The 107,171-nt window shown below is 41.3% G+C and overlaps 1 protein-coding gene across 2 annotated transcripts; it reads right to left on the reverse strand.

Moving 5' to 3' along the window:
* Window positions 1–12,458: 12,458 nt before the first annotated feature.
* On the reverse strand, window positions 12,459–85,664 carry EMCN (endomucin). Of its 2 annotated transcripts, none has more exons than XM_050974222.1 (12): window positions 84,944–85,664; window positions 49,286–49,345; window positions 46,944–47,039; window positions 46,438–46,545; window positions 39,496–39,618; window positions 33,603–33,635; window positions 30,831–30,902; window positions 29,220–29,315; window positions 27,512–27,536; window positions 26,516–26,577; window positions 15,457–15,519; window positions 12,459–14,192 (listed from the first exon to the last, which is right to left on the reverse strand). In XM_050974222.1, the coding sequence occupies exons 3-11, from the start codon at window positions 46,987–46,989 to the stop codon at window positions 15,461–15,463; spliced, it is 624 nt and encodes a 207-aa protein (XP_050830179.1). In that variant the 5' UTR covers window positions 46,990–47,039; window positions 49,286–49,345; window positions 84,944–85,664; the 3' UTR covers window positions 12,459–14,192; window positions 15,457–15,460. The 2 variants fall into 2 exon arrangements, with proteins under 2 accessions (XP_050830179.1, XP_009099530.3); XM_009101282.4 differs by lacking the exon at window positions 84,944–85,664 and adding an exon at window positions 65,397–65,564.
* Window positions 85,665–107,171: the final 21,507 nt, after the last annotated feature.

A 107,171-nucleotide genomic window follows, 5' to 3' on the forward strand; every position in this document is an offset into this window, starting at 1 on the left:
TTGCAGCAATAAGAGCAGAATCAGCAGCACCCACTTTGTTTTTCAGGGCAGCAGCTCTTTGTGCTACTGCTTTGAAAGCTCCTAACCAAACATAGAGGGTGATACCCTACCCTTCCTCACCTCCCCTGCTGTAACTGCTTTCTGAGCTGAGGTTTGAGTGCAGCACCGGGGGGCTCACCAAATCTAATTGTATTGTCTTTTCTCTCTCTTTCCATGTGCATTGATGGAAGTTTCTTGAAGGTGAGTTGATGTTTTACAGTTGGTAATGGAATTGTCCTAAACGTTTTATATATATATATATATATATATATATATATATATATAACATTTTTTTTTAAAGAAACTCAAGCAGCAGGGATTGAAACTGCCTTTAGGGAAAGGCAAAGGACAGGGCTTTAATAGAGCAATAGAGCAAATATTTTGTGTTGGTCTGTAGCAGAATAGTCACAATATCTGGAAGGGTTCAACTTACTATTTGGGAAAGTAGTTTGTTTAAGCTTGTTTTTAACCCAGCTGAATAGAGTCCATTTAAAATAGGAACCATTGCTTACTATTTATATAACTCATTTCAAGGGCAGCTCCAGGGAGAGAGCTACCCTTTAACTTCTGAAAATTAAATTACAGTGCATGGACAGGAAAGCAGAAATGTTACACTGAACAGCCAGGAGCAGGTGGATGGCTCTGGCAATGGAACAGGAGCTCATGATGCACCTGTGGCTGACCCAGCCCCTGCAGCAGAACAGGGAGCAGAGGAGGAGGATGCTGAAAGTTCAGGGTATGTATGGCTCATACCCTACCAAATGCAGAGTGCTATGCCTTTCTTTCTTTTCTGGGTAGGACTAAGTGCTGCAAGTATGCCTGGTTTATCTTTGAGGCCTTCCCCCATACTCTACTTATTTCCCTCCTTCTCCCATGTTGCATGATGATCAAATGATACCATTTGCATTTTGGGAGAAAAAGGCAGCCCAGAGCAGATGTACAACTTTGCACAGAGCCTTAGAGATGAGTGTGGGGATAGGGCAAGGGAGGGGGATTGGTCACAGGCCATAGCTCAGTACTGCATTTGCTTTTCCTGACAAGCTCTGGTAGTGATGTTAGATGTGGAAATGCTTCCATTGTTATCACCTGGGCTTGGCATCATGGAACTGGCAGGCAGCAGCTGGGCAAATTCCAGCAGAAATTCCCTGCTGGAATGGTGCCAGCTGGTTGCCTTTCTCCTGGAGCTGGAGCCCTTCTTCCCAAGGAAGCCTTCCACAAAGGCAGCTGTGGAGGTCATGCTTTCCTGGCCAGTGCTGGGTGTCATAAGCCCTGATTTGTTTGCTTCTGTGGTGGAGATCTTGCAGTTCAGGTTGGGTGCCTGCACAGTAAAATCCCCAAGCTGCAGAGAAACAGGAAAGCCCTGCTGTAGGAGCACTCCATCAGAATAAGCAAGATGCAATTCATTAGACTGATTAAATTAAACCAGGTGCCTGTGTCACTAGGGAAGACAAAGAACATGAGAATTATGGTATAAGCTTTTCTAAAGTGGTTTTTTGGGGTGGGGGGAAAGACACAGGTTTTAATATTACTGGTGTGCTTTGAGCCTTCTGGAAAGGCAATATAGGAGAGAACTTCAGTATGGAACTTTCAGGTGTCAGGCCCTAAAAATGCCACCTAAAGGGCTTCTACTATTCTAAATCATAATGCATTTTGCCAATGAATCTGTAGATGTTTAAGTTTTGGTTGTTAAGTCTGTTGATGAACAAATGCCACCACCTGGTTAATATGAAAAAGGAATGTTTTGTTCCTTCAGTCTCAAGCTTCTCAGTTGCTGAGTGTAACTGCTCTGTTTAGGTAAGGCTGAAAGAGCTCAGTGATGCAGCATTTAAAATTGACCAAAGGTTCCTTCCCAGGGCAGGATGTTGCCAGAGCTGTTACTCTGTAGTTTAGAACTGGATCCTGGAATGAATATTCCGGGGTGAAGAGTTCCCAGAGGACAGCTGGATGCTGTAGTCACAAAGCTCTTCCTGGTGACCTGCTGGAAATCAAAGTTGTCATACAGCAACTGGCCAGTGCTAGAGACTGCTGTTACTTCAAATCCCAGGGCAGGGTGGCTGCCTGCACCTTTATCCTGGTGAAAAGCAGGACACCCTTTCCCTCAGGGCAGGGGGACCTCAAATTCTCATTAATTGCAGCACACAGAGACTTAAAGACATCAGGGTTCTTCAGAGGAAATGTGTCATGGCTAGTCAGTGCAGTTTTATGATTATATGAGATTTTATGTATCAATAAGCATTGAAGTGTGGTGATCTTAACAGCTGCATGTTCTCTCTAGTTCTGTTTCCTCCAGTGCACAGCAAGGAGTTGTCATCCGGTGTCCAATTTGCATGGAATTTTACTCAGAGGTAAGGATCCACCAGTTGTTGCCCTTTCTGCTTTGTGGGAGGAGAAAGGCAGAAGGGGAGCTGCACAAGTCAGCTGGATGATGTGGGATGCTGTGGGCAGCTGGCTGGAGACACAGCCCTTGCTGTGAAGCTCCACAAGTCACCTCTTGATGGTGAATGTAGAGGGAGAAGCCTTTGCCAAGATGGCACTGGCACATGTGTGGGTCCCTCATTATTCTGATTCTGGATGCTCTAAATAGAGCCTCTGGTGCCAATAGAGCAGCAAAATCAAATTCTTTCCTCCCAATACATGTTGTGATTTTCTTTCTTCCAGATTGTGCGGCGTGGACGACAGCTTATGTCAACCCTGTGTGGCCATGTCTTCTGCAGTAGATGCCTCCCTATTGCCCTGGAGACTACTCACATGTGCCCAACCTGCAGGGTGGAGCTCAGTCCAGAACTATACCATCCCGTTTATTTATGAATGCTTGTTTCTCAGGACAGACTTAGATGGATCTTGGAGAATAGGCGATATAGAGACCTGTTTCTTTATGTATATAGTTCTTCCTGTACATAGTTTCATTTTTGCTGAATTCAATTTAAATAAAGTTTTGGTTGATTTAAATATTGTCTGTCTGCTCTTCTGTGTTGGACTGTGCTGATAGGCAGAGATGTTGTCTAACAGGTGGAAATAAGGCTCTTGGTTGGAGCAGTCAGAAGCTCATTCTTTTCCTCTCCCTCTAGTCATTGATTTGGGGGCAATGTGCTAAAGCCACAAGCTTTGTAGTTCTTGTGGCCAGCGTGTGTTGTATGGGGAAAAAGAAACAGGGGGCAAGGCCTTGTATTTTTCAAGTCAGACTCTGGTGGATGTTTTGTTGAAAATGTCATGATTTCCCTGCTTTGAAGATTGAAAGAACAGCAAGTTGTTCACAGATGCAAAGAAAACAGTTTTCTTTGAGAATAACTTGTAGGTATCCAGACAGCTTGTTTATGGTCCAAGCTGCTCCATTATGTTGTGGTTAAAGCATTCCATTGATGACTGCCAGCTGATGACAGGAGCACTGCCAGCTTCTCTGAAACTCTTCATCCTTATAAAAAGCCTGTAAGCTTAAGGGCAATCAGAAGAATATAAATGTGTAGACTGCTGTGTTCAACACAGCCTAAAAAACAGAAGACAGAAGTAAGTACTCAGGTAAAGAAACAAAGCAACTGCCATGAGCATCACCACCATTATCATCATCATCATCCTCACCATCACCATTTACCTTTCCCACTGCAAAAGCAAATTATCTCCAGAGGGGACAAGGAGCCAGTAGCAGCTCCTAGACCCAGGGTGCAGTTGTGGGCTGGCAGCAAGTGGCCCCATCCACCCCAGGAGTTACATGGGATGTGGCCAACGGGTGCCAATGACATGTACCTGCTCCCTGTTGATGGAGTGACCAAATTATCCTTTGTCTCCTTAAAAAAAAAAAAAAAAAAAATCCAGAAGTTTCTCTCCTCAGTTAGGTAAAAAGATACCCCATAGGACCTTGAGGACTTCACCTCTAACTTAAGGAGAGCCAACTGGACAGAAGCCAAAAAGTCCAGCCTAAGCAATTCACTAGAAAAAGAAGAGAACAAAGGAACTAATCACTTTTGTGGGATGTTTTACCAGGAGCAAGAGCCTCTTGCCCCTGGCTCGGGTTTTCTCTGTAAAGAGCTTTGTTATTTTGCCTTTTATTAAAACTTTTCTGTTTCCAACACTACCACAGAAGCCATCCTGCTGATTTTATGCCCTCAGAGGTAGCAGAGCTATCTCAGGTGTGATACGTTTCTCCAAGAGCTCATAAGACCTGGCTTGAGGAGATCATTTGTATCAGGTACCTGTCCATATATTTGGGAGAAAGCATCTTACTGAAGGCACAAGTCTTTAACCACCTGCAGGGCTAAAGGAGACCTGCCCTTCCCAAGCTCTGGTTTCAGTGCTGGTGAACATTTCCACCTGCCAGCTGGCCATGGTGCTTCACAGCTCAAGGGCTGCTGAAACATCCTTCCCTGCATGGGAGCCCTGCCCAAGGGCTCGTCGTGCATTTCCCCTTGAAAATTTCTTCTGTTTCATCAGTGGAATTTTGACTTCTTGGGGATGGACACCCCAAAGCAAAATAAACCATCATTGACTTCTCCACCTACCCCCCCCACCACTGCATGTGGTGCACCCAGGGTTCATCTAAGGGCATTTGCAATCAGAACACTGAATTTCTTAAGAAAATCAAGAAAGATGGTTATTTTGTTACACTGATATTTCCAGTCTCTCTGGATTAAAAGATCAAAATTTGCTGCAAGTTGTCCAATACAAAAAGCACTGCTTTCTTTCGTAAAGCAACTTTTTAACAGGTATTTCTAGGACAGGAATCTTTAGTTCTCTATTGCAGTTTATGGATTTCATAGGTTGCATATTTGGGAAGCTGTGCTTTTACTTCTCCCAACAGATCCAAACCACTGCTTTGATTTGTTTGCTTCTTTTACACCTGCTCCAGAAGTTTTCAGTATTTCTCTAGCAATTTGCTGTGTTGTACTGGACATTGCAAGTCAGCTTAGCTAAAAGCAGACCAGTTTGGATTAATATGGGAGATGAAAGTAAATGGCAAGTAAAAGGAGTGGTTGACAAGGCATTGATGCTCTGAGGGCATCAGAGACAGTTTTGGAGGCTGATGTAACAAGTTTGCCAGCTAAACATTTCTGGTAAGGCACCTGCTGTCACACGGCTTCAGGTAAGCCACGAAACCATGGAGGGGTGAACAATTAAAAAGTTAACTGAATTTAAATAAAAACCAAATAAGTAAAACAGGATGGGCTAACATTATCCCAATATTAGCCTCTAAAAAGATGATTGGCCCTTGCAATTTCCCTTTCCCTTCTATTTCTCCTGCAGGACTTCAGGCCTGAAATGTGTTTTCCTGGGCATGAAACCTGCAGAGCAAAACAGGAGTGAGCCTTGAATGGAGGCTGTCCCTGTCCCCACCACAGGCATGTGCCATGTGCCATGCCTTGGCAAGGTGAAGCTCTTTCTAATTTTTCCCCCTTGGTAATGTGGGAATAATGTCTCTCATTTTCTCTTAGAAAACACAGGCTCCAAGTATTCATGTGCTCTGTTGGAAAGAGACCTCTGAAAGCTGTGAGATTATTTGATCCACAATAGTTAGGGTTTCTTCCCTAAACACCATCTTGAATACCTAAAATTCTTTCTCCAGTGCTTATGGTCATTAACCTTATTTTGCTCTACCAGGTATGTTGTTTATACTCTGCACTAATTCCTGCTGCTTCCAACACACAGAGGCAAAATAACTAATTTAATATATCAGGCACAGCTACAGAAAATAAAAACTGTGTGTGCCTAATGACTGAGGCTCAGCTAAAGTTAGTGCATTGTCTCTGCACTGCAGCTGAATCCTAATGATTCTGTTCCTTAAACTGGCACAGTAAATCAGCACGTTAGGTGTCCTCATTTAATGAGGAGGGAAATAAAAAAAGTCTGGAATATTTTCAACCAAACATCTCTGGATCTAGAAGTCACCTCCATTCTGCAATCTGTGGCAAGGCTCAAAAACCTGCAGTTTTTTCAAACAAGATTTTTTCCAAGTGCAAGAAAACAAGACTCATTCTTTCCTCTTCGGACCCTCACTTCTGCTGTGCAGTCCCTCAGAGACAGCTGCAATATTCTCAGATCACATAGTGCAGTTCAGGAAAATAGAGGGTGACATGTTTTAATTTTATTCTCCCAGAGGATGTGCAGATACATAAATTCACACCTGCTTGCCCCAGGGATGCAGGAACCCCACTGACATTTGTGGTGTCAGGATTCCTCCTTCATATACTTCGGATTTAATTTAAGACCTGTGTGGAGGTAGAAAGCTGAATGTGCACAAAGCACCACCACAGCTGAACCAGCCCTGCTGTGTTGAACAGGGCAGTTTTTAACAAAGCCATGTGGAGAAAGGCAGGGGTGTGTTTTCAGACTACAGATGGCACAGGAATGACTCCTGTGCAAATTCCTCCAAGGAGTATATGGTGCACACCCCACAAAGGGGACAATCCCCAAACAGCTCATTCCATCACTGATCAGTAGGCACAGGGAAAAAAACCTTTGCAAGCCCAGAAAGCAGAGATGCAGCATATTGGCACACTTCATTTATCAAAACCCACCCCCCTTACGTTTGCTCCCAAGACACTGCATGATGGAACAGACTGACTCCTCCCTCCTACCTGCCCAGCTCCTGTTTATGCTTCTCATTCCACATTTCTCCATTCAGGGATGAGAATTCCATCACCTTCACTGTGTTGTGGTTCTGTGCATGCTACAGCTTCAGGCCAGCAAAGTTCCAAAGAACTGCTAAAATGCTGTTGAAAAGGAGTCTAAAAATTATGAGCTGTGAGGAACTGTTTGAAAGGGCAAGCATCACTCCAGGTTGCACCTAGTACAGGTTTTGAGGCTGGGCATTGGGAACAGGGAATTGGGCACCAACCTTGAACACTGAGCTTAAAATGAAGTTTTGAACTGTCTGTTTTTAGGTACAGAGCTCGATGCTGGCTGTGTGGAGGGAGCCAGGTGGTGCCCATCACAAAGGGCTCTTCTCAGCATGCAGACACCTTTAAGGCTGTGTGGGGGCAGCAAACACAGGCCGGAGAGAAGTGGGTGTTTTCCCCCTTGTAACAATGTGGTTTTTAGAAAAGTCAAAAAAGACTGCCTGAGGGAGCAAATGGAAGTAGCACATCTCAAAAGGGAAGGAACATGGCTACAGGACAATAACAATTTCCCCACCTCAGTGAGACCCATCATCATCCCATGCCAAGGACCAGAAACTGAAATGTAGTGAATTACTGCACAGATCCCCAGAAAACTCCTCCTTCCAGTGCTCAACCTTCCTGCTCCTCAGTGGGCAGCCAGGCTTGGCTGACTGAAGGCAACCAAATATATCCAGGTTTTTGGAGGATGGAAGATGCCCCAAAGCCTTCATCCTTTGCCAAGAGAATAATTTAGGAGGGTGCAAAGCAGCCCCAACAATAAAAAACCTACCTGGGAGAGAGGAAGGATGATACATGAGGCAAAATCTTGGTGGTCACACAGTAGTGGCACCTGAAAGAAATTACTGGGGTGATGGGGAACACAAGTGCCTCAGGGCCAGCTTCCCTGTGCAGTGGCCACCTGGAGTCTCTCCCAGCCCCTCAGCCATGCACAGTCTGGCACAGGTGTGTGACAGCTTGCCACAGCTCCTAAACACCTGGCTTAAGCAGCATGAAAGTGCAGTCTGGTTCACATCCTGGTCCCATTTATCTCCATCTCCCAGAGGTGCAGGTCAGGCCTGTCATGCAGAGGACTTAGCAGAGCTTAAACTGTAGTGCAGTAGGATTAAGTCTTTTCTGTCCCTGTCTGCAAAGAATGCCCACAGATTTGAGGATGTGAGGGAGAGACCCAGGGAGAGTGTGAAAGCAAGCCCAACAAGCATTGGGCAGATGTGGGGCTTGTACCCAGTAGGTGCTTTCCCTCCCATCCTGCCTCTTGCTTCCCCTTCCATCAGCAGGGGCTCTGACTGCAGTGGGGGACTGTTTGGACATTTCTGTAGCTCACCTTTGAAATTTGACCTACAAGTCCAACACAAAGCCCGGATAGTCAGCAGAGCAGCTGCAGGGACCTGCAATCACCTCCTCTCTGCCCTTTCCATCAGGTGTGGGCTCCAATGCTAAATCCCAGGGAAAAAATGTCTGCTTCCAATTACTTTTTTTTTCTAGTAGTAAATTTCTTTGGAAATTTGCACGGGGATTAATGAAGATAGGACAGAAAGTGAGCGTGATCAGACTGGCTGGCACAGGACACCTGCAGCCGCAGCCTGACCTGCAGCACACAGTACTTACCATACTCTGAGGGCTGAAGGTCTGATACCATTTTCTCCCTCAAATGGTTTTTCTTGGGTTGAGGTGAGCAGCGGAGTTCAGCTCTGGCTCTGAACTCCCCCAAGCTATGTGGATTTCATGCTCTTCTTCACCCTTCCTTCCTCACTTTGCCAGCTAAATTCAGACAAGGTGCCTGTTTGCATAAGAGCTGTCAAAAGAATAACTTACAAGTACAGGAGCTAGAAGTCATGAAGTGTAAAGCTGGCAGCCCCCGAAGACCTGCAGGGACTATCCAATCCATCTGGTGCTCCAGGGTGCAGAGCAAACAGGCTTTTGACTAGTTCATAACCGCAGCATATGCAAAAGGCTCAATTATTGCTTCTTAAAAAGCCCAAATTATCTCCTGGAGTTTGAGACTGACAGCCACACAGTCTCCACAGCGTTATGCATGACTGAATTTTGCTGGCTTATTCTCTGCTGTTCTGTACTGCCTGTAATTGCATTGCATTTTAACTGTTTAGCATCGTCAGAACTTCAGCCCCAGGGGCAGCGGAGGTGGTGAGAGCTCAATACATCAAATTACTACCCAAAGAGCAGGCAGACAAAAAGCAGAGCAGGGAGGGAGGGAAACAGACAAATGAGCCACATTCATTAGAAAAACGGCGGCCCTGACCAGGGAAGCATCCTACTGATGTAATGAGAAAGGTGAAAGTTGTTAATAATAATAAAGAACACAGTAACACAGTTGCTTTTCTATCAGAAAGCACCAAATCTGGAGAAAATAAATGCTCTGTGGAAAGCAGAGATGAAAACCGATGAAATGCTCCTTGCCCACATAGCCCTTTCTTTCTTCCCAGTTTTATTTAGTGGGTTTTTTATGGTAGTGAGTTCTGTAGCTGCTCTGTTTAGTGCTGCTCCCTTGAGTGCTGTGATGTGGCCCCAAAAGCTGGCATTGCTGCTGCAGAAGCCCTACCATGTGAGGCAGTGAAGCACTTTACCACAGGCAGGTTTATGTTTCACCCTTGGCCAACCAGAGATCCTGAGTGCTGCTCCTCTCTTTGGAATTTTGCCGCCTATGAGGGTCCTAAAATATAACAGGGCTCTTGATGGGTTTGCCCTGCTGAGGCACCTCAGTAGCTTTGACCTCAAATAACTGACTAAGCTCTGTGCAGCTTAACACCCTGAAACTACAGGACTCTGTTCCAAGGAACAGGCCCAGCCCAACACAGAGGCCACAACGATACAGCCACAGAATGAAGGGTTACTTGTGGATGCCTGAAGAACAGCCTCAGAGCTGCCCACGATGGCACAGGGTCCCCAGGATACAGCAGGACCTGCTGGGTGTCCCTTGTAGGCCACCAGCAGGCTGCTCGTGGGTCTTTGTCCTGCCTACCTGCAAAGCCATGGGAGGAGAAGATCACAGAATAATTTGTGTTGGAAGTCACCTTTAAGGTCTAGTCCAATCCTCAAGATGAAGGCAGAGAGAGGAACATCAACAGGCACAGCCAGCCATGCCAGCAATAAAGATGGCTGTGGCAGCAGAGAGGTTTCTGTCCCTGCCCCAGTGCAGCCTGACAGGGAAGGGCCCCTGCTGTGGCTCTCCAGCCAGGGAATGTGCAAAGTAGATGCAAGGGAACTGAGAAGATCGTTCAGCTGTCTATGCTGAAAATTTTGAGGGTATTGACATTTCATGTCAGCTGCATTCACCAGGGTTAATTAAAGTCTGTGTTTTATAGATTGCCCTTGGCCACAAGCGGAAAAGCTGCCTCAATTGGAAATCAATAGAGTAATCTTTAAGCTCTTTTATTTTATTAGATATAGAGCTCTAATTTGAAGAAATTGAGGAGCCATAATTAATGGTGCCAGAGAGGTCCTGAGATATATGTTTAAAGCTTCCTGAGGAGAGTGCTTTGCTGTAGGCAGTGTGCTGGAGGTGCCCAGCCTGCTGGGACACACCAATGAGGCTGGGGAACGCTCTGGTGAGTGAGCTCCCAGGAGCACTGCAGGAATACAACAGCAAATCAATAGCAGCACTCTGCCCAAAAATTGAAGGGAAGGCCGTGAAGGCAGTGCTGCCACCACAGGGCACACAGAAAAGCCAAATTCTGGGCTGCTGACAACCAGGGAGTCTCACAGATGCTGCCGATGGCCTCCCTGCCCCGAGCCAAAGACTGATGTGCGTTATGCCTTTCTCTAAGTCTACTGGGCACTGGTATGCAGTGAAATGATTTGCCCCTCTTCAGTGGAGTGGAGTCATTCCAAAACCACAGGTGCCTCTGGGGGCTTTAGAAGGTGAAGTATCCTGACAGTGCTACTGCTCTCCCTTGCTGGCAGGCCGTACAACTTTCCCACAACAAACAGACCAAGGAATATTTTTCATTTAAACAGCTTTCTAAGCAGTGCCTGTAAAACAATTCTGTTCACAGACAATGGAGTGTCAAGGGCCAAATTCCTGTGATCCAATAAGCAAAATAAACCCCAAAAGACTGGCCCATTCATGAGCAGCCATCATGAGGCCCTAGATGAAAGTGTGAGAATATGTAAGTACTTAGAAGGCTAATAAGCTGCTTGTGCTTGAAAAGAATTTAATGCTTACCTTTTCAGCATCTACCTTTTAGAAACAATTATTTTTAACTTTTCTATGTTGTTTTTCTCATTTCTAGATCTTTTCACTGTAAATAGTGATGAAAGTATTTTTCTTTTTGTGAGTCAAATTACTTACTTGATACAGCATCTTAGAGTAGAAAGCCAGTCATTGGTAGTTGGTAGACTGTGGCACACTTTTTTTTTTTGTGCTTTGTTGGCTGTTTTTCTTCAGTGCCCACTTGTCTTGTTTGGGACTGCATCCAAAATCCCAGCATGCTGCAACTGGTCACTCCCAAAATATTGCAAAACTTTGTACTGAGCAGGGTTAGACTCTGGGAAGAGCTCAGGGAAATTTTCTGTGCTTGAGGACAGTGACTGGATTTCTCAAGTTAAGCCTGAGATGAGCAGTGCTGAAAGCACTTTCTCCTGGCAAACCTGAGCCCTGCACACTTTGCTGGCAGTGATTAATGATACCCCGAAGTCTTTGCCAGCCAAGTACTCTTGGATGTTAACATGTAGATCAGAATCATATACTTGACCTACAAACTTGTTTAACAAGTAACTCATGAGCTGAACTAATTTGTAAGCAGATCCAGTTTAATTACATTTCTGTGGGCATGTTCATTCCACAGTGAAGTGGATGTCATTCACTTTAGCAAATTAGGACACAGAAGCTGAAAAACATTAAATGTAAATGGGACTGTCCACAGAAGATTTAGTAAAACTTTGGTAAGAAGACTTTTACAAATGTAGATCTATTTTCCTAGTATTCTTATATAGACAAACCTCACAGTGGAGGATCAACTTAAACTTTTGGGGTTTGTTTCTAGTCCTAGTGACTAGAAAAACTCTAGTGGCTCTTTTAGACATGTATTAACAGCGGAGCTGTTGAGCCGGACAACCTGAATGGATTTTTTCCTTTCCTTTTCATCTACCTAAGCCATTGCATGTAACTTCTTTAAATACTGAGTTCTCTCTGCAGACAGCTCATCACCTCCTATTAAAGGCAATTCCAGCACCTTCAACTCTGCAGAAAGTAAGTGCCCCAAATATTCTTCCAAATCCTTTCTGTGCTTTACAGATCTCCTTCAAGCAAATCTGTTTTCTCTCCTTCACACAAACATAAATCCCTTCGTGATTCTTAACAAGACCAGAATTTTATATTGTCTCCCTTTACCACAAGTTTTGAGGATCTCAGGCTCTTATTTCTGCAGTCCACTGAACTCACCTCTTTTACATCATACAAACTCAGCACAAGCCAGTTTCTTTGAAAGATGTTTCCCAGCCTTCTGATGAGTGCTTGGTTGTCTGCCATGCCCCTTATCATGAAGAGCCCAAACACCTTCCCTATTTTGTTGTTTTTCACTTTTCCAGTATCAGGATTTGCAGAGAGGCCTGTCTTCTCCCCATCACTGATTGTAATGAGGAGGAGTTTCCACTTGCCCCCTCTAGCATGCCTTCTGCAAAGTTTCACTGAGCCCTTGCCACCACCATGCCCAGAATATCTAATGCTGCTCTCCAGGCTTGTCATGAAGGGTCCGCCTCATTCTGTGAAACAGGAATGCAGAGTAATGGGCAAGAGCTGTGCTATACATGTGCAATGGATTGCATTTCTCCAAACAGAAAAATATAGCTACTTAATAAAGATAATAAATTTTAATAGGCAGTAAATTTTTTTTCTTGACACAACATGGTAGTTTCTGAACAGATTTTGCACAAAACCAAACAGATATGTCCCAATATTTCTCTGCTTTTCTCTACTGTTCTTTCACTATGATACAATACACTACAAAATACCTTGGGTTTTTAATCAGCATGAAAATCCACAATGACTGCTTTTTTTTTGAAGGAAACCTCATCAATCCGGAACCAGAATAGTTGCAGATGCCAACTAGTATTTTTTAGATGGCCTGATCTTTCCAAAGTAGGCATCCAAGACTTCTCTGCTCCTGAGGAACACAAGCGATCCAGGAATACCTGAATGAACCATGTAAGTTCAGCTGCAGCATGGACACTTGTTAGTTTCCCATCTTTTATTCAGCTTCACCAAAAGTCTCTCGTGGTGCCACTAAGAAAGAAGATTATCAGACCCACCAAAGCAGAAGTAAGAGCAATGACCAAGTACAGGGAAATAAGCACTTCTCAGATTTGTCTATAGACATGAAGTATTAAATCTGCTCAATCTCTCACCATCATGCTAAGCAAGTTTTAATATTTCAGAGAAGGAATTTGGAGAGAAAAGTTCCTCAAAAGCATTCTATCAATAGGTTTTAAAACTTAGATGATTGTCCGGGATCTTGGCCCCGCACTTAGACCACCAGTTGTCTTCTTTTCATTTCCCAATATAAAAAAAGGTAATTCTTGGAATGCTACAGTCAGTGGATTGAGACTGAGCAGATGCTCACAGTAATACAACTTTCAAACATTTATAGTTCTAGAAAGGTAGGGTACATGCAGGCAGAAGCACTACTTGATATTTTGAAACTGCCGGCTCTGTACAAATTAAGAGTGTCTGTAATTAGCACTTGAAACACTCTTTGAACTTCCAGAGTTATTTAATAACCTGCAGGAATCCCATGCATTACTCAGAACACAAGGAAGAAGGCTCATCTGTGAAATTGCTTACCTTGCTGATTCCCACTGCGTGCCCCAGGCTATATGGGAGTCATATCTGCAGCACGCACAGTGCAATTAGCCAAGGAACAGGTGAAAACCAGCTATTGCCTGCTACATTGCAAGCATTATGTTCAGTAATTTACAGAATTTCAAAGGGCCTCAGTACAAGGTATATTCCTCCCTTCACAAAAAAAGAAGCACACACTTCAGCATCTCAGCCAGGCATCCCACCCTGTAAACATTTATGACAAGCAAATCATGTGCTACAGTGAGGAATCTCATGCAAATCACTGAATTAATTTTCATAGTGGCTGTTTGCCCAGTCCTGTTTCAAGGGTCAGGTCCTGTTTGCATTCTGCTACATACAACTAAAATATCCCTAGCTACCATAAGTTCAACAAAGTATGCTGACATATTCCTTCCTGTGTGTGCAGAAAACATTTTTAGTAGCTACTATGCAAACATCATCCAATTTTTACATCATCTTCACTCATCTTGTTTTTACATTCTCTTCAACCTTGTTTCCCTGCTTTTACTATATGTGAAAATAATAAATATACATGGTATACCAGTTATTAAGCCATCAAAAAATTACATGTCATTCCAGAAGGGAAAGGAGATGCTTGAGATTTAGTCAAAACCTGGTCATTAACACAAGTGTCCTGATGGTAAAAAGCTTCAGCTTCTCCACATTTCCCATTGAAACACAACTTTGGTGAGATGTTCCTGCATATTGTGATAAAACAGGCTGCTTCACATCTGAAATGACAAGAGCATCTCAAGATTATTATTCCAGGTAAGGTTGTTCAGGAACATAAGAGTAAGCTAAAATGGAAGACAGAATAAATCCAGTATGGGATAGACAATAAGGATTAAATTTATTGTCCAGGCCCTTGTCCTGGGTACACACAAATTGAACCACCTCTGGGTTTACAGTAATGTAGGCAAAACTGTATTCTACTGTTCTAATTCAAGGAACAAAAGAGGTCATTTTATCCTTACTATTGGCATCAAGAAAGCTCAGTCTCTACCTAGGGGAAATGAAAATAGGTCAAAACCATCAAAGATGTTCTTCACATTTCAGGTCAACCAAGTATTTCTCAGGGGAGACTGATGGGACCCATTCTAGAAGGGCTTCATTCTACAGAACTGGGGGGAGTCTGGGCTTCACCAGAGCCTCTGTGGGGTCCATCCCATGCACACTGTGACACCCAGTTCCTCAGGACCTCCTTGTCCCCTGCCTCCAGCTCCACCCTGGTCACACAGGGCTCTTCCACAGCTGCTTCCTTCTCCCACCCTCAGTGAAGGACCACAGCTCTCCACAAATGAGAAAAGCAGCTCCATGGGAAGTGGATATTGTAGTCCCTGACAAAGCTTCATATATGAGGGAAAATTCAGCACCCACATCAAAACCTGTGTTTCAGAGTGCTCTGATGGTCTCTGCCCTCTCATACAGAAAAATACCATCCAGCACTTGCTATAATTTAACCACCTAGGATTTCAGGCCATAATAAACCACCTCAATAAAGCTCCTGGCTTTTGCATGAAGTGAAAAATATTCAGATTTTTCATGGAAAAAAAAAGGAGTAAAAAACTTCGGGGTACCAAATTTCTCCTTTTTTTTTTTTTTTTTTTTTTTTAATAGGTTCTGCCCTTAAAAATCTATTATTTATCACACAAACAAAAAGAAAATTCACCCAGAGGTTTACATCCAGGAAAAGATGAACAGTTGAAATCACATGCTCTTCCTTATAAAGGTCTGTCTGTAGGCTGGCAGCTTCTTCAGCCCCTCAGTTTGCCTGTGAATCTGGTCACCATGGGGTGCTCCAGCTAAGCTTTGTTTAAGCCACTTTTCCTTGAGGCCGCTGCCAATTATAAAGTAATTTCTCTTTTTGGCTTGCATTTTTAACCCTTTTATTTTTTTTTTTTTTTTGTTACATGGCACAATATTGAGACTAAAAAGTATTAAAGGGATTATCAAACACTAATATTACAGGATGGAAAACAAAGGCTATAAACTTACATATTTATTGCTGAGATGTGAAGAGTTGCCGAGTTTTATTCTTCCCGTGAGATGACTGCTCTCCTAAGAAACAGAAAATACATTTGCATCAGATAAACATGGAAAGACAGATAAATATGGAAATAAGTCTAGCAGGAACCCATCACTGACCAGTGTACAAACTAACCAGTCTCCTTGTCAGATTTCCTTCACAGCAAAAACTGTCCACAAAATAGATTTTTACCACTCTTCCTATTTTATAGATTATTTCCCCTGTGATTTACTCATTAATTCTGGGTTACTACCACAATGTATCTTCCAAGGCAGTTCTCAAGGGGGTTGAAGAGGAATAAGACTTTAATTAATTTATAGCTATGATCAGAACATTGAATTATAAAAATAAGAAGATAGAACTATAAAATTAATTTTTGCCTCTAACACTGACATCAGCTCAGTTCTTCCCAAGCAGAAGGATGAACATTTAAGAGCTTGACACAGTTCTCAATATTCCTTCTCTGGAGAAGCCAGAGCCACATGGAAACAGGCATGAGGGCAGGAAAACCCAAATATCTCCTTCTGCCTCCCTGCTCACCTGCAGGAGACAATTCAATTTCTCATGCCCACATGAGAGGCAAGGAAATGATGTATTGCATTCCAGGAGAAGTGAATATGTATTAAACACATACAAATGATCAATGGCCTAGGGTTGCAAATTGTAATACAAATTAGGATTATGAAAATTTCACTGATTAGGCATTTAAATAATTAGCAGCCAAATTAAATAGTTGCTCTTCTGAAGACAAAAGAAAAGACTTATCAATAGTTTTCAGACAGATTTTCTTCACAGCAAAAAAAGGCTCTTTAATTTAGTGCAGCTTTTTGGAGATGAGTAGAAGACTTTGTATCTGCTGAAAACTGTTCAACAATAGTGTGCTGGAATGGTGTTCACTTCCCTAGTGTTCAATTTTGGAAAAAAAATATTTTAAAATAATTCTGAAGTGCTGCTGAGATGGAGTTTCAGAAGCTCTTGTGTCAAATTTCAGGTAGGGCAAAGGAAAATATAAGTTTTTACTAGGAGAAAGCTGGAATATCTTAATAAGACATATTTTTGGTAGGTGAAACACTTTTGCTAGATAAAAATCTTGTACTGAAAAGCTAAAATAAAATGAACCAGTTCAAATATTGTTCAGTTTTCTAATAGCAAAGGAATGAGATTTTCAAGAACTCTCATTTCTTTTATTTTTATTTTTCCTTCTGCATGTTTCTGCTTTCCTTCTTTAGTATACAGAAATAGAAGATTAAATAGGGGACTGAAGAGAGAGATCGACAAAACTGTTTAAAAAAGAAGGTGCTGGAGAAATTATTTGAGAAATATATTACAATGCAGAAGATAAAATCCAAGAGTAGTAATAAATATTGGTACTTTGTTATCAGTTCCCCTCTCAGCTGGTTGCTCTGCAGACAGATTTACATGGAAGAACCCCAGGAAAACAACATGCCTAAGGGCAGGCTCCAGAGTAAGGGAGCTCCCTGGACAACATCCCCTTTGTGCCAATAGACCATGGATCAGAGTAGTGAGAGGGGGAGCAGCACTGGCTGCAGAAGGCAGAGTGCTTGAGAGGTACCTGCCAACAGTGGTGGCTGGGCCAGAGGGGTGACTCTGCCTTTCTGCAGAGCCTGAGACCGCAGCACACAGACACTCACACGCCCTCTCCAGATGTCCTGGTGCTATACCCCTTATCCCTGGAACAGGAACTGGCAGGGATGTTCTACATTGCTTTGCTGCTGCACTTTCAAGAGGGCAGGAGCCTGCAAGCCTTGGGAAACCAAAGGAAGTTATGGCTACTCCATGCTTGCAAAAATGCCTGAAGAAAATTGCATGGTAAGGTCTGTAATTGTTAGTGCCAGCCAACAATTCAGTGATGAAGAGACAATGATTATCCACTGGAGAAGGAGTGGTCACGGGTGCTCTCTGTTCAAGAGATAAAAGGGTGGTGGATGGGTTTAGATACAGGGCTGCAGTACACCTGGAAACTGCACAGAGAAGTTTCCAGATCAATTTTGGAGTTCAATGGTTCAGCAGTTTGACATTCTGCTAAACACTCATTGCAACTCAGAGGGCAAACCAAGAAGAACATTCAGGTTAGCTGCAAGTAAGAAAACATTTATATTGATCTCAAAACAGCCTTAACTGACACAAATAGATTCCAAGACTGGGATTCCAAGACCCAAGCTTGTCCCTAAACCATCACCCACCAAAACAAATGGACTGAACCTTGCTTCCCATAATGGAAATGAAAAACAAATACTTGTGTTTAGTAGTTTGTTAGAACAGATGGCATTTTAATAGATTGAAGAAATCATTTCACACTGAATATTTTCCTTATTGAGAAAATACAGGGTGCAGTGGAGGTGCTCAACCCGTCCAGATATATCACTGAAGGTGTATTGGGGATAGTAAAAGGTGATATAGAGACTTTATTACTAGAAGGTATGAAAAGACAGTTTATTATTAGAAATCTACAGTTTTTATAGAATAATGGTGGACTTAAGACTTGATTGGTCTTTAGGAATTTTCTCTCACACTACTGGTGAACTATGAATAGCACACTCTGGAGAACTGTGTTTGTAAACAATGGTTACAGAAAGATAATAATTGCTTGAATTTTTTCTTCTAAGTTTCCCATAGCTACTAAAATCCTGGGAGAATTATGTCTTTCTCTGTTCAGAAGATATATAATTACTACACAGACACATTACAAGGCCTTGAAGGCTGTCACAGGATCATAGAATTGTTGAGTTTGGAAAAGACCTTAAGGATCATCAAGTCCAACTGTCAACCCAGCAACATCTCCATGTTCACCACTAAACCATGTCCTCAAGTGCCACATCCACACTTTTTTTTTAAACAATTTCAGCAATGATGACTTTACCACCATCCTAGACATGCTGTTCCAATGCTTAACAACCCTTTTTGCAAAGAAATATTCCCTAATATAAATCTAAACTCCCTTGGCACAACCTGAGGCCATCACTGAAAGAGAAAGGCTATAGTCCCACAAAATAAACCAAGAGCAAAATTGCTGCACAACATCATCAGTAAAACACTGGGATCTAATTTATTCTGGATTATGCATTTAGGGAAGGATGACACACAAACTTTAGTGTTATGCACCAGGAGATGAAAGATATCAGGAGAAACTTGAACCATCAACTTCTCACGATATAGATATTCACTATCTTGCATAAGGTATTAGTTGATCCAATCTGATGGCTGCTATGGCAATGAATTTCCAAAAGGGAATGAAATCTTGAAATTGGAGGACAGATTGAACAAACAATCCAGAAAGGAGATATGGTCAATGAAAAATGAAATTGAAAAACTCAGAAAACTGAAATGGAGTGACTGCAACCAATTGTACTAAGATGAAATGTGGTGCAGGGAAAAGGACAAAATTGTTCCTTTTGAAATCCCTAAAATCAGGAAAGAAAGGAAAACATAGAGACAGAAGAGAAACAGAAGAATTGAAATTTCAAAAGAAAAAAAAAATAAAACCTGATACCAGGTGAAAGCAAGGAAAGCCAATGGCATGACCTGAAGTGCAGGAATTTGGCCTGAAGCTTTCCTTATCAATCCTCATTGAAATCACAAGATTTTATTCCTTTCATGAAAGGGAAAATCAGAAAAAATCAGATTCTGGCATGGAAGTTTTAGGTGACATGCAAAGTCTGCCATTACACCCTATATTCTCTTCCTGATCTTCCAGTGTTGCATCTGTTTGTTGATTTTTGTCTGAAATTGCATTGCAAAAACCAAGACATAGGCATCATGAAGTCTCTATTACTGTCATAGAACAGACAGATCTGTAGTTAAACTGTCAGGTTTATTGCTGCAGGAGGCTGCAGATACCACAGCAAACAAGACAAATTTGTGGAATTAAAAGCCACTGAAAACTAGGAAACAAGGATAACTAGCCTGATTAAGGATGTCTCCTAGCCACATGCTGCTGGAAGACTATGGTGTAGGACATGTTATTGGACTCCTTTCCTGTTTGTCACACTTCCTTTCACCTCATGTGATCTACCCTCTAAGAAATCCTTTTTGACTGGATTTGAGGCTACAGAGATCCAGGGTCCCAGCAGGTACAGCTGGCTCAGCTGATGGTTCTCCAGCCTCAATACTAAAGGAGCTGGTGCACCACCAACTTGCACAATACAGCACTGGTCTTTCCTACACACAGCCTTCACATGGCACCCTTTGAACACTTCTGCCAGAGCCTCAGTCACTGATCCACCCAAAAAAATTGGCAGTGTAGGCACTGGGTCTGATCCAATACGTCCTACACACTTCCTCCTCTAAAACATGGTTGTGGTTCAAAAGGATAAAGACAAGGAAGATGGACAAGAAAAAAACCAAAAAACTGTACTCATAAATCCTCATCCTTCAACATATTTAAGTGCACTTAAAGTAGACTTAGTACCCAGCTGCTGTAGGCTCTTCCAAGCTGAAACATAACCAGAAAAAAAAAAAAAGAGTGCTGCAGTGAAAATGCAGTGTTTTCTTCCTAATTAAAATTTCACTTGTGCAGTATTTGTTTTGATTTTTCACTCACAAATATACTCTTTTCCAACCATTAATGTTGCATTCTGATGCCAATGTATGTGAATAAGTAATGGTTACAATCTGCTGAAATTACAGATTGCAATAAGATCAGTTTTGAAGCTCTGAAACAAACATTACTTTGTCTCTCTGTTGTAGAAGGATATTGTATTAATCTCACTGCAATTTTCCCTCTCCTCCTGCCCCTCCACATTTGATTCAGACTCTGAATATATTATTCAGAATCCATATAGTCTGCAGAATGTCATGACACAATAGAGAGTTACAGACTGAGTACTATGAGTATAGAAAGTCTTTGACCTGGGTAAAGACCTCTGACATTATTGGGAAAGCTGGAAGAAAAAGGATGTAAAAACAGTCTTTCATATAAAAAATAGGTTGTACTGCCTCTCAGATTACATTGTCTGTAAGAAGAAATTAGTTGTGCAGTTATTTCACTGTAATATCTGCTGCTGAGAAATTGCTTGTAAGTGGCAATCAGATTTGGAGCAAAGAATTAAAGCAAGCTTTTAATAAAATCTGATTGCAGAAGCCTATATTTTATAAAAGTATAAAATTACCTCTGCAGACACAGGAATCAAAATGTCTATTTTTACCAGACTGAACTAAAAGAAAGATGCTGGAGAGCAGCATTAAGTGGGAACCAGTGGCTGGGTTTGGTGTGGGCCAGTGGGTCCAGCACCTGCAATATGCTGCAGCTCCCCTGCCACACACTTCACCATTTCCCTGCAAACTGCTCCTCACCACTGCCAGCACGACAGAAGGGTCTGAACAATCCCCATGGCAGAGAGAGGGTGTGTGGAAACGTTCAGGTGAAGGACAGGAAGGCAATTCCTGCTCATTGGGCAGCAAAGGGCAGGAGGTGGTTCCCTCGCAAGGAGCATCTCAGAAAACTGCAGGCTGGAAAGTCAGCAAATGCTTCACAGTGGAAAACATCACCTGACCCTCAGCAGGCTGAATGTAAGAGACTGCTTAGAAAACCCTTGAAAATATGCACAGCTCACAAACCAAATTAGAAATACAGAAGGAAACATATGCTATTTTGACTACAGTTTGACTATGTTTTTGACAACATTTTTGTCCAAAAGTTTCAGCTGGAAGTGTGTGCAGTCAGAACTTTGTGGTGTGAGTAAACATAAACAGAGTCCAACCACAAGCTAAGAAAGTTTATCTACAGTTCCTGTGAAGAAGAAACAGAACTTCAGGCTATTATACAACACGAGGTTAAAAAAATAGAGTATCAGCAAATGAGAAAGAAAAGAAGAGGGAAGGAGATACTTGGTATCTTTCTCTGTTGCAAGGGGACCCTTTTTTATAAAGCAGCTTCTAGATGTTGTACGCGCAGGGGAAAAAACATAAGACCCTGAAACTACATCTCAGACTAGGAAACAGAAGGAATCAATATCATACCCTACTTTAGCAGGAGCACCCACTCTTACCACTCTTAAGCACACATCAGGCCAGCAGACTGCTCTTCACTGACCTACACTGCTTATCCTGCAAGGAAGTGGAAGAGGGAAGGGAATTTCGATTGACAGAGTGACTCATCTAGTGACTCAGATTCTTCACCTGCTCCTAGAGACATCCATACAGATCCTAGACATAATGAGAAAGAGGTCAAAGTCCCAATGCATGTTAAGAAACCTCATGGCCCACTATGGAGTCATGCACCCTCACAGAGGTAAATTTCCCTGGGCTGTGTCCCTAATGAGGTAAACCCCAAAGATTTCTTACCTACCTAAATGCCATGGCCCATGCTCAGATGTACTCAGCATAACAGGAAACAAGGTCTGCACCAGCTCCTGATTTGTCCCATTGTACCAAAGCCACATCTATGGTTTGATGAGTGAGGCGGAACAATTAGTCTCAGCACTTGCAGGGCTATGGAAAGCAGTGATGAAGACACTGTCATCTGACCAGACTGTTTCAGAACACCACAGGATTTTCCATGTCCAAGCCCTAGTCCTGCAGTGGGTTGTTTTGAGGCACATTCAGCTGAAGCAGCAGGGAACAGCTCAAAGGCCATCATTACTGTTGAACAGCAGCAGCTTTGGGAAGAGATGTGGAGCATATAGAGAAATTAAGTTTTCCTGTTTCCTCAGTTTGTGCTGTCTTTGCACTGCACTGCCATCAGAGAGCACCTCTAGGTAGTAACTGATCTCTTTCTCCAGTGTGATTGCAATAAGTTAAAGGGGTTTCAAATGGAACAGGACAGGTGTCTCCCAAATATCCATCCTTGCCTGATACATTTTCCCATTTCTGTTTAGTAACAACACTTGAATTTTCATTTTTTCGTCCACAGTGGGTATCTCGGGAAGCCCTAATGCAGACATGTGCCACAAACCCTTCTCCAGCCACCTTCCATTTCAGGTGCCTCACCAAAATCTGAGCTACCTCAGCTCTGACACATTTAACACCCTTTCAGCAAATTCAGTGCAGAACAGGCAATATGTCTACAAGCCAAGTAAGACATATCCTACCTTTTCACCCCAAAACAGCTCAGTCTGGTTATAAATCATGCTTTATTGGATCAGCTTATGCTTAGGTGCCAGGATTATACCTGACATGTTTGAGATATTATGCCACCTGCACATCCCTATGAGACTTCACATTAAATATTTAAATGGTGTGCTTCCTTAAAAAAGCCTTTCAGACATTTTACCTTCTCTAGAACAGCTATTCCAGGCTAGGGCCATGCAAGAAAATTCTGAAGTAGGATATCAATGCTTCTATCACACATCATACACTTGTATGTAGTAGTCTTTCTATTCACCAAATTTCTATTCACCACCTTTCTGTAACTGAGAAATTTCCATCCCTCAATATTTTTCATGAGTCCTAAAAAGGTGATCAATACCTTTGCTGTTATTCAGTGTCATACACAAGAACCCTTGGAGAAAAAGTTAGGTCTGTTTTCAAGACAGGCAATATTTTAACCTCAAGGCTGATGGTATTGATCTCTTGGTCATCAATTCGAACCCTTCATCTTATATTCTCAGGAAATATAAATATCACTGACAAGCTAAGTGTGCAGTTCTGTGGGCTGTGTTGAATCACACATAAATATTTTTGCAGGTAAATTTTCTAGAACACTGTATTGTAAAAGACCATTTATTCTTCCCAGGGGGAGCCTAGGAAGAATAAATTTGCCTGTACCATCAACATGAAATGGCTGCCAAAAAGTCCTGAATTTGTACATTAGTGTGAAACTTTTGAGACAATTTTTATCAAGGCCAAGTTTTCAAGTAAGATGCAAGAAGGCAGGCACTTATGTTCCATCAGGTGTTGCAGTTCACTGACAAACATGCATAAAAAATTTTCTGAGTCCAGTTTAGTTTTCTGTGGTTTTATACTTTAGATCCGTTCTACACCAGCTGTGCCTTAGAACTCAAGGCCATTAGCAATTCCATCTTTCTAAGAAGAGTTATAAAAAACGACAATACTAAAGCTCCATTTTACCTAGTTCTCTTGATGACACTAGTCCATTAAAAACATTACTTTAGTCCAGGCTTAATTGAAAACTATTCTTTTTCTGCATCCTTTCACATTAATTGTAGGTATTTGAAATAATATTCTTGATTAAATTTAATTCAGCTGTACCTCTGAAAAAGGAGTCTTTCCTTTGTCTTTCACTTCATATTCACAACTTAATTTTAGAAGTCCTAAAATAGGATCCTTCAGGAGTCAGTGGACCGCCACAGACCAGCCCATTCCAGCTCAAGATAGATGTCCAAGGCAGATGGGATAAACAGCCCTCTGGACACATACATCTCTTTCAACTATGTGCAGCTAGCATGGTTTTTAGACAGATAAAAGAAGGCAAGATTAAACTCTCCATAACCTTTGATCAAGTTCTATGCACAACACTGACACAGGGTCTTTCTAAGTTGCTTGCTTGAACAGTTTGTAGGTCCTTAGTTGTCCTGCATATATTTTACAAAATTATACAATCTCAAAGTCTTCTGTTTGGAATGAAAAGCAAAAATGAAGGAAAAAAAAAAAGAATGTATACTTCTAATAAAGCTTAATTTGAATATATATCAAAGCATAACTTCATTGAAGATGCCTGACCTTAGGGAGGAGCTGCCTATTGATAGTGAGAGGGTGATGTAGCCCTGCCTGTGAAGTTAAGGCTGCTCTTTAGATCTTTCTAATTCAGGCTTTCTACTCACTACTTTTTGTAGTTTTGTTGGTACGTACAGAGACAGCCACAACATACACTTTCTAAACAATTGGACCAAGGAAAAAGAAGAACACTTGTAAAGAATTTTTAAGCAGGGCAATTGTTGTCAGTAGATGTGAGAAGGCCCAAGAGTCAGGCAGTTCTTGTGTACCATGAGAAGCATCTGCATTTATGCCTTAGTTTTTAATAAAGCAAGTAAATCTGATTCAAATGGGGAGGCATCCTACCATATTTTAAATTCCTGTATGAGAGTCAAATATTTCTGGAAGATACAGACCCCTCTGTCAGATTGCTTTTAATTTAAGAAGTAAAGTGACTCTAAAAACCTAGGCAAAAGCAGGACTTCAGTTTCAGTGAAAGCATGTTTAATTTTAAACATATAACTATGTAAGAATTCAAGAGAAAATGGCAGCTAGTTTAAATATGGATTGTATTAATGAGAAGAGGGCAAGAATCTTGTCTTCTAAGTGGTTATGACTTAAACCTTCTAATTATAGCATGCACACATCATAGTTCAGTAAAAAAGAATATCAAGCATCTGGATGGAAGATGCTCAGATATTTGGTGAACCAGTAGCTGAAATAACAGGTAACAGAGCTCATCTTGTGGAAAAATGAAAAAAAGAAAAAAAGCCAAAACTGAGCCTGTGTCTTTTCCCATTTACCCTGCTTTAAACCACAAACAATTCTGCTACTGCCAATGAAGTCACTTTGTTTTTGAAATGGCATGATTGCAATACAACAGCATGAGGGCAGAATCAATCAAAAATTGTCCATGAATTAGTTTCTAACTTCATTCAGCTTTCAAAACAAACAAAAAACCAAAAAAAGTGCAACTTTAAGAAAACATACACACAACTCGATACTCCAAATAAAGCTGAAAGTCCAATCCCAAAGACATTCTCTAAAATAAAAAAATAAATTTCCAAAATCATGAAGCTCTGAAGTGCAGCCTCTAAAGTGCCAAAGTGTAGTTTGCCTTTATCCAGCAGCAGTGGGACAGAACTGATTTGTCCTGTGATGGAGCAGGCCCTTCCTGTCCCGCTCTAGCCCCTAACTCTGTTTCAAGAGGTTGGGGACCTTGCAGAACTCTGGTTTGCTACAAGGGTTGCCAGAGATGTCCTGTGGCTGTTTTGAATTGCACAAAAGGTTCTGGGAGTCACAGAGAAGGCTGGAGAGTCCAAACTGTGCCTCTACAGCAAGCAGAGGATAGTTCAGATGAAAGGCTATATTTCTGAGGACTTCCCAAGGATTTGGAGAAAAGGAGAGAGCAGCTATTGGTCAGAATAGAAATGTCAGTAGGAGAAACAGATGGCCAAAAAGCTTAAAAACAAAATAAGAGTATTATACCTAAAGAGTAGAAAGTAAGACACTGCTTTTCTGGAAGGACTTTTGCAGGTGAGGTGGGACCTACTAAGAAAGCGTTGGGTGAAGGTGTGAAGTTTCACCATGACTAGCTCTACCATGAGAGATTTAGGGGTTTTGGTTGTTTAGTCAGAATTCTATTCTGCCTCAGTCTTATTTTGTGCCTCTCCATTTTTTTCAGAACCTATAACTGCATCTATCTCTTTGCTTAGAGATTTTTCTTTCTTTTGTGTATGTTATCAGTAACCTTTTTTCCTTTAGGCTTTATTACCACAGATTTTGTAAGAATCTGAAGCACAGGACAGGGGGATTTGCAATGAGAGCAGGATTTTGAATGCAAAGGGTGACTGAGTATGGGGCTGACTGAACACTGCTGACACCAACTCAAACAGAATCCTGATTACATACAGCACTGGCTCCCAAACCTTTTGATCCCTGGGATATTAGCTCAGTTGCTTGGAACATGGTAATAATAACACCAAGGTTGTGGGTTTGATCTTCACATGAGCCATTCACTTAAGTTCACCTAAGGGTCCCTTCCAACTCAGAACATGCTGTGATTCTGATATTACCAGTCTTCAAACTTCCTTGTACAGCCAGATCTAGCTGATAAATACCATGATCACTGTTATTCCTGAACAACCCTAGCTGGATCACTTACCATCAATGATTTAAATAAAATATTTTCCTAAACCAGTCATACTTCTTACTCCCAAATACTGACAGCACACACAGTACAGCTGAACAGCAGCTCTACAGGATCACAGTCTGGGGATTTGCTCTGCAGAAGAATTGTTTGCAGTGACTTTGACCTGACAGGAACTGAGGATGGGTTTGCTATTGGAAATGACATCCCCAAAACTGCTCTTCTCTGAGACTGGGAAACAGACATACACACAATGAAACACTCACCAGTCTCAGAAGAAGCTGTCTTCACAGAAAGAAGTTTGACTCCTTCTTTATCTGACTGGGCCCTGTTGAAGTCAGAAAACATTTAAGCAGTCAGCACACATGCACCTACTCCAGTCTAAACTGGCAGGCTTAAAATGGACTTTGCATGGGGTCAGGTGGTGGAAAATACCATATGCCAACATCTCTGAAAATACCTTTCTCTTAAAATATGTAATAAATCATGTTTCGTTACTCCAGGTTTAATCTAGGACTACACAGAAGAGGAGGAAAAAGGAGGAAGATTTTTTTCTGTCAATGTAAACCTTTTAGCCATGTTGAATTGCAAAGAAGGAGACCACTTCAGATGTCCAGGGAGTCAGGGCTACCAAGTAAACCAGCAGCCTAAATGTTGCTTTTGGTCATGCAAGTGGCCACTGCCAGGCTCAATAGCCTTTAGTTTTATTTTCTAATGGATCTTTCTCAGTTTTCCTCTCCTCACACTCCTTCAGCCACTACTATTTCAACTATGCCAATGGTCTAGTGGGACAGAGGAGCATGATATAATGGGGAACAAGTGAAATATATATATATAAAAATAATCCAGAATAAAAAGGCAACATGTTAAAAAGAGAGAAAACATGAACAAAAGAAGTGGGGTGGGAAAAGATACGGGGGTAGAGGAAAGGAACCCATGGGGTAAAAAGTGGGAAAAAAAAAAAGAAAAAAAGACTGGGCAAGTGAGTCCTGTGGCACATCATAGGCTGTTTATCCACTCCAATCAATTGCAAAACAGTTAAGAGCCACCACATTTCTATTCATGCTGAAACAGCTGCTTATCATGCATACAGGTCTAAAATATCTGCAAGTGCAGCACTTTCAACAGGGTATTTTTCTTTGGGGTGGCAAATGATGACAATACTTAAACAGAGGAAGATCAAAGAAGATCCTATGCAAAATCTGCTACATTTACAAGTGCCCTGTGATAGATCTCAAAGCAATGAAAAGGATTCAACCTACTGTTCAGCGCCATTCTCTTGTCTCTCTGGAAGAAGAAAAAAAGTTAATATCATTTTGATTGCTGGAACTCAAACCCCAAACATTTAGACATAGCTATTGCAGTTACTGGCAGAAGGCTCAGTTGTAATTTTACAGTATTGCATTAAGTTCATAAACACAATCAACCAGCTTGAATAGAAATTGTGATTTTTCTGGTCATCTGTGCAAGTGAACTGATGTTGCTTGTACCAACACTTTGGAAAACAGGGAGAATGACATTTGACTTGTCCAAGAGCACAACAGAAGCACATTTTCCCCTGCAGCTCCAAAATCCCTGGGCAGCTGGCACAGAGGATGTGAGCATGCCATGGTTCTCAAGTACACAACTGAGCTAAAAGATGTAGGGTAAGGGGACTGAGGGAACAAGGGTGTTCCTGAGGCTGTACCCCCTCTGGGGGTACAGCCTGGCATGATGTCTGGGAACAGTTTGTCATCCCCATCGATGAGAAAAAGGTTTGTCTCCAAAATGAATCACATGCTGAATGTATTTTATGCTTATGTGCAAGTGTGGGCAGATGGAAGGGGCCAGGGGGTTACATCAGAGATATGGAACCAACTCCATGGCACCAAGCACAGGGGAAGTGCACTGGATAGACCTGGGCAAATCCTACAGGAAGCATTACAGATATCTATTCTATCTTCCAAATGAGTTTGCTAATAGGGTGCCTGATGACATTTGTGCATAGGGGAGGCTGGTAAGGAAATGTTCTTCATCTCACATCTTTATCTCCTGACTCTGAATATTCCATCATTTCCTAAGTAAGGATCACTTTCTCTGTTTATCTGGGTCTGCTTTTCCATGTCATTGGCTAAATTGGTTGTGACACACTGTTTGTCTTGGTTTACAGCTTCAACACCCTGTTGTGATTTTGTATTTCCAAGGCCTGGTAATTTCACAGCTCTGCACAGGTCTCCTAACTCATGCCAGCTCACAGGGACAGAAAAACCCCAATATGGATCAGATCTGGGTTTTCACTTAATGGAAATTTACACTTACATGTGGCCTACTTGGGCAACCCTGAAACATTTGGCAAATGGACTTTGATGGAACCCATTATCTTATATCTTATCAACTTATAACCCATTATCTTCAGTATTTAATGGACAGCAGAGAAACAGACACTGACTTTAGCTGCTCTGTCAAAATGACTATTTCTGAAAATACTGTTTGCTCAGGCATTTTGCTCCATGCACATTTTACTGTAATTGGAAAATGTTATTAATGCATCATGTGCCCTTGTGTTTGTGTATGTATGTATCACATATATCCCTAAAAATCCCACTGATATTTCTTTGCCTGCATCTAGAAGAAAGACAAAATAAATAAAGTGATTTTGTTAAATATCTTCGAATTTAGTTTTCACTGTCCATTTCTATCTGTTTGATTGTGTTAGCTGAGGAATTTATTAGCTCTTTGTAGCTGCAAAAGCATGAACAAAAAGCTTTACAGCATTATTTTTTTCTCCAAAAATCATTTTGGCTCATTCTGGTCTTCCTACTGATTTTGAAAATGAAGTGTTAGTTTCCCACTTCAGGCAAAACACAAAATACAAAAAGATTTCCCATCAGACTACCACAAAAGTGATAGTTAAGGTAATCCAAGAGAGATCTTTTAATAACAAAAAGCACATTGATTTTCCCCCTCCTGCAGAGAAAGCAAACTAAATACCTGGAGTTTTCTTCTGGCACATTTTGTACAAAGCCACCAGTGAGAAGACAGAGAGGGTAATGACTATCAGGGTGATGACAACTGGCAAGATAACATCTGCAAAAGAGGTAGAACATAATTTTGGCTGCTGCCTCTGACTTACATTGCCTCTGTGTATAGGTACTTGCACACACTAAGGTGAGAGGCACCCCCAGCTCCAGCAAACATTACCCTTTTCTCTGGAGAGGATAACCTACTGCTCCTGTTATTCTTCCTGCAACCACTGAGCCTCAGGCTGGGATGCTTTGTGGAGGGAAGACAGGCTTGTTCCTTCTCCCACCTTTACTCCTTCCCTGACATTCATGCTGCCCTGTGGAACTGGTTTCACCCATTTTTCAGTAAAACAACAAGGTTTCAGCACCTGCTCTGCTGGGCCCACCTTAATTTCGATGAAAACTCTCAAAATTCAACCCAGTGCTGATGGCCTCCAAAAGTTTTGTGAGAAAGCCATGTTCTAGAAATAATTTTTTTAAACCAATGCAATTTATTTTTTCCTCTTTTTTTTGGGGGGAAAAAAAAAAAAAAGGAGCAGTCTGAAATTTAGCAACTGAAGCAATTATTTTGCTTTTAACATTGTGCACCCAGAGAGACACCAAGGAATTACATAATTCAGTAACATTCCCCACAGCACTTAAAATCAGGGATAGAAAATACAAGATCTCCTTTTAAAATGAGGACATTTCTTTCCTTTTATTATTTCCCACCATCTGTCATTTCCTCACAGGTGTTTCCCAGCCAAGAAGCAAAAAAAGGAAAGAATTATGTAATGAAGAGAAGCTTTCCCTGGGAAATACATAAGCCCAGCTTCTCTCTTTTTATCATTTCTCTGGCAGCAACTGGCCACATTCAAACTCAGCAAGCACTTTCCTGCCTGCTGGCCTAAGCCCTGTGTCAGGGGGAGGCTGCATTCAATGGCTCTTGATGCAATTAATATTTAATGTTCATATAGATGCATCCTTGCTCTATGGAACTAGAGGGAAACAGTTTACAGTGGGAAAACATCAAACATACTTTGCTTAGTCAGTATTCTGGGTTGGAAACAGCAAAGCTGCAGCAACACTCTTGTCCCAGAGAGGCATAATATTAAAATGAAAGATTAAGTGGCATGCATCATGCAAATATCAAGTGCTTAAAGAGTCTACAGAAGACTGCCTCTTAGACCTTCTCTCCCATGACAATATGAATAATATATTCATGTCATACATTCACAACAATACATTCATATAGTATGTACAACATGTTTATGAGCAACTTTTTTGTATGTTCCCTTGTGTCTTCTCTCACAGGGGATGACTATTTTTGGGTTTTTTTTTCAATTTCACCACTTTGAATCAGTCCTTGGGAATAACTGTGCTGCTCTAGAGTGAGAGCAGTGTCGACTAATTGAGCTCTGTTTTTCTCTGAGAGGAGTTTTATAACCAGCACTTAAATTTGGTTTGTAATAGGGCCCAAGTCTGGTAAGGCTAGAAATAAAACTGCCAGTTTCAGTTGTCTGCTACTCCAATCACTCATCAAAAGCAAAACTGATCAAATGAAAACTCAAAAGCTGGACAATTAAGTAAGAATACTCACTAGAATAGCTGATATCACTCCCTGTATGAGTCTGGTTTCCAGACCCGCTTTCTGGACTTTCAGAAGTTGGCTCTGCAAAAGAAATAGTACCTTTCAGGTAAAAATGTATTGCCAGAATTCCCCAAACAACTCCCTCTGAAAAATTACCCTCACAAAACAACTTCTGTGTCCCCAGTTCTGGTGCTTCACTTGGTGCTTCATATCTCTATTTCTTCTCAATAATACTTGGATAACTTGGCAAGAGGGGTGGAAAAGTTTATCTAGCATGGTCTAAAGAAACACACACTTTGTATGGGTGCAGATTTCCCTAAGATCCTCTGCTTGTCCACTTACACGTTATGAGCTACAAACTTTTTCACTTTAGGAGGTTATGGTACTGTTCAACATTACAAGAGAATTTTTAACAAGTAAATGAACAAAGAAGAGGGAGAAAATTAGGACCATCTCCAAGAGAAGAAAGACCAAAATATTTCACTGCTAATTAAAAAAAAAGTGCTAATAGTAGATGAAGAAGTCTGAGGTGCAATATTAATAGACAGCAAGTTTTCTAGAGTGTTGGTATAGAGGAGTGTGCCTGCTCTCTGCCCCATTTAGAAACAGCAATGTTGTGAGCCTCTGGGGGCTTTTTAGGGCTAGGTTTGAAGGAATGCATTTCTACCTTCAGGTGCTAATCTGAATTTGAGTCAGGTAACAACAATGCAAATTATTTATTACCCTGCTGCATACAGCCTGTGAAAAAACAACCACTGAACTTCTAGAGAGAAAAGAAAAAAAGCAAACATTGGCATTTCCCTAGGTACATTACATAGCACATGGGATTGCATTCCATATTGGATGGAGGCTTGAGTGAACAAGTGCTCACTGCCTCTGAAGGAGCTGACCAGCTGGACAGATGTGATGCAAGGTCAAGCATTTCCACTGCCTGGCTAAATATCAGAAGTGTCTCTCAAACAAAGGCATCTGGGGAAGGTGATCTGTTAAAAAAGGGTCCTAGCAGAGGTTATAGCTCCATAAATATGTTGTGAGAACATGGTGGCAACCACTGAGGTTTTGTTGGTCAGGTACCTATGCACAATCCACACCTGTAGGATTGCACGGTTCCTCTCCCCAAGAACAGAAGAGGGCTCAAATTGTAGGGTGGAAGCTATGAAATTAATTAAGTCATTAAAACTAATAACCTATGGCCATTTTGAAGTCTAGAGTTTTGTTCTACTAAGTCTCTGAAAGACTTGTCCCTATTTTTACAGAAACTTTTACATAGGCAGTACTTGTAACTCTAATCCATGGAGTTACAGTAAAAAGGTTTGTTTGTCCCAACCATGTAGGAATTCCTCTTCCTTGCAAAACTGATTTTCATCTCACTCCCACTATTAAAAAATATTTTGTTGGTTGTTTTCTTTCTCCTTTCCCCACTCTTCCACCTTCATTTGTCTGGACACAGACAGAAGCCTCCTGGGGAAAAATGATCACTTACTAAATGCTTGTGTGGTGCCTAAACAATTCAGTCGTAGCTGAGACATTCTGATGCTATAGTGCAGGAAACAATCGTTGTCCAAGACTTTATCTCTGAAAAATCACTGTTTCTTTAAAGGAGAAGTTCTTTTTCCCTTGGTGCCTGTCTGCTGAGGGGTGATAATGTAGGGTTGGAAACTGAGCCATCACCAAGTGACTAAAATAATTCCCATGCATTCTTAATTCCATGTGATTGCTTCAGATTTCCCAAGGAAATACTACTGCCTTTTTGTTACCTTATCTGGTATACTACCAATTGCCAGGGCAGGCAGGCAATTACCACAGCAATGAGTTACCCTGGATACTGACTGGAAATGTCAACAGAAACAAACTGCACTGAAAAACAGGAATGTGTATCCCCACATTTGTGCAGGAGATGTGTGCCTCTCCTCAGGAGAAAAACTGAGGACTGAAATCCACTGTTTTGGTGTTTCTTTTTTTTTTTTTTTTAATTACTTGTTTATCTGTTAATTGACCAAGATGTGAGTAATAGAGGAAGGAAAAAAATCCATAGGTTAGCATTTAAACTACTGGTGACCATCAATAAGAAATATGACAGTTGAAAAGAATCACTACTGAATAAAACAGAGTAAGGAACTAAAACCTTAAGCTCATTCCTCCACTTCTTTCATTAAAGTTTCTCACAAGTCAGCTCCTCCTGTCTAGTTTGTCTGGATCTGGAAGGTATTTTCCAGTTATGGAATAATCTGGGAGCAGAATAAAAATGAATTGGAAAAACACATCCATCATAGTAACAGAAGTGCCACGATTTTGCAGGCAGCAGCAAGAGCTGCAGGGACCAGCACAGAAGAGACTGTTTCCTGATAAGCCCAGAGAAAGGAAAATAGGACAATACAGGTTCATTAGCACAGGAAACTCGCCTTACTCTGGGACTTGCTGCTTCTCACTACAGGACAAGGAACGAGAGCCACTGACACGAACAAGCTCCTTGGTAAACACTCTATTTATAACAGCTTCCCATTGCATCATGTAATATACCAGGCCTGCTTTTTTCTGTGGTCCCACCCTGTTTTCTTTCCAGTATCTGCCAGTCCAGCATGGTATTCAGCTGAAATCACAGCAAATTATTCAATACTACAAGCTGAACATCACTCTTCCTCTGGTCTGTGTTTCAGGCTCATTATTCCCCTAGACCCTTCTTGCTCCCTGAACATTTCCTTTCCTCAGTCTGTCCATCTCCCTCCCCACACCATCCTTTTTCATCACTGTGCATAGAGCAACCTCTTCTATTGCTCTTACTTGTTGAATTTGTTGGAGAGCTCATGAGAAGGCCTGCAATAAAACAGAAAGAATAGGTTTGTTAGTATCTGTTTTAGATGTCCAGAGTCTTCACATCATGCAAACTGGCAGACTCTAGGAACATCCTCAGTAACACCCTCAACAAATGCTGCCCCAGAAGTGACATGCTAACACTGTTCCCAAGCCCAGAAAGTCTGAGCTATAAAAATCTCCAGCCATCCCTTATAGATGAGAGCAGAATCCAAAGTCTATACTAGGTTGTTATTCTGCTCAAGAGAAGAAAATACTGAATTAATTGATACATTCCTTAAAAACTCCTCCTTCCAAAATTGAAAAAGTGCTTGGGAGTGAATAGCTGACATTTAACTGACAAGTAAGTGTTTTAATAAAAGAAACTAATTGAGACACATCTTCAAGAGTCACGCTTTATAAAGAAATCTTTGTTTATTATCTTGATGCTTTTGGCTAGCAGACTGCCAAACAGCAGAAGCAAGAGGCACTGCTAATGAGGAAGAAATTGACCTTACAGAGCACTGGGCACAATGCTTACTGGCTCTACTGTCAGCTTCCCCCAGCTACTTCAGAAGATTTTGGTGTACAACATTTTTGTTGTTGATGTTAGCACGCTGCTGTTCCTGCGTGTCTAGACTGTAGCAGGCTTGGAAATTGGAGTGGCTGTGTCCTCTGTGTCCCAGCTGTGCCCAGGATGGGGATCACAGAGGCAACATCATGAAGGCAGCTGTAACTCCAGGCAGGCATTAAGCCTGTCCCCTGCCAGCCCAGGGTTCCTCCTCTAAACCAGTTTCCCCAGGGAGCACAAATCCATTCTTATACCCTCACAACACCTTTTGTGCTGTGCACAAAGACAGCTCCTACCAGCAGATCTGTAACCCACGTTGTTCTATTGCTGTGAACATACTCTTTGAAAACCAGAACGCTGCTCTTGTTTTTCCTTCTCTCTACACACAATTAGAACCATGGATCACTTCAGCCACTGGGGTGCAAATAACAGCTTTTGCTAATGGTACATGTGACAAAACTTAAACTGCATTTTAATCACAAATGTTCATCAAAAGTATGTTTAGGTTGAAAAGCTAAGTACTTAAAAGTCAACAGTAAGAGCTCTTCTTGAACATTCTAAATATTTGTAATGCTAAGTGTCCCAAATGTATACAGTTACCTCACCCTGGCTTCCTAGAATGCAGAGGAGACTGTTTTCCTAAGCTTTTTGTTGTCTCATCAATCCATCTGCAAACAGCAATATCACTGTGCTCTAAGAGGATCTCTGTGATGAATCATTAGGCAATGTTTATAGCATGTTTGGGCAACATTACCAACAAAACCAAGCAAAAACCTTCAGGAAGTTAATAAATCACTTGTCAAAGGAACAACACACAGTACAGAATGCAGGAGGACACATACCTGGCATTAAGGAAACATCCAAATATGATATGATTGCTATTACCAGAATACTGCCTTTCCTTCAGTAAGGTGTGGGATGCCATGATAAAAAAAACATGTGATCACAGACCATGTGGACAAACTAGCAAACTGTGTGTGCACATTCTCAAAGAAAGGCAGAAGATTTTGTCAAGTCTTACAAACAGGTCACTTCTCTCTGAAATCACTTTGAAGCTTGTCTTTCTGGTCTGTGGAACTTTCCTTTGAAAGAGCTCCAACAATATAACATGATTGAACATTTTCCCTTACATTCACTCTTACAAACAAGACAGAGCATCTTGGCTCAAATTAAAACAAATAAATAAATAGAAAAAGCATATTGAGCCCAAGACTGATATCCAAGGTCACCTCAAAGAGTTAACAGCTTTTCAAACCTGAATGCAGGTGACATAAGTGCAGGTGACATAAGTCTCTGCAAAGAGGAAGGGCTGGGGGACATGTGCTTCAGTACCCACTGGCACAACCAAAAGCCATGTAGCTGTCCTGGCCAGACCTTGCCTCTTTGATAAACCCAGAGAGCAGAAATTACCCCAGGGGGGAAACATGACAGCAGCTGCCTGCCCTGTCTTTCTAGGCCTCTGTTATTTTTTAACAACTGCACACACCTACACACAATAATACTACCAGCATCCTTCCGGAAGGTATCTCACCCAGATTTTGCTAGAGCATGAAAAATTAAATTGGAAAAATCTCATGCCTTCATCTCTCTCCCTGTCTCCAGCATGCAAGCCGGGCACTGGTTCACCCTCTGTTCAGAGATCACTCTGTCCTGCCTGGCAAACAAAGCTGTGCTTATCCCAGTGATTCAGCAGGTGCTTTCAGTTTGCATTTTCCAAATAACCATCCAGTGCCCTTCTTGGTGCAGGCTGACATGCTGCTGTTCTCCAGAAAGAGGAGGACAGAAGGAAAAGCAGCATTTCACTTGGTAACAGTTACTGTAGTTGCTTTAGCTGCCTGTACAGAGCTTGCTACCCCCTTTGGGGCTGCAAGCAAGATGCTCTGCATAAATAAACTGGGAAGATTTCCAGATTTATCATGAAAAGTGAGGTGTGCAACACTGGCTGTGCTGGGTTCCTCCTTGTGCAGTAAGGAGGACAAGGATGAAAAAATTTGGCATATGACCATGGTTTGATTTGAAATTACCTGCCTGAGTCAGTTCAGCACTGGTGAGAAGCTTGACAGATGGAGGAAGAGACCAGTAACTAAACTCTCCCCACTCTGTTCTCCGACAGCCGCTACCTAAGCAGCCTGGATACCCTGCAGTTTGCTACTTCTGTTTTTTGGAGTGCAGCCACATCTAACTGTGTTCACTGGCAAAACAAACGAAGACATTTGGCTGATTACTCAGAGGGGATATACCACAATATAAATCAAAGCAAAATTAAAAACTTGAAAAAGCCTTTCTTGCCTTGACCACACCATAGATCTATAATAGTGTTAACTGAGGCTTTGCAATGTTTTCCATCTCCCAGAAACTTCTGGTTTTGTGTCTCTCTCTTTGTGAAGGAGCTGTAGATACAGTGGGTAATTTTTATCTAATATCACTATCCAGAGTTCCTGCAGTTTGTGTACGGATAGAGTCAAACCCTCCTAGTCTTACTCATAAAAATTTTTCTTAGGGAGATGCCTCCTGTGAATCAAGTGAGTAGGATTTATAATTGGAGGAGTGCAATAAAGATATCAATAGATGAAGCAGGTTGATTCATCTGACAGTTTATTATAATAGATCATTTAATCTTACCACCCTGCTGGGTGAACTTAAGCTCATACTGCTTTATGGATTTTTTTGTTGTTTAGATCACAGAATAAAAAGCCACAATACTTGCAGTTTCTCAGATGTATTTAGACTCTAATCTCCAATTTTTCATTAATTAAACAAAAGGAGAAAATGAAATATTAGCAAGCAATCCTCTGTGGAGGTGGAGGAGGAGTGGGAGGTATATTCTGCATGACAGCCAAAGTTAAAGAAGTGCATGTGTCAATGGCACGCATGCAGGTGGCTCTCTTTGCTAAAAACAGTCCTCATTGCCTCCCCTTGCCTGGGTGAGCACTACGCAGCACCTCCTCTGTGGCTGGTGCTTTCAATCTCTTTTAATACAGCAATACTGTTCTCTGATGTTCCTACACGTTCTTTCCCAGGCTCCCCCACTCATCTCAGTCGCTCTCCAGCTCTCTGTAGCACTCCTCCCACACCCTGATCTTTTGATATGGCTGATTGGAAATTTCTCTGCAAAATGTGCTTTCTTCTTTTTCTGCATCAAGAAAGGAAACTTTCACCAAAATGGCATTTTTTTTAAAAATGGAAAATGGTCTCAAAACTAAACATATTTAGCCAGCTAGATTATTTTGGTTGGGCACACCAAATAGAAATGTTCTGGTTTGGATCCATTTCACATTAATTTGTCTTCTCCTGAGCTCCCACACAGAAGACGTGGCTCAGACACCTCCAGCTTGCAAGCTATTCTATCCCCCATGGGCTGCAGCCTTGGCACACACCAGCCCCTGCTCTGGTGAACAAAAGGCACCCAGCCCCTGAATGTGAAATTCTGGAGACCCAGAAATAAATAATCTAATGGCAGTGAGAGAGGTGGCATTTCCTGTAGTCTCAGCACAGGATGAAACAACTGGCTTCACACATGCATTGCCTTAAAGTCATTAGGGTGCAGCATATGGCTTCCCCTGGGCCTGAGCAGAGAGGAAAAGAAATCTGTTTAGAAGGAACCAAGACATTTTTCTTAAAGCTTTTAACACATACAGAGAATAAGGGAGCAAGGGTGGTCTAAGGCTTAACCATTTGGAATAAGCTACCTAACACATCAGGGTGAGAAAGGGGATTTCTTGCATCTACAACCTTCAAGAAAGAAGCCAGGGGCTGGTGCTGTGAGGAGAGAGGAAAGGTGATAGTGTGGAAATCCTGGTGTGGGCAGAAGTGATTTTGAAATGGCAGTTTTATGGGAACTCAGAGCACTGGCTATGCCAATGATACCTAGTCTGACTGCCCCTGGATGGATGGGTTCTTTCTGTCTCAGCCAGGCAATTATAGTTCTGGCATCTTGGGTAGTCTCTGAGCTCAAGAAGATTTATTGGTTTTACAGCAGAGTAAGCTGAGTAAGATGATGGCTTTTGCAAACAGACCCCAGGAAGGTTGTAAAACTTTCTTGACAAATTTTAAGTGTAAAATGTAATTATATACACAGTATAGTTGGTAATTCAATACACACGATGCACAGTCAGATATGCATTACAATTTAACATTAACCTGGGGAATTTACTTGAGTGAGAGACCTTTAAATTAAAAATGTTGTAATTTACTGTTTTATTGCAGTATAGAAATGGTGAGGTTTCTCTACTATGCCTATATTTGCCAAAACACATGAAACCCAACAGGCAAATCAAGTAACCACAGGTCACAGTATATGCATTATGGGGAATGGGCTTATTGAAATAATTGCAAAGACTTCCCTCTGAATTAGTGGCCTTGGGTTGACTTTAACTTCCTTAAAATGCTTATAATCTTTTTGCATGCTTCTAAGCATTTCAGTGCATAATGAGCATATTGCTCCTCTGATATATCCAATCCTCTCCTTCATGAGGAAAAATCACAGTACACACACATGCTTATCTCCCACAGACCCAATCCAGAGGTTGCAAAAAGAGTCTTGTATCCCTTGGGGGATGTGAAGCACGACTATTAATAATAGGGATATGCAAACAAAGACAGTGTCCTTGTTGGATTTACACACATGTAGCTAAGAGTAAGTGCTAAATGAAGGGAAGGCCCAAGAGACCTTAAGCAAACCTGAACAAGTGGTTCTTCAAAACCTAGGAAAGGTAAGTCAGCTAGAAGTATAATAAATGATCATTCATATGATCTGGCATCTACATTCACCACAGTGTTTCTCAGTGAATACATACACCAAAACACACTCAGAAAAACAGTAAGACCAGACTTGAGTTGGGAAGAATTGATACATTTTTGCCCTTGCATGTGACATGCTGTACTTTGAAGAACATAATTTAATTGGTAATACACATAAAAATCTCTCCAGAATTTTTAACAACTGCAAAAATTATAGCTGTTTTCTCCTTTGTCTCCTCTGCCTTGCAGCCAGGGAATTTATCTTGATGACCTCCTCTGACAGCCAATGCTACACAATGACCTCACACAGCATATATGAAAATTACTATTATCACTTGTAATTGATATCCTCCTGTAATGACACCATGTATCTCAACTGAATGTTTGGAAGTTAACCCATCACTCAACACAACTTCAAGTCTAGGTGGCATGGACACAGTGTACCCTGCATGAATAAGGAGATGGGGTCCTCATTCCATAACAATGCACCGCAAATGAAGAAAACACTCAAAATTATTTGCATCCTTTCAACTGCTTGTACAGAGAAAGAAAGTGCATGTTTTCAAGACTTACCTGAGGTTCCAGAAGGAGAAGTGTTTCTTTTAGGAGAGACAGTAGAGGTAAAAGACTGTCCCATAGTAGATGAAGGAACCAAACTCTCATTTTGTGTCGATTGTGTTCCACTTGCTTGAGTAGCTGGAAATAAGAGAGATGTTCAGGTAAGAGGCACCTGCACAAGCATTGTCCTAGATCCTGGACCATCCCTCAGACAAATGCCCTGGCCATCATAGAAAAGACTAAATGTAAGAAAACACTACGTGTTCTGGTAACTGTCTCCCAAGGAACAAATCATCTCCACGGAATTGTAACTACTGGCATAGCTGAGGCACCTTCAAAGCACAATGTAGCAAGACAAACAGCCTCATATCTCTGCCAGAAGACAACCCAGAGCTCTGAATTGGGACCCTAGAATAGACAGCGTGGCACAAAGAGCAACATGAGCAGAAGAGAGAAGCTCAACTTGCTGCCCTCTATATTTTCTTTTATTTTAAAATCAATCAATCAATCAAGCTTCAGTTACAACTATCACATAATATACTGTATAAATTTTAGGGATTGCATTTAAGCAAAGAATTAATTATTTCATTCTGTGCTGTTAAGCCCTAGGAAATAACATATCTCTGAATTTTAATGTATGAAAAATATTTTTTTTTTTCTTCTCACTCAGTCAACAGGAGATCAAGGCTATTGTATCACAAGATTTGCAGCCTAAGGTGAGGCCAAGACAATGGTGCAGGACATGACCTGAGCCTGTGGAACTGAAGGTCATGGAATGACCAGAAAAAATTTAAGATATTCCAGCACTGTCCATAATTCCTACGTCTGTACTCAAACCTCAGAATAACAATAGGCAAGAGAGTGCCTACTGAATGAAACATGAGGTGCCCAAGAGTAACCTTCTACTTCCTGTCTGATATAAATCAGAGAGGCTACTGAGCTGTAAACTGTTTTCAGTGCTTCTTCATATGAATTTTAAACACTAGAATTAAAACAACTTTAAGACATGTTTCAGTCAGTGAGCAACATCACACACATGCAATATGTAAATCTTGAGGAATGCTTCATCAAACACTTTATCTAAAAACTGATTACCAGTCTGGTAATCAAAGAACACAAAGCTCCTTATTCTACAACTACACACCTTTAACAAAAGGGCCTTCCCCTCTTTTTCAGTAAGTGCAGTACCTTAGAAAGGCAAGCTTCAAAAATCAATAAGATAAGAAAGAGTGAGCCGAAGCCACTGGAGTCAGGGGATTCAAACAATTTTGAAAACTGAGAGAGGCTGGGCAGCCAGGGACAGTATCTTTCGAGGTTGAGGCATGAAAATGATGCAAAACAACTTAAGTGCCTAAAACTTTCACTGGGATTCTAGTGAGGACAAGCAGAATTTCATGTCAGCTTCATTCAGGAACTTCAGCATTGTACCCCTTCAATACACAGGTCTACCTGCAGTAGAGAGGAGTGTAAAAAGCCCCTCTACCCCATTTTATACTATGGTATAGTGCAAGGATCTCATAATGTTAACAACTCCTACATTCTCTTTGTGGAAGCTTTGAATCAGTCTTTAGAAGCAAACTTTTTCCACATTTGATTCTGATTGTCGTGGCTTCAGACTCAAATTTTATACATTAAATTTTATTCTGAGATCAATTTTTAGAAAAGGAAAAAAACCCAAACTGAGGTACCTCCCTCTCCCAATAAGATGCACAGGCTTGTAGCAGTAACAGCAACCATCTTGTGGCTCCCTTGTCATAGGTTAGAAAAAGCTTGCATGGGAAAATGAAAAGTAACTCAGAATAACAGTGCAGAGATACTCAAACACAAATATGCTTTGTGAGCACTGCAAAACAATCAGATATGTGGGAGAGAGGAGGAGGAAGGTAGCCAGTTACCCTGTAACCCCACAGAAGGCTGTTTTCCCATGGGGATCACTCGTTCTGCACATCCTATCAGTCCTGGCAGCAACCCAGCCTCGGGTGCTCCTCTTGTGTTTGGGAGCTGTGAGAACAGATTGTTCTCAGGAACACGGGCTGTGCACTGGATATGCCTTGGCAGGGAATCGGGAGAGGAGGGATGATGGCATTTCCATTTTATTTTATTTTTTTAAATTTAGCCTGGATGAGATTTTTCCAGTGACCCAGGCAGCACCAGGGATGCCTTACACCTTTACCTAGGGCTTGGCACAAAGCTTGTTGTATTTGTTTTGCCAGACTGCAGGACAGGCTCAATGCTCCCTGTGGCAAGGGGTGAAGTAGATGTGCTACAGGGCAAAAATCCTTGTGCCAGTTTTCACCACTTCCAACACGGAAAACGTGGCCTGGCGGGTAAGGCTCCCTTAATTCCACTGCAAGATTAAATCCTAGCAACCCAATTCTCTGCTGACTTGTGGCTTTGAAGTAGCATCCAAGCCTCACGCCCAATGCACAGCACAGGCTCTACCACCAACACATTGAGCAGATGAGACAGCTTCTGCACCGAAAGCCTGTGGGAACAGGAGCATCCATACCCAGCTTCTGCTCATGTACTCAACAAAGATGTGCCTTTTCGCTAAATCCCGTAACTCATATCCACGCGAGCTTTAATTCGGCCCCGGCGGCAGGAGACAGCGCCAGCCCTCGCTGCGGTGCCGTGCTCCGCGCGGGGACAGGCGGGGGACTCAGCGCGGGCGCGGTGACTCAGCCCTGCCATCCCCGCTGACACATCGCTGCAGTAATTCATCACGCCTCGCCTCCGCCAGCTGCAGCACCGATCCCTGCCTGCTGCCAGGGGGAGGCCTGGCCTTGCAGGAAAGCAGCGCAGCGCACAAGGGCGGCTGCTGCTCCTGCAGCTGCAGAAGAGCTCGCATCATCGGTTCATGGGTTTGCTGTTAACAGCTGATTATGAATAAAAATGCTAAAGCAGTACAGAGTGGAAAATAGCTGTCCAAATGGGGATGATGGCTGCGGCGGCAGAACTCTCCGGTGGTGATGCAGCTCTCCCTGCTGATATTTTGATAAGATAAATGACAGTGTGTTAACACATATTTGGCAAAAGGATAATCAACAACAGGGAACCTGAAGCTCCCTTGCAAAGCTGCTGTCTGAGCTTCAGGAATTTCCTTACTCTCTATGCTTTGAAAACCCTTAATTTTCTTTAACTAGCTGAAATTCAACACATATCCTCACTTGATCTTAGCATGGTTTTCTGCTTAACCTACATATGATCCACATACATTTTGGCATTTCCCTACAGTACTTTTAATTTTCTTTACAGTAAGCTGATACCTAATTAGTTCTGACATTTTAAGATGCTTCAAGTAAAAAAACACCCTGCATATACTCTGTGCTCTGCAAAAAATGGACATCTCTATGTGTGTTGAAACCTTCCTTGACCAATCAGTCAATCAAGGAAACATTTGAAGGGGCAAAACGAACTCCACCTAAACGATGTTAAAATACCAGCACAAAAGCTCTTTTAAATGGAAGACTAAAGCTTTTCCTTTGAGCTTGTATTTTTAGGATTAACGCACATACAGACCTTGCCCCCATAATCAGTAACCTGAAAAGCCATTTGCATGAATGAGTGCACAAAAGCTTTGAAAAATCCCATTGTAGCAATCCCAATGACATTTTTGCCCATTCAGAGGAATGAAAACTGGCTAGGGAGGTAACCAAACAGATCTCAGTTTTAATGTTTACATCCATAGTTGATTGCAAGTGCTGTCTGCAGCTTTATGTTTTCTGGTAAGCAAAACCCCAAAGTATTTCAAAATACAAATTTTAAAACTTCTCTCTGCATAAAATGTCTCAGCAGCCAGTGCTTACCTGTAGCATGTGCTAACAAACTGAGGAAAATTGAGCAATACCTGTTACAAGAATGCTTTTCTGGTAGTGTTCCTGAGGCAAAACTTACTTTTTAATTACCAGGAGTTTGATTTTAAAAAAAATCCTCCACTGTTTCCCTTTGTCACTTTTTAATATTTAGTATACCACTGCACCATAATCTATCATCATCCACGAAAGTGGCCTGAGAAACACAACAGTCAAAAATCCACTCTTATTTGTCACATAACACCTTGAATACTGATCTTACATAAGATGCTTGCTCCATATCCAAGGAAGGAAGAACAGAAATTTTTGTTGCATTTCATTTCTTATTCTATTTGATGACTTCAGGTGTCCCAGGATATGAAATCCTGATTGCAGGTACAATTTTCTGTGGTGTGATACAACACAAATTCTTCTTTTAAGGGCCTGAACTGCACAAGTGAGGTCACTGACTAAATGTGAACTCTTGGATTTGACACCTTATATTGATAAATAAGAAGGCTAGGGAGACCAGTCTGATGTTGGCTACTAACACAATAAACAGGGTAGAAAGGCAAGCAGGAGAAATTGAACTTGTTGCCTGCAGAGGAAAGGAACACTGAAGTATTGAAAAAAAAAATAAAGAACAAAGATGTTTGCATGATTTCAGTGTATGGAGCACTGGGGGCTTTTCCTGAATCTATAATAAAAGGTGACAGCAGCCACAGAAATTGCAGCAGTGACAGGAAGCCCTGTCAAATCTCAGTTGTGTGAATGCAATCGCTTGCTGGAGCTTTTGGCAGGGATTGAAGCAGAGAAAGGGATGACTTCCATTACAAAATGACAAAGGTGACTGCTTTTTATTAAAAATCAGGTGTAGCAAAAGTAAATTTCGAGGTGTCATAACGCACCACCAATTTCTGCCTCACACAGCCAGCGCAGAAACGGGGAGAAACGAGTGCTAGTGAAAAAGAAAAAGAGGCAGCAGCCAGCTTTTCCCTCCTGTCCATTCTGAGAGCAGGAGTGTTGCTGTGCCTGTGCTGGCTTCAGGGAGCACAGCTCCTGCAGCCCGGTGCTGCTGCCGGGGTGTGGCAGGGGCTGGGAGGATGCAGGGAATGGAGCCAGGGCCACCCTGCTGTACCCGTGTTGGACTGGGAACTCGGGGGTGGCTGCAGCCAGCAGCTGGATGGTGGCCAGGGGGTCTGAGGGTTTTCTTCAAGGTCATACACACAGAACCCCAGGGCCACACCCTGTCCCAGCACCAACACCTTGTGCTCCATCCCACGGCTTTCTGCTGAAGCCAAGGCTAGGATTTTTCTTGAAATGCAGACCACAATTTTATCTTAAAAAATCCACTAAAATTGGTTTTCAGATACAGATATTTTGAAGTACTACTTCTGCATTAAAAGATGATACAATTTTTTTAATGCAGGGCATTTCCAATGTCCTGGAAATGCTGTGCCAGTTTTCTTTTTTACAAAGGGGACTGAGAGGCAGGAAAGCCCTGTTTTTAGGTTAATTTACCAACCATTTTTTACCACAAGTTTGAGGGGGGAGAAGGGCTTAGCTAAAATGAGGAATTTTAAAACCAAACCACAACACAAGCAGCTAGGGACTCAGCTCTTCCTGGTGGGAAGAGAATGCAAGAAGAATGAAAAGGAAGCAAAAAAGCTCCCTGCCCAGGCCCATGACACCTCCAGCAGCAGTTTTTCAGTGCAGAGCAGGGGCTGGAGCTAAGCTGCACTGGCAGGAATGCCTTCCCTCATTAGCTTTCCTTCCCCTGCCGGGAGCTCTACCTGTCACCAAGGTTTAGTTCCAGGTGGCTGTGCTGCTCTGGTAGCCACAAGCCAAGAACCTCTGCCAAATTGAAAGGAGCAGGAATTACATCCATAACACAATGTGCCATGCTGCGGGCTTCTGACAGGCCTGCAGCGCCACAATTGCAAGTTTTAAGAGATTTTTTGGGGCCTTTGGTATCACTTTGAGCAGCTTGTGCATTGGCCAGGTTGGGCTGACAAACAGACCACTCCTTACACAACACACAGAGGGAAAGCTGCACCAGTAGAAAATAAAACCATGCAGTGAAAAGGGAATAGTTCTCCAGGAAGCTTGGCAGGCTTGGGTCCATAAGGGGTGGCTTTAAAGGAAAATTTGTGCAAAAAAAAGAATGCAGACTGCTTCACAGGAGTACCTTTTCAGACATATAAGCTAAGAAAAGTCACATTCTAATAATTTGTAACAGTTCAGTATGCTGTAAACATCAATTCTGAGTACATTGGTGTATTGCTGACTGCTGAGGTAAATATCTGGAGTATTTTATTTTTTTAGCCAATTAAAAATAAAAAAGTGGAGTGTTCCAAAGCTCTCATCAGAAGATTGAAGCAAATATTTACAGTGCATATCATAGACAAGGGAGACTGAATTTTATCTTAAGTTTACTGAATTCCTTCAGGATGTCATTATACTATTTAAAATTAACCCAACTACTTGCTGGATATGTGGGTTTGATTTTTTGTTTGGTTGGGGTTTTGTTTGGGGATTTTGTGGGTTTTTTGTTTATTTGTTTGGGAGGGTTTATTTGTTTGTTTTTTGTGGAGTTTTTTCATTATTATTTTTTTTTTTTTCTAAAATCCAATCTGATATTCCAGGCCAACACACACTGAAGATTTATGGGAAATACAAGTATCTCCTTAGATGGATACAGAGTAATTAGTACCACATCTCTTTCAGTATTATGGCTCACAATAATGTGAAACATAATAAGCATAGTGTTGTAACATATAAAAATAAGAAACAAAGGAAAGTTGTTCTGATACCATTCTGATCACATAAAATAATTTCTTTTTTATTTCATACTTATTGAGAAATAACAATCAAAGAAGAAAGTAAAAAATTAAAACCCTTCCAAATGCATCTCTCCCAGTTACAGGGCGATGAACATGCCGTGTAATGGCTTCGGATCACCTCCATTACAAATTAAAGGTATAATATTCTTTGTGGAGGGTTCCAGGGCAAGCTTCATTTAAGATATATAATATGGTAGGATGACTAGGTCTGCTTCCCTTAACCACCAAAGTACTCTTTTTGGCTTCCTTTTACTCTTTTGTAGAGTTTTACAGAAACGTAGCATAGAATGACTCAGAAATGGCTCAATGAAATCATCACTTACTGTTTGTTGTGCTGAGACTTGTACTTGCTGCTGAAGTCACAGCTGGTGGTTTTTCTGTTGTAGTTTGTGCTGTTTGTGATGTAGCATTAGGTGAAGAAGACGGGGGGCCTAACACAGGAAAGACATTCAATTTATTTCCTTGATTTTGTAAACACTCATAAAACACACCTACTGCCCTGCTTGCAGACTAATTTTAAATTATCAGAAAGATATTTAATTGAAATTCAAGATCAATAGGGGCAGGGCCCCATTGACAGCAGGGAAAGCCACTCCCTGTCCCATGGGTGGGTCATCCCACTGCAGACAAGCCTGTGACAATGCAGTTGAAAGGAGCAGCTTGGAGCTGCTTTTAGGCCTGACCAGAAGGGAGCTCCTGCACACACCTGTAAGGTTTCATCAAAGAGTATACTCCCTGTAACACAAATTCCCAAGCCAAGAAGCACTGCTGCCTAATTTCCTCAGTGACCACTAGAACAGCATCAATTAACTCAGAGATTTTCACTTACTGCTTGTGATGGTTTCATTTGCAGCTCCTGCAGCTGTCGTCAGCATTTCTGTTGCCAATGTTGTTGCTTGTGAAGTTCCTGTAGTCACAGATTCCCCTTTTGCAAGAAAGGCATTCACATCATTATGGATTTATTTTATCATGCCTAAATAAACATCACATTGCTCTAGCTGTGTTCTCTTACCAAGGCAGTGAATTTCTGTTTAAAGGCTGGCCCTCACAGAGCTTTATTACCCACACATTTTGAAAGAGGATTCCAAGTACATATGGTTGGTTTCAGAGGGGAGGTTTGGCCTGTGAACAACCTGCAATTGCCTACTGAAAGGGAGCAATTGTACTTTCCAGCCAGCCCCTAAAGGAGAGGCACGTGATCTTTGGGGGTTATGCAGAGGTGCTTGGCTTGACTTCCAAGGGAAGGAGTGAGGGGAAGAGAGCCTGGAGTGGATGGATGGGTTCAGTGTGCTGCTGGACTGCCCCTCTGAGCAGCACTTTGCTGCATACCTGCTTAGCAGGAGGAGGGATGTAAAATCTCCATAAAGAAGTGTGAGTGGCACACAGGAGCACAGCTTATAGATCACAGGTAAAGAGATGAAGGGGAATAGACTCCCCTAGTGTTTTAGCAATTTTTCCTGTGTTTGCCCACTTTGAGACATGTTTGAGTCTTCTTCATTGGCCAGCTTTCCCAGACCTTCTTCCTGTGCACCCAGATTTCTGGGGAAAAAGCAACCAGCAGGCCCTCCTCTTTGGAGTACAGTAGAGCTTAGGACACTGTGGATGATATGAATAGTATTCTCTAGTAAATTATATTCCTTGGGGTGAACTCAGTGCCCTTTGTAAGGTGATTCCTAGTTCTGTCTGCAAGAGGAGTGAGACTTGGAGGCTAATGGGATCCCTTCCCAGCCATTGCTGCTATGAAGAGATGGAAGCAGAGTTGCCCAAACGTCACTAAAGCAATAGCAAGGTTTCAATCACCTCATCTTGCTGTGCATGGATGGCCTACTGCAGGTCCCATGTCCTCCCAGAACTTGCTCAAAGGAATGGACTTACCAAATTACAGCCAGGGAATCTGGACTAAAAACCCTATAGCAAATCAATTTATGAGTCCAGCTTTCAATTCTGTGATCTAATGCAAACAGGAAGTGCTACTGTCAGCTAAATAGGCTCAACTAACACCTGACTACTATCTCTACCTACATACTACCTCTTCTAGCATTTTTAATGGATGATATATGTGAAAGAATAGGAATAAATCATTGCAACCTATGTAATTTTCTCTCATAAGACTCAAGTACTTCTAAATGCACTGTTCACACCGTAACTTTTGAAATATAACTTAGACTTTCTTTCTCTGCTCTCAGTTTTCTGGCTGTTCACCTAGAGTAGCAATGCCTCAAGGAATGGGCCTCCTTGTTCCACACTCACAAATTGTTTTAACCTCATACTGGCTTTCTAAAGCTTTTCTCATAGTGGCATAAATACCAACACTGCTTTCCCTTCCAAGAAAAAAATTGCAAGAAAAATTTCAGTGAGGCATTCAAAGAGTTAACTCACTGTGAGGTACATTTATGAAGTGTCTGTTAAACAGACACAAACATCAGGATTTTTGAGAACTGCATAAAAGAGTGGCAACACAATTTGAATAGATCAAAACCTTTGCTGTAGCAAACATAATATACACATATTTCACCTGGTTGCATCTTATCCACCTCCATTACTAGCACTTCAAGTGTATACTTCATAATCTCAGTGCTTTCAGCTCCATAGCAGACTCATTAATATCCCCAGTTATCAAAAAATAGAAGTGTCCATGTTTTCTTCTCTCACGTGTATAACTTATTAAATGCAGCACTCTTCAATATTCAGACTAATAAAGGAGTTCACATGATTGAAATATGGTAAATATTGATTTTTCATACATTTTCATATCAAAGCTGCACAATAAAGAGAACTGAATGTGACAGTCAAAGATGTAGACCAGAATGACAGACTTTTAACATGTGAATCATGTATTTTCTCTGTTAAGTCCTCTTGAAATGGGAGTCCTTGGTAATTTATGAATCTCTGCTCTCACTTGAACCACTCCTTGAGAGCACAGGAATTCAGAGACCCTTTTTCACCTGAAACAAAAAGTGCAGGCTGCTCAAATTAAGTGTCTCCATACTAAGATACTTCAATCCTTTCTTTGCAACAGAGTTTCATAAGAGATTGGGGGAAATACATTGCTCTATGATCACCATGGATGAAATAATTCACCTGGTTTCTCCCAAAAAGCTGGAAAAGCTGAAAGTTAGAAAGAAAACAAGATCTTCAGAACACCAGATAACAGCAAATTGGAAGTCTTACCAGCTTTTGATGTTACTGCAGAAATGGTTGTCTTGACAGTAGTGGCTTGAATGTTATCTTCTGAAAGAAACACAGAAAGAATCAAATCACTTCTGAACCTTCCAGATCTATTTAGCACTACACTCATAATACCAGAGAGCAACATGGACCTTCCTGGAAAATCAAGTTCAGAAGCTTATCAGCAGAAGCAACCAAATCATATAAGTCTGCTACCAACATTTTCAAGCTGTAGCCTAAATCTCTTCATTTTACCCTGACTGCTGTAATGGGAAGCATTTTCTGCTGCCTCTCACCGTGGTCTGCATGCTCTTTTCCCAGACTAGTTGGGAGAGGGGAAATGGAGACAATTAAAGTGGTTTTTGCTATCTCCTCCTCTCCTTGAATACAACCACAGCTGCTCTAAGTCTTCAGGGTGGAGGATTAACTAAACTAACTGGCCACAGGAGTAAGCAGCCCTTCTCCCACCTTGAAGTAAAAAAATTGTACTAGCTCCCTGGCTAGTACAAGCACTTCAGGAGGGCTTTTCAGCATCACCCTGATACCCAAATGTTAGAGGAAGAGGAGATTTACAGAACATGGCTCAAGAAGCACCACATTGAAAGACTGACTTTCCCCATTGCCCTCAATGCAGTGCCCCAGCTATTGGGGTTTTACTGCCATAAGTGATGCCAGTCTTAAAACATCATTAGTAGGTGGCACTTCAATATTACAAAATAAATAAATAATCCAAAAAAGAAACTTCAACAAACCAAAAGCAAAATAATTTCTGTCTCTTCTTACTGTGCTGTACCATCATAACTCAAAAAGTGTTTTGGCTTCAAACAAGATTTTCAGTCTTATTGCTGCGGTGTTCATATTTTTCTACTAAAAGAAGTTGGGGGGTGTTGAAAGAGTTGAAAAAGCCACACTGACTCAGAAACAGGCATTTCTCAACCATTTTAGACTGCTGTGAGACAAGTATGGGTACATTTGTGGAAGAATAGATCAACTCTGTAACTGAATGGGAGAGGAAAATGGCACAGGCTAATCCCCATGTGCTGTCAGGTTTGAAGTGTGACATCCTGTCAGGCTGCATTAGCATGCTGTAATACAGACATGCTAAACTGAGTCAGGACAGCATGTCAGTATTCTTGTGTGACTCCATTCATGGTAATATCTGCTGGCATTCTCACTTTTTTTGGCTACAGGGCAGAACAGTCAGTTTTGTTCCCTTTGCTCGGTGTACTGCGCTCCGATTAAAATTTCACGAGCACCACCCGAAGCCTGCAAGAGCCACAGATCTAACCTGGAAAAAAACCCCCAAACAACATAATACAACTGCAGGGGGTCTGCAGAAATGTACTAAGATCTACCCAGATGAGCCCTTACAACTCCTCTCCAAGCAGTGTGTTATCAGTCCTCTTGGCACCTGCACGTTTCTAACGGGTCTCAGCCCCTTCCCAGTGAGCCTCACTTTCTTGGGCATCTTTTCCAGGTATGCTGTTGCCTCCATAATGCCTTGTCAGGGCACATGCTGGCCCAGTTTGATACGGGCATATCCTATATAAAATTAAATGAGTGCCCTGTGGGCCTGCTGCTGCCCCAGCTCTACTCCCCAGAACACGTGGACACAGTCACACCATGCACAGACTCGTGCACACTGCATTTAAAACACAGGTTTTCTTGCCACGTGGTTACCCAGTCAGAGTGATGCTTCATAGCCCACACTTGAAAAACTTGGAAAACAAATTTTATCCAGAAAGACCTAAAAGCAATCTCATTTCCCTAACAGGCAAGCATTTTTCCATCTCTTCATTCTCATTATGTGCTGCTGACAAAGCTCCTGTAATCCCCCACACCACAAGGCCACAGCACTAGAACAGAATGCTTTTTCAACAGTGCCTACATTTCAGATGGCTTTGTTTTAACATATCTCAGTAGCTACCATGTCTGTAACACCAGCTAAACACACTAGCTGGCCAATCAGCTCATTCCCAAACTCACTCTTCCCAAAACTCTTCCTCTAACTCAGCATGACTTCGTAGGAAGCTCATTGCAATACTTAGATTATTTATCCTTTAAAGGTGTTCCATTTAATAACCATGTTATTCTTCAAAGGTTTCCTCAAAACTAAAAAAAAAGTGAATATAAGCCACAGTTTTATTATGACTCTATATTTGTAGATTTTATCACAGGTTAGAGATAAACTAAGATAAATTCAATTAACAGAGTACAACAGAGTTTTATGAATTAATTGTTTTTGTAAAATGATGAATAACTAACCATACTTTAAAAATAAGTTGAAAAAATTATGCAAAAATGTTTAAACCTTGACAGGATTGTAGGTGGAATTGTTTGATTAAAAGATATGATAGAACTGGTGGCTTATTATGCTCTTATTTGCAATGTTGAATTGTAACTGAGGAGAATCCTATGGGAGATAAAAGTAAGACATCAAAAAAATGATAGAGAAAATAATTTTCACCATTAGAGATGGCTGATAGACAAAGAGAGGGACAGAAATCTTCATTTTTCTGCTCATGTAAGGCTGGCTGCAGGCTCAGATGATGGACAACTAAGTAAAGTTACAATTGCCTGTTTTTTTAGCAGATTTGAATGTAGACATCCCTTTGATATGAGAGTACATGGATGCACTCTGACATAGGAGTAGCCAAAATCTACTCAGCCACTATTCCCACACAGAAACCACTGCCATTTGCTGTGTTTGCTGGCAATAAACCCAGCTAAAGGAGGATGGGCAACCCATGATGCAGTACCCTTGTGTCCAGAACACACACATGGAGATAAAAGGCTCTCAGACACACCACTGTGCTGTGTAAAGAGGAGATGCTGGTGCTAGTAAGATCCAAAAAGAAAAAAAAAATCCCAAACCCACCGTGTTTTAAAGCAGATAATAAGGCAAAAAGAAATCCCGACGGGGAGAAACATAACAAGAGAGGAAAAAGAGAAGTGCAGAAAGGTCTAGGGACAGGGTCACAGGGAAAAATACAAAGGAATTAAGAAGAGATCCAAGAACATGTGACACATGGCCACAAGATCAAATGGAAAATAGAGTAACTGTTGTGGCTTGTTTGGGCTTTTTTTCAGGTTCACAGAATTTCCATTTATTGTCTTTCCTAGGCTGGGTTTAAATGATATATTTGTTCTAAAATGAAAGCATTGGTCTTCAGATTTTGAAAAGGATGAACCAAAACACTGAATTTACTTTCTTCTTTTAAATTCAGAAGGAGTCTGAATTTAGACAGGACTGACTGATGGCCACAGTTGTCCTCAGACTGCAGCTTTTGATGTAGGCTTCAGTCTCTAAGATCTGAGCTTGCAGTTCTCATAACATTTTCTCTCTCTCTCTCTCTTATTATTTTTACCTTTACACTGGAAAGATAGGTTCTGACCTCATGTTAATTTGGTCCCTGTTATTGCTATAATCAAGACATTTAAAAAAAGGGAATGATTGCATGTTATTATATCAGTACTTCTGTTTATACCCTACAGGATACCACAGGTTACAAACCACAAAGTTTAAAACACCACATGAAACAGATAATACAAAACTGAATGCCAAAGCAAAAACATTTTTAAAGATTAATAGATAGTTCAAAATATATATTATTATATTCATTATATGAATTACTGAATTTAAGTGCTGTCTGGTTTGGCACCAATACCTACTTTGAAAAGAAATTATTTTTATGGAAAAGTCACTCTTGTTACAGATAACAATTGGAATGGCCTGTTTGACATTTCTTTCACTTGACATTGCACTAGATAGACAAAACCACATGGCTAAAATTCTTCCATTTAGATGAAGTACTTGGTCCAGCTTCAGAAGCATGTGAAAAAGGATGTGGATTCCTGGAGGTGGAGAGTTAGGGGAGAACTATAAAAATCATCAGGAGTCTAGAGAAAAATAACCTCTCAGGAAGGATTGCAAAAACTGCCTTTGCTCAGCCTAGAGAGGGAAGGATTAATAGAAGGCACAACCACAGCAGTCAGTAGGTGAGGAGCTGCAGCCAAAACAAAGGAATAAACTTATGTCCACTGCAGTTTGAATGAGAGGTAATGGACAAGGGAAATTTGGACCATAATCTCTGCAGGTATTTCAATGCCTGTGTCAAACTGTTGGCATAACAGCCAGCAGCTGGTGTTTTCACCATTTTGCTGATGAGGATGTGATATATTCCCACTCAAAACCTAACCAATGCTCTATAGGCTCTACCTATAGCAATTACCAGAGGTGTCCTGAGGAAACTTGCATATGACAATTCCCTGCTTCAAGGTTATAAAGCAGAACCTACTGTTGGTTATCTTATGTTTGTCTATTATGTATTATCATAGAATCACAGAATGATTTGGGTTGGAAGAGATCTTAAAGACCATCTATGTCAAATCTCCCTGCTGTTGGCAGGGACACCTTCCACTAGACCAGTTTGCTCAGAGCTCATCCAGTCTGGTCTTGAACACTCCAGGGAAAAAGCATCCACAGCTTCCCCACACAACCTGTTCCAGTACCTCACCACCCTAACCAATCCTACTCTAATTCTAGTAAAAAATTTCTTTATATCTGATCTAAACCTACTCTCTTTCAGGATGTTATATTATGGGGTTTTGTGTGGACCTGGGCCTTTGCAATTACACACAAGTAATGGAGAAGTCAAAGTTGCTTTTTTGATTTCTGTTTTTCCACACCATCAGGAATAAATAGTGATCTTTTTCTAGTCCATGATAATTCTGCCAGCTCTTGTGACCATGAAAGAGCCTCCTGTAACTGCTGTTTCAGTAGTACCCATGTAAAGACTGCATGGTTCATTAAAAAAAAAAAAAAAAAAAAAGTCCTTTTTCAAGAAAGTGATAGTTAAACTTGTAGAAAATTTGGCACTGGGAACTCAGAGGTCCCAAGAAATAGCTGTTACCTGACACCAAGTAAACAACTTGTTTACTCTTACCTTGGAGATCTGCTACATTTTCTCTTTCATTAAATGCTGCTTCATCTCTACATTCTCTTATCTGATCTTTCCCCAGGCCCAGCACAGTCCTTGCACTTCTCGTATGTATGTTTTCACTACTCATTTGTTTTTTCAGTGCATGACCATTTAGCCTAAACCTTGAGATAATTTTTTTTTGCATTTTGTATAAAGGTTCATACATTATCCAAAGAACAAAAATACAGATATACTAATAGAAGAGGTTTAAGTGCAATTTTAACAGTGCTGTTTAGAAGCATCAACTCCTTTCTTGCTATTCAAAGATCAAAAATAAATAAATAAAAATTAATTAAATACTCCAGAAATAAATTTTTAGGGAAAAAAAAGGGAATACCTCCCCACTTCCCCCCAGATATTTTCTTCAGAAAGAATTAATCTTATAGAAGTAATACTATTTCTAGTATTTGATAGTTTCTAGCATTTAATCTATAATGACTCATACTAAAGATTTTCCTTCTATAGTCACATAAATTAGAGTTTAAAGGTGAACCAAGTTTCTGATGTAATCCTGTGAATGGCTGAAGCTGATAACAGCTGACACAGCAGATAAGTGTGTGGAAGGATACTAAATTAAACAAAGCCATTTTCAAACTTCATGAATTTGAAGCAAACTCAAAAAACCCCACAACCCTCGTGTTTTCATATTTCTTTAGTATGCTAAGCAATACCCAAAGTGTGGCATGCCTCACACCTGCATTCAGCTGTGCCTGTGACAGGACGTGCACACAACCACTCAGGCTGTGACAGCCCCTGGTGAAAGGAAAGCTGTGTCCCCAGTAACAGCCCCATGCTGGTCACTGCCACTTCACTATCACCAAAAGACAGAATTGCACGGTGTTTTTCCAGCCTGATCTCACAATGGTTTTTGCACTGCTGCAAAAGCTCTTAATGCAGCCTCCTGCAACATAAACCATTTTCCACCTCAGGATTTTCTCCACTGTGACATTCTCGCATTGGCAGCTGGAAGGACAATGCAGACCCTTAACAGAGTTACACTGGCCATGTTTAAGGTGAATCCCTGTGAGGTGTATTTAGATACTACAGGCAGTGTTAAAACCATAAGGCGGGGAGAAAGGCCACATCCTTTGCTGCCTGATGCCAACCAGCTGGAAGCCTGTGATTCCCGCTGCCTAGGGAGGTGGGAAACCACCTCCGGTTTGCCAAGCTGTCACCTTCCTTCCAGTCACGTCTCTCTTCAGCAACAAACTAAAAACAAACTATAAAAATCCTACAGGGGGAGATTTTACACTTAAGGTCAACTTTCTACTTCTTCTCTGTAGCTGCTGGTCCTGGTTTGCAGGCTGGTGTCACATGACAGAGACAGCCTGCTGCACAAGAAAAGGCATGAGCATGGGGAGGACACAAAGGCAGGGAGAAGTTCCTGGGCCAGAGACACATAACACTCTCCCCACAAAGGGCAAAAACACCTGAAAACAGCTGAAAGAGATGGATATTAGGGAAGGGAGAGACTAAATGTAAAGCCCTGTGGCTGGAAAAGGAGACAGGGCCAGGGCTCCTCCTGCATTGCACGGGAATGGGCAGCAGCAACTGGGGCAATGTGGGATTTGGTTTCTGCAGAGGAAATATAAACTGGGTGGGCTGGAGGCAGCCAGCAGTAAGAACTGAGGGGAGGAAGGAAAGGGAGGTAGCTGCCACAATTTTTCCAGCAGGGAACAGAGAGAAGGCAGGAAATGCAGCTTTGGTGCCAGCACTGCCCCAGAGCTCCTCCTGCTCACCCAGGCGTGGGGCTAGCATGACCCAGCACTAAGCACTGGTAGAGAGCTCCTGGGAATCACCAACCCCCAGGCAAAAGGCTCCCACAAAGCCTGTTCACAGCACCCAGCAAACAGCTCCTGCTTAGGGACCTGCTGCAGAGAGAAATATTGACAAGGCAGATGCCAAGGACCAGCCTCAGCCAGCGTGGCTGTAGGTTGGTGGGGGCTCCCCTCCTCAAAACATTAATAAGAAATGTTGGATGAGTGCCCCTGTGTCACTGAGTATTTGAAACAACCCAAGCACAGCATGATTTGCCTCTCTGCATGTGTGGACATAGAAATCTGGCCACTTAAATAGCCAGTCTTAAGGGGGTTTTTTATTGCCTTAGAAGAAATGTAAACTCCCTATGAAAGGCTTTTAATCACAAGTTTTCTCAGTGTGCCTTCTGCTCACGTGAAGGTTGGTGGATATCTCTATTACTGTGTACTACAGAGGGATGAGTACATTGTTTGCACTCCATAGAACAATAAAGGTGCTCAGCATGCTCATCAGCACCCCAGCCTTCCTTGAATGAAGGCTCCAAGCTCTGCACTTCTTTTTATTTAAACCTGTTAAAAGTATTTCATAGGTTTTAATTAAATCCTTTAAAGTTATTTAAACCACCAGATTGTCACCCTTTGATTATGATATATTTGTTTGTCCATGTGTAAGATAAAAGCTAGGAGTTTCTAAGGACTATATTATAGCAAAGAAAATGAACTGCCACCCCCTCCCCTTGTGTTAGTCAAGCTAAATAAATTTGAAAAATGTCCTTACAGGGTGCAATTTTATATAGAAAGCTTTATACATATTGTGCATTGCTGAGCAGCAGAAGAAAAAGAAATAAAGGAGAGCCCCTTTCTTTGCAACAGGAAGGAATAAGTGTTGGTGCAAGTCACCCCCACCCAGAAGGCAGAGAGAAAATTGTAATGCTTACAATGCTTTTCCCTTAACATGCTACTGGCAAGCCTATTTTTGTTTCCCATGAAAGAGCACGTTTGGGTAGGGCAGATACAGAGCAGCCAGAGCGGAAGCTGAGCCCGGGGTCAATCAGCAGCTCTCCTTTTCAATGTGCTGCAGAAGTTAGGAAAGTCATATAGCTCTGTGCTATGTTTGTGACCCAAGTGCATCTCCAGCAGCATGACTAATTGTATAATTCAGGAAAGGGTCACTGCAGTGTCTGCTATGATGTATTTATTTTTAGAACATCCGGGATCAGCCCAGACACCCATTTTAGCCACACCCGCCCATGCCATTCTGTTCCTGACAAAGCCCTGAAAGCCTCTGGAACATCAAAAAGCAGTTCCTGTCAGAAAACTCTATATAAATTGCTTCTATAATTAATGTAATTCCATGCTCACTGGTCCATTGAGACTCTCTTCATCTTTTCCACACTGCCTAGAACAAAGGTTAAATGGTACAGAATATCCCAAAGGGAAGGCCCCAAATGGGCTTTGCAAGCCCTGCGTGCAGTACAGTCTCACTGGAGTTACTCTATATGCGAGGATGAAGGGAACACTTCGAAAATATCTAATTTCTCTAATTGGCACATACAGCTGATGAAGACCTCCTCTTGCCTGTCCCTATCTTGCCAAGCTGATTATAACTCATGTTGTTCTGAATTTCTACCAATCTGATACAACTGCTAAGGTCAGATGCAAAACTGAAACTCTTCTCACATGCTTTATGTAACAAAGTATTCCCATTTAAAAACAAAGTTACTACAAAGAGCACTTGAAACAGAGTGTCAGCACTGAGGACTTATCCTATCAAAGAGCATTGGGAACTGCTGCATTAGCCACGCTGGCTCCCACTCTGAAAAACAGCTTCCTAGGGGAACAGAACAGTGGCCCACATTCAGGATTCTCAGGCCTGTCAAAATCCCAGCTCCCAGTCAGTGCACTGGGAAGCCATGGTGAGCTGGGAGCTGATCCCATCATGCTAGTGAGCAGCTATAGATATCCCTTGTACTTTTACTGGCAATTCGAGCAATTGTATTCCCATAATAATTACAGCTATTACATTACAATTGTGAATAAGCCATTCCATTCCTACACAAACCTTTCTGCTCTTCTTCAACCTTTCCTCCCATGAAAGATCAATCCCCATTTTGCATCTGGAAACAGCAGAGTTTCTGCCAGCTCTTGGTAATGCAAGGTGAAAGCAAATAGAGAAGAAGCAGACAGTGCACTACAAGAAATAGAGAAGAAGCAGACAGTGCACTACAAGAAAGCATCTCTAAGTCAGTAAGACAAATTGTGCACTAGTTCACCTAAATTCAAGAGCATTAAGACATGCCAGCCACATGACTCCATTAGCACTGAGAATGGCTTGCAAAAGTAGTGGAATCCTCTGGAGCCATTTGAACTAGAGAGGATAAAATGTGCAGAGAGCCAAAAACTGTCGTGCACTGGAAGGATTTTTTTGCCTCTAGTACGTGTGCTGAGTCCTTCCCTTGCACATCTCAAGGACTGGGTTATTTGGCATAGATCTCGAGTAAGTCCTTCTTTTTTTGTTGCTGTTGGCATATTGGAAACTAGCGAGTTGTTGCAAGCCCAACAGTTTCTTAAATACATTTGCTATCTTCTGAATAACAGCAAATATATTTATAAACTACTCTTATAAGAAAAAAAACTTCCTAAAGAGAACCTAAAATTGCTCTGCTGGAAGAGCCTTTCTGGGCAGCCAGCCTTTGGTGTAGCTACAACTTCCAAGGGTTATGTGATCTGAGTCAAAATAGAGGATGTCCAGACTCCATCTGGACTCTATAGGATGTCCAGAAAACTCCATAATTCAGTAGTTTTCACAAAGAGGTTTTAACAGTCCTTTGTAAGAATGAGCAACAACAGGAATTGCACACTGGTCCCAAACATTTCCTTCAACACACCACACATTTCTGACTTTATGAGCATCTGTAGGAGTTAGGGGTAGATGAGGTTTGACAGCTTGGCAGGAGTTTCAGAGTGTCTAGAATTCCTGGGTAAAGAAAACCTTCAAATTATTGCTTTTGTGGACTTTGAATGGCCATGGAAGCACTAGCTATGTACCATGTCAAAAGCTGCTCCTCTCTGCTAGACATGAGACCAGGAATTTGGGTGGAAAGGATTTGAATTACTCATTTCTTTGCAGAGTAATCATCACCTATTTTTTGCCATTTTGTGTAGAAATATTTGGTGATATTTTTGCTTCTATAACCTTCAAATGAGTTTGTAAACATCTATATTTACATCATCTATATTGTTGGGATATATAACCTGTGCTGAGATGAGGAGGAGTTATTCATCTGTCTAGGAAAGATGACTTCAGGCTACCCTCCCAATGGGATAGATAGCACCCACATAATAATGTTTAGAAGGTTATCAACACTGTATTTCAAATAAAACATTAGACTCAATGTTGGGCATGAGAAAAAGTAGGAAAAGTAGTAAAAAATTAAGGAATATATGGTGTTCTGATCACTTCAAGTAATTAATATGCAGCGGAAAGACACCTCAACAAATAAGTATTTTGTAGAGGAAAATAATGCAAATTGGCCAAGAAGGTTAGAAAATCTCCTGGCAATGTTTTCCTCAGACCAACTAAAATCCAAAGCTTTTGCCATTCTTATCAGCTGTTACTTCAATAGCTGAATTTCTCAAGCCCAAAACCAACATTAATCTCCTGTTAAAGATTATGAAAGAAGAAAGCTGCAGGAAGAATAAACATCTCATTAATATCATAATGTTAATTGATTTAACCCTAAAGTTACACTGACACTCCTCACGTCAAGTAAATCACACCATCAATCACACTGAGAAATCACACCATTAAGACAAACTGAATGTGCTTTTTAGAATAATTACTTTTCTTGTAGAAATCTTAAGACAGAAAGGCTGGTGTAGTGCTCCCATCCCAAAACACGTAATTTTGTCAGAGTGATAGGACCAGGCAGAATGGTTACAGCAGATAATTGTAATGCAAAATTATATGCCACCTGCTCTGTGGTTTCAGAAACCTGAGATGCATTGCTATCTACAACATGCAGCTAACACCCACAGAAGCACATTACTGCCGTTGCAAAAAAAAGAGAAAGGATTCAAAATTTTTGTAAAACTGCTCTACTGATCTACTGATAAACAGTATAGAATTTGCACTTGTACCAAAGGCAAGTATCTACTTTCCTCATAAAAGCAGTCAGAAAATCCTTGCCCGGTTCCTAGTTCAAAACATAACCTTTGGAGCTCCAGCTAGTTAGTCTGGTCTGAAAGGGGTTGTTGGCTACTCTGACTGCTGAGAAAAAAAGTATTTTGAAATTGATTTGGACCCTTCCAGACCAGCCTTTAGTCCATGTGTGGGTGGCAGCAGAGGGCTTCCTACCCCTTTCTACAACACCCCAGCAGATCACTCTTGCTGAATTTTATTCCAAGTCATCATGTCAGCAAGTGATCATCAGCTCAGTCTTCTCTCATGGGAGGTAGGGCCAGAAGGCACAGTGTGGAGATAACATCATATTAAATTGTGTCAAACCCCTTTTCCTGTGGGTGATAGGTCTGGCTGATACCACATGCCACTGTTAGGGTATCCAAGGATCCACTTTCACAAAAGGAGTGCCAAGGTATTGCTACCTGATAAGGCAGCTGCTGGAACAATGACAGTGACTTGCAGGGCGGGACATGGTGCAAATCAGGGTTTTGACCCTTCTGTTTTAAAGTGAGACCTATTTTAATGGAGAAACCCATTTTCAGAGTGCTAGTTGAAACCAAAAGTAGTTGTTTGTCTTCCAAAGGAGCCAGATATTTAATTCTTGACTTGTATTTGGAAATAACACCTGCTACACACAAATCCAACTTTATCTCTCTGTTTACAGAATTGCAAAATAAACCCAATAATGAGTCTTCCTTGAGCTGCTGCAGCAAAAATTACAAACAACACCATTCTCTTCCCCTCACCCCTTCAAAAGGCCATAAATAAAAATGATGGTTTTCCATGAGAATTTACTAATTTTACATGTTGATCTTAGTCTGGCTATCAAATAGTACCGGTTAAAAGTACTCTCATCCCAAGGTTAAGAGATTCTTAAAGATTATTTTAAATTTTTACTTCTGCAGTACAAATTATAGTTCAACAACAACAACAACTAAAAGTCCAAGTACCAAGACTCAGATTGTTTATACATCTGAGGTATACAAATTCAAGGTACTTTCTTTATTAGGGAAAAAAACCCACAAAACCAAACCAAACCTCAGCAGATCTTTTTTCCTAATTTATAAACTAGTGAAGATTAATAGGAACTCTAGGTTTGAACACAGATAAAAAGAGTCAGCTAAAGAAAAGAGAAAACATTCTGGTAAATTTTCAGAAAAGACAACCAATTTTTGGCCATGTTATACAGGATTACGTATTCCCAGTAATGGAACTGAATGCTGTAGGCAACTTGCCCTTCATACTCAGTTTCCATTTATTTTGGCTGTAAATCATAACCAAGCAGGTATCAAGCCATCTGCTTCTATCCTCAGTAAATGCAGTAAACTTGCTTTCAGGTTTGGGGATACAACATGCAGTTTCCTTCTGTCCAGTAATAAATACACCTTTAAACTCTGTTAGTCAAAAGCTGCCCCAAAATGCAAAGGATCTAATGAATGAAAGGAATGTGGCAGCAGGGGAAAAAAAAAGAACAAAAAAATTCTGCACAGGAATAAAAATTCAATATTCCATTAAAGGCTATCATAAGTTCCAGCACTATAATTTGATTTTTCACAAAGCTAATCTTGGCAAACCACTAGAAACAGTGAAAGCACCAAATACCAATTATATTTTTTTTCACAACAGGCAAATTCTCAAGACATCCAAAGTTTTGGCTCAAGCAAGTTAAAGGTGTAAGAAAGTAATATCTAAAGCCTATTCATATTTCCCAAATTTTCAGAAATGAGACAATGACCCAACTTTGATCGTCTGTGCCTTCCTGGTTTTCCAGAGAACAAACATGAATAACCTGGAGTGAGGTGAGACCATTCTCAAAAGCTTTCACTGCTCAAACCAGTTTAGTTAGTATTTAATTTTAAAAATTAATTTTTAGAACACTTGAGGGCTTCTGAGCAGAGAACACAGAAGCTGGAAAAGAAAAGGCTATCCATCTCCTCTAATTTACATCAGCAAGAGCAGCATTCAGACAGCTGCAAATGTGTGTAGTAACTACAGGAGTCCTGGCTCAGTGGAACTTTTCTCAAGCTATCAGCCTGGGAGTCAGGATTAATCAGCTGTGCTGTAGGTTTGGGAGGCTACACAGCATCCCCATAATGAGGAAAGGGGCTGGGAAACTCATATTTTAGGGCTGATCCACAATGAAATGGAGCAGCTCCAAATTACTTCAGCGGCATTTGGACCAAACTCTCAATGCAAAGATTTGCTCCTACCTTTCAAAAAAACAAGAACTCCCTTGTTTCTTTGTGGTGCCATCAACACTGATGGAGCATCTGGATAAAGCTACTTTTGGCTGTCAACAGGGGTCAGCAACTGTGAGTTAAAACCCCACCCCTGCACGTGTCCAACACAGGGTGATTCATTCCAGCCCCTCTGCTTGGGTGCACAACCTGGACATGTCCAGCCTGATACTGGGAGGAGCACAGCTCACTGTCCTCTGCCACCACTTCTGCAAGAAATCAGCCTGGGTGCCTGAGGGAGAAGGATTCAGTGCTGTGCTACCAGCACTGTCTGGAGGATGTTTGCTGTGCAGCCACAGCCACATTGTATTCCAAGACCAAGGCACAAGAAAATGCAACATCTAAGCACTTACATTATAAGCACATGCCAAGGCTCCTCCTCTCATCTTTTAGAAGGTAGCAAGTTCACCTTTACACGTTTTAAAGTAATTACATCCTAAGGCAGACTCAAGAGCATTCATATTTGATTACTATAATTTGACATTGTATTTTTTGACACATCCCAGTGCTGCCTGTTTCAAGCTGGAAATTCTATGAACCGACCTAGAAAGCATTTTTATTTGAGCTACATTTTGGAACAGGTAAGAATAAAGGGCAATATGCCAGGAGAACTGAACGCCTTGAGATGAGCATGAAGGAACTCCTATTTTAAGCATGCAATTTAACTCCCAGAGGGTTGAGAAAAGTTTAGGTAGGAGGAACAAGCTGTCAGGGGGCTATCAGCCTCCACATCTGTGCCTAACTGAGCCTCTTGTAACGTGCTGACAGAGGGCAGGCTCCACCGAAACATTACATTTCATCCATCATTCTGAGGATGAAAGATCCCAAAACAAGTTAGAAAATTGCACAGAAAAACACTATGAGCATACAGCTAAAGAAAAAGTATGAAATTTGGAAGCCTCACAGGAGACCATGTATGTTCTTTACTAACCACAGTGGAATTGTTCTAGTCCTGTTCTGTATGATATTAAAAAAAATACACAGACAAGCGACTTGTGTGTAGCTCATGAAAAAGTTGGAAGCCCATACATTTGTCTTGGTGAGCTTTGAAGGCAAGTTGCTCCAAAACCTGGAAGAGGGAGTATTAAAACACTGGGGTGGGATCTGACCTTCTCTAAAGATTATATAATATATGATTATTATATCATTATTTATAATTTTAAAATACTAAAAACAGCTGGAGGAAAGTCTTGTTGTTGTCTCCAATGCTCAAAAAAAGGAGACGGGTGTGAGTCTCCTCACCATCACTTCCCAGCTTCAGATTACAAGATTCTGCTGTTAGAGCCCAGATGACCAGAGCACGTTAGAGATCACAAAAAGTGGAAATCCAAATACTCTGGTCTAGCTTTGCACAACAGACAATAAAACCACTTCTGTCTTAACAGGTTGGTGCATGGGGCTGTCTGAAGCAAGCTTGACCAGAGCATATAACTTTACTTTCACAAGGTAGAAAAAAACATATTTCAAATTTCCCCGTAAATTTTCTTAATTTTCTAGTGTGAATTTACCCACAGAGTTTCACTACCACATCTGCCTTGCAATTAAGTGTTAAAAAATAAATTTTTCTGTTTTACAGAACCAAAATTGTTCAGAACAAATGTATCATATGTTAAATCTGCTTATTCACTGTCATCATTTCTGCCATGTTCATATCATGCAGAGGAGGAAAAATCCTTTTTTAAAAAAGGACTGTACAAAATTAGCAGGATTCCTCCCACCTTTGCATGTTGCTTTCTGGTAAGCTTTATGGACTGTTGTGTTAAATATGCTCTTTTTGATGCAACTCCACTTTGCTTTTCAGAAATTGTGAAATTAAAGCTTTGACAATGACAGGAAGACTATTTTTACAAGGAGTAGCAGACAGAGAATAAATAGCACCTCAACACAGACTTTTGGGACTTGTACTTAACTTTAAAAGCAGTTCTTTCTGTGGCACAGGTTTATTTTTAATCTCCTTTATTGATCTGTTTTCCAAACAGCAATGTGCCCAAGCAATAGAGTAAGATACACCACAAAATAATAGATTTCAACACATAACCTGAGCAAAAGTTGATTAACTTCATTTAGATCAGGTAATCTAGTGTTATCAAATTTTAGTTCTGGTTAATAGATCCTTTTCAGGCAATCTCTAGGCATTTGTGGAAGTTGTAGCCTAGAGAGAAGGGAAATGAAAGTACATGTAAAAGGCAGATTTTACTTCAAATGTATATTTTGGCAAAGGTGATGATAGACTCTGGCCCTTGTTGCAGGTTCTTTCACCCTTTCAGGTTTTACTAGTTAATTCCATTTTAAAAGCATGATCTTTCAAACTGAAGAATAATGAAAACATCAGTTCAGCGACCTCCTCAACACCAAAAGTTGTATTAAATCTGTGTATTTAAGAACCATATCTAAAAGATACTGCACCCAGTAACCAGTATGACCCCTAGGCTTGCACCCCTCATTATCAGACACTTGACAGATGTTTTAAGTCCCTATATCTTTGAGACCAGAAATAAAATAATTTCTTAAAGACATTCTTGGCCAAATCTATAGCTGGCATAGTGCAAGGGAAATCTATCAGGATGGATTTAATTTGCAAGAGTAAAATTTGCAAAATCTTTCAGGCATTTCAATTGTCCCCTTAAAGCCATCTTTGCAAAAAATGCTTTAACATGTAGAAGAAAAACAGAACTGCAAACTTTTGTAAATACACCTCTGCTTTTGACTCCTCTCAGATTTAGGAGCTTCATGACACCTAGAAAGAAAACTGTGACAAAAATACAATGGCAGGAAAGTTTTTCACAGAACACATATAACTCAGCTGCCAGTTAGTACCCTTCTCCTCCAACACACAGTCTTTCAATCACTGCAGTAGAAATGAAGAAAAAGCACACACCGACTGACAGCTCAGCTTTTGTTCACAAACCACTTGAGAGATGTGACAAGTCTATCCAAAAAAGCCAAAGAACTTACCTCCCACAGTGCAAACACAGAGTACAGCGAGGAAAAAGAAGGCAGTCCCCAGGAGCTTCATGCTTGGTGGTAGTGCTGTCAGCTCTCCCTTGTGCAGCTGGGCAGGGAGTGCTCTCTCCCTCTGAGGCAGGCCTTAATTACTCCATGGAAAAAGGTGTGTGGTGACTGTGCCTGGTCACTGCCCATTCCTGCTTATTTTGGGGACTTTGATAAAGAACAGGAGGAAACACAACATACTCCCTCTGGGAGTTCAGTACAGAGGAGATTTATTGTTTCAGTCCTTACAGGAACTCCTTTTCTTTGGCAGTGAACCATGTTTTTGTTAATGCATTATTTTGTTCTTCTTCAGTCGTGAGGTCAGGAAGGGTTTTGAACAGAGGCAAATCTTTCCTTAGGATATGCTATACATCACCATCTTTCACACTGGAGTTTGGGATACTTTCAAAGCACATGTTTGTGAGCAGTGAGTGAGCCCAGGCAGAGGGGGATAACACAGTCAGGAACAGAGGAGTAAAACAAGCAAACAAGAACCCTCATCTGGCTCTTTTCTGGGCTGTGTAAAGTGGCCCTGCTGAAAATCACAGCTGATTCATGTTAATGGTAGAGAGTCTCCCTGAGAGAGCTGCCATCCTGCAACCAAGAGGATGCAAGGGCCACCAGAATAGGGAGAGGAAGTGGCTCCAACAAGGTGTTCCAACAGTGAGAGGCTCTGGGCTGTGCAGAGTTAGAGCTGGGGTGGGGGTTTTCCTTTACATGAAAATAGGTCCTTTTTTTTTTTTTTTTTTTTTAATTTGAGAAGTTGCAGTTAGCCTTGACTGTATCTGCTCCATTAGTAATGGAAAGGGTTTTTTTTATTCTTCTATTTAGGTATTTGCTGTGCCATGGGATGGGAGTACAGACCCCCAAAGCAAGCCTCTTACCTGAGCTGTCTAATCAACCAGCACAGATTCTCACACTTCTCCCTAGGACAGACTGCAAAATTTTGGTATCCTTCCTTCTTACAGCAATTTTTCCAATTTCTGTGAAAGAAACCTAAGCAGAGCTCTAGAGCTAAAGGCTATCAAAGCATGATCTTGTAATAGTCCTGTGCTCTACCCCTTAAAGACTCAATGCAGCTGATAGCAATTAATCACAAACCTTCAACCACAGTGAGAATGAAGTGCAGTATGTTTGCTCTTCTCCCTCTTTGTCAGCTTTCAGGAAAAACTGGAAAAATTGACCTCATAAACAGCCTGACTGATTAAATAGTCAACTCTACTCATTTTTTTCTTCACGACAGTTTCTAGCTATAAGGGGAAATTCTGAAATGGCTTCACATGCAGGAACTTCCAAGAGCTAACCCACAGTGCTTCCAGCCACAGTGCTGTTTTATCCATGGGATGAGGAAAATGGTAGCAGCTTGGCATTATGTGTGGAATCAAAGATTTGTTTAGGCTGAAAAAGACCTTTAAGATCATTGCACCCAACCGTTAACCCAACATTGCCAAGTCCACCACTAAACCCTGTCCCAAGGTGCCACATCTACACATTTTAAATATCTACAGGGATGATGAATCAACTGCTTCCCTGGGCAGCCTTTTCCAATGCTTGGAACTCTTTGCTTCCAACACCTTCTGTGATGGAATCTTTCTTATATCCAGCCTGAACCTCCCCTGATACAACTTGAGGCCACTTCCTCTTGTCCTACTTCTTGTAAAGTGGGAGAAGACTGACACACCTTTTGTTTAAAGAAATTACATTGCTACATCTTAAGACTCTGACACATCCTCTGCAGGTGACAGAAGCTGGCGCTCAACAGAAATGTGATTGTAGGCAATGAATTTCTGGCACTTCATTTGGACAAACTTGGGTATTTGCGCCCATGAGAGATGCAAACATGTAGGTTCTCCATAGCTGGACTGTGTTCTCAGCATTATTGAAAAGGATCCCACAGAAACAAAAACTTGACTCACAAAGTGGTGGGCCACACAATGACACTTCTGCCAAGTACATAAAGGCTTATGCAAGGGAGTTGCACCAGTGCTCTGTTTTTATGCTCATTTTCTGCTGACATAGGACTTAAAGTTATAATGGGCTAAGAAAGCAATAACTGCTGCAGCAGAGAGCCTTCAATAAAGATGACAAATCTGAACACAGACAGTGAATTCATCCCAGGTTAGTACTGTTCCTAATGTAATAAGAGGGACTCTAACCTTTTATTGCTACCACCTGAAATGTTAATGCAGAAGAAGGATACAGAAAGGGATATTATTTTATTGACTGAAATGAAATCTCTGCAAGATCTAAGAGGCATGAGGATATGAGGACAGAATCCTTTCCTTGGGTTTTGAGACCCAGAGAAACTGTCTGAATGCCTGAATGATTAATGGTTTGCTGTTTATCTGAACAACAGCTCCCCAAGGAGTTGCTGCAGCTTAAGATGGTGACTGTGATGGTTCTCATTGAACTCATCAGAGGCAGGCATATTGTAGGTAAAAGTACGGAAAAGCCTTTCCAGCCTCACACAAGGGGTTGGAAGGGAAAGAAAGAGAAAGAGCCAAGTGTCTTTGCCTTACACTATGTCATGCAACTCAGGTTCTACATCAGAGAGCCCTAACACAAATTTCTGCTCCCTGGAACATCATGAGAAAAATGTCCCTCTCAGATACTCATGTCAATTTCAAAGGCAGCTACTTCTGCTAGATCAAACTTGTGCAGCAGCAGGAGCATGCACGTAAGAAATAATAGGAACAAAAGAGGGACAGCTCAAATAATTCACTGAAAGAAAAATTCTGGCTAAGCTGAGTTGCAGCTTCTGGCTTGGATTATCTGAGCTGCAGAAGAGATTCTCACAACTCTTGTCAATGGAAACAGTTTTTTTCTTAACAAGAAATAATTTAAGGTTTCAAAAGCTTCTAGAGATCTTTGTAGCAAAAGACTATTCTTCTACGTGTTCACTGAAAAGAGTTTTTTCCCTTCCTATCAGCAAATAAGTTTTCCTTTTTTGAATAAATGTTTTTCTTTCTTTCCTCAAACTGCGAAACTTGGCTTCAGTGCCAACGCGTTCTTTGTTTCACAGAGAAATTTGGTCATTGGTACTCCTGCCAACTGTGGTGTTCCTGCCAGTGCTGAGATATCTGGAGTTTCACTTTAAGCCCCAGAACAAGTGACTGTATGACTCAGTTTCTACATCTTTTCATGTAAGATTTTACTCCTCCTAGTTGCCGAAGAAAACTTGAAATATGACCAAAGAGCACTCTAGAGAATGAAAGGACTCTCTGTTTTAAAACACCATTATTTTGTAGTCCAATAAGGTTGGGGTAGCATGAGTTATATATTCATTTTTGCCAGTGTGGTATTTCATTATTGAAGGGAAACCATTTACAGCCACAGTGGATTTGCAGTTACAGCTTTATTGGTCTCTGGCTGTATTTATATATTCTTTCTTAGTTCACTTTGCTTGGAGCATAACACTGCCTTTTCATGCACAGTTTTCCTATGAGGTTCAAATAATCCCCTTCAGATTTAGAGAATGTAAAAATTTTACATATTGTTTAATATCCTTGAAGCACCACTGCATAAAACAGGTAATAACGTGGACAGCAAAGCGCTACCTTGCTGTGGGCTGCTGACAATTTCTAGTGTGGGTGTGAAGAGTCAATTTGTCAAAGTCTTTACAAAAGCAAAAATAAAAAGGTACAAAAAATACAATCTTTGGTGTTTTACTAAAGTGAAGAAACAAACGCACTAAGTTTTTCAGCCTTTCCCCCTGATGCTTGCTATCCTTTCCACTGATGGTTATTTTTTAACTCTTATAGCAGAATGATATAAAACCAGCAAACTAACCTCAAACTCTATTGTTTTGCTCCATCTGTATTTTAGCAAACACACCCAAAGCAATATTGGGTGTGTTTGTAAAATACAGAAATTTGCTAAAACCAGAAATTACCTATGACCTACCTGTATATTTCATTATACTTATTTCCATAAACAGGGTAAATTTGCATTGAAAAATGCAGTTGTAACAGTGCAGGAATATTTTGTTTCATTATGCTTCCTGTCCTTTTAAAAATTGTTTTTAAAAGTACTTGGGTTTTGCCTATTACATATATTAAAATTTTTACATAAAAGTAGAACTTCAAAGAACTTGAATTTAGCAGTCGAAAACCAGGATATTTTAATAGCTATGTGTAGAAGTTTCTCTAAAAATTCATGCTGTGGGACATATTAAAATGTAGATATTTTGTTCTGAACTTTTAAATGGAAACACTGGAATATTTCATGGACTAGAAATGTCAGTATCCAAATCCTGCTGCACAAAATAATATTAAAAATATTAAAGACCAGGCTCAAAAATATATTTAGGTGCTTAAAAATCCAAGCTAGCCACCTTTTCTTTCTAGGATGGAACTGCTTCAATCTCATTGAGTTGATTTAAAGAGAGCCGCTAATGTGAAAAATTCCACTAAATCTCTAAGTGCCTTTATGCAGGCAAGTAAAGACAAAAACACATTTAGTCTGTTGGCTTTTTTTTTTTTTAAGATTTTTTCAAGGCCAGTAGAACTAAGGCATCTCTGGCTCTCAGAGGATTGTTTATTTGCTCTACCAACAGACTCTGTAACAGTATCCGTTACCACAGAGTGTGTTTTTCCTGCTCTTTCCTACTCCATGTCTTTCCCACTCTTACACACCTGGAACCTTACTGATTCACCATGGGAACGCGAAACATGCTTGAAGGATCTGGCTCAATGGTTATTCACTTGCAGCAGGTATAACTCAGGCCCATATTTGTAGAAATGGAGTTGCAATGTGCAGTTTAACAGCCAAGGTCCTTCCAAGGGCACCATCGAAAGTCCCTTCTTTCACTACTGGTAAGCTACTGATGGGTAGATATTTGATTTTGTTAGTCAGAAGGAAGCTTAAGCAGAACTACTGTGGCTGAAAGAAGTAAGTTATGAAGGGAAAAGTTACTGCAGTCCTAAGTCATATTTCATGCTTAGATATGGGCAGTCAGAAGAGCTGGAAGAGAGAGACCATAAACAGTTGTTCTAGGGATATGAAAAACAGTGGGTTTGCAAAATTAGAGAAAGGAACTTCATGTCATGTAAAGCCTCACATGGAATGTGTTTATAGGATCTGCATCCTGTCCTGAGCTAATGAAATGGGAAACAGTGAGTCAGTCTCAGTTTCTCCTGTTATTCGAAGTGCATGGAGTGATTATTATGGCTGGCTGTCTCAGAAGAAACAAAACACCAATATGTATTTGAACCATGCCTTAATTTTCCAAAAGGATGGGTAAATCCAACTGCTATCTATCCAGAGAGATGTCTCATCTTTATTGTGGTAAACTGCAATGAGCTCATTCTTCTTGAGCCTGGTTAAAAAACAGGCAGTGGTATGAGACTGCAGTGGACCCCAGAACTGAAAAGCGAGATGTGTTTTCTGTTCCAATTGTACTTGTCATTTTTACTGTGCAAGATGTTGTTAGACATTAAGCTGCTGAGCTGAGTTTCTGTGGTTTCTCTTTTCCATTTGGTTTCCTCTACACAAGCAATGGAAAAATGTATCGGATTTCTTGGCAGTCTTATGAGGGGATACTCTGTGCATTGGTCTCTCCAAGCTACAGTTTCTAACAGTGTCAGCTTTGTTTTTAAGCCACTAACATCAGAAACATCTTAGAACATTATAAAATTTCTGATTATAAAGAGCCTATTGTACTTAAATACAAGCATTTATAGCTTTCCTAGCAGCCAACACTAGTACTGTGCTAGTATCCCAGCATGTATTATAAACCTAAATTTTCATCCACTCAGCAAAGGAGTCACTGATAAAAATGTCTCCAGATTCCTCATTGCTCAGTTTTGTTCCTGTTCATAAATGTTGTGAGATTCAGAGGGCTTGGGCTACTTAGAAGACCCTGTGAGCTTCTGAGCTGCAGGTCATGGGGCTGGAAAAAGGAGAGTTACAGGAGATTTGGCAGCTGCACAGAATTTAATGTTGGGCAGATAAAGAGTATGCAGGAACAGCTGGGCCAGAACACTCATTTCCTGCATCTCTTATTCCATAAAAAAAGTGAGGTAAAGAGATATTTCATAATGAACAGCTTCTTCAGGAACTTACAGCAAAAAGCCAGAATTCACATATCATGAATCTGAGACTAAGTTATACTCCAAGGCAATATCTATCAGACTTTTTTTTAACAGAGCCTCTCAAACGAAGACAGCTCTCTGCTTGGCATTTTTCCTTGTGCAATTTTTTTGGTTTGTTTGCAGCTACCTACAATCTCCTTCAATCCAAATTCCAGCATTGATAGGCTTGAACTCTTTGTGGCTTAACCTCCTTATCCAGAACAGCTATTACTGCTGCTCCTCTGTGTCTGGCTTCCCAAGCCTTCATTCCTTTGGTGTATTTCAGACTTCCTGTTGTCGCTATCAGAATGAGTCCTGCTGGCAAGCGCTTTTTGACACATGCAAAATACAATGCATGCCTGGTCTGATAAGGATACAACGTTGCCAAGAAAAGTAGGTAAAATCCCTGTGCCAAAATATACCCCCAGCATTCCAGCTTCCTAGAAGACTGCATATCTGCCCCTTCACAGATATTAAACATTTTCCTGTTCTCTGCGTTTATAGTTTCCAATTTATTCAGCAATCCACTTGGGAATAAGTGTTTTCCACAGCATTTAAGTGTTAGGCAGTAAGTAGCCAACTGAAAATAAAAGCATCTTGGGCACCTGCTAGAAGCAGCTCTTTTAGATCATCCACAAATAGCTGGAAATACACAAAAAATATTTCACACTTCCATGCTTCTGGAAATCTCTTATATTGCTGGGCAGCTTGTCATAAGGAATGCACTGACTGACATTCATCTGTGCTTATGCTCATCTAAACTTTTGTTCCAGACAGCCGGGATAAGACTACAACTTTTTTAAGGGAAAAAACCCTACACCAAACAAGAGAAAAAAAAATAACTACCAGCATTCTGTGCTTCCACATACTGCACTTCAGGCTGTCCAGTAGCAATGAAAACTGCCTGTATTAACAAATGTATTATGCCAAACACCTTTTAAAAGGAACTTTATGGTATACACTGGCAGATATTCGGAGTTATAAAACTATGCTCAGGGACATTAACACCATGGGGTCTTTGCAGCAATAACACCCTACCTCAGTTTAACATTCAAAAGTGCTGACTTATAGTCAAAACCTATACAAATTAGTTTGGGGTACCATGAGAAGATGGCTAGGCGAAGAACAGTTTTTAGAAACTGCTTCTCTCCTGCATCTCTCCATGAAGAACAGGACCGCATACAATCTACAAGTTATGCTCCAGCAGGAGAATTTATTTTCCTTCACAGCTGGATTAGATTAGGAGACTGTTAATTCCTACAGCTCATCTAGAATGCAAAACCCCAGTGACTTCTGGCAGAACAGGAGTTACACTCAGAAGTTCAGCACTTAGGACACTGAAATTAATACTTAGCTGGGAGTAGCAGGTGGACAGCAATTACTTCTGCAGACCAGTTATTTTTGTTCCTTAAGGGATGGGCAAAGAAAGGAGGAACAATGTCAAGGCTGTGACAGTGCTATTCATACAGTCATCATTTCAGGCTGAGTACCTTCATCACGTTAATGAAGGAAGTAAGCACTCAATAAAAGCACAGCATATTGTTTTCATCTGACTTTCTACTGTCTGAATAGTTTGGCTGAAGATGGACAATTGCCATCACTGGGAGCATGTAAAAGCAGGTTAAGTGTCTATCTGAGATGAAGCAGAAACTGACTTGTATTTCTGTAGAGTCCTTGCTATTCTCAGAGTCTTGAGGTAGAATCTCAGTCTGGAAAATGTATAATTTATCAATTTATTTATCCACTATTTATCCAACTTCTGTCATCACCCACAGATATGCAGAGCCATTTTCAGCCTGCATGTGCAGACCATAGCTGGGGATCCTGGGGGTTAATCCATTAGAGTAACGAGATGAAGTGCAAAGCCTACCTTTGGCTGCTCTAGGTATCAATTCTTCAACATGGCCTGTCAAATCCACGTCTTAGCAAAAGATGAGTAGAAACAGCCCTGACCTGTGACATGACATCCTGTATTGTCCCATTTACTGAAGTGGACATAATGACTGCAGAAAACTCCTCCTCTGCAGGAGTATTACCGTACTGACAGAAAGTTCACTTTTGCAGATTACCTTCATCTGCATTAGGAGGACTGTAAAGTATTGGCACTTGTTCAGTACTCCTTGAGAAAACCTATGATTTTTATTTCATTTAATTGGTATAACCATTTTCTCTGTTGTGCAGTCATCCTCACTGCACAACAGAGCTTTATGAGAAGAGACTGTTTCAACCTAGCTTAGAGCTGCTGGAAATCACTATATAGCCACTATATAACCTGATACTTGGATCAGCTTGCAGCTAAGACTGGATCAGCTCAGTACCCGAAAGCAAAAAAAGCATTGGAAAGTATATATGTTATAGAAGTAATATCCAGACATTAGAGCAGCCCCAGCAGAACACCAATGAGCAAGGGGCAAGAGGAGCAACACCTCACTGCAGCCACAGCCAGCCCCTGCTCTGTGGTTTCCCTACTTTGATTGAGTACATCTTTATAGCAATCATACCTTACTTTTTTGGGGTTTTTCGGCATTGTTTTGTTGTTGTTGTTGTTTGTTTGTTTGGCTTTTTGTTGGATTTTTTTTTTTCGAGGGGGAAGGGGAGAGGAGAGCTCCTGCACTTCAGTCTCTTGGTAGTAACTGGTGTTTTAGAGGTAGTTTCATTTCCCTGGGATCCTGTTGTTTGGCTGGGAGGCCCTGGGGTTAGTCACTGAGCCAGCCACCACAAAACAACAGGAAGAATCACAAAATTCTTCAAGAACAGCAGTGTTTGGGGGGTGTCTTCATCCAGGCTAGACTGCTGGTCGCTGACAACTCTTGCAACTGCATGAGAAATATGCTTCTTTCAGGCCATATTTTTATTTTATTCCCTCTTCTAAAATGGATTTTTTTTCACAAATCTTTCAAACAGTAGAGCTGATGGAATACTATTCATGAAGTTTAAAATTTAGTGAGTTTTTCTACATTTTGCTAAAAGATCTGTTTGATAAAGAATTGTTTAAATATTTGATCATCTTCACAGCTGGTGATATATGTGCTTTCAACGCATGTTTTGGGGAGTAAATATCAGTATTTGCTGAGGAATTTACCTGAAAATAATGTTTTCTGGTGGCCAGCCATACCAGATCTGTGCTCAAGACAGGCCAGATCTGCTCTACAGATAAAGTTACTGGAGATTCACCAGATTCTTCCAGACTAATCTAACTGTACTCCTAGTGAAGTGAGTGAAAAAAAATCCAGAATCATCCTTTCAACAATTTTGGTGAGCAGCAATAGGACTGATTACTTTGGAAAAATCTTCTCATGCCTATTCAATATTTACTTCAATGACAGGTTAAAAAAATCCATATTTTGAGTGCATGATCATTACTCCTGTTAAATTCAGCTGGACATCTTAATGCTGAAAGCTACACATTTAAGTGTTCATAGAAACAGGCCCTGGAGAAGGAACAGTGGCATGCAAATAGCAGTTCTGTATTTCTATTTTCTGCAAATCTCCAGAATCCTACTCCAGTCTCATGTTGCTTTCCCATACACATTACTAGGTTGGCCTCACTCAGGGAGGGGATTATAGGGAAGAGGGATAATCTTTATTTCCATTGGGCATTAGCCCAGTTTATGTGACAGAACAGAACCTGCAAGTTAGAAACAATACCAACAACAACAGGAATTTTCTATCTCATCAGATCTAGGGCTGAGGTTTTTGTGAACTCAATGAACCATTAGCCTGTGACATTCACTGGGCATGAAAACAAGTAAGCATATGCAATTCTAAGTACTGGGGCATGGAATGAGAAGCATACATCCCATTCCCTTTGAAAGGTGAGGCAGATGTGATCTATACCTCAATAAAGCACCTGATATTGCCCTTCTGCAGCTCAGCTGCTCCTTGTGCAGAAATCAGCTCTCTCTCATGTGACCTTGCTAATGTGACCTGCAGATACCTGAGTGCCCAGCTGTAACCAAATATATCCCCTTGCACACAGATTTGTCATGGTAATAAAGAAAGCACTCTAAGGTGGCCAGTTCTCCTGGTTTCTATACTTCCCATACCAACATGGAGCTAAAAGCTTGGCTGAACATCTCTTTTTTCTTCCTTTGACTTTTGCAAGACTTCTAATATTTTGTTTCACAGTTTTCAACAGCTTTGACATGCTTTCCATTTCCCTGTAACAAATGTTACTTCTGTTGGCCTTTCCCCCCTCTGTTGCACCCCTATACATTCTTCTCCCCTTTGCACCTGCATTGAAAAAAACAATATTTTTCCATGTTTATACAACAGGCAATTCAGTTCATACTCAGCTGGAGTTGGTTCTGGCCATATGACTGCCTGGCAGACTGACACAACTAAGGTCTCCCTAGCCAAATTATCCTCTTGGAGATCAGGAAAATATGATAAATAATTGGCAAGGATAGAAAAAATGAAGATAGAGCTCACACTTCTGCAGCTGGCTGATAGTCCTGCTTAAGTTACTAAGGAGAATTATATCAGATGTGCAAAAGCTGGGGCTACTTTACTGCTAAGATGCTCCTTCAGTTTAATGCAGTTTTCACTTTTTTGCCAAATGCATTTCCTTGGTCTGTAAAGCAGGGAGAACTGCTGGCAGACTCCAGTCAGTAAATCTGAAATCCTGTAATAGGCAGTGATGGTCTTTGGGATACGTTTGGGCAAATGTATTGCCAACACTATCTATTAACATAAGACATTAAAGAGGAGTTTCTTGTATTTGGAAAAAAAAACTTCACAGAAATAAAAATACATAAATCAGGAATGAGCTAAAACTCAGTGTCAGCATGCTCCAAAAATGAGTGTCTAATGTTAGGCTCCTAAATCCTTCTTAGCCACCAGGATTAGTAGCTACTGGTAATCTTTGCTACTGGTAATTGCCCAGCAGGTTCTGAGAAAGTAGCTCATTTAGGCACCTAAATGTCAGGTTTAGGAACCTAATTTCGGCTTCTAAAATAAAAGCACCAGGATTTTCAGTTACTATTAGAGTTTTACTTTCAGGTCAGACACAAAATCAGAAGGGCTCTAATTTTCTACTTCCACTTTAGACACAACCCCAAATGTCACCACTGCCATAATACTCTGTAGGTGGATGAGAGGAATGATGGCAGGGCCTGTGGAGGAACACGGAGCACCAGAACAACACTGGGGCCACGGCCTTGCTTCCTTTGCTCCTTCTGGCTTCTTGTGAAGTGCTTCAGGTCTTGCTGCATTTTCCCCAGTTGCTTCCTTCCTCTCCTCTTGTTATCTGTGCAAAAGGCACTCATGGCTTATCTGTCTGCCAGGGCTCCAGCAGGGCTACACAGGCTCTCATGTAGCTTCCAGCCCATGCAGTGGCAGCATTCCCACCTTCTGCAAGACAAGGGACCTCTGAGGTCCCAGGGAGCTCCTACACTCCAGCAGCTGAAATGACCTGCCTTTTTCTGCTGAAAAAGTGGATTTGCCTCTGCTATGCAACTGGTAACAGGATGCTCAACAAGGAATTGGAAGAAAAAACAAAAAAGAAGCTATTTGAATTGGCTACTTTTAAAGAGGTTCTGTATTTTTTCTCAAGACCCTCCAGAACACAAAAAGCATAACTCCAGAGTATGCTTGAAATCAAAACCAAGGCTAAACTTAAGCAGAAGCCAAAGCCAAACCAGAAGCACAAATCAAAACCAAATGTATTGCCCTATTCCTAGAAAGTCCTCTTTTCAAATAAAAATGTAATTATGCTCTTATTTTGTCGTGTCTTGCCTATACACAAAGCTGTAACCATTTTACTAGGCCCTTTTAGAAACTGATTTTTATTTTAATTAGTACAGCCCTTTTACATTCTTTTGGTTATTCTCAGAACACCTTGCACTGATTTGTCTTAATTTATTCCTTACAGACCAGGGCAGCTTTTGTCTTTGACATCCTCAGAGTGCACATACTACATGTTTTCTGTCTGGAATTTTTTAGTGAGTACATTTGAATAATTTTACATAGAGCAAAAATCTTTCTGAACTCCTTAATTGAATTTAGTGTAAGATGAATTCACATAAGTCATCCTCTGCAGGACTGCAACGCAGACTGTAAGATTATAGTGTTGACTGGTCATATACAAGTAGGGAATTAATCCAAAGAGGCACTAAAAATAGCATGAAGAAGAAGCTTTTTTAAAACTGTAGCCACCTTAATCAGTGAGTAGAGCAAGGGGGCAAATGCTTATACTGACAGGACTGAGAAAACAAAATCAGAAAGTCAATGTCATGGGAATTTGATGAGTTTACACCTTTAAATATTTCTGGACAAAAGGAGAAAACATTTTTGCAGGAGATCCTTTTACAGGATCTCCAACTTTGTAGAAATGACTGGGTTTATCTTCTGGAACTGCTTACCCTCTGAAAAAGGGCAGAAAGAGGGTGAAAAACTAAATAAGGATGGATAGGACAAGGTGGGATAGCTTAAAAATAAAAGAGGGTAGGTTTAGATTTTATATTAGAAAGAAGTTCTTTACTGTGAGGGGGGTGAGACACTGGAACAGAGTTGCCCAAAAATGTTGTGGAGCCCATGAGGATGGGGTGTTGGAGCTGGATGATCTTTGAGATGACTTCCAACCCAAACCATTCTATGACTGTGACAGTGGTAGATAACACTAAGTGAACAATTGCAGTGCCCTGTTGAAGTTGTACTTTCAAGAGCTCACCCAGGCACAGCTGTTTCAAGGATTTTAGTGCACACTTGTGCTCAAGTACAATGTCAAGAAACTTTGCAGACCAAGGGCTTCCACTTGGAGCATTGCCACGTGTGCAAGACTCAGATCATTAATTCAGAAATGGCTAAATCCTAGCTTTATTTTCACCATTCTTGCTGGTAAAATAAAGTTAGTAAACTGATAAGAACTGGTTAGTGGTAGATATCTGCAGTAACAGAAATGCAGGATTGGATTTGCTCTTTCCTAATGTGTCTGATTTGGTTGTGATTGAAAAGTAATTCAGTATTGAAGCAAAGGAAGCTATAAGAGTAAACATTATTACAATTATGAAAATATCCCGCCTATGATTTGCTTAAAGCATAACCCCACAGTAATTAACAGGGTCTTATGTGTTTTCAGGTCTATCATTAGTCAAAGGTTTAACAAAATCTCTCTAAGGAAAAGAAAGCAGGAAGGGCTGTGCACAGATTCCTGGTGATTCATTGACTTCCTTCCTTCCATCCCCAGCTACTGTTTTACTGGACAAGTCTGCACAGTAACCAGCGTGGTGCTGCACTAAGTAATGCCCAGTGCAAGAGAGAGCCACCAGCTCCTCACCTGACTTCCACGGGAGAGCAGTGGCAGCACAAGCACCGTCCCACAAACTCCCCCAGCGTCTCCAGGTGACTGATTGGGCTCTCTGAGGAACAATTCTCACTTCCAGGGGTACCCTGCAGTCCCCTTCAGTGAACGCTGCAGGCAAGAATGCCTGTGGCCACCAGCCTTGTCTTGCTTTTGTGGCCTGACAGACCTCTCCATCCTGTGTGCCTGAGAAACAAGTGGATTGATCACCAGCTCAGACTATCTCCCACAAAAGCAACTTGTAAAATAAGAAAAGCATAGATTTTAAATAAATGTGAAGGTGTTTTCTTCCCTCAGCTGTCATGCAGGATTTCTCCACGGCATCTCTTTGCTGCACTGATTCAGATAAACACGGTAAGACCGTCCCACAGTGACCTTGGCTATTTCAGTGAGATCAGAGATATCTGGTAGGGTGTTACTATGTACAAGTATTAGCTCTTGAGTCCTGATTTTTTCTTCAAATTAAAAATAAAAATATAAGTAATTTAATCCAGGGGATCCCAAATGTATGGCATGGCTTAAATGAGGTTGTGAAATCTGCAGAGGTATAAAGGACACTGTGTTCCAAGTGACCTGGAAAGGTCCTGCAATAAACTGAATTCCCCAACTGTACCCCAATGCTTCTTAAAAACACCCTAAAAAACAGAGGCAAACAAGGTTATGTTTGCCTATTTCATGACCATAAAACACACCAGGATGCTCATGTCCCAGCTGAATGGCTGCTGGATAGTCCAGCTGTGTGCAGGGAATGAAACTATGCTTTGACCTGTGTTCTTGGAATTACTTGAGATTTATAGGATAACCTCAAGGTCAGAGCCTTTCAAGGTGGCTGGAATAACTTTTACCAAGCTTTTTGTACAGTAAGCTCTAACTAGCAGTGTGTTTTTATTACTGGTCAGACTAATGACAGTAATTACACGTATCACTGCAGTCAACCATAGAAAATTTATATAGAAATGCTAACTTTCTTTAATTTTTTTTCCCCATTAGGAATTGACATTGGGGAAGGACTTCCACTGGACTAGGTGTTGTAAGTGGGCTTTGATTTAAGTTATGTTCTCTCTATAAAGCATTTCCCTGACCTTCCAGTGTGAAAATCCAATTGACTTGAGAAGGAAATCCCTGTTGAAAAGGCCACCCTTAGTCTTCTTTTTATCTTCAAAGAACCCATGTAAGATCAGTGGGACTATTTCAAAAGGAAGTTTTAACATAAAAATGCTAAAAGCAGCTCCTTAGTTTCACTGAATTGATGTTTCAACTTGTCATTCCTGATATATCTTGACTCTTTTCTTGTAGCAACTTTTGCACAAAACAAATAGACTAAACATAACTTTTGTGTTACAAACTGAGTGGCATAATTCCCCACTTTTTAAAGTCAATTGGAGTTTTCTCAGCAATGTGGAAAGAGGCAAAACTTGATCTCTCGTGGTTGTAACTCCTGCCCTATTAAGAGCCATGGCAAAACAGCTACAGATTTTAATGGAAGCTAGAGCTGCCCTTAGGTTCCTACATCCCCTATTTGCATTGCAAGAATGATTCAACTGCTCTATTTTCCCCTCTCTCGAACAGGATTTCATCACCTGTTCTTGTCCAGACTTTTCCCTCTATCAAAGTTCTGTATACTCAATTTCAGAGTCCTGTCGCCGAGTTTGCAGTGGCATAATGCCACCCTATCTTGCAAAAGGACTTGGCTCAGCTCCCAGCAAAATCAGTAAAATCATTTCCATTCCATCCTGCAAGCTGAATCAGACACAAGTTTGTAACTCTGAGCTTTCCTCCACGGCCCCTCTGCTCTTTAGCCTTGAATTCCCACAGGCTCTCAGGAATTTGCTCTGCTTTTCCTTCCAAAGCTTTCAAAACAAAACTGATAAAGTGATTTTTCTCTCTGCACCTCTTCAAGGTTCTTTAGACAGAGCAACCAAAGGGTGAACGAGAAAAAAATATTTGGCATAATGTTCTGCAAACAGAGGTCTCAGGAATGATGTTGTGAGTAAGATGGGAACTGCTAAGCCAGGATACATGAGTGATGCCTTTGGTCCTGTGTAATTCTGTGGATTTCAAATCACACAAAACTGACAAGCATTATTTCCTCATATTTTCCTCCAAATCATATATCCTGGATACTGAAATAGCTATACATGAGAGGGTGTTTTCATGGCTGTGAAAGTTAGAGAGCAGCTATAGCCCTGGCCTGAACAGGAGGGTAGGACACAAGGAAAAGCCATTTATCCTCAGATTTTACACAACAGCTACAGGACATTGGAGCCACTGCTAAGATTCACAACTGGCTTGCTGCCCATCAGAGATCCAGCAGAGCAGCAGGGTTTAAGACAATACTACTGGAGCTGCTGAAGGGGGCACACAGCCCCTACTGCACTGCATGATTTCACGTGCTGAAACTCCTCACTTAAGGAAAGGAATGCCTTGCTCTACTCTTCTGTCAGACTGACACAACCAGCCCCTGAAAACTTGTTCAACAAACCAGTAGCCACACTGTCTGTCCCTACAGGTGCAAGTTGTGAGTCACACTTTAGTTCTCACTCATGTTTAAATCCAGCTGTCTTTTCTCACTGCAAGTGGTCCAGGATATTGTAACACACGTAGAGAGGATGTAAGAATGTTAATTTATTTTTAATAAACTAACGTTTAAATACAAATTATGGTAATTTTTTCCAGTTTCAAAGGGGTTTTTTAATTTAAAATGCTAGTTAGCCTTCATTCTTTTTCATTCACTTTTCTTGTTGCAACCCTTCCAATTCCAAAGTCAGAGGTGCCAAGCTGTCCTGAAGGAATTTTCTTAACAGAGTTGTGTTCCAAATACTAATAGTATTAGCATTGTCTAAACTAGATAATTGGCAATCCCCAAAGAACAGATAGGAACTGTTGCCTATATATTACTAGCTCAGGGCTATGCAATGGCCAGCACTAATTGATTTTCCTTCTTTCCAGTCATACAAACATAAATCACAGTTAATAATTATCTCAAGTCATTTCTAAGATAGTGTCTATAGTAAGCACGCTGCCACCACGAGTAATATCTTTGATATGCTTTCCTCCTAGGAGAGGCAGAAAAACACCATTCTTCATCCTGTCATTAAGCACAGACTGGAGATTTAAACATGTTTGGTCAAAGCTCAGACTACAGTGGTACATGATGTATGGTAGAAACAACTGCATATATCTGAGTTCCACAAAAGAAAAAAAAAGAAGCAAAAAAGCAGACACTATTAAATGTGATTACCAAAATGCAGCCTCCCTGGCTCCCACCACACTCAACTACACTTAACAAGTCCCACAATGCAGCAATAGCTATCCTCACAAACCTCTGCACAGAAAGTGTGGCATAACTGCATGGTGGAGTTCCAGGACAGTTAAAAAGCTGGTTGATTGGACCTTTAAAACATATTAAATGTCCACTGAAAAGCCAACTGTAACAGCCCCTTAAGGAGAAGGGCATTAATAGCTTTACATAGTTAGGTATATATGTGTTTAGGTGCAATAAATATATAATAGAAACATTGCTATTTAAGCATGTTAAAATAGGCATAGGATGAAAAACACTCCTTACAGAAACATATGAGAACATGCATGCAAGAGCAGCACTGCTGAGTGCAAGGCTTAAACGTACAAGAGATAAATTCTTCAGGCAAATGAAAAAAAGAAGCATCAATGCTTTTTGTTTAAAGACATCCTGCAACATCCCCAAAAAGGATATAAACACCACAGCAGCCACAATGCTCTATCTCCTCAAACAAACAAATGATGTTAGCTAGCAATTGTGAGGGACTGATAGACACTGAAATAACGTCCCAGACCAATTAGAGCAGTTGAGCTGTGCTGGGTACATATCACAGTGGAAAATCAAGCAAATCTGGCAGTAACACAGTTTCCTTCGTTCAGAGCTGGCTGGTAAGTAGCAGGAGTGATTGTGACCTTGCCCTGCAACATGCCGAATACCCACTGCCCTCACGGGCCAGAACAGCAAGGAGAAACCATCTGAATATAAAAAAGTCTCCTTCTTTTCACCAGATTTTAACACAGGACTCCTGGCAGGCATAACCAGGAACAGGTCCATCTGAATCAATAAAGCAGATGCATCCCACAGCACCCACACAGGTGTAATCATTCCCCTGCATATAATTAATAAGCTTCTTTATGCTAAGCTCCTTCAATATTTAAATGGAAGTTTTTAAGACAATTGAGGCAGGTGGACCAATGCCTGAATAAACCTAGACTATATAGTCTCAGATTGGACATAGCTTCACAATCAGTGAAGTTATTTGTTTAACTAGAGGTGTGTTACCTTGCACAACCTTTTTCCTTTATTTCTTTCTCATTCTTTACTCAAGCAAAGCTAGTAGGAGTTTCTCCCAGGGCGTGAACTGAGTTGGGTACTAAGTCAGTTAAGCACTCCTTTGTTTCAGGTTCTAACAAATTAATAATCTTATATTAATAAGGCTTTCACACTACATAGACACACTGATGAATGTAAAAATTGCAAGGAATTTTGTCATGGTTCACCTTTCATAAAAATTCAGACCAAAAAAACTATGACTGTGAGAATTTCCAGGTGGCCTGCCTCAAATTGGTGGAATTAGTTAGGATAATGTGAAAATTGCCTCTCATGCAGGTCAGTCACACTGAGACTGGTGCCAAATTCCATCCCACTTCCAAATAAGGAATGAAGTTTCTGGAAGGGGTTCCTGCCACAGAGGGGTAGCATCTCCACCCACCAATTTCACAAGAAGTCTGGTCAGGGCCTAAGTCAAATGAGGAGAAAAGTGGTCTTGTGTACTTCTGAAACTCCCTTTTGCTTTTGGACATCAGGGTACAGAGGTTCAGATGGGTGAATAGGTGGACCACAAACAATGATCTGTGCTTCCATATTTACTTAGCAATGCTGTACTTGGCAGGGCACGTTTCCAGTGGCGGAAATCTCACTTCCTGATGTAAATACAATATTTGGCAGCAGTTAACACATATTTCCCAAAGAAAACCCTGCTACAGTTTGAACCCAATGTGCAAGGGACTTCGCTGTTCAGACAAACTGGCTAAGCTCTTATTTTTTGACAAATCTTACACCAAAATGTTCAATACAGAAGGGAGAAGGCTTAGGCAGACTTCAGACTGTTGTTCCAAAACCCACTGAACAGCAACTATTGGAACATTTTCTTTGCATACGAATGAATTGCAATAATCCCTGAATAATTGCAGGTCTTTGGTTATTTTGTGGAATAAATATTTTCCTTGTGTAATACTGCCCAGTGGATTAAAAATCAAATGAAGTACAAGCTTGTGCCTACATTATCTAAAGCTCCAGGATCCCAGGAACCACTGTCTTGCACGCCATCGCATGCGCAGAGCACCATTAAGAAATGTCAAGATCATATTTTACTCTGCTTCCTTCATACATATAAGAAAAGAATTCTGGTCACAAAAAAACCCCATCTCCCTATTATACCCCAAAAGTATGAAGTTTCCTTGGGAAAAAATCAAGAATTCTAATTTGGTTTTGAAGGAAGTAATCCTTTTTCTTGGAGGATCTGATAAAGCAGCAGCCCATGATTACCTAATCTGAAGGTCATGTCACATTCAAATACCTAACCTATCCACACAGTGGAGGGAAACTGTGCTGTCACCACCCATCACGACAACTGTCAGCAAAATAAAAGCAACGCCGCTCCCTGCCTTCCTGGTACATCCCAAATTGTCTGGATGATAATTCCTAAGAACAAACAAACAAAAATCTGTAACGTGTGGATATACCAGTAAACTTTCAGAGAGGAGATAAACAGAGGTCAAGAGGAAAAGGAGCTTAAGTAATAACCACATGTTTGCAGCTGCAGGAATTTAGCCATGCTTGATTTAGGCAAGTAAGAGGGGAGGATGGTGTAGGTCTGAGAAGCCAACATTTCACACCAAGCTGTGAAATGTGTTAGCAAAGCCTGGTCTTCCAGGAGCTTGAGCAGCTCCTCTCTCCCCTCTTCCCCATTCTCTTTTCATTTTCCCCATTCCGACCCCTCCCCAGGTGCTCCCAGCACACATCCCTTGTACCCGGCTGGTCTCCTCTCCTCAGCCCAGCTTCCAAACACATGCCCTGGCCAGGCAAAGCCCAGGTCAGCAGTGTCAATTTCCCTTACCAGAGGCACCACACGGGGATCTGCCTCCTCTCTCCAGACTCCAGTTTCCATTTAATTCTTCAGGAGTTCATGTCTCTGAGGCCTCTGCTCTCGCTGCCAGGTGTGGGTGACTTCACCCCAGGCCCTGCTGGGTGAAGAGGGCTCTGTGGGAGCCGGCATTCCATCGGCCTTCAGCCAATCCTCGGGAAACAAAACCACAAAATTACCACATCGTCGAGAACGACCCTTGTTAATAAACACCAGCGGTGCTGAAGCGCTCCTTAACCACGATGCAAGTTGTGAATAAGAAGCCCCCAGGCCTCGCTGCCTGTCCAGCCGTCCCAGGAGCCTGAGCCTGGGGGTGTCCCCCTGTCCCTGTGCTGCCAGGGGAGGGAAGAGGGGACGGTGACCACCCCGGGGGTGACACACCGTGGCTGCCAATCCGCAGGTGATGCTGCTGGCTCCTCACGGCAGATCTCAGGGGAAGAGTGCTGCCCGCAGGCAGCTCCCTGCCGCTTCCCCGGCCCTCACCAGGTGGCACCAGCATTCAGCCGGGATTCCAGCCGGGATTCAGCCAGGATTACAGCCGGGATTCAGCCAGGATTCCAGCCGGGATTCCAGCCAGGATTCCAGCCGGGATTCCAGCCGGGATTCCAGTCTGGCTCCTTCTGCTCGGCCCGGCGGGCAGCCGGCGCTGGGCGCCGAGCCCCACGATGAGGCCTTCTGAAGTGAATGTAACATAAAGATAAAACAAAAAACAAAATCCCACCAAAAAATCCAAACAAACATACCCCCCCCCACCAGACTAAAACCCCCAAACATTCCTTGCCTGTACCTGAAAATCCTCTTTGTTTTTTTAAACTACATGTTGCCTTCTCCCTTGCAATGTGAAGGGAGCCAAAGCCAGCAGCTCTGCTGACCAAACTCTGATTCCAGGCTTCATTTTCCATGAACCTGCTGCTCAGCCACTCTTATATTGTTAGTTTAATGCAAAAGGAAGGGCTAGGCTTGATTCAGTCAAACCTTTTCAGAGCAAACCCAAGCAGTGTAATTGTTAATTAAATCACCCAAACTAATTAAACTATTTGGAAAAATTAAAGAAATTGAAAAGCAAATGAGAAAGAAAACCATTCTCCCTTAATGTTGCTCTACTGAAGTGTGCACCTGTAATCGTGGATATGTTCTCCTCCTCTGAGTTTTTGCAGGTTTAAAAACATTGTAGTCCCCAGATCCTTTGTCTCTGCACTTGAAAACCTGGCAAGGAAATAGCAAATGAGAAATAAAACTTCTCATGCTTAATACTTACATAAACAGCAAGTGTTTGCCACGCAGCTGCAGCAGCGGAGGCTTTGTGCAAGGGTCTACTAAGTGCCATGTCCAGGGCTGGACTTGGAAGTGTGCTAGAAAGGCAGTTCTCTTTCTATTACAGCAAGGGCTGCGTGAGAAGTAAAGAGAGGAACATAGGTAGAAAATTAATTTAAAAAAATACCATTAGATCATCCCTTAGGTCCTTCTGCCAGACTGCTCACAGATCTGAGGAGCCTGAGCCCCACGTCCTGAGCAAAGTCCCGGGGAGGAAAGGAGAGGAGCTGCTTCCCTCTCAGTGAGGATCCGAGCAGCTCCATCTCCACTGGGAGCTGCTGGTGCTCCCCAGCCCCCTTTGTTGATCAAACCTCATGTAGTTGGTATCAAAGCACAGTGGTTTACATTTAAGCGGTATCTTTACACACAAAGGCCTCCCCATGTCTTTGCAGTCTTTGTATCTAAATTACACCAACTCCTGCTGAAATTCAAACAGATATATTTGATATGCAAAATAGCTGTGGTCTAATTAACAGCACTGCAGCTAGATTGCTCTGCATGCCGCACTTGGATCCAAACAAAACTTTATCCTGTATATTTTATGAGTTTAACAGCAGTTGTATGGAAGGAAAACCACATCATCATGACACAAATGAAAGGCAGAAAGGAAGATCATAATATAACAACAATAACAACAATAACAACAATAACAACAACAACAACAACAACAACAACAACAACAACAATAATAATAATAATAATAATAATAATAATAATAATAATAATAATAATAATAATAATAATACAATCTCCATGACTTATTAATTAATTATAAAGCTCTATTTGGAATGAGGCCACAACAGCGCTATCACAATTATGTCTCAATAAGAATTAAAGGTTCTGCTAAGGTTTTGAATATCTTTCCTTAATTGTCAAAGAAGTTCTGCAATTACATTTGACATCCCATTCCATCTACTTGGAATGTAGAATTCCCACAATCTACTTAACTTTGTATCCTTCTCTTAGAAGATCTTCATTAAGGTTCTACTATTAGAAATTACTTTTTACTTTAAATAACGACTGTACATTTGCAATTTCTAAGACATTCTGAGTGTAGAAGAGAAAACAATAAAGAAACTTTTTTAGTGTTTGAACACAACCACTATTTCTTCTACAAGGAACTTTTAGATTTTTGTCTTTAGACTTTGTGCTTTGAAAAACAGGCCAGGTTTCATACATGATGAAATTCATGCTAATAGATTGACGAGGTAACTGCAGTGAAGAATTAAGAACTAATTACTGCCTCATAAATAATTTTTTCTTCGAAAAGAACGTTATGACCTGCCCCTGCAGGTGAGGGTACCTCAGCATCTCCTTAATAGATCCCTTGGGGTGAATTAGACTCAAACAACACTGAACGATCAGTGTTCATAAATATATACATGTAGGGTTTATTTTAGAACAATTTGGTTGCAATGGAAAGGAGATATGTAGCCTTTGGGGTTATTACTTGTAGGAATACAGCAATATAAAAGCATAGAAACAACAAGAAAATATGTAAAAAAAGGAAAGAAAGAGAAAGAAAGGATAAGAATAGAAAGATGTCACCACACATGAATCCTGTGATGAGCTGTTGGTTGAGGTGATGACTGCAGTCCTTATTCATCAGGGATGAAAGGCTCCAGAAAGGAGTCTGTGGGCACTTTGGAGGTCTTTGATGGTTTACAACCCCTTCTAAGACAGGACAGCTCCTCTCAGGTCAGCATACATGAGACAATTACTCACTCCACAAATTGTTTTGAGTCATTAACACTTCAGTCTCTCACACAGAGTGAAGCAGGAACACTAGAAAAGATTTTCTTTTCAAAGCAATTAACTCATAATGTCTCTTAAGGAAAACAAAATTACCTTAACAGAGATATTTTTTTTTCCTCAAAAAATCTTTGTGGGATATTGCAATGGTTTTTTGAGTTCAACATCATTTGTATAAAGATTATCATACCATGTATATATGCTCATACTTGAATCAGGAAATAATCTGGTATTTCACAGTTTACAGATAACTATAAACTATTGTTCATGTTTCCAGAGTTTTCCTGTCTTATCCTTTATATATTCTGTATATATTCCATAAAATTTGTGGAATCTTTTGTTATGTCTATATACCTGGACAGACCCCAGAAAACTTAATACCTGCTCTCTGAGAGCAGAGTGCAAAACTGAAGCCAACTCCAGCCATTTCTGTAGAGAGCCCCATAATATATATATATGGTTTCAGTGAACAGAGTTATCTGAAATATATTTGAATTAATAACACTCTTCACAGGTGAGAAGAGGAGAGAGGAAAATAGAAGAGGACACAAGACTACAGCCCAAGGCACACTTAATAAACTAAGATGTCAGAAGAACAGTGTTAGGAATGTAGGAGAAAGTAATGCAGCTAAAGCCACTCTGGTGAGCTTTGAGACATTCAGTGCAGCAGCCCACAGCTATCACAGGCCATCTGCTCTTCACAAAGTCAGGAGCCACTCAAGGCAGATGAATATTATGATCAAGTACTGAAAAATATCTAATTTGGATGGATAGGAAAAGAATTGTGTCTGCTCCTTGTAAGGGCAGGACCACAGAAGAAATAGAATTTTGCATACAGCTAAGATTTTCTTCTATTTGCAGCTTCTGTGAAAAGGCTTTTTCCATTTTAATTTGCCCGTGCATGAGCTAAATAAATATGTGGGTAATGGTGGTCCCTGTAATACTGGAGACATGCCGGAAAATGCTTTTTTTTCAAAAAATACGCAGTGGAACAAAAATACATTTAACATCTTAACTGTGGTCTCACAGTTAAGAGGCCACAGAGTTCAGTCACATTTGACCAACTGACTGAATGCTGATTCAAGCCTGCTGAAGACAATTTGTTCAAGTCCAGTAAATACCTGACAAATGACAGTGATGCAGAGTCAATATCATATAAGAGCATTTTTCAGATTAATTCTTTGGCAGTCCAAAATTTTCTATTGTCAGTGCACCCTGGTCACCAACCTTTTCCCAAAACTTTGCAGCCATCACACCTGATGGTCTAAACTCTGTTTAAACTAACAGGGACTCTAGTGCTTTGAAAGTCCATGTTCAACTTCTGGCTGACACCCAAAAATCACAAAGACTGTTGCCTTTCACAGCACTTGGAGCTCTCTGAGGCTGAGCAATGGTATGAGTATGGCTTTCAAGAGCATCTGCAAGTTTCTGTTCTACAACAGACAGTAGAAAATAGGAGCTTAACTGCATCCTACCTATGATCTTTTGGAAAAGAAGCCACCAGTGCCACAAAGATTGTGCTAGACACAGTGTGTCTAGCAAACAGAGTGGGTACTTTGCTCAGCCTAAAGTTGCAAACGTCTGAAGAAAACTTTATTCTGATTTTTAACCATCCCCATATATGACCCTTGGATATGAACTGCAATGGGCTGGATAAAGAAAAAAAGAGCTTTTCCTTCTTCTTTTACATTATGCACTTGGCATAAATGTAAAAGAAGAAGGAAAAGCTCTCTCTGTTTTTCCTTTCCTGTTCTGTTAATTTCTTGATGTTGTTACTTTACTGTGTCCTGGTAGTCCTTGCCCCTGTGCCATGGCCCTATTTTAATATGCAACTTGTTGCCTCTCTTCAGAGCTCCTGATTTTCACAATCTGTCTGCAGATTTTACCCAGCAAATCTCCCTTCCTCGCAAAATTTCCTTTGTCATCTTTGCTATCTTTTCTCCCTCTCTCCCCATCAAACAGATTGTTTCCCAAACCTCCCACTCCAGGTTGCCTGGTGTATTGTACTGGTGCTGTGCTTTGTTTGCAGTCTGTCATCCCACTGCACTCAGCCTCAGCCCATTGCTACCTAGCAGAGAGCAGTCACATTTCAGCTGTGGTGGAGGTTGCCCAAGCTCCCAGTTCTGCTCTGCTTTCCACTCTCTAGCTGTACCTCTGCACATATCCACGAGGTGCCTCCTATACTGCGCTCCAGGCTCAGCGGACAGGTTTGTGGGGAGAGGATCCACACCCTGCAGAGCTGTAACTTGGGGGAAACCAACAGGACACATCTATAAGAGCAAATCCTTAAGCAACACAATCTTGAGAAACAAGTCTCTGCTGAATGCAAGTGTGCTCTGCTTGTGCTTTAAGGGCTCATTGTTACTATTTTTTTACTTTGGCTAAATGTGCTTGGTTTGCCATATGTTCAGCAAACAGCCTTTTCACCTAACAGCTACCGCCATGCCAAATCTCAAAGCAAAGAAATTGCAGTGATCTTTTAATATAGAATAAAATATTGCCCCCGCCCCCTCACTTGGCTTTGAGCTGGAAAAAAATTACATCACTTTTTTTTTAAACTTATATTTCACAGGTGCAGGCCGGCGCCACTCCAACATGGTCAGTCTTATCTTAAATGGTTGATGCTTGGCTAAAATGCAAGCATCTAAAAACAGGATATTACAGCAGAAAACCGGATAAGTGCAGTAACAGTAGGAGCTGCAAGGCCCTTCCCAGCTGTCCCCTCTCTCTCCTGCCCATCAAAACAAATAGAGATAACATCTCAGTGCATTCCTGTCTAGTTAAAACCCTCTGCAAGCGACAAATTTAATGCACATTTCTGACTTGTGGCAACTTTTGTTTGTGATTACCAGTGCTACAAAAGTTGACACAGATGTTCAGAACTGTGGTGGAAAGAGTGCTTCTTGAAGGCTTTCTCATCAATACCACAGAAACAGCATTTCCCTCCCTCCCACCAAAACAGAGAACGGCCTGTGATGGTATGGAGTGACTCCAGGCATGACGTGTCACCTCCTTTCCCACTTGAATTTTTCTGGCCAACTGGTGGGTTCACCTTCACTATACCCTGCAAGGCAGAAGGAAAACAGACATCCCAAGAGGGGACCAGCCGAGGAGTGAGATGATAGGAAGTGACAGTTTCTGCTTTCATTCCCTTCCACACCATTCATTTGTGAACAGAGGAGGAGGGGACCACACCTGCCACTGGTCAGTGCAGATGGCCTTGCCTGTGTGAGCAGATTCACACCTGAGATGAAACCAGCCCAATATTTGCACAGTTGTGGAGTCAGGGACACAGTAGTTTTAACTCAAAAAAGTTCTAATTCTCTGTTCCCTCTGTGCAATGATGCATATAGGAGAATGAAGAGGAATGTGTTTCTCCCTGGCTCCTTTCCTACCCTGAAAGAGGCAGTCTACTTTTCAGCCTTGACCTCATCTTTCTGGACAGTAAGTTGTTTACTTGCATGTGTTCAGAGCCAGAGATTCCTGTGGTGGCATAGGAACAGCTGGGATGGCAGTGGATGGGAAAATATAAATGCCACACCAGAATTAAACTTTTTCCACAGCAAAATTTTTATTTTGTATGGCTCAAGTTGTGTTGGCTTTTGCTGTTCAAATATATTTGTGTGTTCATTATGTCACCAGAAGAAAGGGAGAAAATTTCTCATTCTCTAGAAATTTAATCTTTCCATGAGAATTCCTGAAGTTCCTCTCTTTATTAGATTTCCATTTGTGTTTTGTTTTAATGCAGATGTGCCTGGAGTTATAAAGCAAGAGGTTGATCTGCTTTTCCATTGCATTTAGCTGCTTCTTTGCCAAATCTCAACATGTCCCAGGTCATGCACACTTTCCCCCTGCTTTAAAAGAAGGAATCCACATCTCCCAGAAGAGTCATGAAAAGAGGGGAACCAGTCTGATAAGCTCCTTTTCTTCCTGAAAGGGAGAAATAGCAGAAAAGGGAAGTAGGAAAATCGCTGATGTAGGATGTGTTCCTCCTATTAGCCTAGCAACAAACCACACTGAAAGGCAGCAGCGCTTTTGGCATTAAACACACTGAAAGTCTTCATGTCAACAAAACAAAACTGCATTTGTGATGGGGAAATTTCACCTTCACTTATGTATACAATTTTGCCAGTGCCACCACTAATGAAATAAATCCGGCAATATCCATTTTATGTGAGTCTCTATTTACCATAACAAGATAGATTTGTTCTGGAAAATTTTTTTGTCAATATATCCTTTGTTAGGCATTACCTTCATCTCCTAGCAACAGTGTGGGGAAATCCATCAGAGACATGGAATTTAACTGCAAAATAGGATGGCTCACTGTAGTTTGTATGCTTTTGGAAACCTGCACTGGCATGCAGATACTCTCACGCACTTACACTGTTTATGTCCATTGACGGACTGATAAATCCAACTACAGCATGGAAACTGGGGAAAAAAGAGAACAAAACAAAACAAAATTCCCACTCTTTCCCTCATTTAAAACAAATTTACCAAGGCACATGAAATACTGAAATAACTGCTCTACCTCTTGCTCTTGGGAAAATTCTTTCACACCCATATACATTGCCCACACTTTGTGGGACATTGGATACACACACACACCACATTTAAAATTTTTGTGATCACACTTAAAAAGTTTAAATGTCATCAAAACAGGGTTTTTCCAGCCTCAGAGATTTGTGGGGTAATTTTCCTAAAGGTACAATAGGAATAATAAACCTCTTGCAAGCAACACAGTCACTGACTAAACAGGTACAGAAGATGGCAATGCTCCTCGGGTGCCTGTGCATTTCAGGGCATGTACCAAACTCTCCTCTTCTTTTTCTTCCAGAGAGAACCTGTGCTCCACTTCAAGGAAGTTAAGGGTGAGCTAAAATGCTTTAAAAAGTCTCTAAGGGATCTCTTGCAGCTTAGCTCTGCAATAGCCCTTTGATCTGCATGTCATCCTGCTGGCTGTTTTTCAAGGTTGGATTTGTCCCTCAGGCTGGTCCCAGGAGGTGGCTCCTTGCCTGCAGTGGAACTGACATTATTGCAGCTCAGCCTCTGCAAGCACAGAAAAGAAAGGGATGGTACTGCAGCCTTGTGGCTTGTCTGTAGCATAGGAAAATGGGAATTCCCTGTCTGTCCTAGCCTGGCCACATCTGGAGCCTTGCAGCTGACAAAGCTCAGCCATGTCTCAGGCCACTCTTTGAGGGTGTGAACATCTTGGCTCCATTGGCTACTGTGCTTCCAGAAACACACAGGCTGCAAGAGTAGGTCTAGGGTGTGGAAATACTTTGCAGAAGGGACATTGCCAGAGACTTTGGGGGAATGACTGAGAGGATTTCCTCTGCTCCCCAGTTTTCTGAGTACATTACCACATATAGAAGCCTCCACATAAGTGAAGTGACTCATCCTAGTGATCTCCATGAGACAGCACTCTCTGAACTAGGCTGTCACCTACAAGTTCTTGTGGACACAATTCAAAGCCCAGTAAAGATTCCTGAAGTCTTTGTGGGTTTATACCCATACTCCATGAGAAACCTGATTTGTTAAGTAAATTACACAGTTTAATTTCCCACACTAGCACAAAAGCAATTCGTTATCTGACAACCAGATAAATGGATTATTTCTGTGCCCTTTACCACATCTTCATAAAGGGGACATTACAGTAGGAGATTGCCTTTATATGTGTATAGCATCCTGCAGATGGGAAATCTTGCAACATACATTGTAGAGGGTTTTTTTAATAAAAGAAGATGTGGCCCAGAGGTACAGTCAAGCATTCTGAGGGACTGAGGAAATGTGCTGTTCTCAGAGATCTGTATTAGTTCAGCTAGGGAGAGAGGAGGCAGCTGAGGGGACACCTCCATGTGACTGAGCCAGCCTGAGACTGAGGCTGTTCCTAGGAGGACATTAACAGATCAAAAGGACTTTATTAAGTACACCTTACAGATGTGCAAGGCCTTTAGGGGAGGGTTAATTGGCAACAAGGTAAGTAAATAGCTCCCAATATAAAACCAGTTATTCAGATATCTGCTGAACTCTGAAAAGGCAGCTGGGGAGACAGGTGGGGGAGAAAAACAGTTTTGGCAAAAGTCTGTGTTTCCAAAGGAAAAATGCCACCCAATGACTGGGTATTGCTGCTGCATGGCAGAAATCTGAGCAGTGACCCAAACTCCCTTCTGCCCATCATTTCCTTTTGCTGCAGGGAAATGCCAAGACCTCTTCTCACATTGCCTGACCCTCAAACATTGGTTTGTGCAAGAACCATTCCAAGTAAAACTTTTCCTTTAAAAAGACATTTATATATATTCTATATTGTTGTTTCTGACTTGGGCACAATGATTTCAGTAAATTTGAATTTATTTCCATCTAAGCTGTGTTTGTTCTCAAACTTTTTGCTATTGACTTGCACACATGTTCAGTACACAGAGCAAACACTTTGGTGTGAAACAACATCATACACAATGAGTCATCTGTGCTCTGGTCCACAGCCATCCCACAGAGAGCTGGGGCTGTCAGTAACTCTGTCAATTGCAAACTTAGCTACAAACACTCAGAACCAGACAGTAATCTTGTATAATACCTTATGGAGACTGCCTTCAGCAAATGGGAGCCATGTTAATGTATTTTTGGAAGAGCTAGAATAGAAAGATAGATTATTTGATAAGGAAGAAGCTTTTGGACTAGTCCTGTCTACACTGATGCATCTGAGCAAGATGATTTTAAAAATAATTATAAATTAACCTTTGACTTACAGAAGAACCTGTCCTGGTTTCTATGGTGATGTGCAACTATCATCAAGCATTAGCTTCAAGTGTACAGAAAAAAATACATTTATTCATCCTGGGGAATAGCACTAAATAAAGTGTTAACTCAGGTATCCTGATGACACAGGCAGGTGAAAAGGGGAAGAAAGGGGAGGATAGGGGGACAGGAAGGCAGGGAGCAGCAGAGAAGACGGCAGAAAAGAAGGAAAAGAGAGTTGGGGGTATGGCCTATAGTTATGGTTTTATAACACAGGGGAGAGCAGGCTAGAGGAGGTGAAGAAGGACAGAGAAAGGCAAAAGAGGGATGAGAGCAGTGTGTAGAGATGGACAGGCAGTGACCAAGGGGCCAAAAGGTGTGTAAAGGGGAGAAAGAAGGACTGTAAAATCAAAGAATGTCAAAAAAGGGCAGAAAGGGGCAGAGCTGGGGTGAGTGCTGCAGAGGAGAGCAGCAAAGAAGGGTGACAAAGGAAGAGAAGAATGGCAGAAAAGGAGAAAGAGTGGAGATGGGCAGAGGTTAAAGAAGGGCAGAGAAAACAACAGAAATGAAGAGAAGGTCAGATAAGTTCAAAGAATGTCAGAGGAGGTCAGAGAGAGCTGGGCAGATGCAACAGAATAGCAGAGAAGAGGGGTGGAGATGAAGGAGGAAGAAGACAAAGGATCAGGGAAAAAGAGAAGGTCAGAGAAGGCTGAAAAAGGGCAGAGACAGGAGGGAGGCAGAGAAAGGAAGGAGAAGAAAAAGAAGAAGGGCAGAGAAGAAGGGCAAAGGAGAATGAAGGCCAAAGGAAATGGGCAGAGACAGACGGGCAGAGGGGGGTGGAATGGGTACAGAGAAAGCAAAGGGCAAAGGAGAAACTCAAAAGTCCTTCTTCAAAGTGAAGAACTCTCAAAGACTGTAAATTCACTATACCAATATTGGTACTAAGGGTGTACCAAGGAAATTTGTTCTGGGATTTATCAGAGTTGCTTAAGGATCCATGATAAACAGAGTGAAAGCGTGAACCTTATTTCCCTCAATAATGCACACACACACACCCCTATATCTAAATCTATATCTATAGGCATTTTTCAATCTGAATGAGAAACGTGGGAGTTTTGCTCTCCACTTTTCCAATCCCATTCCTTCTGATCTGGGAACAGAGAATTCCAATTATACTCGGCCCTGTCACTGTAAACAATTTCCAAACCATCTGCTATCTAATAAAACAACTCGTCTAGACAAACCCCAAGCCAGGCAACAAATCTGATATTGTACTTGAAGTCATCTAAGTATTAACAACCTGCCATTGCTAACCTGTCAAACTTCTTCACTGGGAAAAGGACTCACATGTACAATCTCAGGCAGAAGGACTGGAAATGGGAAAGATTTTTTCCATCGTTAGATACAGGAAAGCTGCTTAGAAGATGGGACAGGATCCAGCCAGCCCAGCCTGAGCACTGTTTACACCCACTCAGTCCATGTCCTGTGAAAGCAGGGAGCAGTGGAGAGAGATGGGTGCTTTTGAAGGGACCCATCTGCTCACACTAGAACTCCTGAAGCAGGTTTGGTGATAGTTACATGGCTGGGGCCCATCAGTCTTGCCTACTCCAATAAGCTGGAGAGCCCAGTGTATTTGGGATTTGCTAAGAAACTACTTTTGATTCACTATGCCTGAGAGAGTGGAAACAGATCCCAGGTTCACTAAACTCAGACTCAGTTGTGAGAATTAGATTGAAAATATTGTCTGTCTCCAATGACACCAAAATCAGCTTTGTGTTGTGTGAGCTGAGAGGTTATCTTTCCTGTTCCTCTTGTGTATTTTTTTTTCCTCTGAGTTGATTTGAAAAGAAAGTTCTTGTCTTGATGACAGAGCTCTCAAATGCTCAGAAGCACTGACCAAACCTGGTTCTAGTTTCTGAGCATTTCACTGTGCAATTCAGAGCCAAAGTCAAAGGGCAGCAGCCTTTCAGGGTAGGGCCACAGGGGCAAGAGATAAGTTGAGTTCCAGCTGCTTCAGAGAAGAGGTTTTGAAGCTCCTTTTCCCCCTGAAACCAGGTAAATCAAGTTATACAATAATGTAAGCTGTTAAAAGGCTTTGCTGAATCTTATTTTATTCTGTTCAGAAGGAGTCAGTCAGGAGGCAAGAAATAAAAAGCATGGTGCTATAACACTTAGACACTTACTTGTCTGGAAGCTCTTATTCCTTAGTCTTTATATCACTTTGGTCCAGTAGAGCTACATCCAGAAGGAAAATACCTCTGGGAAGGTTTGACCCAACACCTTTTTTAAGGCTTCCATCACACGAGCTGAGCAGCAAGAGAAATTAAATTAATAGGAATTAGGCATCTATTTTCAGTAGAGCTTTTGCCTAGCCTACAGTGCCGGCCTCCCTCAGGATGCCATCTTACCTCTGATCAATGGAATGGTGTTTATCTATCCAAGCTTTTGCTCAAACATGCCAGTCCAAAACTCCCTCTCACATGATAGCTGGGAAGGCAACAAGGGAGGGTCTGTGAGAGGGAGAGAAGTTGGTCAAACCTCTTTTGGGTACGTTTGGGCTGAGCAGTGCCCAAGTCCCACGTACGTTCAAAAAGTGCCTGGCAGTTTCATTGAGTGACCTATCCCAAAAATGTCCTGGTACCACATGGGTGAGTTTCCTTCCCACAAGAGAGCAAGGAGGATATACTGAGTAGGGACTGGTGCCCTCTAATATGGGAGCAGCGTGTGCCTGAGGCATGCTCAGAAACATGCTTGGATCCTCCCATGAAACACAGTCAAACACTGACAAAGAATGATTATTCAAGGTGGAGACCATCAACTCCAACACTCTGAGAAATCTGGGATCTTCATTTTAAATACTGAGCTGAGTGTGAGCTGCAGCTCTTCCCACTGAAATTGAGCCAGGTTTTGAGAAAAATCATGGTGAACTGGTAGACACAAATTGGGAACAGAGAAGCATATTTGGACAAGTGAAGTGAAGTGAGGAGTTGTTATCACTCTAATGGGATGATAAGAGAAAGTTTATGATCCTCAGGGGTTAAAGAAGGAATCAGACAGTTGTACCCACCAGCAGTATCTCCTCTGCAGTAGGCATGGATATGTTATAATGATGATGGATTGAGTCATTAGACATTCTGAGATTCTTTCATGATATAACATTGCTGCTCATTAAACCAAGCCTAGGTGAAGGAAAGGCACTGGGAAATGGAAAAAAAAAAAAAAAAGAGGTAGTAATTAAGTCTTGCTGGGTTTGGTAACTGGAAATGGAATGAAACAATTGACTGTTTGGAAATGGATTCTGCAGCAGCTGGGTGACAAATTGCAGGACATCCATGTCACATTTAGCAGCATGGGCAACACTTAAAAACCTATTTAAATTCTAAGAATAATAGCTATATTGATTAGGAATCACAGTCAATTTAGCAGTTTCCTTGTAGTAGAGTGGAAGTAAGCTGTTAATCTAAACTGTGGTAAGTGTTATAAAAACATCCAATTTTGATCGAACCGTTACCGATGTAAACATATCATTATAATGAAATTTAAGTAGTAGCAAGAACTGTGGTACAAAGTTCTGGCCAGATCTCAGTGATACCAAGATAATTGATAGAAGAGCAAAAAGTATTGATCTTCTGTGACTAATCGGCTGCTTAACACTGGGAGAAGGACTTACACAGCAAAGAACTGGAGATTAAAAAAAAATTGATAGCAAACCTGAAGTGCTGCTTCAGTACATGCTTGAAATATCACAAGATGTTGGAAAAACTCATTTAGAAATTAATATTCCTTTCATATTTATGAAGTATGAGAATCTGGGGTACTATATCTGGTATTGGTACATAGAGCATTGTGATGACATAAATTAGACATAACTATACTGTGAGGGTTCACTCATATCTGAATATAAAGTAAGAATGCATTTCTGTTTAGAGAGAGCAAAAAATATGTTTTTTCTTTCGTTTTTCACTTAACACCATAAATTATGTGTTTATGTCCTTCTATTTTTCCATTTGTAAGTTGGAGCTAATATTGCAGTGACATTTAAAAGGACTGTTCTGAGAAAAGAGTCATAAAAATAACAGAGAATCCAGCTATTGGAGCACTGATTACCATCTTAATTATGTATTTTTTTCTCATTACATCTTATAGGATGGAAACACTTGCTGTTTATTTTCCATCTGTGAAAGCTATGCCCAGTTCAAATTCAGATTTCTGCCCTGAGGGTAACTCTGGGAGAAATGCTTCCAGCCTCTACATCCAGCAAGTGAGAGGTGAGGGGACCCTTACCCACTTGTAAATACTGATAAATGCTCTCCCAGGTTTCACAGTGCTGGGCATGACCCAGCTGCAAGTCACTCAGCCACAGCAAGACAATAACTGTGCTCAGAGGAAGCCATCAAAGGCTTCCAAAAGAAACCTGCTCTGAGATGAAAGAGAAAATTATTACGGTAATCAACTCTTCTAAGAGAAAAGGAAAGCTGTTTCTCTTTGGGAAGATTTCCAGTGTTGAAGAAAAGCGGGGGGAGAAGGCGAGAAGGGAAGATGATAAGGTCTCACACGTTCGATTGATTGTTCACATCTAACAAAAATAGCTCCAAGCCTGTTCCCATTGTCCTGCAGCTGCTGGCTTCATCACACTCATTGTGCATTTCCTCATGGCTGAGCAGTGTAGTTGCCCAGTTTCCTCCCCTTCATTTCCTAACAAGATCTGTGATGAACTGTAGGAAAAGCCAGCAGCCCTACAAAACAATGTCTTTCAAGTTTCCTTGGGTCCATCCCAGCAACCCAGGCTACTGTCTTAGAGCAAAGCAATTTCAGACAAGTCCCAGTGCAGGTACCCAGATCCTATCCTGAATCAGGATCCTATCACTTGCATATTTTTATTTTTTATTTCATTCCTGGGGCACATCTGAATTTATGTGGACTTTAAGCTTGCTCCTAAAGTGACAGGAGAAGCTTCCTGCAGTCAAGGCCAAAACATCTTGAGAAAAGAATGCGCACAAAGAGGTGAACATTGTGTTTAAAAGGTCTCTTTTCCCTCTATGTGTTTAGCAGCCCGTGTTAACTCTCCAAGGAGACATTCCTGTACATAGAATTGGGTTTCAGATATAGACCAAGATGTAAGAGGTGTTCCTTCTCATTCCTTCAGTGGTCTTGGAGCCATTTAAACTGAAACAAATTCACCTGGTATGGACAGATTGGTCACAAACCTGCTCAGCCCTTGTGGAAATAAGCTACAGAAATCAAATTATCATTCCCAAGAAGGGTATTTTTTGCATACAGAAATTAAACCTCAAAGCATCATAACCGAATAATCTAAGATTTTTAGAGTCTTTTAAACCCTCTTTAGCTGAATTTCTCTCTGCCTCTCATTCTATGCCCAGGAAATTAAGGAACAATCTTCTATAAATAGTTTACAGAGACCAGTATTTTGCATCTATATCCTCCTTCCAACATGGATACCAAATGAAAGCTCCTTTTCACACCATGTGACGCTTCTTTTTCTTTAAGAAGTGTTTTCTTCATAGAGGAGTTACACTTCAGCAGAAATAACATCAGATGTTTCAGACGAAACCAGCTGAGAGAAAGATTTTCTCTTTCACAGAACCATAGAATGGTTTGGGTTGGAGGAGTCTTTAAAGACCATCCAGTTTCCAATCCCCTGCCATGGGCAGGAACACCTTCCACTAGAACAGGCTGCTCAAAGCCTCATCCAACCTAGCTGTGGACACTTCCAGGGAGGGGGGGTACCTGCAACTGCTCTGGGCAGCCTGTGCCAGTGCCTCACCACCCCTGCAGGAAAGAATTTCTTCCTAATGTGTAATCTAAATGTACTGTCTCAGTTTGAATCCATTCCCCCTTGTCCTATCACTAAATGCCCTTGTGAGAAGTCCTTCTCAAGCTTTCCATTAGGCCTCCCTGAAAGGACACCATAAGGTCACCCCAGACTCTTATCTTCTTTTTTTTTCAGGCTTTCAATTAGTGCTTTGTTGTTATTCTTTACTATTTGTCAATACCTTAAATGTTCTGGATTAAATCAACGTGAGCAAAATCCTGTGGGTGAAACAGAATTAACTTCTGATGAGAAGTGCTGGATAAAAAGTCCAGACAGCTACAGACCAATCTCAAGGCTATTGTGAAGGTCCCTGCCCTGATATTTCATCAAGAAATGGCCCTTCAAATGCAAATTCCTGACACCCAGGTGCAAGTGAGCCTTGCACACAGCTGAAGGAAAGAAGCTATTTGGGAATAATTGTCAAAAGGGAAGAGCACCTGTGAAAGTACTCTCAGTGAAAAAATGTTTTTCCATCCCCACTCCTCCCTTGGGAAGCTGTACACTTCCTGCATGAGGGACTTGTTAGCCCTGGAAATCCAGCCAAACAGATAACTGCACTTGGGTTCACCTTATTTGCTGCCAGATCTTCAATCTCAAAAACACTCAGAGCTCAACAATTCTTAATCCAAATGTCAGCCTTCTCCTCTTTCCTCTGCTCAAATATTTTGCATAGCTTGGAGCAAGGAAAGCCTTTGTAGGCAATTTCAGAGCTGCTCACCGTCCTTGTTGCAGACATTTCCTCTTCACACTCAACCCCTGAAACATTTTTTTGGACTCTTAAACAGGGACTTAATGACACATCAAGCCTTTAAGAAAAACTGAGGGGGTGAATAAATGCTTTCCTGTGTTTCAGATTTAAAAAGAAGAAGGGATATTATAATGACCAGTCTGTGAATTATCCATGACTGCAGGCAACACCTCACACAAAGCTCATTCAGGTACCTGAAACCCACAAACTAATCAGGGTCTTAAAATCACTCATAGGCTCTATTCAGAGCCTCTTTTTACTGTAGTTTGACCTAAATTCTGTAATAGTCACCAAAAAAAACCCCATCTGACTGGAGAGAACATAAAATAAGCTCATTTCAAATGCTGCTACTAATGCTCTGGCATGGATTTTAGCAGCTTTTCTAATACTTCAGTTCAACATCACAGCAATGGAATCATTCTACCTACATTAAGTCCCTTGAATTTGTATTCCAAAGGAAAGAAGAAATTAAGGAAAAGAAGAAAAAGCGTTAATTAGATAACAACAGGGGGAAAAAAAACCCAACAAAGCAGTTACTGTATCTACTTCATCAGCTTTATGGTTGTTTCAAACATGCCATACTTCATTAAGTTGAACTAAGACCACTAGAGATCAATTAATATTGATTAAATGTGAGAAAAAAGAGATATGACATTAAATAAATGTCAGGTTCATTCCTACGGCATAAAAAGTGAGCTGTGCTGTTTAGGCAAGGCATTTTCTTCTGAGTTTGTCCGAGTCTAGTTGAAGAAGGAAGCAAATTTGTTCAATAAACAATCCTTATTGATCTTGGGAGATGTAGATTTAAGAGCAAAGAACAGGTGTGCAAATGGATAGGGACTGTGGCTATGTCATGATGTGCACGGAGAAATACCATCCAGAGAAGTAATCCAGTATCATCACCTCCTAATCACTTCTTTCTTGGATATTTCCTGGACTAAATTATGCATTTGTTGTCCCTAAAAATCTCTAAATCCTTACAGATATTTTTCATTACTATGGTAACTGTTTAGAGAGGAGCTGGTGATATAATCAGAGGCAACCATCACTACACAAACTAAATCAATCATTGTTTCATTAGTTTTATTGGCTCCTTCATACTCACAGAACTAAAATTGGAAAACAGAGTCTGCTTGCTCCCTGGCCTGAGGAAATCTGCACTTCAAGTTGGATAGGCTGTCTAGAGAGAGAAGCTGGGCTTTATATCCCACCAAAAGTCAGATCAACTGCCTAAAAATATTGAATCCTCCAACAGAGAAGCACAATTTATTTACTTTTCTTGCTACATCTTACTCCTCAGGCATGCCAGGGTAAGCCTTCAGAGGGCTGTGCTTGAGATGCCCAGCCAAGAACTGGAAGCAAGCCTTGTGCAAGGAGAGCTTCACATCTGGGCATGTGCACAGCTGCTGTATTTCAGCACCTTGTGCTTATGCCTCCATTAGGCTTAGGAAACTAAATAGGGAAGCTCCAGAATGAGTTTTGAGGAAGACATCCCTTTTCATGCTTACAGCTTGGCAATTATAAAACTCTTTGGAGATCACAAATGCAGCTTTAAAATTTCTTAGCCTGGCAGGAGATTTGAATGACACACTTCTAGTATCTCCAAAATGCCTTCAAGCAAGAGCTACCACAAGCCCCCTTCATATTTTCCAAGACAAGAAAAGCCCTCTCTGCTTTCCCACAGACCAGGGGTGGGGGAAAGCTGAATCCTCAGGAGATGCAGGAGCTGCTGTTGTTCCTCACAGTCCTGAAAAGACACCATGGAAGCAAGAGTGATAATAGATATTAAAAACAAACATTTGTTTTTCCCAAGGACTACTCAGTGCAGTGTTACTGTAATATTTTCAATCAGATCCATGACTTGGGCATGCTGACATCTGATTGTTCACTTCCTACTATAATTCTCCAGTTTGTTCCTTTCCTTGCTTGCATATATGAGAGTTTTAAAATATTTTTGAAAATTTTAAACAGGATGCCTCAAGATATCTTACAGAATACCACCATCCATGGATCAAAGTCTGAGTAACCCCTTTAGTAGGATTCCCTCCTCTGATATCTGTTTATTCATACCAAGAAGAAAAACACTTACCCTGTCCCAGATATTTAGGAGTCATGCACTGCAGTGCCTGAAGGTATTTAGGCTGGTTTTTGCTCTAGTTCTACAACCATCACAGAAGAGTCTTCAGCCCAAAAACCACTCCAGTATGATTTCTGCTACCCCAGGAGCACCAGAGCTTTGTCAAGCATATTTTGGAAGGAATAGGTATGTCTGACTGGATAACAGTTTGATGAGGTATTGAAATACTATAAATGCATTAGGGAACTCTGCTACCTATACTCTCCTTGCCAGCAGCTACTCATTTTTGCACATCCTATGACAACTCAAAAAACTCCTGCTCTGCCATTTTGAGACGGATTGAGAATTTTGGCTAGAGACAGGCTGTCTCCCATTCTTCTGCAGGCAGCTAAATAAAGCTAAAACACACATGTACATCTTTTTTGAAGATTTCCTCGACTGTAGTCATACTTTGGTCAACAGAGAGGTTTTAGCAGTTTTCTGTTTGGGTCAGCTGCAGATCCCTGCAATTATCAGTGCCACCTCCTGGTACAGAAACATACTGAGATCCAGCCACTCAGGAATGGTAGGATGAAGAAACACAAAATATCCTAACCCTCTCTTCCTGCTTAATATTTGTTGTTCTCTACAGCCTTTTATAAACAGCTATCTATCCTACAGGAAATCAAAAAGTGAAATACTTTTGTAGCTATTTGTATTGAATGAAAGGGCAGGGGAGATGTAAAAGACAAGAGGTTACCATAGGTTTTCCTTTCCAGGACATCCATAACAAAGCCAAAACCAAAAGAGAAATGTATATATATGGTGATCAAACCAGCTAAAACTGAGCAAGAGAACGCTTGTGAGTTTAAAGTTTTATTCAGAAATGTCTGCATTCATTTCAGGACTGAGGAAATAATTCTTGCAGTATTTACGAACCTTGGATACAAAACCTGAGATTCTGACTGAAGATTTGAAACCTTCGGGGGGATTCCATGTCCCCACATCGTAGGTATAGAATTTCCACTGATTTATCCAGGCAAATGAAAGTGAGAGAGGCAGGACTACATGTTAGGACACAGCTGCTGGCAGGAGGCAGCAGAACAGACTCTAGTCAGGGCTTTGCCAATTTATTTCCTAAAATTGACCAAGATGTGTCTTTTCTTACCACTGCAAGTCAGATGCTTTCCTTAGCTCCTATCTACTTCAGTAACCTAATCCTCAAGCAAAACACCTTCAGCATTATTACTCAGTTCCCCCATGGGATGGGTCACACTTTTAGCAGCCTATTTACAAGAAACCAACTCCCAAAAATGCAGGTGAAGGGGAAACATATATCCAATGAAAGCAAATATTCCCAAAAGTTGAAGCACAGGATCTATTTTTTCAGTGATACTTCCCATCCCTTTCCCACCTGTCGCACTCAGAGCCTCAGAGCAAGAGAAATCGCAGGCTCAGGTCTGAAAAAGCAGCAGTGCCCTGCCTGTGCCCCAAAAACATTTTTGCTGGTGCTGGGGTACCCAAAAGGCCTGGAAGGCAGCAGAGCAGGCAGCCTCTCACTCCAGGAGAGGGCAGTGAAATACGGTTTAACTTGTGCAGGAAAGGGCAGATGCACCATGAGCTGCTCAGCAGCGCCTGCTTAGTCAACCCAAACGCTGACCTTGGCAGCACAAACAGGGGCAAATTCAACAGTGGGGCTCAAGAGTGGGATTTCACGTGTCACAAGCTCCCAAAATTCACTTGGGTCACGATTTCCTAGGAAAATAATTATGCAACCACTTGTTCACTCCCTGTCCAGGGAGAGGAAAAGTGTCATTGGGAGGCAGCGTTTTCTTATGCTTAGGTTAATAGGTCTCATTTGTTCTGCCAGTGTGGAGGGAGGCAGAACCAATGGAAGAAGTTGTAATTCTCTTTTCTAATTAAGATAATGTGCCACACCAGCCCTCAATCATATTTTTGGGATGCTGCAGTGTCCATGAGACAACTCGGAGAGACCGCAGCTGTGATTAAACATTTTTGATAACCCATAAATATAACATTAGTTGCCTCAGTTAGGTTTCTGATAACATCATTCATTTCAGATCATTCAATTAGTGCAGACAAAAGGGCTCTTTCCAGGAGACATAATGTCATTGTCTCTGGAAAGGAACGTACTTCCCAATCACTGTTTATCACTCTGTAATTACAGTGCTGTAGCAGCCATGCTCTATATTACAAGGAGTCCTTTTTGTACCCAAGGATCCAACAGTTCTTTGTTTTAATTTATTTTCCTCTTAAATACCTCCTGCTATTTAAGCAATAATTCCCTGTAAATCAATTGTTAGCAGCAGTTAATGACTGGTTAGTTAATTAATAGCTGAAAGCAAATCTGAGGGTGTTTGCCACTCTAACAAACCAGCAGACAGTAGCTGTGGGGTTATTGCTCATGTACCCTATAATCAAGGACTTCTCTCAGCCTATGTATAATTTAAAGAAGGGACTGTCTGGGTTGCAATAGGTGGTGGCACTAGGGTGTCTGTGTTCTGCTGGAGAGCTGCATTAAGACCTTTTTAATGCAACAGCCTGCTCTGCTGTTCTCTCCAAGGGACAGATTCCCAGATAATCTTTTTCCCAACATTGTCAATTAATATTTATATAAGCCTGTTTTGTATCTTATCTTCCACAAAATAAGGTTTGGAGTGATGCTGCCATGGAGAAGGAAGGAGAGCCTAAAGCAGGCAGTAATTGATGTTACAAAAAGGGTATGTGTAATGGACCAGCTGGCTTATTATGAGCTAAAATTCTGCAGTATCTTCAATACAGAGGATGGTAATGGGGAATAAATGTTGACATTTTCATGGTGAGCAATACAAGACCATCAAATCAAACAATTTCTGGCATATAATGAAAGCAACATTTAAATGGAAACTTGAGAGATAAGAACATTTTTTCATATTTTTTTCTGAGTAGAAATGTGCAGCTGTAGGAGAAACTGCATGGCATGAGTTCCCCCCACTGACACAAAGCCAGGAGTTCCCAAAGGGACTGTCTGACTTGTCCTATGGAAAAGAAAAAAAAAACCCAGCAGCAAGGAGCATCCTTGCATGACTGCATCAGCCCTTCTCACCCTGACATTACCTGGTAAATCTAGACAAAAATCTGTCCTCTCCACGACCAAGGAGAACAATTGCTCTCTGTTTTGTTCACAGCCCCCACCTCTGCACCGGACATCTGTTGCCATGTTACTGTCAGCCTTCCCTTTTCTAAAGTGAACAAACCCAATTCCCTTGGCATGTCTTCACAGTTTGTGCTTTTCAGTGCCCTGTGTTCTGTCTGATTTACCTGGATTTTTTTGTCCTTCTCTTCATCCGCAGGGAAAGAGAGCACCTGGGTTGCAGTACCCCGGTGAAGGAAGGAAAATAAATATTGGTTTTATCTTGAGGATGATGATTCTGAACCAGAACCCAGAACATTTAATTCATTATTCCCTTCAATACTCCAGTCTTCTGCAAATATGCAGCTGCCTGGTTATTTCCCCACCTTTCACCCACCCTTATCTATCCACATCTCTCTTTCCCAGCCACAGAACTTTGGATTGTTCCTGAAGGAATTTGATTTAAATATTTGGGAGTAGTTTCTCCAAGTTGTGAAAATCATTTCAAATTCAGATCCTGACCTCCAAGGACTTCTATCATCTCCTAGTTTTGACATCCACAGATTGACTTTGTTTGCTTGTTGTTTAGTTGTCGATAAAAAAAGCTATTTAAAAGAACTGAGTATAAGG

Source organism: Serinus canaria, chromosome 4, assembly GCF_022539315.1.
Source record: "Serinus canaria isolate serCan28SL12 chromosome 4, serCan2020, whole genome shotgun sequence".
Lineage (NCBI taxonomy): Eukaryota > Metazoa > Chordata > Aves > Passeriformes > Fringillidae > Serinus > Serinus canaria.

What these genes read in the sequence shown, in the direction of transcription:
- EMCN (XM_009101282.4), bottom strand. Translation starts at nt 65,457, where the DNA reads ATGAAGCTCCTGGGGACTGCCTTCTTTTTCCTCGCTGTACTCTGTGTT. An exon ending in AAATGAAACCATCACAAGCA is followed by an intron (nt 46,546 to 46,943) that starts GTAAGTGAAAAT and finishes TTCCTGTGTTAG; the next exon opens with GCCCCCCGTCTTCTTCACCT. An exon ending in GACAGCTTCTTCTGAGACTG is followed by an intron (nt 15,520 to 26,515) that starts GTGAGTGTTTCA and finishes TCTGTTTCTTAG; the next exon opens with GAGAGCAGTCATCTCACGGG.